The 142,374-nt window shown below is 37.0% G+C and overlaps 1 protein-coding gene and 4 pseudogenes across 1 annotated transcript; 4 read left to right on the forward strand and 1 right to left on the reverse strand.

Annotated features, from left to right (window-relative positions):
* Positions 1–15,441: 15,441 nt before the first annotated feature.
* On the forward strand, positions 15,442–16,714 carry LOC101708653 (heterogeneous nuclear ribonucleoprotein A1 pseudogene; annotated as a pseudogene).
* A 16,769-nt stretch (positions 16,715–33,483) lies between these two features.
* LOC101708308 (UDP-glucuronosyltransferase 2B10) lies at positions 33,484–85,400 on the reverse strand. Its single transcript, XM_013073922.3, is given in 4 exon segments — positions 33,484–36,859; positions 51,757–51,972; positions 52,727–52,832; positions 85,362–85,400. Coding segments are annotated over 4 exon segments (645 nt in total). The 3' UTR covers positions 33,484–36,575.
* LOC106009792 (kinesin-1 heavy chain pseudogene) lies at positions 40,534–42,703 on the forward strand (annotated as a pseudogene).
* Positions 42,723–49,342, forward strand: LOC147825188 (kinesin-1 heavy chain pseudogene; annotated as a pseudogene).
* Positions 85,401–120,703: 35,303 nt separating the features above from the next.
* On the forward strand, positions 120,704–130,042 carry LOC101700651 (UDP-glucuronosyltransferase 2B17-like; annotated as a pseudogene).
* Positions 130,043–142,374: the final 12,332 nt, after the last annotated feature.

Genomic DNA, 142,374 nt, shown 5'->3' on the forward strand with positions numbered 1-142,374 from the left:
AACTTAATAGCAATTTTTGGTTTAAAATAAGAGGGGGTTCCCCAATTGTAACTATCTTTATATGCAAGATTTTTTTCTGGGATGTCTTTAAACATGGTATAAGGCTGTATCAGACTTAAGAGAGTACACACTGGGACAAGACAACTTTCTAATATATAATGGAAATTTATATCTATATTTAAACAGAACTCAGACAGATAAAGTGATTGTGCCAGCTGAATCCAAACATTACCAACAAAGTCTAATTGTCTTTAGGGTAATATTGTCAATGTTTCAGAAAATAATGACTTAAAAATAATAATCATAACAAACATTGAATTACGGGTCAATATAGTGAACATCATCTGTCACTTTTTAGTCTCAGCTTTTTGTCGCCTGGTTGACTGACAATCCTCCATTTGTCCTCCAGGGTGTCTTCAGGGGCTGCTTTCAGGTTGAGGAGCTGGCCTGGCCTCCTGAACTCGATTTTGCAGCTCCTGTTTGATTACCTGGAGGGCCTTTAAAGAATTTAACAAAGTATGATTTTCACATTTTGATGCATTTTCCAAATTTACCCTGGGCAATAAGGGAGGTTGTCTCTCGAACACTGTAAGACTGAACAACAGTTACTCCATTTTTGTAATAGGGCCCCAACTTTCTGCTTCTGTTATGGATCACCAGGTAGACATCAAGTTCCAGAGATGTGCTTGTTGTTGTGCCAGGAAGGTCTGTTGTGGGCATAGTGTTCTGTCTGCTTGCCCACTTCCCCTGCAGTCTGTTTTACCTCTCTCCTCCACTTTTGTATTTCTGCTTGCCAACTTCCCCCACAACCCCCTATAAAAAGAGCTTTGGACTCTGAGCCAGTTGCCTCTCTAAGCTACTTGGCTTTGGGAGTGCAGTCTGGCCAGAGTAATAAAGGTCTGTTTTACTTTCCATCTTGTCTGGTGTGTTCCTTCCCAGGTGTCCTTCACTGCAGTCATCTCCTCGGACCATTTGGTAAGGCCCTCGGTCTTACATTCTGGAGGCCCCAGTAAGATCCCTGGGTAGGAACCCCCGGTTCAGCCGAGACTCCCTTGTGGGATCCAGCAGGAGACTCTCAGGAACAGACCTCAGAAAACCTCTGGAGGTAAGCTTTTGGCCAGTTGCAACCGTTTGGTAAGTCAGGAGTGAGGTGGCTGACGAGCTGGGAAGCCTCCCCTGACCCCAAGGTTCCTGACGAGGAGCAAGGGAAGGTTTAGTTTCAGTTTGTCATGGCGCCCATTTGTCTTGTCTTTTGTATGTTAATGTTGTGTCTGTTGTGTGTTTGATTTTACATTTTTTTCTTTCTAATCTTCATCAGGAGCAGAGTAATGGGAGGAACCTGTTCTACTGGGTCCACTCTGCTTGACTGCTTTCTCACTAATTTTAAATTGACTTTTTCTCCAGAACAAGAAGATGAATATGGGGTGAAATTTTCTCGCAGAAAACTCTACTCCCTGTGCCAACTGGAATGGCCAGGCTTCTGGGTGGGATGGCCAGCCTAAGGGACTTTTGATCCCAGTGTTTGCCAGGCAGTTTGGGGCAAGGTCACTGGTCACCCTGGCCACCCAGACCAATTTCCCTACATAGACATCTGGGTTCAGGCTTGTGAGAAACCTCTGGCTTGGCTGCAGCACTGTTCCCTCCAAACAGATACTCACATTTTAGTCGCTGCCCCAAAAGGGCCCTGGGTACTTAAGCCCCAGGCTCCTAAGCCAGTTCTCTCTCAGGAACCTGACCCCCTGGATCCCTTAGGAGGGCCTCCACCCTATGTGGACTCCTCCACACCCTCAGATGGCTCCCACTCTAGACACCGCAATCCTTCCCTTCCTCCATCTGTTCAACCTTCAGCTCCTATTCCTCTCTATCCTCCTCTCCCAGAGGGGCCTCAGTCCCTGGACTCCATGACTTCTCCCACACACACATGAGCTGGGGCTGCGTATGGGCCTTGTGAGGTCCCCATTGGGGAAATTAGTTCGGCCTCTTCCTTGCCCCTTTGGGAGACAGAACAAGGTCACTATGTTTATATCCCTTTCATTACTAGTGACATATAATCGGAAACATCAAAATCCTCCCTTCTCAGAGAAGCCCCAAGCCCTAATATCTCTTCTAGAGTCTATCTTCCATACCCATGATCCTACTTGGGATGATTGCCAGCAACTCCTCCAGGCCCTTTTTACCTCAGAGGAGAGGGAAGGGATCCAGGGCCAAGCTGTAAGGTCAGTACTAGGTGGAGCAGAGGGCCCCCTAGATGAACAACAGTGGGCCTGTCTGGAAGCACAGCTCCCATCCACCCAACCCTGCTGGCAAACTAATACCTCTGGTGGGAGAGAAGCTCTCCAGAACTATCGTCAGCATCTCCTGGCTGGCCTGAGAGCCACTTGGAAGCCTACCAATTTGAGCAAGGTAAGCGAGGTCCTTCAAGGACTGGAGGAATCCCCTTCTGCCTTTTTGGAGTGTCTGTTGGAAGCATACAGTATGTATACTCCGATTGATCCAGACACCCCTGCAAATCGGCAGGCAATAAATTTGGCATTTGTTACCCAGTTGGCCCCAGACATTAGAAAGAAGCTGCAAAGACTAGAAGGATTTGAGGAAGAGAATAGAGAAAAGTTGATGAGTGTAGCCATGAAGGCATTTAACAATAGAGATCCCCCAGAAGAGAGGATGGCCAAGAGGCTGGGAAAAGCAACCATAGCCTCCTTGGCTGATGGAGGATTTGCCCAGAAAGAAAGACTCAAAAATAAGGGAAGGATTCGACCCCTATTAGAGAAAGATCAATGTGCCTATTGTAAGGAAAAGGGCCATTTTAAGAAGGACTGTGAAAGGCTAAAAAGAAAAAGCAAAAAGGAGGCCCAAAAGGAAAAAGGTGGAATCCTCTTAGTAGATGAAGAAGATTGACAGGGCCAAGGCTCATGGCCGCTCAACCCTAGTGAGCCTAAGGTGACTTTGGAGATAGGGGTAACAGATGTTCAGTTCCTTGTGGACACTGGTGCAGCCCACTCTGTCTTGAAGACCCCCCTTGGACCCCTCACTTCCTCAAAAACCTCCATTACTGGAGCCACTGGGAAAGTGGCCTCCTACCCTTGGACCACTAGACAGACTGTGAATCTAGGAAAAGGCACCATCTCTCATTCCTTCTTAGTTATCCCTGAGTGCCCATACCCATTGCTGGGAAGAGACTTGCTATGAAAGTTGGGGGCTATTATTTCCTTTGAGCCTGAAAGAGGGACCTTTGAGCTTAAACCACCCTCTGCCATTATGGTGATGGTTCCCCTAGAAGATGAATTTAGATTGCTAAAGGAGGGTGCAGAGCTCCCTGAACAAAAATGGGACTGCCTTCAGAAAAAGTTTCCCAGGGTATGGGCTGAAACCAATCCACCTCGGGTAGCCAACCACCATGCCCTGGTGGTGGTCCAGTTGCTGGCCTCTGTTGCCCCCATCCATGTGTGATAATACCCCCTCTGGCTGGAAGCCAAGGTGGGAATCTCTAAGCACATCCACTGACTCCAAGAGGCCAGCATCTTGGTCCTTTGCCAGTCAGCCTGCAATACTCCTCTGCTTCCTGTGAGGAAGCCTGGTACCTCAGACTTCAGACCAGTACAGGATTTGCGGGAGGTGAACAGCCGGGTGGAGACCGTCCCCCCAACAGTACCAAACCCCTATACTCTGCTGAGTCTCATCCCTCCTGCCCATGTGTGGTATTCAGTACTAGACCTTAAAGATGCATTTTTTAGCATACCTCTGGAACCAGTGAGCCAACCCCTCTTTGCCTTCGAGTGGACTGACCCAGACACTGGGACTACCGAACAGCTGACATGGACCCGGCTGCCACAGGGATTCAAGAACTCTCCCACTCTGTTTGGGGAAGCTCTCAGCAAAGATTTATGAGAGGTAAGGAGAGTTTTTCCCCAAGCAACTATTCTTCAATATGTAGATGACCTCCTAGTGGCAACTTCAACCAATGAAGAATGTCTTATGGCCACTGAGGGCCTCCTGGAAGTTCTCCAAGACTTGGGATATCGAGTGTCCTGGAAAAAAGCTCAGCTCTGCCAGACCAAGGTAATCTACTTGGGCTATATTCTTGAGGAAGGAAAGAGGAGGCTGACAGAATCACGGGTATCAGCAATTCTCCAGATTCCAGAACCAAGCTCAAAGAAACAGGTGTGTGAATTCCTAGGGGCAATCAAGTATTGCAGAATTTGGATCCCAGGTTTTGCTGAAATTGCCAAACCCCTGCACGAAGCCACTGCAGGGGGAGAGACACCCCTCGAATGGACTGAGGCTTGCCAGCAGGCATTCCAACTGCTTAAAACTATGCTTGCTTTGACACCAACAGTGGTATTGCCAGACATAACTAAGCCCTTCACTCTGTATATAGCAGAGAAGAACAGGGTAGCTAAGGGAGTGATAACTCAGCCTTTGGGACCATGGAAGCGGCCGGTGGCATACCTCTCAAAAAGGCTAGACCCAGTGGCTCGAGGGTGGCCCACCTGTCTGAGGATTGTAGCAGCAGCAGCTGCTCTAACCTGAGAGGCTGACAAACTGACATTCAGACAGGATTTGACTTTAGTCACTCCCCATGCCATTGAGCCCTTATTAAGCAGCTCCCCTAGCAAGTGGCTATCTAATGCAAGATTGTTGCAATACCAAGGACTCCTATTGGAGCAGCCATGCATCAAGTTTGCCACCACCACTAGCCTCAACCCGGCTACCTTACTCCCAGAATCCTACGAACAGATGCCCATCCATGATTGCCTTGAGACTCTTGAATATTTATGGGGAGGGCTTCCGGATTTAATGGACCAGGCCCTCCCCCAGGTGGAGGTCACATTCTATACTGATGGGTACAGCTTCATGCATAATGGAGTACGATATGCCAGGGTGGCAGTGGTCAACCAGGACCAACAGGTGGAATGGGAGCAAGGGCTGCCCCAAGGGACAGCAGCACAAAAGGCTGAGTTGATTGCTCTGACCAAGGCTCTAGAACTAGGTAAAGGTAAAAGACTAAATATTTTCATGGACAGCCATTATGCCTTTGCCACTGCCCATGTGCACAGGGAAATTTATCAAAACCAAGGGCCACTGACCTGGAAAGACAATTAAAAATAAAACTGAGATATTGACATTGTTACAAGCTATTTGGCTACCACGAGAGGTTGCTATCATCCATGTCCATGGGCATCAAAAGGGGACAAGCCCTGAGGTGATTGGTAATAATGCAGCTGATCTGGCAGCAAAACAGGCTGCCCCAAAATCAGTGGGGAAACAGATGGTTCTGCTCCCCACACCGGTGCTGCCAGAGAAACCAGAGTATGCAGATGAAGAAACGGTGGAAATGACCACAAAGCAGTGGACCCAAGGTAAACATGGATGGTGGATGACCGAGGATGGAAAGGTGGTGCTCCCAGCTGCTGTAGCAGGCACACTGCTACAAGAACTGCATGGGTCTGCCCACCTTGGTGAGAAAAGAATGAAGGCAGCTCTGCAACCCCATTTCATCAGCAAGGGAATGGCACAAAAGGCCAAAGACCTAGTGAGACGATACCCCACCTGTATCAAGGTAAACACAAACTGGATGACCGGACCCCTGGGGGTCCGATATAGAGGATTAACTACAGGAGAACATTGGGAATTGGATTTTACTGAAATGAAACCCAGCATGTATGGGTACAAGTACTTATTAGTCTTTGTAGATACTTTTTCAGGATGGATAGAAGCCTTTCCTACTAAAACAGAGATAGCTGAGGTAACCGTCAAAAGGCTCTTGATAGAAATAATTCCTCATTTTGGCGTGCCTTTAGCTCTGGGGTCCGACAATGGCCCAGCCTTTATGGATAAATTATCTCGATTCATTAATAAAGCTTTAGGGATAAAATGGAATTTGCATTGTGCTTATAGGCCTCAGAGTTCAGGACAAGTAGAAAGAGCAAATCAAACCTTAAAAGAGGTTCTAACTAAATTATGCCTGGAGACTGAACAAGGTTGGGTAGAACTTCTCCCCTTTGCCCTCCTTTGTACCCGGTGTACCCCTAAGCCACCCCTAAATCTGTCACCCTTCCAGATCATTTATGGGTGATCTCCCCCAGTTGTCCCTTTGGTTGATTTGGAGTTAAAGGAAATACTTTCCCACCTCCAGCTCCTTAAGTCCCTAAAAGCAGTCCATCAGCTTCAATCAGAGCTACATGATAAGCTGAAAAAAACTATGCCTGGTCCCAGTGAAAAACCTTTGTAACCCTTACCCTATAAGCTGGGGGATTTGGTTTTCATTCACAGTTTTGATTCCAAAATCCTTGAACCCTGCTGGAAGGGACCATTTCCTGTCATCCTGATGACTCCCTCAGCAGTGAAGGTAGCTGGACACTTTGCCTGGATCCACCACAGCCATTTAAAGGCAGCACGCCCAGAGGAAGCGATGTCAACATGGCCGATCAATTGGAACACAAAGGACCCCCTCAAGATAAGATTGATCAAAGACTAGTTTGGATAATATGGGGGTTCTTGGGGCTACTGTTCTTACCAGCCCCAATGAAAGGGGGAGCTGGACGCCAGCTGGTGTTGTCCAGCCACATTCCCCAGAACTGGACTTGGTCCTTGAAAAATGCCTTAACGGGAGCTCACATTGCCACCATTACCACTGACAGACAGCCCCATTTTATTATAGACCTGTGTTCTCTGGGGCTTCCAATCATTAGTGGAGGGGCTGGATCAAAGGGTAAAGTTTCATCCAGAAAGATGGGCAAAGGGGGCCATGGAGGGAGGTGTGAAATAGATGATAAGTTGGAAAAAATCCTCCAAGATATAGATATTTATGGCTGCCCCATAGGGAGAAATAAAAGGTGCAATGGGGGACTGGGAAACCACTGTCATCATTGGGGTTGTGAATCTATTGGCCCATGGAAAAATGATGATGCATATTTGGCCTTGGAATGACAAACACCAAGTGGTTCATGTTTCAAAGAAAATGTAATCCCATCAAGCTAACCTTAAAACAATGGCAAAATCCATATAAAGATTGGGAAAAAGGAAAATCCTGGACAGTGGCACTCTATGTGAGTGGAAAGGACCCAATGACTGACCTCCTCATCCAGCATAGCCCAGTAATAGTACTGCCTAAACTGGTAGGCAACATTTATAGGGTCTCTGGCCCCCAAGAAAAAGAAAAGGCAAAAGGAACCTATAATGTGTCATTAGTTGCTCCTGAATCTCCAATCCAACCATACCTAAAAACCCTGGATGCCATGTACACCCTGTTAAATGAGTCTAGCTCCAATCTTACTCAAGGGTGTTGGCTGTGTTTGAGTCCACGTCCCCCGTATTATGTAGGGTTGGCAGTAAATGGCACTTTCTCAGAAGCTGACCAGAATGAGTGTGATTGGAAACAACCGAGATTGTCAATTGGGGATATAAAAGGAAAAGGGTTATGTGTTAAAAATCCAAGTGTTACACCATCTTATCTGGACAGTATATGTTCTTATCAGACACCCACCATCAGTAATGAAAAATATTTAAAAGCTGGAAACAATGCATGGTGGGCATGTACAAATGGTATAACTCCCTGTTTATCCATGACAGTCCTCAATCATGAACTTGAGGTATGTGTAATGGTCCACATTTTACCCCAAGTCACTATATATGGAGAAGACCAGGGTTGGGAATACCTAGCTAAGAGAGCACACACCTGAGAGAAGCACCACCCAGCATTGATTCCTGTGTTAACTGCACCAGGCATTGCAGGATCAGTGGCTCTGGGTGTGACAGCAATAGGACTGCAAGACTGTAATTTCAAGACCCTTGCCCAACAGGTAACAATAGACTTAGTCCTACTTACTGAGTCAGTGTCTCATTTGGAAAAACAAGCTGATTCTCTGGCTGAGATGGTCCTTCAAAACCGCCGAGGACTTGACCTCGGATTTATGAAAGAGGGAGGGCTATGTGCAGCCCTTGGAGAGCAATGTTGCTATTATGCTAACAAATCTGGAATAATAAGAGAAACTCTGGCCACTGTAAATAAACATCTACAAGAAAATTATAATAGATTGATAAAACAGGAGGGATGGTTCCAGTCAATGTTTAACTGGTCTCCCTGGATGACTACCCTTGTTTCTGCCCTTGCTGGACCCCTGTTAATATTGTTACTAGCTTTGACTTTTGGCCCATGCATTATTAATAAGCTTATGGCCTATGTAAGGGCCCAGATAGGATCTGTTTGCCTAATGATTTTAAATCAACAGGCCAAATATCATCCTTTAAGTGAGCTAGATGAAAAAGAACAAAGATGGAGGCAAGAATACCAAGGTAATGCTGTATAAGATTACACAGCTACAGGAAAAATCAGTGGGGAATGTAAGACTGAACAACAGTTACTCCATCTTTGTAATAGGGCCCCAACTTTCTGCTTCTGTTATGGATCACCAGGTAGACATCAAGTTCCAGAGATGTGTTTGTTGTTGTGCCAGGAAGGTCTGTTGTGGACATAGTGTTCTGTCTGCTTGCCTACTTCCCCTGTGGTCTGTTTTATCTCTCTCCTCCACTTTTGTATTTCTGCTTGCCAACTTCCCCCACAACCCCCTATAAAAAGAGCTTTGGACTCTGAGCCAGTTGCCTCTCTAAGCTACTTGGCTTTGGGAGTGCAGTCTGGCCAGAATAATAAAGGTCTGTTTTACTTTCCATCTTGTCCGGTGTGTTCCTTCCCAGGTGTCCTTCACTGCAGTCATCTCCTCAGACCATTTGGTAAGGCCCTCTGTCTTACAACATGATTTCATAAGGAGTTAATTTTTCTATATAAGGAGTGCACCTAGCCCACAATAGGGCCAGTGGGAGGAGGTCTGGCCAGCTTCTTTCAGTTTCTTAAACAAACTTAGTTAATGTTTCTTTTAAGGTTTGATTTTTCTTTTTATTTGCCCTGAACTTTGTGGCTGATAGGCACAATGAAGTTTCCAATCAATGTTAAGGGCCTTGGCCACCAATTGAGATAACTTAGCTGTGAAGACCGGGCCATTGTTGGACCCCAGAGTATGGGGGAGGCCAAATTGGGGGATGAGCTCCTGTAACAACTTTTACTGACTATTGTAGCTCTGTCTCCTTTAGTAGGGAAGGCTTTTACCCATCCAGAGTAAGTATTTACTCAAACCAACAGGTACTTATATCCGCAGCTAGGCTTGATTTCAGTAAAATCTAATTTTTAAAATTTCCTGTGATGCTCACTTCAGTGTCAGGTTCCCTCACCTCCGAGCATTGCCTTGGCATTTACCTGGGTGCATGTCTGGCACCAAGCACAAACATCCTGGACCATGGCAGCCAGCTTGGGAGTTGAGAACCTGGAACTTATCAATTGTCTGAGTTTCTTTTCTCCTAGGTGAGTAAACTGTTGTATCTGTTAAATTAGCTGTCAGCCAAGAGCTTGAGGCAAGCAGACTTGGCTGTCGGGATGGCTCCACCATCCATTTTTATCTTATGTAGCTCCCACCCGGGCATTTTGTTTTTTTTCTCTGATGAATTATGTGGCTTTGCTGGCAGCTCAGGAAAAGCTTTAAGAGGCAGGGTGGGGGCCATCCCCACTGGTTTTCTGGCAGCCAGTTTAGCAGCTAGATCTGCCTTTTGATTTTTTATGGCCTCCGGTATGTCAGGCCTCTGATGACCCTTGCAGTGTATTATAGCCACTGATTTAGGCTCCATATGGCTTCTAGTAAAGCTAGGATCTCATGTTTGTTTTTGATGTCTTTCTCTCCTGATGTGAGCAGGCCCTGTTGTTTATATATCTCTCCATGAAGATGTACAGTTGCAAAGGCATACCAGCTGTCCATGTAGATGTTGACAACCTTCTCTTTACCCAGGTTTAAGGCCTGAGTGAAAGCCATCAGCTCTGCTCATTGGGCTGAAGTTCCATATCCCAGAGAAGCAGCTCACCTTATCACTCTCTGGCCATCCACCACCGCTGGCCTTGAATACCTGACTCCTTGCTAGACAAAGCTGTTTCCATCTGTGAAGAATGTCTCCTCAGGGTCTTTTAGTGGCACATCCCGGGAATCAGGTCTGGTTGAGGTTATGTCCTGGAGGGTCTCCTGGCAGTCATGCAGTGGGGTTGTCAGGTCTGAGGCAGGCAGCAGGGTTGCAGGGTTTAAGGTAGTGGCTTCTGCCCCTCTTTTTTCTTTTTTGAGGGGGCACTCATTTCTCCAATGTCCAGTCTGTTCGCAATAGGCACATTGGTCCCTTCCAAGCTTAGGCCATGGGGGTCTCTCTGGATTAGGTCTCCTGGTCTGTTTACTTGTCTCATAGTTTTTGAGAGCAGCAATAGTAACTTTTTTAGCTGCTTGGCGATTGTCTCTTCCAGGGAGTCCCGGTTGTCAAAAACCTTTTGTGCTATTCTCAGGAGCTTGGACCTGTTTTTTTCTCAAACCCTTCCAATCTCTGAAGTTTTTTTCTAATATCTGGGGCTGACTGTGACACAAAAGCCAGATTTATTGTGGCTGCATTTTCTGGAGCATCAGGATTAATGGGTGTATAGACCCAATATGCCTCTAGGAGGCACTCCAAGAAAGCCGTGGGGGACTCCAACTTATCCTATTTTACCTCACTCACCTTAGATTAGTTGGCTTCCTAGCTGCTTGGTGGAGTCCCTGTAAAAGGTGCTGGCAGTAACTGGCCAGATCTCTCCTACCTGTATCGGTGTTGGGGTCCCAGTCCAGTTGGCAGGTCAGCACCTTGGCCTTTGCTCTCTGCAGATAAGCCAGAGTGCTGGGACCCAGGTCTGGCTTTAGTCCCAGGGCTGCCTTAACAGCCTCTTGGAAAATCCAGTCCCACTCTTGCGTAGTGAAGAGGATGTGAAGCAGCTGTTGGCAGTCATCCCAGGTGGGCTGAGTATGGAAAACAGACTCTAGAAGATGAATTAAAGCCTGGGGTTTTTCTGAAAAAGGAGCAACTTGATTTTTTTCAATTATAAAGGTCCCTAGTAGTAAAGGGAACATACAGGAATCCACCACCTGGCTCAACGTGTTTTAAAGGAAGGACTGTGGATGTTACCTGACTAGTTGTCCCTTGTGACTCATAAATTTGTCCCAATTGGGTATGAGGGGGAAACAGGGGGTCGGAAGTCATCCTCGTCCCATGGAGCCCAGAAAACCTTACGTTTTGAAAAGGGCTTAGTGTCAAAAACATCTGTTGAGTCTCGGGAAGTCTGCCATTGGAGGAAATGACAATGGAACTTATCTTTATTAAACCTAGATGACTTAAATCCTGGACAGGCTAGGAAAGGGGGATCTTTTGCCAGGTCCATTTACATATCAATATAAGGGAACTGATCAGGGTGACAGGGCCCTCCCTTTCCTGTAAACTGATTCCAAACCTGTCAGGTGGTCTGAATGTTACAATTTCCCACACTTGGCCATCCCAACCCAAACGATGGCCACTCTGATTGGCACAGGGTCCAGAGTTAATTTTGAGAACTTGATGCCGAATTTGTCTGCTTTCTGTGAAGTATAAATTTGAGAGAAATGTTGTAAAACACAATTGGGGGGTTGACAGGGTAGACAATCCTGATCCCATGGCTCACTGTAGAACAAAACTGAAAGCAAAAGGCACACAGAGCAGGCTGACAGACAACAGACAACAGGTACACAAATATTTAGACAAAAAACCAGACCCCAGGGTAAACTGACCAGAAGGCTTCCCATCATCACAATGAAACCCTGGGTGGGGGAATTACTGTTGCATCTGACTTCCCTTTCACCCTCTTTTGGACCCACTGAATGATGACTAAGAATCATAAGATTCTTACCTGACCTCCGGAGGTTTTCCAGATAAACTCCTCTCAGTATGGCTGGAACAACCCAAATCCTCCACTGGAGACCCAAGCCCCTAGGGCCCTGATCAAATGGTCAGGGTGGCCTCCCCTGGGCTGCAGCAGCCTGAGACAAGGGCCGTCTGCTGTACAGAAGTCACCAAGTGATGGTGATCTCACTGGGGCCTCCAAGAATGTTGTACCAAGTGAGCTGGTAAATCACCAAACACTGGGTCAAACAACAAAGTTAAAACTGAAAGGAGTTTATTCACATGTGTGGACTGCACCCCCTAAATGAACTGAAGCCCCAAAGCAGGGGACAGTACAGTTTTATAGGTAACTCAAACAAAGAAGTTCAGGGAGAAGCCAATATGTCCTTCAGCCAGCTGCAAAATATCTTTCACAACCCAGTTCTTTTTCATCCCACCTATCTTGTCAAGATAGGACATTCTGTGGCTACAGTGTTCCATGGTTACAGGGAGGCACCAGGTACCATCTGTTCCTGGGGTGTGATAAAGCATGTTTACGGAAGCAGAGCAAGTGGCTATCTTGTGGGGAATTCCCACACTATATAAGGGGAGGGGTATGAGGGGAGTTCATTCACAGGCCAAGATGGCATTTCTTAGGTTCACTTTGATCTCACAGTAAATATTGTATCTTTTTAGAAATGTCAGTTAAAGGCACTTACTTTAGTTACCTTTGATGTAATTAATTTACAGCCAACATTTGGCCACATGGTAAACACTTTGTTGAATTTACTCATAATATCTGTAACCATTCATTAAGGGCCTACAATGAGATCAGGGAAGAGGATGCCTCTTTGGTATTTCCACTGGTATAAGTGATAGCTACCAACTGTTTAGGGGAAAAAAAATCAAAAGAAGCCTTGCTAAAACTTCTAATTATTTTCATCCTTCAAACACTTGAATATTTGTGATGATACTTAAGGAAAATGTGTTGAATTTCAGGTCTTGCCATTGCCATTAAAAATAAATTACACAAGAGACTTGGTTCACCTGGTACAAATTTACTTGAATATTCAGTACCTGAGGCACTTAATAACATCACTGTGCCAAAACAAGGAGCAGCTGCCATGTATTGGTTATTGAAAATAATCATGTTTACAAAGTTCAATTTCATGTTCATATTGGATGATTTTTTTAAAAAAACCTTTTTACATATTTAGTGGTTGTGATCCAATATGTCATAAGTATGTAAAACTGTAAGGCTAGTTTAAATCAAATATGCAATGTTTACTTGAATTTTATTTTTTAGAGAGCAAATTTGACTATGCTTACGTGGATGTTTAAATTAAGATAATTGGACCTGTAAGGTACCCATTCAGTTACCTTCAAAACAAATGCATAGTAAGGGCTTGGGGTTAGGACCTGTGTATTTTGGCCATATGAATAGACAGTAATATATAGATATATTTCACTTATATTTTGTTCCATGCCTACCACTGTTATTAATGGAGAGTATTTTTAACTGTTATTAAGTTATTAAGATATATTTTTGCATTTCAGCCAAAATAAAGATCATGTCTAATAATGTCTTGGATATATTTAATGTGTAAATCTGAAATCCTTGTGTTTCATATGCTTTAAACTGTATTTTTAAATTTAAATTAAAAATGCAAATATATGGACCTCAGAAAGGTCCATATTTTTCTAATGACTTCACTGTTTATTATTTAGTGGGTTGCATAAAGAAGCAAGGAATTATATTTGTATTAAAAAGATTAAGAAAGCTGTTAAATTTATTATATTTGTACATAATTGCAGATGTGTCTATACCCATTTAAAAGAAAAGATGGACACTATTTTAAAAGTGATGGGGGGGAGCAGAGGATGGTCATACTGTGTAGTTCAAGCTGGCCTTGAACTCACTATGTAGCCTAGGCTGGCTTCAAACTCATGTCAGTCCTCTTGCCTCAGCCTTCTGAAGGCTGTAATTACAGGTGTGTGCCATTTAAAGTAATCTTTAATATGCTTTTATTTTTTTCTTGTTTATTATTTTTTAAAATTTATATATTAATTGGTACATTTTAGGTATGCAATACATTTACATTTATCATTGGGTGTTTGTACCTGTACAGGATGTATCTTGGTTCTTATTTTTTTCCCCATTACTTGTGCACCCTTCACCTCCACCACCCTTCCCTATTTACATAGAGACAACCTACAATACGGGAAGAAATTTTTAACAGCTGTACCTCAGAAAAAGGCCTACTATCTAGAATATATAAAGAATTGAAAAAAATCAGACCCCCCTCAAATTCAAAGACTGAATTCAAAAATGGCCATCTGAAATGAACAGACATTTCTCACACAAAGAAGTAAAAACAGTAAATAAATATATGAAAAAATGTTCAACATCACTGGCCATTTGAGAGATGCAGATGAAAACAACACTGAGATTCCACCTCACCCCACAAAGAATGGCTGCTATCAAGAAATCAACCAATAACAAATTCTGGTGGGGTTGTGGAGAGAAAGGAACCCTTTTCCATTGTTGGTGGGAGTGCAAAATGGTGCAGCCACTGTGGAAATCAGTATGGAGATACCTCAAAGAACTAGGGCTAGAGGTCCCATTTGACCCAGCTATTCCCCTACTGGGTATCTTCCCCAAAGAATTAAAAGAATCATGCCACAGTGATATATGTGCACCCATGTTTATAGTGGCACAGTTTGTAATAGCTAAGGTTTGGAAACAGCCCAAGTGCCCATCAACTGGAAACTGGATAAAGAAGATGTGTGTGTGTATATATATATATATATATATATATATATATATATATATAAAATGGAGTACTACACATCCATAGAGAATGAGAAACTAGAGTCATTTATAGCTCAATGGATGCATATTGAGGCAATGCTCTTAAGTGAAATGAATAGGACACGTGTAAATAACGAATAGTATCTTTAGTGTGAGAAACTGAAAGTTTAATATGCTTTATATAAACAAGTTTGAAATACAATTTATCTTGGTTGTTTTTACTTATCAAGTAACATAAGTCTTGTATTTATTTCTCATTTGAGTAATCCTGGATCATGACTTAATGTTGACCTTGCTTTGTCTTTTGGGTGGGTTAACATATATTAACATGTATGTAAAACATTTTAAAGCTTTTTTTCAAAAATCATAATTACTTTATTAATAAAGTCTTGTTTTGAACAAAAAAAAGATCTTGTATTTTGTACTATTTTCCTCTTTTTTCTTTTCAAAGTACACAAGGGAGATCTTAAAAAGATATACATTTTAAAAGATTATGGGTAATTCAATGTCTACTACCAAAACATTATCTCCAAATTGTATTTTACAAAGTTGGAACCATTTAAAAGAAAACATGAAAAAAAAGGTTGACTTTTCCTTGTATTTCTCTACATTCAAATTAAAGAGTAAAAAATCTCAAACTTGTTTTTTTTAACAAGGAAGGAATACAGATAAAGATTACATCTAATAATCTGCAACTTTTTATCGTTGCCTCTTTTGACTCTTAACTGGTTTAACTGTTGTTAAAGTATGCTGTTCTTTTTATTATTATTTATTATTATTTATTATTTTTATTATTATTTATTATTATTTATTATTATTTTATTATTATTTTGCTCATGGACACTGCTGAGGAAACATCATTAGTCTCTCTTCTGACTTCCCTCATGTCTAAGTCAGGGTCTCCTAAGGCGCCCCAACAGCTGTGGAAGCTCTTCATTGGAGGGTTGAGCTGTGAAACAACAGATGAGAGTCTGAGAAGGCATTTTGAGCAATGGGGAATGCTCACAGACTGTGTGGTGGTGAAAGACCCAAATACCAAGTGCTCTGGGGGCTTTGGGTTTGTAACTTATGCCACTGTACAAGAGGTGGATGCAGCCATGAATGCAAGGCCACACAAGGTAGATGGAAGAATTGTGTAACCAAAGAGAGCTATCTCAAGAGAAGATTCTCAAAGACCGAGTGCCCACTTAACTGTGAAAAAGATCTTCTTTGGTGGCATTAAAGAAAATACTGAAGAGCATCACCTACAAGATTATATTGAACAATATGGGAAAATTGAAGTGATTGGAAATCATGACTGACCAAGGGAGTGGGAAGAAGAGGGGCTTTGCTTTTGTAACCATTGATGACCATGATTCTGTAGATAAGATTGTTATTCAGAAATACCATACTGTTGATGACCACAACTGTGAAGTCAGGAAAGCCCTATTGAAACAGGAGATGGCTAGTGCAGCATCTAGCCAAAGAGGTCGAAGTGGTTCTGGAAAATTTGGTGGTGGACATGGAGTTGATTTTGGTGGCAATGACAATTTAGTCATGGAGGAAACTTCAGTGGTTGAGGTGGCTTTAGTGGCAGCCATGGTGCAGGTGGATATGGTGGCAGTGGGGATGGCTACAATGCATTTGGTAATGATGGAAACAGTTTTGGAGATGGTGGAGGCTATAATGATTTTGGCAATTACAACAATCAATTTTCAAACTTTGGACCCATGAAGGGAGGAAACTTTGGAGACAGAAGCTCTGGGACCTATGGTGGTGAAGGCCAATACTTTGCCAAGCCATGAAATCAAGGTGGCTATGGTGGTTCCAGCAGCAGCAGAAGCTATGGCAGTGGCAGAGGGTTTTAATACTGCCAGGAAACAAAGCTTAGCAGGAGAGGAGAGCCAGAGAAGTGACAGAGAAGCTACAGGTTACAAGAGATTTGTGAACTCAGCCAAGCAAAGTGGTGGCAGGGCCTACCTGTTACAAAGAAGACATGTTTTAGACATTACTAATGAGTATGGGCAAAAAAACTGTAGGAGTGTATTTATGACTTATTGTATTACAGTTGTTTTTAGATTCTGTTCTGTGGAAAGTGTAAAGCATTATATGCTGCATACAAGAAACACAATTCAAAAAGAAATTCATAGACTAAAAGTTAAAGGGTGGAAAACAATACTCCATGTGACAGGAACACGATAAAAAGCAGGAATAGCTATCCTCTTTGCAGATCAAGTGGATTTCAAACCAACACTGATTAAGAGAGACAAAGAAGGACACTACATCCTTGTAAAGGGAACAATCCAAGAGGAAGAGATAACAATGATAAATACATATGCACCAAACACTAGTGCACCGAACTATATAAAACAAATGCTAACAGACATGAAAAGTCGTATATGCACTAATACAATGGTAGTGGGGGACCTCAATACTCCACTGTCTCAAATAGATAGATCAACTAGACAAAAAATAAGTAATGAAATACTAGAACTCAATAGAAATCTTGAACAAATGAACTTCACAGATGTTTACATAGTGTTCCACCCCACAATATCAGAATACTCATTCTTTTCAGCTGCACATGGGCTGTTCTCCAAAATAGACCACGTACTCATAAAACATGTTTAAGTAAGTGCAAAGGAATTGAAGATATCCCGTGTATATTATCAGACCATAGTGCAATGAAATTGGAGATCAACAGCAAAAGAAACTGCAAAAATTTCATAAACATATGGAAATTGAACAACACACTTTTGAATAACCAATGGGTCATAGAGGAAATTAAAGAAGAAACCAGGCAGTTCCTTCAATTAAATGACAATAACAATACAACATATCAGATTCTATGGGACACAATGAAAGCAGTCATAAAAGGGAAATTCATAGCAGTGAATACACATATTAGGGAAACAGAATGAGCCCAATTAAACAACCTGATGCTGAACCTCAAGCTTCTAGAAAAAGAAGAGCAGGACAACCCAAAATATCATACAAGGAAGGGAATTATAAAACAATTCAATGGAGACTAAGAGAATGATAGAAAAAATTAATGAAGCCAAGAGTTTGTTCTTCATAAGAATAAACAAAATTGACAAACCCTTAGCCAAACTTATCAGCAAATGGAAAGAAAAGGTCCAAATCAATGCAATTAGGAATGAAAAGGGTGAAATTACAACAGACCCAGCAGAAATCCAGAGGATCATCAATACCTACTTCCTGAACCTATATGCCAATAAGATGGAAAACACAGAAGAAATGGACAGATTCCTAGATATATATGAATTACCAAAGTTGAATGAAGAAGACCTAAAACTTCTAAACAACTCAATATCAATCAATGAAATTAAAAACGTAATTAAAAACTTACCAACTGAGAAAAGTCCAGGCCCTGATGGCTTTACTGCGGAATTGTACAAGACATTTAGAGAGGAATTACTGCCACTACTGTTTAAACTCTTCAATGAAATTGAAAGAGAAGCAATACTCCCAAATTCATTCCTGGAAGGAAGCATCACCTAGATCCCCAAAGCAGAGAAAGACCCAACCGAAAAAGAGAAGTATAGGGCAATCTCACTAATGAGCATAGAGGCAAAAATCCTTAATAAGATACTGGCAAATAGAATGCAGAATATCATCAAGAAGATCATACACACTGACCAAGTGGGATTCATCCCAGGGATGCAGGGATGGTTCAACATATGCAAATCAATCAATGTAATGCACTCTATTAATAGAGCCAAGGACAAAAACCATATGATTGTATCCATAGATGCAAAAAAAGGATTTGATGAAAAATTCAACATACATTTATGAAAAAAAACCTACAAAAAATTGGAAAAGATGGTCTCTACCTTAATCTGATAAAAGCCATCTATGAAAAGCCAACAGCCAATATCATACTAAATGGTCAAAAACTGAAATCCTTCACACTAAAATCAGGAACAAGACAAGGATGTCCACTATCACCACTGTTGTTCAATAGAGATTTGGAAACATTAGCCACAGCAATTAGACAAGAGAAAGAAATAAAATGAATAACGATAGAAAATGAAGAAATCAAAGTGCCATTATTTGCAGATGACATGATACTCTATATAGAAGACCCCAAGATCTCTACCAAAAGTCTTCTAGACTTAACAAACAAACTCAATAGAATGTCAACACACAAAAATCAATAGCTTTCCTCTATACAAACAACAGGCTTACTGAGAGAGAAATAGGGCAAATAATTCCTTTCACACTAGCATCCAAAAAACTGAAATACCTAGGAATCAACTTATCGAAAGAAATCAAAAACCTCTTCTCTGAAAACTATAGCACTCTGAAAAGAGAGATTGAAGATGATATCAGAAAATGGAAGACATTCCCTGCTCCTGGGTAGAAAGGATCAGCATAGTGAAAATGGCCATACTTCCATAACTGCTATATAGATTTAATGCAATCCCAATTTAAATCAAAGCAGCATATTTCACAGACCTTGAGAAAAAAAATCCCAAAATTCATTTGCAACAAGAAGAGACCCAGAATAGTAAAAGTAATTCTAGGTAACAGAGACATGGCAGGGGGTATCACAACTCCCAACTAGAAACTATACTACAAAGCTAGTGTGATGAAAAGAGCATGGTACTGGCAAAAAACAGATCTGAGAACCAGTGGAACAGATTAGAAGGTGCAGAAACAGCTCCAGACAAACTCAACCATCTCGTCTTTGATAAAGGAGCCAAACACCCTCATTGGAGGAAAGACAGCCTCTTTAATAAATGGTGCTGGAAAAATTGGGTTTCTAATATGCAAAGATAAAAACTAGACCTATATCTTTCACCATGCACTAAACTAAAATCAAAATAGATTGAAGATCTAAATATTAAAATAGAAATGCTGGCCCAGCACCCAGAAGGAAGCTCCTCCACCACCATCCCAAGCTCCTAGGGCAGAGAAGCTGAGCCAGTCCCAGCACCCAGAAGGAAGCTCCCCCACTGCCATCCCAAGCTGCTAGGGCAGAGAAGGTGAGCTGGTCCCAGCACTAAGATGGAAGCACCCCCACCACTATTCCAAGCTCCTAGGTAAGAGAAGGTGAGCTGGTCCTAGAACCTGGGAGGAAGTCTCCCCCCACACCATCCTAAGCTCCTAGGGCACAGAAGTTGAGCCAGTCCCAGCATCCGGAAAGAAGCTCCACTGCCACCATCCCAAGCTCCTAGCTTGGAGAAGGTGAGCTGCTCCCAGCACCCAGAAGGAAGCTCCCCTGCTACCATCCCATGATCCTAGGGCAGAGAATTTGAGCCACAAGGGCGCCAGAAGCACCTCCCACTGTGGAAATGAGAAGGCAAAAAAACAAGCCTCAAAAACAGACTTCTGGATCACCTACAGAAACCCCAAAGGGAAACGAGATGGAACAATCTGGTACCCAACTACCTGGACTCTTTGAACAGGCAACAAAAGAGGATCTGGGAAAAATGAAATCAGAAATAATTACTCAGATAACAGCAAAGATTGTGCTCATGGTGCAAGATATGATTAATAAATCTAGAGAGGACACAGATAAAAAAATTGGAAGATCTGAGGAACATGATGGAATCCAAACATAGGAAACGTGGACTCCACTAAAGAGATGCAAACAGATCTCCAAGAGATTAAAAACTCCATTGAAAGTCTGAACAGCAGAATGAAGCAATGCGAGGACAGAATTTCAGATATAGAAGAAGAGATTGCAATTAGTGAGGAGGAAAAGAAAAATTGCTCTAAAATTATAAAGGAACATGAGAAATCAATCCAGCAGCTGCTAGATGATGCAAAGAAGAATAACATAAGACTGATTGGAGTCAATGAAGAAAGAGGAGAGAGTGCAGATGACATAAAAAACTGTTCACAGAAGTGATGGCAGAAAACGTCCCTAGGAGAGGAAAATAACTTGACTTACAGATAAGTGAGGAATATAGGACTCCAGCTAGCCTTGATTAAAAAAAAAAGTCTACACACAGTCATATAATAGTTAGGATTCCAGAAATCTAACAGAAGAACAAAATCCTACAAGCAGTGAGAGAAAAGAAACAAATCACATACAAAGGAAAGCCCATCAGAATCACAGCAGACTTCTCAATGCAAAACCTCAAGGCAAGAAGAGCCTGGAGTGATGTATTTCAAGCCCTAAAGGAAAACAGCCTCCAACCCAGATTGATGTACCCTGCAAAACTATCTTTCAAAATTGATGGAGAAATAAGATACTTTCATGATAAAGAATACCTCAGGAACTTCATTAATATCAAACCGGCAGTCCAAAAAAAATTTAGGCAATACCCTAGGAAAAGACAATGAGGATCACAAACCCAGGAACCCCAGCAGAATGAATACATAGGGTGTAACAAATTAAACGCAAAGGGGGAGAATCCAAGAGAAAGAAAAAGTCATGACAAGGCTTTTAAAAATTTTAACTTCATCTCCGTAGTGAGTGTATAATTCAATCTTGTCATTGTACTGGTTAGTATTTTTCTGATTCTACAGCTGGTATTTTCCTTATGCTATATGGGCTATTTATCACCTTATTATATCTACTTTTTTTGTTAAATTCTTCTATTGGTGTATTTTAGGTATACAACCCAATTACATTTCTCATTGGGGATTGTACCTTTACAAAATGCATCTTGGTTCTTATTTTTTCCCTATTCCTAGCCCTCCCTTCACTGCCTCCACCCTTCCCTATTTACAAAGACTCTATTTCCATGTTTTCCATTTATCATCATTTTTCCTTTCCCTTCTTTCCTTTCCCCTGCCCCTCCCACTACACCTACCCCTTTGAAACTTTCCTTACTATTTTCCATTATCGATTACTGATTTTAATCATTGGTACATTTTAGGTATACAATATAATGACATTCATCATTGGAAATTTGCACTTTTTCATAATCTCTCTTGGTTCTTAATTTTGACCCTTGCCCAGCCCTCCCTTCAACCCCTCCATACCTCCCTATTTACAAAGATTTTGTTCCTATTTTTCCATTTTCTCATATTAATACCATTCCTTTCTTTCCTTTCCCCTACCCCTCCCACTTCCTTCCCCTTTGCCCCTTTTCTATTTCACATTACCCATTATACATTTTAGTCCTTATTTACACTTTCAGTTTTTCACACCAGAGAAACTATTCGACATTTATGCATGTGTCTTATTTATTTCATTTAAGAGTATCGCCTCAATGTGTATCCACTTAGCTATAAATGTCTCTAATTTCTCATTTTTTATGGCTGAGTAGTACTCCATTTTATAAAAAAAACAACCCATATTTTCTTTATCCAGTCTCCAGTTGATGGGCATTTGAGCTGTTTCCAAGTTCTACCTATCACAAACTGCTGCTATGAACATGGGCACACATATATCACTGTGGTATGATACTTTTAATTCTTTGAAGATCCCCAGCAGTGGAATAGCAGGGTTAAATGGAACTTGCAGTCCTAGTTCTTTGAGGTATCTCCATACTGATTTCCACAGTGCTTGCACCAGTCTACACTCCCACCAGCAGTGGAGAAGGGTTCCTCTTTCCCCACAGCCCCACAAACATTTGTTATTGGTTGATTTCTTGATAGCAGCCATTCTTTCTGGAATGAGGTGGAATCTCAGTGTGGTTTTCATTTGCATCTCTCGAATGACCAGTGATGTTGAACATTTTTTCATGTATTTATTTGCTATTTCTACTTCTTTTTCTGAGAAATGTTTGTGCATTTCAGATGCCCATTTTCGGATTGGGTCTTTAAATTTGAGAGGTCTGATCTTTCTAAGTTCTTTATAGATTCGAGATAGTAGACCTTTGTGTGAGGAGAAGCAGGTGAAGATTTTTTCCCACATTGTGGGTTGTCTCTTCACACTGCTGATCGTTTCTCTTGCTGTGCAGAAGCTTTTGAATAAGAAGAGATCCCACTTATTATTGTGCTAGTTCATGGGCAACTGAGGTTTTGTTCATAAAATCTATTCATACACCAGTGTCTTCAAGAGTTCTACCTAACCACTGTTCCAAGTGGTTCAGAGTTTCTATTTTAATATTTAGATCTTTAATCCATTTTGATTTTAGTTTAGTGCATGGTGAGAGATATTGGTCTAGTTTTTATCTATGGCAAGTTGAAACCCAATTTTTCCAGCAACATTTATTAAAGAAGCTATCTTTCCTCCAGTGAGGGTGTTTGGCTCCTTTATTGAAGATGAGATGGCTGAGTGTGTCTGGCATTGTTTCTGCATCTTCTAATCTGTTCCACTTGTCCTCAGGTCTGTTTCTTTGCCAGTACCATGCTGTTTTTGTCACAGCAGCTTTGAAGTATAGTTGCAGGTTGGGGCTTGTGATACCCCCTGCCATGTCTCTGTTACCTAGAATTGCTTTTGCTATTCTGGGCCTCTTCTTGTTCCAAATGAATTTTTGGATTGTTTTCTTAAGGTCCATGAAGTATGCTGCTGGGATCTCAATTGGAATTGCATTGAATCTTTATAGCAGTTTTGGAAATATGGCCATTTTCACTACATTAATCCTTCCTACCCAGGCGCAGGAGATGTCTGTCCATTTTCTCATATCATCTTCAATCTCTCCTTTCAGAGGTACAGTTGTCAGAGAAGAGGTCTTTGATTTTTTTGTTATGTTGATTCCCAGGTATTTTAGATTTTTGGATGCTATTGTGAAAGGAATTATTTGCCCTATTTCTCTCTTAGTAAGTGTGTTTTTCATGTAGAAGAAAGCTATTGATTTTTGGTGTTGACCTTGTAACCAGTTACTTGACTGAATTTGGTTATTAAGTCTAGAAGACTTTTGGTGGAATTCTTGGTGTCTTCTATATAGAGTATCATGTCATCTGCAAATAATGACAATTTGTCTTCTACATTTCCTATCTTTATTCCTTTTATTTCTTTCTCTTGTCTAACTGCAGTGGCTAATGTTTCCAGAACTATATTGAACAAGAGTTGTGATAGTAGATATCCTTGTCTTTTTCCCGATTTTAGTGTGAACGATTTCAGATTTTGACCATTTAGTATGATAGTGGCTGTTGGTTTTTCATAGATGGCTTTTATCAGTTTGAGGTAGAGATCATCTATTCCAATTTTTTATAGGGTTTTTATCATAAATGTATGTTGGATTTTGTCAAATGGTTTTTCTGCCTCTAGGGAGATAATCATATGGATTTTTTCCTTGGCTCTATTGATATAGTGTATTACATTGATTGATTTGCATATGTTGAACCATCCCTGCATCCCTGGGATGAATCCCAATTGTTCAGGCTGTATGATCTTAATGATCTTCTGCATTCTATTTGACAGTATCTTCTTAAGGATTTTTGCATCTATGTTCATTAGTGAGATTGGCCTATAGTTCTCTTTTTCAGTTGGGTCTTTCTCTGCTTTGGGGATCAAGGTGATGCTTCCTTCCAGGAATGAATTTGGGAGTATTGCTTTCCTTTCAATTTCACTGAAGAGTTTAAACAGTAGTGGTAGTAGTTCCTCTGTAAATGTCTTGTAGAATTCAGCAGTGAAGCCATCAGGGCCTGGGCTTTTCTTAGTTGATAAGTTTTTAATTAAGTTCTCAATTTAATTGGTTGATATTGTGTTGTTTAGAAGTTTTAGGTCTTCTTCCTTCAACTTTGGTAATTCATATATATCTAAGAATCTGTCAATTTCTTCTGTGTTTTCCATCTTATTGGCATATAGGTTCTGGAAGTAGGTATTGATGATCCTCTGGATTTCTGCTGGGTCTGTTGTAATTTCACCCTTTTCATTCCTAATTGCATGGATTTGGGCCTTTTCTTTCCTTTTTCTGATAAGGTTGGCTATTTGTCAATTTTGTTTATTCTTTTGAAGAACCAACTCTTGACTTCATTGTTTTTTTATCATTCTCTTAGTCTCCATTGCATTGATTTCTCCTCTGATCTTTATAATTTCCTCCTTTGTATAAGTTTTCAGGTTGTCTTGTTCTTCTTTTTCTAGAAGCTTGAGGTTTGCATCAGATTGTTTAATTGGGCTTGTTCTATTTTCCTAATATGTTTTTTTCACTACTTGAATTTCCCTCATAAGACTGCTTTCATTTTGTCCCATAGGTTCTGCTATGTTGTATTGTCATTGTCATTTAATTGAAGGAACTGTCTAATTTCTTCTTGAATTTCCTCTGTTACCCATTAGTTATTCAGAAGTGTGTTGTTCAATTTCCCCTTGTTGATGAAATTTTTCCAGTTTATTTTGCTATGGATCTCCAATTTCCTCACACTATGGTCTGATAATATACAGGGGATAACTTCAATTCCTTTGCATTTACTCATACATGTTCTATGTGTGAGCATGTGGTCTATTTTGGAGAATGACCCATGTGCAGCTGAGAAGAATATGTCTTCTCATTTTGTTGGGTGGAAGACTCTGTAAACATCTGTTAAGTTCATTTGTTCAAGAGTCTGATTGAGTTCTAGTATTTCATTAGTTTTTTTGTGTGTGTAGTTGATCTATTTGTGACAGTGGGATATTGAGGTCCCCCACTATAATTGTATCAGTGCATATATGCCTTTTCATAGTATTTGTATTATATAGTTGGGGAAACTAGTGTTTAGTGCATAGATGTTTATGATTGTCATCTCTTCCTGTTGGATTGTTCTCTTTCCAAGGATGTAGTGTCTTTCTTAATCATTGTTGGTTTGAAATCTACTTGATCTGCAAAGAGAATAGCTACTCCTGCTTTTTTTTGTGTTCCTGTCACATTGAGTATTGTTTTCCACCCTTTAACTTTCAGCCTATGAGTTTCATTTTGAATTGTGTTTCTTGTATGCAGCATATTGTTGGATTTTGCTTCTTGACCCATCCTACCAGCCTATTTCTTTTGATTGGTGAATTGAGACCATTAACGTTGATGGTTATAACTGAAATGTATTGATTTCTCATTGCCATGACTTTTTCTTTTTGTTGGGTTCTCCCCCTTTATATTTAATTTCTTGTCATGCCAGATGGGTTCATTCCACTTTGCTTCCTGTGGTTGTGATCTTCAATGTCTTTTCCTAGGATATTGTCTAAAATTTTTTGCGGTGCTGGTGTGATATTCACAAATTTGCTAAGGTACTCTTTATTGTGAAAGTATCTTATTTATCCATCAATTTTGAAAGATAGTTTTGCAGGGTACATCAATCTGGGTTGGAGGCTGTTTTCCTTTTTGACCTGAAATACATCACTCCAAGCTCTTCTTGCCTTTATGGTCTGTGTTGAGAAGTCTGCTGTGATTCTGATGGGCTTTACTTTGTATGTGATTTGTTTCTTTTCTCTAACTGCTTGTAGAACATTGTTCTTCTGTTGAGTTTCTGGAATCCTAATAATTATATGCCTATATGTAGTTTTTTCTGATCAAGGCTATTTGGATTCCTATATGCTTCACTTATCTGTATGTCAAGTTCTTTTGACCTGCTTGGGAAGCTTTCTGCCATTACTTCTGTGAAGTTTTTTTTAATGTCATCTGTACTCTCTCCTGTTTCTTCATTGACTCCAATCAGTCTTATGTTATTCTTCTTTTCATCATCTAGCACCTGCTGGATTGATTTCTCCTGTTCTCTTATAATTTTGAAGCAATTTTTCTTTTCCTGGTCATTAATTGCAATCTTATCTTCTATATCTGAAATTCTGTCCTCACACTGGCTCATTCTGCTGTGTAGACTTTCAATAGAGTTTTTCATCCCCTGTAAATCTATTTGCATCTGTTTTGTGGATTCCATTTGTTTCCTATGTTGGTATTCCATCACCTTCCTCAACTTCTCTCTAGATTTATTAATCATGTCTTGAACTAGGAGCACAATTTCTCCTGTTATGTGAGAAATTATTTCTGATTTCAGTTTTTGTAGATCCCCTTTTTTGCTAGTTCAGTGGATCCAGGTTGTTGAGTATCAGAGTGTTCCATCTCATTTCCCTTTGGGGTTGCTGTAGGTGATCTGGAAATCTGGTTTTGACACTAATTTACATGTTTTCTCATTTCAACTGGGGGCGGGGGTGGTACTGTTGTCATCCACATGGATCACCTCCTCTGAGCTGGGAGAGGTGGGACAGGGGCTGGGAGCAGTGGTACGGATGGTGGCCTGGAAGCCCCTTCCTATGGAACAGCAGCAATGGGACTGTGGCTCAGAAGCTCCTACCTCTGGGCCAGGAATATTTATGTCTTCTTTTTAATTGGGTTGTCTATTAATGAGTTCTAAGTATTCTTTATATATTCTGGTCTTAGGTTATAGGCATTGTAAATATGGTCTGTTTTAGGACTACTTTTCATTTTAATGATGTCATTTATATTTCTTAATTTTGATGGAATCTCATTATCAGTTTTTTCTTTTATACATCATATCTTTTGTATCCTAGTTAGTTCTTGCCTACCCTGAATTCATAAACATTTTCCCTTATAATTTCTTCTTAAAGTTTCATACATTTAGGCTTTCTTATTTAGGTTCATAGATCCTGTCAAATTATTTTCATGTATGGAAATAAAGGGTTGAGGTTAATTTGTTTTATACGGATACCAGGCGTTCTAGTGCTGTTTGCTGAAAACACTATCTCTCCCTTGGCTCTTGAATTGAGTTTATATTCTATAAAATGCTAATGTTAAATAATCTTTCAAAACTAAGTCGACCATATTTGTGTGGTTGTATTTCTAGATTCTCTGTTTTATTTATTCAAATGATCTATACATCTTTCCTTACACTAACACTGCCTTGATTACTGTAGCTTTAGAAGAAGTCTTAAAATTAGGTACTAAACATCTTTCAATACTGTTTTTGTTTTTTGTTTTTTTTAACTTTTCTACATCCTTTGTACTCCTACATAACTTTTATATTTCAATATCAAATTCTTCATTTATAACTAGTTTTGTTATAGGGATGGCAGTGTTGGTTCAGCATTGGAAGATTCACCCCCAAAAGTCATCATTCTAACAGAGGAAAGGAAAAAGCCATATGATCCTGTCACTAGTTGGAGAAAAAGTATTGGACTAAATTCTACAGCTGTTCATGGTAAAAGCTATCAGGAGACTAGAAGTAGAACAGAAACTTCTCAGCAGATTAAAGACATGTACTCCATACTTCCAGCGAGAATGCCTTATATGAATGGAGAAGATACAATGCTTTCTCCTTAAGGTGGGGAACAAGGGCAGATATGCTTACTCTTTATCTGTCCATTAAACTTTGAAACCTAGACCCTACCAAAATAGTCTGGCAATAAAATGACACAACTAGGATAGGATTGGCATGGCAGAAGCAAAATCTTTATATGTAGATGAAATGATCATCTACAGAGAAAATACTAAGAAATCTCTAGGAGCCCCTAGAAATTATACTTGAATTTAGAGAGATTAGAAAACACAAGGTATATATAAAAATTCAGGTCTCTGTATACTTGCTATTAAATGAAGAATTGGATACTGAAATTTAAAAGTTATGTATGAGTACAAAGGACCTAGAAAAGTTAAAATAAAATAAAAAACAAAAACTGTGTTGGAAGACGTTTAGTTCTTAATTTTAAGACTTCTTCTAAAGCTACAGTAATCTAGGCAGTGTTGTGTAAGGAAAGACATATAGATCATTTGAATAAAACAGAGAATCGAGAAATATAACCACACATATATGGTCCACTGAGTTTTGAAAGATTATTTAACATTAGCATTTTATAGAATATAAACTCAATTCATGAGCTGAGGAAGAGACCGTGTTTTCAGCAAACAGCACTAGAACACCTGGTATCCATATATAAAGATTTAAGCTCAACCCTTTATTTCCACATAGGAAAATAACTTGAAGGGATCTATGAACCTAAATAAGAAAGCCTAAAAGTATGAAATTTTAAGAAGAAATTATAAGGGAAAATATTTTTGAATTCAGGGTAGGCAAGAACTACCTAGGATACAAAAGACATGATGTATAAAAGAAAAAAAATTGATAAATGAGATTCCATGAAAATTTAGAACTTTAAATGACATCATTAAAATGAAAAGTAGTCCTTAAACAGACCATATTTACAATGCATATAACCTATGACTAGAATATATAAAGAACTCTTACAGCTCATTAGTAGACAACCCAATTAAAATGTAGACATAAAAAGATGATAAATAGCCAGTATAGCACAAGGAATGGTGTGCAACTCTAGAATCAGAAAAATACTAATCAGTACAATAACAAGATTGAATTATACACTCATTAGGGAGATGAAGTTCAAAGTTTTAAAAGCCTTGTCATGAATTTTTCTTTTTGTTGGATTCTCCCCCTTTTCATTTGATTTATCATGCCCAATGGATTAATTTTGCTGTGTTTCTTGGGGTTGTGATCCTCACTGTCATTTCCTAGGGTATTGTCTAAAATTTTTTGGAGTGCTGGTTTGATATTCATGAAGTTCCTGAGGTGCTCTTTATCATGAAAGTATCTTATTTCTCCATCAATTTTGAAAGATAGCTTTGCAGGGTACATCAATCTGGGTTGGAGTCTGTTTTCCTTTAGGGCTTGAAATACATCACTCCAAGCTCTTCTTGCCTTGAGGGTTTGCATTGAGAAGTCTGCTGTGATTCTGATGGGCTTTCCTTTGTATGTGATTTGTTTCTTTTCTCTCACTGCTTGTAGAATTTTGTTCTTCTGTTGAATTTCTGGAATCCTAACTATTATATGCCTATGTGTAGATTTTTTTTTGATTAAGGCTAGCTAGAGTCCTATACACCTCACTTATCTGTATGTCAAGTTCTTTTCCCCTCCTTGGAAAGTTTTCTGCCATCACTTCTGAAAACAATTTTTTTTATGTCATCTGCACTCTCTCCTCTTTCTTTATTGACTTCAATCAGTCTTATGTTACTCTTCTTTGCATTGTCTAGCAGCTGCTGAATTGATTTCTTGTGTTCCCTTACAATTTTAAAACAACTTTTCTTTTCCTCCTCACTAATTGCAATTTTATCTTCTATATGTGAAATTCCATCCTCACATTGGTTAATTCTGCTGCACAGACCTTCCATGGGGTTTTTAATCTCTTGGAAATCTGTTTGTATCTGTTTTATGGATTCCATTTGTTTCCTATGTTGGGATTCCATCATGTTCCTCAGGTCCTCTATTTTATTATCTGTGTCCTCCCTAGATTTATTAATCATGTCTTGCACCATGAGTAAAATCTTTACTGTTATCTGAGTAATTATTTCTGATTTCATTTTTCCCAGATCCTCTTTTGTTGCCTGTTCAAAGAGTCCATGTGGTTCAGTAGCAGATTGTTCCATCTCCTTTCACTTTGTGGTTCCTGTAGGTGATCTGGATGTCTGTTTTTGATTCTTGTCTAAGTGTCTTCTCATTTCCACGGGAGGTGGAGTTGCTTCTGGTGCCTGCAGGACTCACCTTCTCTGCCCTAGGAGCATGGAATGCAGCAAGGGATCCTCCTCCCACATGCTGAGACTGGCTCACCTTCTCTGCCCTAGGAGCATGGAATGGCAGTGAGGGAACCTCCTTCCGGGTGCTGGGGTGTGTCTCAGAGAATGATGTTTTCTCAGCATGCAAACATTTGGAACCTTCTTTATAGTGTATTCAGCTCTTTGTGTATGTCACAGGGCCCTAGTTATAAAGAACTTTGGGGTGACTTTTTGAGTGAAGCTATTGTGAAAGATTCAAAGGCATATTTGCATGTTTTTCAGGGTGGCTCAATGCCTGAAAGTAGCTGTATGCCAGGGGCAAGGATCCTTGTCCTCTGATTATGACAGCAGTAGGACCAACCAGTGCTGTTTGTCCCATATTACATTTCTGCATGACAGACAGGTATAACTAAACTAGTCATGACAGAAAGGTGGGCCATGGTGCCCTCATGGCCTGACCATAGGAACATGGGGAACCTAAAAGGATTCTGTCTTTTCTCTTATTTCTGTTTAGAAGTACAGACAGTATGTCTTAAAGGTGTGCAGTGCATCTTACTAGATTATGGGTAACTCAATATCTATCTCTAATATGTTACCTGTAGCTTGCATCTTAGAAAACTGGGAATAACTTAAAACAGATTTTTAAGAAGTTAATTTTTCTCTAAATGTAAGTTAAAAAGTAAAAAGTTAAGGTTTCAAGCTTGCTTTTATAATAAGAAAAAAATCAGAACAAGGACCCTATATAACAAACTGCAGCTCTCTCTTTCTGCCCCTTCTGACTCACTGATTGCAAGTTCATGGTTTTATGTATCAAGACAAAGTATTCAGAGTAGCTTGGAGTATTAAAGAAAATATTGTTATTATTCACAGAAAAAGGAAACACTAATTAATACTCCCTAGGGAAAATTTTGCCTATTCTATTTATAGTTATAAACCTAAAACTAAGAAAAAAGATTATTATAATTAAGCATGACCAATGTATCTAAAAGTGCACTCTGATTTAGTGTAATTATTTTGTGTTCAATATGTTTTCATGTCTGTCTCTCTGATAATCTTCAAAAAAATAACTGCCTAAATTCCCTTGAAGCTGCTCCAGTAAAATTTTTTTGAGTGAATATCAATTTTTAAGCCATTTATTTATTTTATTTTGCTCTTACAGACTTCTGACTGTTAGGATCCCTGACTGTTAGGACTCTTGTCTCTTCTCTCTCTCTCTCTCTCTCTCTCTCTCTCTCTCACACACACACACACACACACACACACACACACACACATACACAGACCCAGATGCAAACTGGTTATAGAGATGTTCAAATGTTACTGAATTCACTTAAAACATAGAAAATGAAACCTGCTAGGCTCAAGATTTATATAAAACTTCCAAATACGAATCTGAAAGTATGGTAATTTGAAGATTAGATATTATTTAGGTTAATACGTATGTTTCTGTGTTAACTTTGGTTTACATATATCTATCTATATGTCATTAAAATTTTTACTTGTTCAACATTGGTTTATAAATAAGTGGACATTCATGTAATTAGTCCAAAGCTTTTTGTTCACATGGTTTAACAATGAGCTAATTTAAATTGATTGTAAGGTAAAAGATATCTTTAAACTTAGTGATGTATAAGATAATATTTATCTTAATTAATTGGTTTTATAAGTGCAATGTCCTTTGTTTCCTGTGTAGAGTAATTCTACATAGTTCAAAAGGTTAACTGTGCTATGCTTTGGTACCAATTAGGAATCTAAAGCAATTGTTAAAATAAGTAAATAAATATAAATGGGATAAATATTTACATATGTTCATTTGAACATGTGAGTCATCAGATACTAGGTATAAAGTCAAATATTTTCAACTAATGTTTATAAAAAGATAACATTTTGGTCTGTGAAATGTTTTCATAAATTATAAATATATATGCATATATATTAAAGTTTAAGATTGCTTTCCTAAGTAAATTAAAATTCTAATATAATTTTATATTAAAGTGATATTTAAAAATTTCCCCTAAGTGGGGCCTCTTGAGCCTGAGGAACTATAAGACAAAATTCCTGTGGCTGAAAAGCAGCTGCTTGAACCAATTTGCTTCAGTTTTCTATACTGAGTGGTCCCTCTGATTTTCCTCAGAATCTAATTGTGTTCTACCCCATGTTATTAAGAAATTATTATTATACATAATTAATTATGTTGGCTGTAATTAAAAAGGTGGAGGATTTTCTATGTCTAAGGCATTAAGATTTTTGTAATTTATTAAAAGTTTTATCGATGATACTTATAGGCAGATGACTAAAAAAATGTTTTGTTTTTCATCAAGGTAATTTCTTCAGTTTTCCACTGTTAGCGTTTTGGTTAAAGAACTGAGTTAGAATGTGGGTATGGTGGCAGATAGCTTTGTCATGGGCTCTGCCTTTTTTATACCAAATTTTTGTGTGTTTTCTTGAATACATGTCTTCCTTTGATACACGTCCTTATGACAATTCCTAGAAACTTTCAATTATTGATTTTTAAAAACAATGGTATTAGCTGCTCCTCTTTTTCTTGGGAGCTGGTATATACAACCTATTCTGTTATTTATCCGAGAAATAGTTGTTTGAAATTTTCTTATAAAAATGTGTGCCTATATCTTAGGAAAAAATCAAGTAATTAAAAATAAGTATATCTCAATGAGAAAATTGCAATTTAAGGGCAAATAGGACACGAAAAAATAGGGGAAAATCCCAACTATAGTTAAACACCTGTATAGATTTACTTTTTCTTTTAGATAATCTGATGTGTAGAATAACACATACTACAAGAGATCTAGGTCTGAATAATTGAGAAATGGATAATGTCTCTTTAAGGCATATGAAATTATCTTTTTTGGGTTACAAAAATTCCTTCCATTCAGAAAGCGGTGAAAGTTGCAGAATTTTTAAAATGTATTCACACCGATGAATTTTACAGGGTACAATGATGACTTTCATATTATGTGATTTTATCTCAATTATTTATATAAAAAAGTGGCTAGATTTTGTTCAGAAAACCTTACTTATCAGTCACTGGTTTATACCACAATTATAACATATTTGAAGCAGTAAATGCTAATTTTTTCATTTACATTTGAATCATGTTACATTTAAAGCATGTTAGGTAATTTATGTGAAGAATAACATCACTGTGAAAATATTTTTATGCAATTTTTACTGGTACTAGTGAATCAAAGTTGAATTTCGTCATATATTGCAATTACTTTTAGCTCTTTTCCATGTTAATGCATTTATTCTTTCAACTTCATGATGTAGGTAATATTATTCTTTCAACTCTATTTCATTGGAGAGGAAGCCAAGTCTTACTCTAAGTAATTTACCCAGCCCCACACTGTTCTGTGTAGGTTCATAGGGATGTACATCCAGACTACATATCCAGAGTACAAACTCTTACCCACAATACTATGCTGGTGGTTATTTTCTTTTTATTAAGGTCATTTTCAAAATTACCCATTTCATATTTATGTAGCTATTTTTAGTTACAAAACTAAAATGATTAGTTAAAAATATGTATCTTATTTCACTTACCTATCACTGTATGACAAACTGCTCCCAAATGCAGAATTTTAGAACAGCAGCAATGAGTTTATTATATCTCTTACATTGACTGGATCAGTAGGCAGTTTTTAACAGAATTTCTCAAGTCGTTATTATTATACAGTAGCTCAGGTTATTATTATATAAAGATCATTCACTTTCATACTGTGGTTAGCTACAAAAGACAAATGCTGGAGGCTTTGAATAATAGAGACTTCTTAGACACTGCTTCTTATGTCTCTACCAGATGTCCTTTCACAGGGACTTTGGGTATGGCTGAGATTCCAAATGGAGCACTGTGAGGAATAGAGGGTGTGAAACAAAGACAGAGAATGTGTATTTCCTTTGCTGAGTTTTGCTGACTAAGCCATGTAATTTCTATTGCAATCTTTTTGCTGAGACAAAGCAATGTTTGCCAAAGTTGAAGGGAAGGGAACATGATTTATTGGGAAGATTATCAAATATTTGTTTTCATGTTCAAAATTAACACCAATATAAGCTTTGAAAAAAGGCATCTATGGTCATTAATCTATTGCAAAATTCATTAAATGTTGACATTAAAACAATAAAATAGGAAAAATTGTGACAATTTACAGTTTATATCTATTTAAATTAAATATATTGTAGGACTCTTATTTATAGATAGTTTAAATATTCAATAGATATTCTAAACACAGTCACAAATGAATCAGACAGATACGTCAGATCCAGATCCATTCATGTAAATAGCACTAATAAAATAATGTATTATCACATTTTAATAATTGTTTTGGGAAATCAATATGTTTGTTTCACTAATTTTCAAACCATTTAATTTATGAAAATATTATTTTGACCAGGTACACTCATGCCATATATCTGGATGTTCCCCAAAGCCTCATGCATTTATAGGGGGAGATTCTGATAGTGACTAGATCATGGGGGTGGGACACTGGATCCTAGGTGTGTGACACTGGATGAGTCCACTGATATTGATTGGTTTAACATATTCAGGTGAATCTGAATGATTGACTTACTGAAGAGAAAAGGCCCACTGTGGGTGTGAGTGGTACTAACCAAAAGGTTTGTACCCTGGACAGAATAAACAGGGGAAACAGAAGGAAGGGTGCTACTTCCTGTCTGCGACACCTCAAACTGTTTCTCCTCTGTGATGCCTGTCTGTCATACCACCCTGCCTTGGAGTCAGATGACTATGGACTGAAACCTCTACAAACTGTGGGCTAAAATAAGTCTTTCCTTCAGTAACTTGTGGGTGTTGTGTATTTTTTCTCAGCAATGCGAAAGTAACTAAGACATTCAGTGATGTATGTATTTAATCCTACTTACTTGAGAGGCTGAGGTAAGATGATCATGAGTTTGAGGCCAGCTTGAGCAATACAGTGAGTTCCTATCATAAAAAAAATACAGCAGAGGAGCAAAGAACTAAATATTAAGATTATTTTGCTAGGAATTCTGTATGCTTTTCCAGACTCTTTCCTCTGTATTTGTATGAATTTACATATGTCCTATTTTGTTCCAGAGAATTTAAAAAATTTTTCTGAAACTTTCTTCTTTATTTCATAGTATGACAAGAACATTGAGGGCTTAGGATATACCTTAGTGGCACAGGGCCTGCCTGGAGAGCACAAAGTTCTGAGTTCAATCCCTAGTACAAAAAAAAAAAAAAAAAGAATGTGGGATGATATTGCATATACTCTACTCATTCTCTGTAATTGTTGTATACCATATAACTTTTTTTTTTTTTGACAAGTTTTCACTATGTTGCCCAGGTTGGTCTTGAATTCTTGGACTCAAGCTGTCCTCCCACTTTATCTACCCAAGAGGCTGGAGTGATCACACCATCATGCCTAGCTAACTATATAACTTCAGTTGAAGATATATCCATTGACTGGTAACCATTTAAATTCTACAGGGAACATCTTGTGCCTAAATAGGTGTTTGTCCAGGTATTTCTGTGTCACAGCTTCCTAAATGTAGAATAGCAGGGTCAAAAATTGTTTCAGTTCTATGTGGCAGAATTATTCTACATTATTCTCCCACAGAAATAGTTTCTTCAAATTTTCATAGGTTACAAATTTTCTCTGGGAATGTAATGTATTAACTTAATTTCTGTTTTTTAAAGCATTGGTGACTTATGTAAACTCTCATGGTTATAGGCCAGTTTCAGTTCTGTGAATCACCTGTTCAGTTCTTGTATTCAGATGTATGCATATTAACTGTAATTTTGGTTGATGATTTGTTGTATATCTTACTATGTAATAGATACTGATCCTTTGTTCTTACAGGAGTTGGATAATCTATTTGGTAAAGATTAATTCAAGCTTCTGTGCATGCTTTTAAACTGTCAACTATAATATATTTTATTGGTTCTATTTTCCTTGTAAATGTGATGAGTTGCATAAAAATTCTGCTGAGAACTCTTAAAAATCACTCCAATTTACTAACATAATTTTGAATTTATTTTTACAATAAATCAATGTATTGGGCTGCAGAATATTTGTTGTGAGACTTAGTTGATGGTTTTTTAACCAATAAAATTAATTTTCCAGTTTAACCAATTTTATCATAAATTTTATTTGTGATATGTATCTTAAAGAAAGGTCATTGGAAACTTTGTGGTTTAATTCCTATATAATTCATTTAAATTTTAAATTTTTGCATTGGTTCTGATTATGGTCTGTAATATTATTTCTAGGCTTAAAGGAATGATGATGACGAAATTTTTTACTCCAGGCATTCTGCACCTAAATAAAGCTACAGCAGGCTAAAAAGGTGCAAAACCATATTGATACTCTGCATAGACTTTTAATGTTATGTGTCCATGAACACCTTGTGAATCACAGCTAAGCTAAGTATTTGGTACAATTTGTAAATTTCAGTAATATTTTTCAATACACACCTACAGAGATTTATTATTTTTACATTCCACTATCTTTGACCTGAAATATTTCTAACTCATAAACAAATGTTAAACCTCTGGGAAATGAAATTTAACTTGAAAAAGTAATTTGTGAAAATTTGTCACAGGAGGAAGGAATCTGGCATCCTAATCTCTTCTTGTTGGAATAAACTGGAGGAGGCCCATTTATTGGGGCTGCAAACTTCAGGCACAGATACAACTACCCCCTTTTTTTCTTCTTTCCAGTTTTTGTAAATTTTTGGCAATAATATAGACAACATTTAGTGAGAATGAACATCACAGTGGCCACACAGGCCAGCAGGAGCCCAGTCACATCCAAAGAGTGGTACTGGAACAAGGACAGGTCATGGGCTGCAACCTGAAGGTGCTTGGCACCTTTGTGGTGCATGACAAACTAGATCCAGAAGACTGCCCAATCCAGAGGCTTCACTGGGTGGTCATGGTGAATTCTTGATAACCTCATGGTGTTCTCTTTGTAGCTACAGGGGAAACAGGAAGACCAACATTACTTTACTTAATTTGCATAAGTCTATGAAAGGTTCGTAGAAACTTTTGTAAAAGTGAGTCAAAATAAGTGCCATGAAATAGAAGTAAAAGTACAATGCTTTGAAGTAGGTCATCTAGAAAGTTTGGCTTTTATGTTGGAATTTTCTTATAGACTATATTTTATTTTCATGTGATTAGTGAGATAGTTAAAAAGCTCTTTGAAATGATCATCTTGAAGTTTTTGATGAGGAATTGTGTCATAGTAGGTGAAATTTCTGCTAATTAGTCTTTTTCCATTCTTCTACCCTCTGCTAATTTCCACCTAGTAGAGTTGTTTTTTTTTCAAATTCACATCAGATTAGGATAGTACACTGCTCAAAATTTCTGCCTTCTGATCATATTTAGAATAACATGTAGACCCCTTCTTTGGATCACCTGGCCACAAAGAGTCACAAACAGAGATTTTCTTCCATGTAGATTCTCTTCCTCTACCTTTACTTACCACTTAGTAGAATTTTAAAACACATTATATTCTAATAGAACTTTAAATATGAATTTTTTAATAAAATGCAACAATCATTAATGAATAGCTGGTTACTATATAATTGGGATGATAATTCTTTTGAAGTAAATATATCAATATGCCTACAATCAAATCACGATTTTGGATGTCACACTTTCCTAGAAGCACTACACCTTTATGTACTGGATTAACATCAGTCCCTTTCCCAAAATGATTGTTCTGAAGACTAACACCGTGTGTTTTTTTCTTGTGTATATATGTAAATAATATAGCATTTAATCCTTTGTGTCTGTCTATGTATGATGGTTACTTAATTCCATTGTGTGTAATTGCCACAAATTACCTCTTCATTTTACAATTTTTGAAATTTTGGATTGTCTATAGTTGTTCACTATTTATATAATGCCATTTTACACATTCTTATGTGTATATTGGTTTATTGATTTACATATTTCTGTGTTTTATATGCTTAGGAATAAAATTTCTGTGATAAAAATGCATGTGGAGTTATAATTTCCCCATTCAATTTTAAGGATTTAGAAATGTATTGATAAATTCTCAAAAGTTTGAGATTTTTAAAAAGTATTTTTATAATATTTTTGTACCCTAATTTCAGTACATCTGAACAATATACTTTTTATGATTTGCACCTTTTCAAATGTATTTATTAATTTTATGGCAGAGATATTTGTTTTACTTAGTTTCCCTTTGTTCATTAGGTTTTTCAAATTTGATATATTCTTATGTGTTTTTTATCATATTTTTATGTTTATTGATAAAAGTACTTAAGAGTTCCCTACTCTGAACATAGTTGCATATTTATATTTTTCTTTTTGTTAATTTGGAGTTGTTTTGAGGCTTAATTAGCAGGCACATAAAAGTAAGAAATTATATTATATTGAATGACTTAATTATTATTAAGATATATTCATTTTTATATTTGCTTATTATTTTGGCCTGTTCCATCTGATGTTGATAAAGCTACAGTAGCTTACATTATAAAGACTTAAAATAACTATGCTAGGTCTTTTACTTATACCTACTTGTATAATTAAACTAAACATATTTTATAAACAGAATATATAGTAAATTTTTTAAAAATCTAGGCTATCAGTCTTTGTCTTTTAATGATATAGTCTATGATTAATGTAAGTATTGAAATATATTTAAACATCTCATCTTATTCTACATTTCCTCTTCTGTTTTTCCAACCAGAATTATCTTCATACTTTATTCTCCATTGACTACTTTTAAAATACTTTTAACATTCAATTTTGTTACTATTTTCTTTTTAATAATGAGTTGTTACAATTCCTGTAATAATATCCTCTTTGCATAATAACATTATTGATAATTGTACAGAATGCTGACTTAGTATTACAAATGCTGAGTACTGCAAATTTTACAATATTACTTCTGTTGCAATGTTGGGAATTTTGATTATTAAAGATACAATTCATTAGCATTAAAAACTTTTATGCTGTAAAATGCACTATTAAAAATAAGATGAATCCCTGCATTTAGAATGGAAGAAAATATCTGCATAGCATATATTTCAAGATGGGCTTAGATCCATATTACACAGAGAATTCTTACAAGGCAATAATAAGTAGACAACCTAATTAAGAAAAATGGTAGGGATTGAAATAGTCATCTCACCAAAGAATAAATATGAATAACCAGTAGCCATATGGAAACTATTTATTACTTCTATATATAAGTGAAATGAAAATTGAGATCAAAAGAAAAATGCACGTTTTGCCTCCTTGAATCCAAAAACTGAGATGATAATAAATTTTAGTAATGTGGAAAAAATGGAACCCTCCTAGATAGCTCCTTCAGAAATTTGTTTGGAAAACAGATAGACTACTCATTAACATGAAATTCTCATGTGAGGCAGTGATTCTACTTCTTAAAACTATACAAAAGAAGTAAAACATGTATTCAAATAAAAACACACACTGCTGTTTTCATCATAATCAAAGTTGGAAACAAAAAACATTCTGTCAAGGCTGAGCCTTCCCAGGGATGGCACCTGTAGAGGGGTTCACAAATTGATCCATCCTAAGTGAATGAATTAATTTCCCAATAAAGGACAGGATGCTGAGGCATTTATCAGAGTAAGGGAAGCATCAGAGCAGTGTAGAGCCAGGGCTCTAAAGCTCAAGAGCTGCTTGTCTTTATTCCCTCAGCAAAACAGCTACTAAAAAGCTACAGTGTTCTTTAGTTTACAGCAGTTATATAGTCTGTTATCAGCTTACTGGGACATGATGAGAAAAATCACCCACCTGACCTTGCAGGGCCATTTGGTGCATACCTGGTTGAATATGTTAGGTCATTCTCATATGACTGTAGCTCCTTATGTGCATGCCCCTGATAATGGAGTCCTGTCCTTAAATGTCCACAAGTGTCCCTACATTTCTAGGCTTTGAGTCTAATCAGAACTTGTATTCCACAAGTTTATGATGTAATATGTGGATAAATAAAATGAGATATATCATGCTAAATTATATTATTCAGCAATAGACAGAAATGAAGTGTTGATACATGTTAAAATGTAGATAAAACTGAAAAGTCTCATGAGAAGCACAATAGCACACTTCCAGCACATTGAATATTGTGTAATCTTACTACATGATATGTCCAGAATATTCATGTACTTTTCAGCTTTCTTTTCACCAGCAAATTAAGGGAGGACAGGTTTAATTTGGCACAAAGTATATACAATTTAAGAAAGAGATGATTAGTTCCAGAAAATTCTGGTATTGAAATGAAAAATTTATCATATTTCTTCAACTTTATTATCCTTTTCACCCACGGATTCTGCCATATAAATAAAAATATATTCATTACATTTAAGTACATTGTAAATATTTTTCAATATGTTTTTAAATTATTTTACCAGTCACTGATCAAGAGGTAGATCTATGATGTCAATTTTAAGTTTAAAATCAATGATTGGTCAGAGGCAGATAAACCAGGAGCACAGCCCAGTGGGTATGTGGCCTGACCTGTAGTTTAACAAAGGAAGCAGGAGCAGCTGCCAGGGCCTAGAATCTCCCAGTCCCTTCACTGCCCAGGCTGGCTATGGAGAAGCAGAGGGTCTGATCCTCAGCCCAGCCCTGCCATGAAGGAGTGGAAGTGAGGCATGGGAAAGGAGCACTGTCATCATAATGGAGAATGCTGCAGCCATGAAGGAGAGGAAATGAGGAGAGAATCCTTCCCACAACCCTTCCAGGTGGACTGGGCCTGCATTCATGACTGGTGGAGCCTTGGCCCCAGCCATGGTTCCCCTGAACTAAGCAGTGGGGAGCATGGCACTCCTCAGGAAGAGGGCACACCAAGCCAAGCCAAACACCAAGTGCTGTGTTACTTCTGACCCCTCAAGGAGTGGGAGGGAACCACAGAGACAGACAGGTGTGTGCCAAGTTCTAGGGAGATGACAGGGTCGTGATTTGGTATTTCAGTGTAGCATATCTCAAGAACAAGTACACGATGACTGTACAAAAAAGATTTTGAAACATGTACTTGAAGGATACAATGGAACAATATTTGCATATGAACAAACATCCTCTGGGAAGACACATGATGGAGGGTCAACTTTGTGATCCAGAAGGCATGAGAATTATCCCAAGAATTGCTCAAGGTATTTTTAATTATATTTACAACATGGATGAAAATTTGGAATTTCATATTAAGGCTTCGTATTTTCAAATCTAGTTGGTTAAGGGACCTATTAGAGGTTTCAAAGACCAACCTTTTAGTTCATGAAGACAAAAACTGAGTTCCCTATATACAGGGGTGCATGGAATGTTTTGTGTGTAGTCCAGATAAAATTATGGATACCATAGATGAAGGAAAATGTAACAGACATGTAGAAGTTACAAATATGAATGAATATAGCTTGAGGAGTCACAGTATTTTGTATATTAATGTAAAACAAGGAAACATGCAAACAGAACAAAAGGTGAGTGGAAAACTATATCTGGTTGATTTAGTTGGTAGGGACAAGCTTAGTAAAATTGGAGCTAAACTGCTGTTCTGCATGCAGCTAATAACATCACTAAATCATTTCCTGCTCTTGGAAATGTCATTTCTGCTTTGGCTGGTGGTAGTATGTAGGTTCCATATTGAGATAGTAAAATGACAAGAATTCTTCAAGACTCACTATTGTAATTTGGTGCATTCCATCATCATATAATGAATTTGGAACAAAATCTACCCTTCTAGTGTGTCAAAGAGCCAAAACAATAAGAATACAGTCTATGTCAGTGTAGAGTTAACTGCAGAACAGAGAAAAAGAAAAATGAGAAAGAGAGAAAAAAATAAGACCCTGTGGAACACCATTCAGTGGCTTGAAAATGAACTCAATGGGTGGTGTAATGGGGAGACAGTGCCTGTTGATGAACATTTTGGCAAAGAGAAAGCCAATTTTGGAAGCTTTCATAGTGGATAAGGATATTAATATTACCAATGATAAACCAGCAGCCACTATTGGAGTTACTGGGAGTTTTATAGGTGTTGAAATAAAGTTTGAAGAAGAAATTGCTAAATTGTACAAACAACTTGAAATGAAGATAAAGAAATTAATCAGCAGAGCCACTTATTAGAGAAACTGAAGACTCAGTGTTGGATCAGGAAGAGCTCCTGGTATCTACTGAAGAGATTAAGACAATATGCAAGTTGAGCTGAACTACCTTCAAGAAGAAAATAATGCTTCCAAAAAAGAAGTAAAAGAACTTTTACATGCCTGAGAGGAACTTGCTCTCAATTATGGTCAGAAGTCATAGAAAGTTGAAGATAAAACTAAGCCATATAAATTACTCATTGATGAATTGAGTTAGAAATCAGGAACTTTTATGAGTATAGATGCCAAGATTTACAACTTTAAGGAAATGGCCAACCACCAGAAAAAAAAGAGTAGCTGAGATGATGGCATCTTTACTAAAAGACCCTACAGAAATAGGAATTTCTGTAGGAAACAATGATGTTCCTGAGGGAACTGGTATGATAGATGAAGAATTCATTGTACCAAGGCTGTATGTTAGCCAGATGAAGTCAGAAACCAAAACAATGTGAAGTGCTCTAAACAGAAAGCATGCAAACTAAGAGCAGCAAGAAGACAAAAGAAATGCAAAGGAGTTAGTAGCATGCCAGCTTCATATTTCTCAGCAATAAGCCAAAATCAAGTTGTTGACTATCTTCAAAATGTGGAACAAAAGAAAAGTCAGCTGGAGGAATCTGTTGATTCTCTCAGTGAAGAGCTGGTCCAGATTTGAGCATAAGAAAATGTCCATGAAATGGAAAAAGAGCACTGAAATAAGTTCCAGGCTGCCAATGAAGTTAAGCATACTATTGAAGAGCAGATTCCACGTTGCAGGCAAACTCATCAAAAACAAATCAATAGTTTGAGAGATGAAGTTGAGCCAAGAGAAGAACTTATAACTGATCCTCAAGACCGAGCAAGAACATCTAAAAGTAAAACATGAGAAGTTGAAAGCTACAGATAAGGAAGGGAGCAAGAAACTATATGAACTTACAGTTATGCAAGATAGACAGGAAAAAAGAATGACAAGACTTCAAGGGTTTGGAAGAGACAGTGGCAAAAGAACTTCAAACTTAGCAAGTTCTGTGCAAACTTTTTGTTCAGGACTTGGCTACCAGAGATAAAAAGCATTCTGAGAGCCCACGCCCCAGCAGCAATCCAGTGGACACCCCCTCACTCCTCTGTGCAGCCACCTGGTTCCACACTACAAAGATGCAGAGGACGTCAGACCACCAGACCATGGTACTGGGTCCTGCCACTCACGGCCCAGAGGTAGGGGCTTCTGAGCCACTGTCCCACTGTTCCTGGTCCAGAGGAAGGGGCTTCCTGGCCACCATCCCTCCCGCTGCTACCAGCCCAGAGGAAAGGGCTTTTGGGCCACCATACCTACCGCTGCTCCCTGGCCCCTGTCCCACCTCTCCCAGCTCAGAGGAGGTAATCTGCATGGGTGCCAACAGCATCCCCCTGCCCCCCCAGTCAAAATGAGAAAACACGTAAATAATTCGCAAAACTAGACTTCCAGATCACCTACAGCAACCCCAAAGGGAAATGAGGTGGAACACTCTGATACTCAACAACCTGGACCCACCGAAGTGGCAACAAAAGGGGATCTGGAAAAAATGAAATCAGAAATAATTTCGCAGATAACAGGAGAAATTGTGCTCCTGTGCAAGACATGATTAATAAATCTACAGAGGAGCTGAGTAACATGATGGAATCCCAACATAGGAAACAAATGGAATCCATAAAACAGATGCAAATAGATTTAAAAGACATGAAAAACTCCATTGAAAGTCTTGGCAGCAGAATGAGCCAATGTGAGGACAGAATTTCAGATATAGAAGATAAGACTGCAATTAATGACCAGGAAAAGAAAAATTGCTTCAAAATTACAAGGGAACATGAGAAATCAATCCAGCAGGTGCTAGATGATGCAAAGAAGAATAACATAAAACTGATTAGAGTCAATGAAGAAACAGGAGAGAGTGCAGATGACATAAAAAAAAACTCTTCACAGAAATAATGGCAGAAAATGTCCCAAGGAGGGGAAAAGAACTTAACATAAAGATAAGTGAGACATATAGGACTCCAAATCACCTTGAACAAAAAATCTACACATAGGCATATAATTGTTAAGATTCCAGAAACTCAACAGAAGAACAAAATTCTACAAGGAATTAGAGAAAAGAAACAAATCACATACAAAAGAAAGCCCATCAGAATCACAGAAGACTTCTCAACACAAACCATCAAGGCAAGAAGAGCTTGGAGTGACATATTCCAAGCCCTAAAAGAAAACAGCCTCCAACTCAGGTTGATGTACCCTGCAAAACTACCTTTCAAAATAGATGGAGAAATAAGATACTTTCATGACAAAGAGCACCTTAGGAACTTTGGAATACCAAACCAGCACTCCAAAGAATTTTACACAATATCTTGGGAACAGACATTGAGGCCCACATCCCCAGGAAGCAAAGCAGAATGAACCCATCTGGCATGACAAGAAATTAAATGTAAAGGGAGAGAACCCAACAAAAAGAAAAGTCATGACAATGACAGGTCAATACGTTTCAGTTATAACCACCAATGTTAATGGTCTCAATTCAACAATCAGAAGAAATAGACTGGCAGAATGGGTCAAGAAACAAAATCCAACTATATGCTGCATACAAGAAACACACTTAATTCAAAAGGAAACTCATAGACTGAAAGTTAAAGGGTGGAAAACAATACTCCATGTGACGGGGAACAAGAAAAAAAAAAACAGGAGTAGCTATTCTCTTTGCAGAAAAAGTAGATTTCAAACCAACACTGATTAAGAGAGACAAAGAAGGACACTGCATCCTTGTAAAGGGAACAATCCAAGAGGAAGAGATGACAATCATAAATATCTATGCATCAAACACTAGTGCACCCCACTATATAAAACAAATACTAACAGACATGAAAAGTCATATATGCACTAATACAATTGTAGTGGGGGACCTCAACACCCCACTGTTACAAATAGATAGATCAACTAGACAAAATTAAGTAATGAAATGCTAGAACTCAATCAAACTCTTGAACAAATGAACTTAACAGATGTTTATAGAGTCTTCCACCCCACAAAATCAGAATACACATTCTTCTCAGCTGCACATGGTTCATTCTCCAAAATAGAGCACATACTCACACATAGAACATGTTTAAGTAAGTGCAAAGGAATTGAAGTTATCCCCTCTATATTATCAGACTATACTGCAATGAAATTGAAGATCCATAGCAAAAGAAACTCGAAAAATTTCATAAACATGTGGAAAATGAACAACACACTTCTTAATAACCAATGGGTCACAGAGGAAATTAAAGAAGAAATCACACAGTTCCTTCAATTAAATGACAATCACAATACAACATATCAGAATCTATGGGACACAATGAAAGTAGTCTTACGAGGGAAATTCATAGCAGTGAATACACATATTAGGAAAACAGAATGGGCAAAATTAAACAACCTGATGCTGAACCTCAAGCTTCTAGAAAAACAAGAGCAGGATAACCACAGAGCTCATAAAAGGGAGGAAATTTTAAAGATCAGAGGAGAAATCAATGCAATGGAGACTAAAAGAAGTATACAAAAAATTCAGTGAAGCCAAGAGTGGGTTCTTCGAAAGAATCAACAAAATTGACAAAAGTTTAGCCAACCTTATTTGAAAAAGGAAATAAAAGGCTCAAATCCATGCAATTAGGAATGAAAAGGGTGAAATTGCAACACACCCAGCAGAAATCCAGAGGATCATCAATACCTACTTCCACAACCTATATGCGAATAAGATGAACAGCACAGAAGAAATGGACAGATTCCTAGATACATATAAATTATCAAAGTTGAATGAAGAAGACCTAAAAATTCTGAACAACCCAATATCAACCAATTAAATTGAAAATGTAATTAAAAACTTATCAACTAAGAAAAGCCCAGGCCCTGATGGCTTCAGTGCTGAATTCTACAAGACATTTACAGAGGAACTACTGCCACTATTGTTCAAAATCTTCAATGAAATTGAAAGGGAAGCAATCCTCCCAAATTCATTCCTGGAAGCAAGCATCACCTTGATCCCCAAAGCAGAGAAAGACCTAACCGAAAAAGAGAACTATAGGCCAATCTCACTAATGAACATGGATGCAAAATTCCTTAATAAGATACTGACAAACAGAATGCAGAAGACAATTAAGAAGATCATACACCCTGATGAAGTGGGATTCATCCAGGGATGCAGGGATGGTTCAACATACACAAATCAAACAATGTAATACACTATATCAATAGAGCCAAGGACAAAAACCATATGATATTCTCCATAGATGCAGAAAAAGCATTTGACAAAATCCAACATGCATTTATGATAAAACCCTACAAAAATTTGAATAGATGATCTTTACCTCAAACTGATAAAAGCCATCTATGAAAAACCAACAGCCAATATCATACTAAATGGTCAAAAACTGAAATCCTTCACACTAAAATCAGCAACAAGACAAGGATGTCCACTATCACCACTCTTGTTCAATATAGTTCTGGAAACATTGGCCACGGCAATTAGACAAGAGAAAGAAATAAAAAGTAGAAAGATAGGAAATGAAGAAGTCAAATTGTCATTATTTGCAAATGACATGATACTGTATATAGAAGACCCCAAGAACTCCACCAAAAGTCTTCTAGACTTAATAAAGGAATTCAGTCAAGTAGCTGGTTACAAGGTCAACACACAAAAATCAATAGCTTTCCTCTACAGTAATGGCAGACTCACTGAGAGAGAAATAGGGCAAATAATTCCTTTCACAATAGCATCCAGAAAACTGAAATACCTAGGAATCAACCTAATGAAAAAAATCAAAGACCTCTTCTCTGAAAACTATGGCACTCTGAAAGGAGAGATTGAAGATGATATCAGAAAATGGACAGACATCCTCTGCTCCTGTATAGGAAGGATCAATATAGTGAAAATGGCCATACTTCCAAAACTTCTTTATAGATTTAATGCAATTCCAATTGAGATCGCAGCAGCAGACTTCATGGACCTTGAGAAAACAATCCAAAAATTCATTTGGAACAAGAAGAGACCCAGAATAGCAAAAGCATTTCTAGGTAGCAGGGACATGGCAGGGGGTATCACAATCCCCAACCTGCAACTCTACTACAAAGCTGCTGTGAGAATAACAGCACGATACTGCCAAAGAAACAGACCTGATGACAAGTGGAACACATTAGAAGATGCAGAAACAATGCCAGAAACACTCAGCCATCTCATCTTCAATAAAGGAGCCAAACAACCTCACTGGAGGAAAGATAGTTTCTCTAATAAATGGTGCTGGAAAAATTGGGTTTCAACTTGCCAAAGATTAAAACTAGACCTATATCTCTCACCATGCACTAAACTAAAATCAAAATGGATTAAAGATCTAAATATTAAAATAGAAACTCTGAACCAGTTGGAACAGAGGTTAGGTAGAACCCTTGAAGACATCAGTGTAGGAAAAGATTTTATGAACAAAACCTCAGTTGCTCATGAACTAGCACAAACAATCAACAAGTGGGATCTCTTCTTATTCAAAAGCTTTTGCACAGGAAGAGAAACCACCAGCAGTGTGAAGAGACAACCCACAATGTGGGAAAATATCTTCACCTGCTTTTCCTCAGACAAAGTCTACTCTCTCAAATCTATAAAGAACTTAAAAAGATCAGACCTCCCAAATTTAAAGATCTAATCCAAAAATGGGCATCTGAAATGAATGGACATTTCTCACACAAAGAAGTAGAAACAGCAGATAAATATATGAAAAAGTGTTCAACATCACTGGTCATTCAAGAGATGCTAATGAAAACAACGCTGCAGTTCCACCTCACTGCAGAAAGAATGGCTGCTTTCATGAAATCAACCAATAACAAATGCTGGTGGGGCTGTGGGGAAAGAAGAACCCTACTCCACTGCTGGTGGGAGTGTAGACTGGTGCAAGCACTGTGGAAATCAGTATGGAGATACCTCAAAGAACTAGGACTAGAAGTCCCATTTGACCCCGCTATTCCACTGCTGGGGATCTTCCCCAAAGAATTAAAAGAATCATACCACAGTGATGTATGTGCGCCCATGTTCATGGCAGCACAGTTTGTGATAGGTAAAACTTGGAAACAGCCCAAATGCCCATCAAGTGGAGGCTGGATAAAGAAAATGTGTTTTTTTTTTTTTTTAAATAAAATGGAGTACTATTCAGCCACAAAAACTGAGAAATTAGAGACATTTATAGCTAAGTGGATGCACATTGAGGCGATACTCTTAAGTGAAATAAACAGGACACACAGGTATAAATACCGAATAGTTTCTCTGGTGTGAGAAACTGAAAGTGCAAATAAGGACTAAAGTGTATAATAGATAATATGAAATAGGAAGAAAAGGGGCAAAGAGGAAGGAAGTGGGAAGGATAAGGGAAAGGATAGAGGGGAATGGGATTAATATGAGAAAATGGAAAAATAGGAACAAAATCTTTGTAAATAGGGAGGAATGGAGAGGTTGAAGGGAGGGCTGGGAAAGGGTGAAAAATAAGAACCTAGAGAGATTATATAAAGTTGCAAATTTCCAATGATGAATATCATTATATTGTATACCTAAAATGTACCAATTTATAATGTACCAATGTACCAAATGAATAATCAATAATGCAAAATAGGATGAAAAGGTCCAAAGGGGTAAGGGTAGTGGGAGGGGCAGGGGAAAGGAATGAAGGGAAAGAAAAAATGATGAGAAATGGAAACAATGGAAATAATGTCTTTGTAAATAGGGAAGGGTGGAGGGGGTGAAGGGAGGGCTAGGAATGGGGAAAAAAATAAGAACCAAGATGTATTATGTAAAGGTGTAATTCCCAATGAGAAATGTAATTGTGTTGTATACCTAAAATGTACCAATAAAAGAATTTAACAACAAAATAAAAAGCATTCTGTGATTTATTCTGATGATACTGGAGGCAGTGCTGCTCAAAAGCAGATCTTTCTTGAAAATAATCTCGAACAACTCACTATGGTGCACAGTTGGTATGTGATAATGCAGATCTTCACTGTGAACTTCCTAAGTTAGAGAAGCTCCTTTGAGCTACAGCCCAGAGTGAAAGCTTTGAAGTCAACACTGAAAGAAGCCAGAGAAAATGCATCTTGTGATCACAAATGCTATCAGCAAGAAGTAAACCACATAAAGGAAGCAGTCAGGTCAAAGAACATGGCCAAAAGTGGGCATTCTGCACAGATTGTAAATCTATTCATCCTGGGAAACATCCAGAAGCATCTCCAACTCACCCAAGTGCAATTTGCCAAGGAGGGGCATTTGTCCAGTATAGCCAGCCAGTCACACTTCAAGGTGGCGGAGGCAAACAAATGTAAACGTGTATGCATATTCACAGGTATGGAAAATAATTGAAGTATGAAGAGGACATAGTATCAAACAGTCATTCAGTGACTATAACCTCTACTCTCTTGATACTATAGAATTATAACTTTTTAAAAAATGTATGACTTACACCTGGCCTGTACAGCTGTTTCCTACCCACTCTTTTTGTAAACTCTGCTGCTTCCTAACACAACTAGAGTGCAATTTTGGTGTCTTAGGAGGGAAGATGACAGTTTACAACTGTGGCCTTATTTATTACACAGTTTGTCTTTGGTGTCTTAAATTTAGTCTTCACTGTGCCAAGCTAACTGTACCTTATAGGACTGTACATTTTGTATTTGCTTTTTGCTTATGTATTTGTTTTTAATTTCAGTTTGAATAACCTAGATGCTACTGCTTCTTGTATTTCTTTTCCTACTGAAATGTCTGCCTTTTTTTATTTAGGGAAAATGAAACATCTTAAATTTTACCACTTACAACACTACATGCTGACAAAATACATCAGGTCGGTACTGTATTTTAAAATCCCTTGCAGTGAAATCAAGGTTAAAATTATTTGTATCACTTCTGGCATTTGATTCTGAAAACTATTGTCTTGAGCACAGAAACCTTTCCGCTGCCTAACTAGGCATTTGAGACTGAGCAAGTGATCATTATCTCATGCAGTGCCTGTTGCTCAATTATTCTGAATGGGAAGATTTCACATATCAAAAGCAAATCTCAGTTAAAGAGAACTTGGAAAAGGAATTGCATCTCTCTTCCTCCTAATTCTGTACTTGACATAGCTGATGGACTGAAAATGGCCTGCTTCATTCTGATGAGCCTACTAGCTAATAGAATTGGGCAAGGAGTAATTAGTCATTTTCTTTTTTGGTACCAGGGATAGAACTCGGGACCTTGCACTTGCAAGGCAGGTGGCAGAACCACTGCGCTAACTCCCCAGCTCTGTCATTTTTAATATAGTAAAATTAAGATATTGTGGAATTAATTTTATATTGTTAGATACTCTACTGGCTGATATAAATTTGTAGGCTATGAAAATTGAGGAAAATTTGAAGAAACAGGACAGATACACAGTAAAGTTATAAATACTTAGATAAATTTTGGTCTGAAATCTTTGAGCTGTTTTTAACCTCCAACAGTATATCATACAGTATAATTTTTCTTATTAAGTATAGAAATTTACTTATTTAACAGTCAAAAAATTTGCTGTTGTAGTCTGCAGTCTTTAAAATGATTGTATTGCTTTTAGACTTGATCTCAGCCAAAAGCCCAAGAAGTGATTGATTGGAGTTGAGAGGAAAGCATGGTGCAGCAAGATCAAAGAAACACAGTTAACAAACACGTGCTTCAGCCTCTTTATGGTGATAGCTTCTTACATGCAGAGATATTCATTTACATCCATAGAGACATTTGTATTCTTTCAAATGAAAACTTGTTTCTTTGTCAATATTTATAAAGGAAGAGATTTTTGTTTCTCTTATTGTAGTTGTAAGATGTATCATAGATATTGGTGCTGTGTAAAAAACAATGAATTGTAACTAGTATGTGGTTCAGAATACATGACATTAAGTTTTTAAAATATCTTATTTTTTTTCTATTTAAATTTCAATTTTTCAGAAAGTACACCAAGAATTTCATGAATTTGTTTTCAGTGAAATACTCTTTGTTATGGTAGGTAATTAAACACAGTATTTATTCTTATAACTGGAAATTTCTGATCATCTAGAATATTGACACATTTCAATTTGTGGCATCTTTTATTTTGGCTGGATATATTAACATTCCTCTGAAAGGTATTGATAAATAGTTCAGAAGAGAAATTCATTGACATAAAAGTAATTTATACATGGTGATCAATTAACTAAATTATTTGACTAATTTAAGAAAACTAAGTACTATGCATAACTCTCAATTTTTTTGTAACTCAATTTGACATGAAGTAATAGTAGACAATTTGAGTCTACCTGTGGAATACCTTGGTGTATTTTCAGTACTTGAAAATACACTCAAAGGTAATTGGTTTGGAAAGATGCAATATAATTTTAAATTAACTTCACTGGGCATTTAGCTTAGTGGCACCATGCCTGCCTCACAACGGCAAGGTCCTAAGTTCAATCCCGAGTAACAGAAAAGAAAAAAAAAGTGAGTCATAGAAACCCTCTTCCCAAAGCAGGTCATAGAAAATTTTAAGTTAACCTGCATGCTGTAAATGTGTTTTATGTCTAAATAAAAAGGAAACATTTTTGAAATGTTAAAAAACAAATCATTGCTTGTAAAAGCCTACTTCACAGTATTTAAATCATTTCAATTTCCAAAACTAGATTAAAAATAGGATTCAATATATTTTAATTGTCAAGATAACTGATCTATGAAAATTGCCTACTACATAAAATTTTTTCTGATAGATCATCAATCACGGTCTTCAATGCATTGAGCAAATCTGTACTTGTCATTGTGATGAAATCCAATTTAAGAGCTGCTTCCTTGGTCTTCATGTGAACGATGTTATCTGGTTGATCATAAAACAGAGGAATGCCCACCATAGGGACCCAATGGTAGATCGCCTCATAGATGCCATTTGTTCCACCATAAGTTATAAAAGCTTTGGTTTTTGGATGACCTAGGATTGGATGAATTTAAAGAAAATTATTGATAATAGGTCTTAAAAGTAAAATAAGAAATTATAATATAAGGCACTGAAAGATGAAATGTTTCCTAGGTAACTGATTAGTATAACCATGAAACTGTGTTGAAAGTGCTTAGTACACTGACTTGATAAAGTAAAACAAGGCTGCCATCTAGGCAAAAGAAAGAACACATCCTGAGAAGAAGGAAATAGCATGTGAAAACATAGGAAGTGACATGGGAAAATGTGTTCTCCTAAAGACTCAGGGAAATTCCTGAGATTGATATGTAGGTACTTAGGGCAGCAGGGAGTATTTATGGTTCTAGAGTCACTGGAAGGGAAGATTAGTCTTCATCACGAAATGTTTAATCAGTTTATGATTTGGAACATTGCTAAGGAAAATGAAGGGTCAGATGCAATGAAAGAGAGAGTTTTAGTTTTTAGTCAAATTTGAAATAGCCCTGCAGTAGGCAGAAGAATAAGAATGAAGAACTAGAGATAAGAGATAAAGACAAGGTGAGAAGTGATTAGAAAGTTCTTCTGACCATAAAGACTGTTACTGTGTGTAATAAAATGCCAGTAGTTGTTCTTTATTCATTTTTTCCCTAAGAAGGGAACATAAATGTAAAATTGATGGGAAGTTTTTGCCTTGTTCATAGCAGATTTTCCATATGTTTATTTCCTACCAATCTGTTATCTTGGCTGTGGTCTGTTTCTTATGTTTCAGGGTTTGTTCTGAGAGACTCACTGAGAAGGTCATTCTGAGAGATCCATTTGTACAGCTGAGCATTGGGTCCTAGGGTATCTGGTTTCTTGCCATCAAATCTGCATATCACCTTTAAGGGTAAGAAAACCTCCAATTATTTTAGTCATATTTTAAATTATAGCATGACCAAAGGCTAAAGAGTTTAAGAAATCACACAATTAAATGCCTATCATATGAGACATAATGAGAACTACAGATGATAATGATAAGTACTAAAATGATGATGTAAATAAAATTCATAATTATCCTGTATTTATTTTATATTTAATTGTGTGGCATGGAGCCTCATTAATTCATAAATTGAATCTTTGAGAAGAGTTCATCAGTATCATATATACATATTTCAGAAATAGTCAATATTCTTCTATTGCAACAATCTATGTAAATACCTGACTACACACTAAAGAATGTATATTTTATATTAATTCTGAAGTGCTAAATATAATGGTGCCTTTTAAAGTGCTATTTGAGGTCATTTATTTGTAACCATTTATTTCATGTTATTTTATTAATGTTTGGCAATGGGCACTGCAATTTTATTTCATACAGTTGACCCTTTCTCTTATATATTTCTCATTGAGATATTGCAGGGTCAAATCTACCATAGTAGGTTGAGATTTTACTTTCCCTGAGTCTAGCTGATTTGTTTGGTACTTGCACACAAAGTTGGTATATTTGAAAGCTTTCTCCTAAGTGGGAAAAAGTCAAAGAACCTGACACCCACAGCTGAAGGGAGAAGTTTATTTGGCTCACAGTTTCTGTAGATTCAGTTCATGGTTGGCAGGTTCCAAGTGAGAAACTTCAAGGGAGAAGGACATAGGAGAACAAATTATATGAAGTATGCACATACAGAAATATTCTTAAGTCTTGTAAACATAGGCAATTGAGACACATGCTACATTTAATAAACTTTTTTTTCTGAGATTGAAAAGGAACATTTATTCTGGGCCTGGTAGTGCCAACATTCATAGCAGGCAGCCATGGTTTGGTCTTGGAAAACATGCTGGGCACTGTCCACTGTCTTCTCTGTGCCAGAGTCTGTGAGTGTTACTGTGTTTGGAGATAATGGGATTTCCTTCTGGAGGTAGTTTCTAAATTCTTTTTATCCTGAGAAAAGATGATGTTAAATTAAGTAAAATTAGCCCCTCAAAATATAAGATAAATATTATTTGAATCCAACTGTATGATGTGTTTAAATGAGTCAAATTCATAGAAATAGAAATTAAAAGTAGGCTAGCCAAGGATTCAAGAAAAAAGTGACAAGGATTTCTTGAATTTGAGAATTTTTCAGTATTGCAAGATTCTAGAGAATCGTTGGAAAGGAAGTATGTGTTACATTACAGAACTAAAAACCTGTTTAGATATAAAACACATGATATATATATTTTTAAATACATAATTGTAGATTCAGACCATGATTGGCTAGGTCCAAGAGAAAAACCTTATGGGGTAAGGGCACAACAGAGCAAATCTGATTAGTTTATTGTGGCTTAGAAGCAGGACAGGGGAACAGTGCCAGAAAGGAAGGACCAAGAGACCATAACTGAAGGTCATGTCCCCATTACCTACCCAGACACACCTGAAAGTATCATTTACCAAACCCTTGGGCTGCTCCCAAGCCAACCAAATTGACAGTTATGCTTAATCCTCACTCTTGTTGAGTCTTTTTCTGAATAGCACCAAGAACAGCATTATGGATAGGCTCTTTCCAGTATTTGTGGAAGTAAAGGAAGCAGAATCACATAAGAGATGTTGCTGAGTAATGCACATCTATGAACTACTTGCATATCTTTATTATGCCTGCTTTGACTCATTAAAATTTAATTAGATTCTCTTATGTTCTATAGTATACACACTATCTAAAATAATCCTGGACTCTTGTGCCAAGCTAGTTATAAGGCTTTCTTTTACTTCCCATAGGAACATCTCAGTAGAATGAGAACTCATTTTCAAACTCTTTGTTTTACACTTTTCCAACCTTCCATGCTTTCTTTCTTGTTGCTGTCATTTTTGTATGAGCAATATGGATCTTCAAGGCCACTTAGGGAAACTTAAGGAAGGTCCAAACCTGCTCCTAGAATACTCCTCCCTTCCCATCACTTCTGTTTCTTCTTCCTTTACCACACTTATTTTTCCCCTCTGCCCTCTTCATCCTATCAGATGTGATCCTTCAAAGTCTCACCTTTCCCCCTTACAACACCCACACATTTTACTTCCCATTTCACCTTGAGGTTCCTACATTGCTGGAGTGTCAGTCTAGGGCTTTCCAAGAACTCATGGGTCCCCAAACCCAACTGGAACCCTACTGAGTATATTATCCACCCAGATAGGCTCAGAAGTCATCCAGAGGGCTAAAGGGTACCTGTGTCCTCAGACTAAAATGTAGCCCAAGCTTCCATCAGACAACCCAGCCATATGAGGAGAAAAGAAAACCTTAAATGTTTCTGCATAATGCCTCAAAAACTTTTACCCTTATTGAGTATGTATGTTAACTTGTCTCAATTTTTTTCAGAAACACATTTTGGGTGAAATATAATGTTAAGATGATATAGCAGTGACATTTTTATTAATTTATTGGCTGATTCATGACTTAAATTTTAAGGATGAAGGCTATAAAATCTCTAATTATATTTGATTGTTTATTTAGGTATTTTTATATACATGATAATTTTGTAGTTCCAAGTGGTATTACTAATTAAATCAATATAATTTAGATTTCTTTTCAATATCCTGGGAGTTAGATGAGCACTTATATAGGTTAAATAAACCCCAAAGTCCCAGAAATTAAGAAAAACTTCAGGGCCGGGAATTTAGCTCAGTGGTTCCTCTGCCTGGCTTACAATCACAAGGTCCTGATTTCAATCCCCAGTACCAAAAAAAAACAAAAAAAACCCAAAAACAACAACAAAAAAGAAATACTCCAGTATCCTTTGTATATTCTCATGAGTTGAATAAATCTTTGCTAAATAAAATTAGTTTGATATTATTGTTCTTATTAAAATAATTATTCTTTGCAAATTTTTAAGTACATTTTGAGCTTACATTTTTAGTCTCCCTGGATTTACCAGTTACATTAGTTTAAAGTTAAAATAACCTGACATTATGGGTAGCTTTGTTACATATGTTTTCCTTAAACTATTTTCCAAAATCGTTTTAGTAACTTGATGCCTTAGATATATGATGTTATTTAATTCATATATACTAATTAAATAAGTAGACTACTAATGGTGAACCTTTTAAGCTTGCAATGATACAAAGTGTTTTTTCTGGCATGTGTGCCATATTTTCAACACCACTGAACTAGGCCATTTCTCATGAGGATTAGTATGAAAGGACTAGTTTACCTAAGTATTTAAACACTTTTAAAAAATCTTAATAATAATTTATTGGTTTAAAAAACAAATAATAAAATACCCAGGAAATGTAGACTTTGTGGCCTGCCAGAGTTCTCGCATTGGAGGGTTATCTCTCACATTCTCAGCTGGTAATTTTTCTCCCATGTCTTCTGGAATGTGTCAAGAGTGAACACTGGTACTGGTTTCCAATGGCTTTTTACTTGGATGTTTCTTATCTTCTCTCCCATCAGGTGGACTCCAAGATGTTAATCTTTCTTCATTGTTTTCCATGGGTTTTTTTGTTTTTGTTTTTTTTTTTTGTTTTTTGGTACTGAGAATCAAACTCAGAACTTTGGACTTGTGAGGCAGGTATCAAAATCACTGAGCTAAATCCCTGGCTCCTGTTTTCCATGGGTTTTTGGAAACCACACTGCAAAGAACACTGAGCTACTAATGTTGATGAACTAGATGGCTCAAAATTTCCATATGATCTTCAATACTCTTCATACTTTCAAATGTGCCACTGGCGCAGCACCTCAGCCCTGGAAATTTGGGTCTGTTCCTTAAGCTTTTTGATACTCTGAGTATTTACACACTTTTGAGATGGTGCTTGAACCTTACTGTTTGTTTGTTAATGAACATAAGAAATTGTAGTATGATGAAATAACTCTAAAATTATATATGTCACAGAAACATTTTCTTGTAAAATGAACTCTGAGCAGAACTTTAAAATCTATTGTTGCCTGAAATTGCTAGCCCTAGATAAACCAGAAGAATGAATTACATGAGAATGAAGGACATGGTGAAGGATTATGATATTTGTGATCTACTTGTTTGAAATATCACCTCTTTTTCTTTAATTTTGATGTTTTAAAATTTTGTTATGGCAGAGGGCCCCACCCCAACCCCAACCTCTTGGGCACACAGGCCAAAGCCAAAGGCCCACCAGAAAAAGAGCTGCACAAATGCACATCCAACATCCAGAACCCATCCTGGTAAGTGTGCACAGATCCGAGTGAGCAACAGTGTGACCAGAGTGATGTGGCTTCAGGGAGGTCCAGCCAGGGCCCCAACTCAACCCTGGCTGCTTGGGCACACAGACCCAAGCCAAGGGCCTGCCTAGAAAAGAGCCAGACAGGTGCACAAGCAACAGCCAGAGGCTTGCCCCAATACCATCAGTAAGTGCATGAAGACCCTAGCCAGAAGCCTGCTCAGATTCCAGTGTCTGCAGTGCACAGCCCACAGCCAAAGGCCCTACCAGACAACAGCTACATAGGGGGGCAGGCCCTAGCCAGAGGCACACCTAGAAACCATCCCAAGTATACATAAGCTACAGCCAGAAGCCTCCCCAGACAACAGGTCAGCTCAGGGATTCAGAAGGTAACCATTCTGAACTCAGGAATTGGTGCACTGGTGAGTAGCAGAGAAAAGGCTACTCAGTAGTTTGGTGAGAATTGAAGACCATTGGGTGAGTAAAAAATTGCCTCAACAAAGGCACAGCAGACTGCATCTGTTGAAATGAGAAGACACATAAACAAGTCTCAAAACAAGACTTCCAGATCACTTAAGGCAACTCAAAAGGGGAACAGTTTGATACTCAACCACCTGGACTCCCTGAACTGACAACAAAAGAGGATCTGGAAAAAATGAAATCAGAAATAATTTCTCAGAAAACAACAAAGATCGTGCTCATAGAGAAAGACATGATTAACAAATCTAGAGAGGACACAAATAAAAAAAATAGAGGAGCTGAGGAACATGATGTAATCCCAACATAGGAAACAAATGGAATCCAGAAAACAGATGCAAATAGATTTCCAAGAGATTAAAAACTTCATTGAAAGTTTACACAGCAGAATGAGTGTATTTGAGGACACAATTTCAGACATAGAAGATAGGATTGCAATTAGTGACCAGGAAAAGAAAAAATTCTTAAAAATAGTAAGGGACTATGAGAAATCAATCCAGCAGCTGCTAGACGATGCAAAGAAGATTAACATAAGAGTGATCAGAGTCTGTGAAGAAACAGGAGAGAGTGCAGATGACAAAACAAAATATTCACAGAAGTAATGGCAGAAAGCTTTCAAGTATGAGAAAAGAACTTGAGATGCAGATAAGTGAGGCATATAGGACTCCAACTGGCCATGATAAAAAACAATCTACACCTAGGGACATAATAGTTAGGATTCCAGAAACCCAACAAAAGAATAAAATTCTACAAGCAGTTAGAGAAAAGAAACAAATCACATCAAAAGAAATCCCACCAGAATCACAGACTTCTCAATGCAAACCCTCAAGGCAAGAAAAGTCTGGAGTGATATTTTTCAAGTCCTGAAGGAAAACAACCTCCAACCCAGATTGATGAATCCTGCAAAACTATCTTTCAAAATTGATGGAGAAATGAGATAGCTTCACAACAAAGAGCACCTGAAGAACTTCATGAATACCAAACCAGCACTGCAAACAATTTTAAACAATATCCTAGGAAAAGACAATGAGGCTCACAACCCCAGGAAACCCTGAAGAATGAATTCATCAGGCACAACAAGAAATTAAATGCCAAGGGGGAGAATCCAGCAAAAAGACAATCTTAATGGTTTCAATTTACCAATCAAAAGAAATATACTGGCAGAATGGATCAAGAAGCAAGATCCAACAATATGCTGCATATAAGAAACACACAATTCAAAAAGAAACTCATAGATGAAATTTAAAGGGTGGGAAACAATACTCCATGCAACAGGAACCCCCCAAAAAGCAGGAGTAGCTATCCTCTTTGCAGATCAAATGCAAGTCAAATTAACACTAATTAAGAGAGACAAAGAAAGACACTATGTCCTTGTAAGGGGAACAATTCAAGAGGAAGAGAGAATAATCATAAATACATATGCACCAAATACTAGTGCACCCAACTATATAAAACAAATAGTAACAGACATGAAAAATCAAATAAGCAATCATACAAAAGTAGTGGGGGACTTCAATACCCCACTGTCACAAATATATAGATCAACTAGACAATACTAGAACTCAAGGAAACTGGAACAAATGAACTTGACAGATGATTACAGAGTGTTCCACCCCACAAAATCAGAACACACATTCTTTTCAGCTGCACATGGGTCGTTCTTCAAAAGACACCACATATTCAGTCATAGAAAATGTTTAAGTAAGTGCAAGAGAATTGAAGTTTCCCCTGTATGTTATCATATATACCATATATACCATAGAATGATGAAACTGGAGATCAATAGCAAAAGAAACTGTAAGAATTTCATAAACACATCGAAATTGAACAACACACTTCTGAATAACCAGTGGGTCACAGAGGAAATTAAAACAGAAATAAAACAGTTTCTACAATTAAATGATAATGTCAATACAACATTTTGGAAGCTATGGGACACAATGAAAGGAGTCTTACCAGGGATATTCATAGTAGTAAATACTCATATTAGGAAAACAGAGTGAGGTCAAATAAACAAATCATGCTGAACCTTAAGCTTCTAGAAAGAGAAGAGCAAAACAATCCCAAAGCTCATACAAGGGAGGAAATCATAGAGATTAGAGCAGAAATCAATGCAGTAAAGACTAAGAGAACAATACAAAAAAAATATGAATGAACAAAAAAGTTGGTTCTTTGAAAAAATAAATAAAATTGAAAAACCCTTAGCCAACCTTATCAGAAAAAGGAAAGAAAAGGTCAAAATCCATACAATTAGGAATGAAATGGGTAAAATTACAATGGACCCAGCAGAAATTCAGAGGATCATCAATACATACTTTGAGAACCTGTAAGCCAATAAGATGGAAAACACAGAAGAAGTGGACAGATTCCTAGATACACATGAATTACCAAATTTGAACAAAGAAGACGTAAAAATCCTAACCAACCCATCATTAATGAATGAAATTGAAAATGTAATTAACATAATTACATTAAGAAAAGCCAGGGCTCTGGTGGCTCCACTGCTGAATTCTACAAGACATTTAGAGTAGAACTATTGCCATTACTGGTTAAACTCTTCAATGAAATTGAAAGGGAAGCAATACTCCCAAATTCATTCCTGGAAGCAAGCAACCCTTTGATCCCCAAAGCAGAGAAAGACCCAACCAAAAAAGAGAACCATAGGCCAATCTCACTAATGAACATAGGTGCAAAAATCCTTAATAAAATACTGGCAAGTAGAATGCAGAAGATCATCAAGCAGATCATACACCCTGACCAAGTGGGATTTATCCAAGGGATGCAGGGATGGTTCAACATACACAAATCAATCAATGTAATACACTATATCAATAAAGCCAAGGAGAAAAAACATATGATCATCTCAATAGTTGCAGAAAAAGCGTTCAACAAAATTCAACACACATTTATGATAACAACACTACAAAAAATTAGAATAGATGGCCTCTACATCAATCTGATAAAAGCCATCTATAAAAAAACAACAGCCAATATAATACTAAATGGTCAAAAACTGAAAGCCTTCACACTAAAATCAAGAACAAGACAAGGATGTCCACAATCACTAATCCTGTTCAGTATATTTATGGAAACATTATCCACAGCAATTAGACAAGAGAAAGAAGTAAAAGGAATAAAGATAGGAAATGAAGAAGTCAAATTATCATTTTTTGTAGAGGACATGATACTGTATATAGAACACCCCAAGAACTCCACCAAATGTCTTCTAGATTTAATAATCAAATTCAGTAAAGTTGTTGGATACAAGGTAAACACACAAAAATCAATAGCTTTCCTGTGCCCAAACAACAGGCTCACTGAGAGAGAAATGGGGCAAACAATTCCTTTCACAGTAGCATCCAAAAAATTGATATATCTAGGAATCAACCTAGTGAAAGAAATGAAAGACATCTACTATGAAAACTGTAATACTGTGGAAAAGGCGATCGAAGATGATATAAAAAATGGAAAGACATCACTTGATCCTGGGTAGGAAGAACCAGAGAAAAGGGAATGGAATTAATATGGGAAAAAGAAAAAATAGAAATAAAGCCTTTGTAGATAGGGAGGGGTAGATGGGTTGAAGGGAGGGCAGGGGAATGGGGAAAAAATAAGAACCAAAATTGATTGTATAAAGGTGCAAATTTCCAATGATGAATGTCATTATATTGTATACCTTAAATGTACCAATATAATTAATAAAAAAGAAAATGACCATACTCCCCAAACTGCTACATAGATTCAATGCAATCCCAGTTGAAATTCCAGCAGCATACTTCACAGATGTTGAGAAAACAATTCAAAAATTCATTTAGAACAAGAAGAGACCTAGAATAGCAAAAGCAATTCTTGGCAATACAGAGAAACTAGGAGGTATCACAATTCCCAGCTTGAATCTATACTATAAAGCTGCTGTGATAAAAACAGTATGATATTGGTAAAGAAATAGACCTGAGGACCAGTGGAACATAATAGAGGATACAGAAACATGTCCAGAAATTCTTAGCCACCTCATCTTTGACAAAGGAGCCAAACACTCTCACTGGAGGAAAGATAGCCTCTTTAATAAATGGTGCTGGAAAAATTGGGTTTCTAATATGCAAAGATAAAAACTAGACCTATATCTCTCACCATGCACTAAACTAAAATCAAAATGGATTAGAGATCTAAATATTAAAACAGAAATGCTGAACTGGCTGGAACAGAGGTTAGGTAAAACTCTTGAAGACAATGGTGTAGGAAAAGATTTCATGAACAAAACTTCAGTTGGATGTGAACTAGCACAAAGAATCAACAAATAGAACCTCTTCTTATTAAAAAGCTTCTGCACAGCAAGAGAAACCATCAACAGTGTGAAGAGACAACCCACAATGTGGGAAAAATTTTTCATTTGCTGTTCCTCAGACAAAGGTCTACTATCTAAAATATATAAAGAACTTAAAAAAATCAGACCTCCCAAATTCAAAGACCCAACCCAAAAATGGGCATCTAAAATGAACAGACATTTATCAGACGAAGTATAAATAGCAAATAAACATATGAAAAAATGTTCAACATCACTGGTTACTGGAGAGATGCAAATGAAAACAATGCTGAGATTCCACCTCACACCAGAAAGAATGGCTGCTATCATGAAATCAACCAATAACAAATGGTGGGACTGTGGGGTAAGAGGAACCCTTTTCCACTGCTGGTGGGAGTGTAGTGTGCTGCAAGCACTGTGGAAATCAGTATGGAGATACCTCAAAGAACTAGGACTAGAAGTCCCATTTGACCCAGCTGTTCTCCTGCTGGGTATCTTCCCCAAAGATCGTTGTGACCAGAGGCCAAAATGGAATTATGTCTCAGAATTCCATAGCTGGGTTGTACACAGAACTAAGCTAACCAAATGATTTTTCCCTAAAATTATGTAGCATTGCTCCCGACATATTAGGTTCCTTTAAATGGCATATTTTTATGTATTTCCTGTCCTACTCTCCCTCATCCTCATCCTTGGTCTCCTGGACCCCTTCCCATTTGCAAAAGACCCATCATCCTCATGTCTCACTCTAGTCATCACTTATTGATCTATTTGTTTGCACTTTGTCTTACTCTAATGAGAGATGCAATACAGAATTTAAGAGTGGATATCTGGTTAATTTTTCTCAAGATTATATTTTTCAGTGAATCCATTTTCCTACCAGTGTGTTAAATGTATTTTTTAATAAGGGAGTAGTATCCCATTATATATAGATACTACATTTTCTTTCCCCATTTGTCTGTGTGTGGGTATTCCATCTGCTTCTAGGATTTAGCTGTTAATCTCCATACTGATGTCCATAATATTTGTACTACTTTCACTTCCCACAACAATGTAGGAGGGTTCCTCTTTCACCATCAATTCACAAGCATTTGTTATTTTTTGATTCCTTAATGATTGTGATTCTTTCTGGAGCAAGATGGAAATTCAGCATTGTTTTATTTTCCATTTCTCCAATTATTAGAGATGCTGAACATTTTTTTTCCATAGATTTGATGGTCATTAGTACTTCTTCCTCTATAAATTGTGTGTTCATTTCACGTGTCCATTTCTTAACTATGTCTTTTATTTCAGGAGGTGTGATTTATTTGCAAGAGACAATGTTCATTCATTAAAAAATACCAAAAACCCAACTAGACAGAAACGAAACAAATGAAGAAAAAAAAACAATAAAATTCCTCCGGTGTCCACAGCTCTGTGCTGGTCCCCAAGGCAGGCAGTGTCCCAAAACTGTGCTGTATAGCCCTGCCAAGTGTGCAGTAGGATTAGTGCTGGGTCTGGGGGTGATCTTGGCCTCCGTTGTTGTGGGAGCTGGACGGGTCAGCTGGCCAGCAGTTTCTGGATGTCACTGAGGCAGCAGCCCAGTCTCCTTACAGCGACTGTTTCTCCTGTCAGGCTTTGGTCCTGTGCACAACGCATACAGCCCAAAGCTGCTGTCCCCATTCAGTCTCCTCTCTAGTGGGTTGAATGCCAGTCTCCCCAGGCTGTTCAAATCCCCAGCCTGTATCTTTCTCACTTCCTGCACCTCCTCCTCTGCGCCAGGTCCCTAACTCCGTTGTCGCTGGGGTTTCCAGTCAGCCGCTAGAGAGAGCACTTTCCTGGTGTGTGGCTATGTGTGCGCCAGCGAAATTTGCTGCCAGGCTGCAGCATCCTCTGTGTGGAGGGAGGAAAGGGAGGCAAGGGCCTTTATGTTCAAAATCTATCCTGTGTGGCTTAGTTAGCCACTGTGTTGCAATGCATCTGTTTCTCCAGACTTCCCAATGTGGCGATTCTTGCTTCGCGAGATGCACTGCTGCAGTCCTGTGGGCTGGGATGCTGTTTTATGAAGTCCTGTGCCTCCGTTTTGTTTAATCTACAAGTCTCTCATTTCAGATTGATTTTGGCATCAGGATGTATGTCCCTCGCTTTCTTCCAATTACTTGTGTTCTTCGGTAATTTTCTCAAGTAGCTCCAACGAGGATCCTTCTCTATTCAGCCAAGTTGGATCCTGGCATTGATAGAATTCTTTGCAATACTAATTCTGCACTATTTTGACAAACAGTCCCATCAAAATGAAACACAGACTCCAAATTTTTCTTTTTATTTCTTTATTGGTATATTTTAGGTATGCAATACGTTTACATTTATTATTGGGTGCTTGTACCTGTACATGATGTATCTTGGTTCTTATTTTTTCCTCATTACCTGTGTGCCCTTCACCCCCTCCACACTTCCCTAATTACAGAGACTTCATTTCCATTTTTTCTCATAATTTTTCCTTTCTCTTCTTTCCTCTCCCCTTCCCCTCACACCAACCCCTACCACTTTTCGTCCTATTTCAAATAACCAGTTATTTTAAAAATCATTTTAAACCTTATTTAGACTTTCAGTTTCTCACACTAGATAAACTATTAAGTATTTACACGTGTGTCCTATTTATTTCACTTGAGTATGGCATCCATATGAATCAATTTAGCTATAAATGACTCTAGTTTCTCATTGTTTATGGCTGAGTAGTACTCGATTTTATGAAAAATCACATCTTCTTTATCCAGTTCCCAGTTGATGGGCACTTGGGCTGTTTCCAAGCTTTAGCTATTACAAACTGTGCTGTAATGATCATGATTGCACATACATCACTGTGGTATGATTCTTTTAATTCTTTTGGGAAGATGTCCAGCAGGGGAATAGCTGGGTCAAATGGGACCTCTAGTCCTAGTTCTTTGAGGTATCTCCATACTCATTTCCACAGTGGTTACACCAGGCTACACTCCCACCAGCAGTGGAGAAGGGTTCCTTTCTCCCTACACGACCGCCAGCATTTGTTATTGGCTGATTTCTTGATAGCAGCCATTCTTTCTGGCTTGAGGTGAAATCTCAGTGTCGTTTTCATCTGCATCTCTAAAATGACCAGTGATTTTCAACATCTTTTCATATGTTTACTTGCTGCTTTTCTTTCTTTGTCTGAGAAATGTCTGTTCATTTCAGATGGCCACTTTTGAATTGGGCCTTTAAATTTGGGGGGCCTGCTTATTTTCATTTCTTTATATATTCTAGATAGTAGTCCTTTGTCTGAGATACAGCTGCTAACATGTTTTTCCCACCTGTAGGTTGCCTCTTAGCTCTGTTGTTGGTTTCTCTTGCAGTGCAGAAGCATTTTAATAAGATGATATCCCAGTTGTTGATTCTATGTTCTATTTCCAAGCTACTGAAGTTTTGTTCATAAAGTCTTTTCATAAGGCCAAGGTCTTCAAGAGTTCTAGCTAACTTGTCTTCCAGCAAGTTTAGTGTTTCTGTTTTAATATTTAGATCTTTAATCCCCTTTGATCTTAGTTTAGTGCATAGTGATAGATATGGGTCTGGTTTTAATCACTGGCAGGTTGAAATCCAGTTTGCCCAACACCATTTATTATATAAGCCATCCTTCCTCCAATGAGGGTTGCTGGCTCCTTTGTCAAAGATGATGTGGCTGGGTATGTCTTCAGTTGTGTCTGCACTTTCCAATCTATTCAACTGATCCCTGGGTCTGTTTTGTTGTCAGTACCATGCTGATTTTATCACAGTAGCTTTGTAGTATAGTTTCAGGTTGGGGATTGTGATACCCGTTGCCATGTCTGTGTTGTCTAGAATTGGCTTTGTTGTTCCAGGTCTCCTCTGGTTCAAAATGAATTTTTGGATTGTTTTCTCTAGTTTTGTGAAGTATATTGTTGGAATTTCAGTAGGCATTGCATTAAATCCATATAGTAATTTTGGAAGTATGGCCATTTTCACTATGTTTGTTCTTCCTACTGAGGAGCAAGGGTTGTCCTTCCATTTTCTTATATAATCTTTGATCTCTTTTTTCAGAGTGCTATAGTTTTCAGTGCAGAGGTCTTTTGTTTCTGCTGTTAGATTGATTCCTAGATATTTCATTTTTTTGGATGCTATTGTATGGGGTATTCTTTCTCTAATTTCTCTCTCAGTGAGTCTGTTATTTGTGTGTAAGTAGGCTATGCTATTTGAGTGTTGAGTTTGTGTCCAGCTATTCTACTGAATCTGTCAATTAAGTCTAGAAGTCTTTTGGCAAAGTTTTTTAGGTCTTCTATGTAAAGTATCATATCTTCAGCAAATAATGACAGTTTAACTTCTTCCTTCCTATTTTTATTCCCTTTATTTCTTCCTCTTTTCTAATTGGTGTGTCTAATATTTCCAAAACTATATTGGAGTGGTGATAGTGGGCATCCTTGTTTTGTTTCTGATTTTAGCATGAAAGTTTTCTGTTTTTGACCATTTGGTATGCTGTTGGGTGTTGGTTTTTCACAGATAGCCTTAATCAGGTTGAGATAAAAACCTTCTATTCCAATTTTCTGTAGCAGAAAATGGAAAGACATCCTTTGTTCCTGGGTAAGAAGAACAAATATAGTGAAAATGCCCATACTTCCAAAACTGCTACATAGGTTCAATGCATCCCAATTGAAATTCCAACAGCATACTTCACACAACTAGACAAAACAATCTAAAAATTCACTTGGAAGAAGTAGAGACATAGAATAGCTAAAGCAATTCCAGGCAACAAAGGCAAGGTAGGTTAAATCACACTCTCCAACTTGAAACTATACTACAAAGGTACTGTGATGAAAACAGCATGGTTCTGGCAAAGAAACATACCTGAGGATCAGTGGAACTGATTACAAGTTGCAGAAACAACTCTAGACACTCTCAGCCACCTCATCTTTGACCAAGGACCCAAACAGCCTCACTGGAGGAAAGATAGCCTCTTTAATAAATGGTGCTGGAAAAATTGGGTTTCAATTTGCCAAAAATTAAAACCAGATGTATATCTCTCACCATGTACTACACTAAAATCAAAATGGATTAAATATCTAAATATTAAAACAGAAACACTATACCAGCTGAAAGAGAGATAAGGTAGAACTCTTGAAGACATTGGTGTAGGAAAACATTTCATGAAGAAAACTTCACTTGCATGTGAAGTAGCAGAAAGAATCAACAAATGGGGTCTCTTCTTATTAAAAACCTTCTGTACAGCCAGAGAAACCACAACAGTGTGAACAGACAACCCACAATGTGGGAAAAAATTTTTATCAGCCCATCCTCAAAGGTCTACTATCTAGAATATATAAGGAACTTAAAAAATATCAGACCTACCAAGTTTAAAGACCCAATCCAAAAATGGGCATCTGAAATGAACAGACATTTCAGACAAAGAAGTAGAAATAGGAAACTAACATATGAAAAAAAATTCAACATCACTGGTCAAGAGATGCAAATGAAAACAATGCTGAGATTTCACCTCACCCCAGAACAAATGACTGCTATGAAGAAGTCAACCAATAATAAATGCTGGTGGGATTGTGAGGAAAAAGGTACCCTGTTATACTGTTGATGGGAGTGTAGACTGGTGCAACCACTGTGGAAATCGATACGGATATACATCAAAGAACTAGGATTGGAAGTCCCATTTGACCCAGCTATTCCTCTACTGGGTATCTTTCCAGAAGAATTAAAAGAATCACACCACAATGATATATATGGACCCATGTTCATAGCGGCATAGTTTGTGATAGCTAAAACTTGGAAAAAGGCCAGTTGCCCATCAACTGGAGATTGTATAAAGAAAATGTGTGTTTTAATTTTAGTAAAATGGAGTACTACTCAGTCATAAAGAGTGAAGAAATAGAGACACTTATAGCTAAATGGATGCACATTGAGTTGATACTGTTAAGTGAAATAAGTGGGACACACACATGTAAATACCAAATAGTTTCTCTGGTGTGAGAAACTGAAAATTTAAATAAGGATCAAATGGCATAATATATTGTGAAGTAGGGAGAAAAGGTGCAAAAGAGAAGGGAAAGTGGGAGAGATTGGGGAAAGGAAAGAAGGGAATGGAATTAATTATGAGAAAATGAAAAAATAGAAACAAAGTCTTCATAAATAAGGAGGGTTTGAGGGTTTGAAGGGAGAGCAGGAGAATGGGGAATAAATAAGAACCAAGATCAATTATGTAAAGTAGAAATTCCCAATGATGAATGTCAACATATTGTATACTTAAAATGTACCAATAAAGTTAATTTAAAAAAGAACTTAAGATTTATTACATAATTATCCATACAGGTAAGTACCAGAGGGCTTGTGCACCATTGTTGGTTGTCTCTCTAGAAGGAGACCTGAGACCACGGAAAGCACTGATTTTTAAAGAAAGAAAGGGAGACAGCCTGAGTTACAAACAGGAGTTTAATTCCTCTGGCACTATTTGACAGTCACAAAGGAAAGAAGCAAGGCTTTTATACATGTAGGAAAACAGCTTAGTTATTCTGGCTATCGTCTTTCTGATTTTAACCTCTGATGATAACCAGTGACTTTAAGTGACTCATAAAAGCTACAGGTGAATTCACAAGTCCCCTGTTTCCATTCACCAATCCTGTACATCAAAGAGCATATCACAGGCCTCTTCTTATCAGATAGTATCAAGAGAGCAGGACGACTTTAGCCAAAATCAAGCCCACCGGCCCACCAAAGACATCACAGATGTGCATACTGAGTCATATCTCTCGTACCACCAGTAGAGTCATTGGGTCCTGGTCCTCTGATCCTGGGCAATGGTAAATAAGAAAACTAGGAAACCCTGTTTTTCTCCCGTGAGACTTTTATAACGTCTCTTAAAGTTTTCTGGCATTCTCTTAACAAACAGACTTGTGAAGTTTCCCAGAAATGACTTAATTTTCTCAGTTAACAAACTTCTTGTAATCAGTTCTTACAACTAGATAACTAAATTCTACAATTTCCCACAATTCCCCCTTTTTTATTTTATTTAGGCTAAATTCTTTACTCTAACGTCTAGAAGATCAAGAGATGGGATCTTGACAGGCCAGGAAGGGAGACATCTTATGCCTGCTCAATTCGATGCTTGGTCCTTCTATAATTTTATAAGACAGCAAGAAATATAGTAAAAGAAGAAATAATATTGAAAAAAAATCATCTTTAAATTTATCAATCATTGTATAAAGGGAACAGAGATGGTTTCTGGTTTTGTTTTAGCATATAAGTAATTCCTTTTTGGGGGCACAATCCCACACAGTAAGGTAGGCATTGTATGCTGCAACACAATAACAACAAACATATGATAACAATTATGACTACAAGAAAAAGCTGTTTTAACCATTGCATATTAGGCAACCATTGAGTTAACCATTGAAACAAATCCCATCCTAATTTTTCATTATGTATTTTCTCTGTCAATTCTTCTAATTGTTTTATTTTTTCCTGAATCCCTGGGCTATTGTCAGTCATATTAAAACAGCACATATTTTTTATTTTTTCACATCCTTGATGATGGAACAAGAGCAAGCAATATATTGCTGCCCTGTTGTCTAGTATAGCCTGTTGGTGTTCTTGTAACTCCTGATTAATTAATGCCAAAGCAGATGAAGTAGCATTTAAACCTTTGACTGCCTTGCATGTCAATTTTCATACTGCCTTTTCTGCATGAATTCCTATGGTAGGTTGAGCAAGCACAGATGCTATCATAGGTATCACTTGAGCATCTGTCAAGAGACCTACATCATCATCACAGCTGGTTCAGTATAGGGTGACCAATGTTTAATTCTTTTGGGCGCTATCAAATCAGTTCGATCTGGCAATATTATGGCTAAGCGACTTAGGCAGCACGAGTCTCAGACAAGTAGGCAGGGATATAATTAAACATTACTCCTTCACATGTATAAAACCATCCTGATGGTAAAGGTACCTGACCATCATTATATATGATTTCTTGTTCCTCATTTTTTCTAACTTTTGTAATCTTAGACATTTTGTAGTACAATTTTTATATATAGCAAATTGTGTATTGTTTAGCATAATCATCTGAGGTGTATATAACTTAATAGCATTTTTTGGTTTAAAATAAGAAGGAGTCCCCCAATTGTAACTATCTTCATACATAAGATTTTTTTCTGGGATATCTTTAAACAGGGTATAAGGTTGTATCAGACTCAAAGGAGTGCACACCAGGATGAGGCAACTCCCTAATACATAATGTAAATTTACATCTACATTTAAACAGAACTCAGACAAATTAAGTGATTGTGCCAGCTGAATCCAAACATTACCAGCAAGGTCTAATTGTTTTGGGGGTAATATTGCCAATGTTCCGGAAAATAATGACAAAAATAATGATCATAATAAATGTTGAATTATGGGTCAATATAGCAAACATTATTATTCCCAACAAAAGAAATCTGTCAGTTTCCCTTTTTACCTCTTGGACTTTATACAAGTTTTTGTTTGAATCTAAGAACATTTTATTAGAATAGAGAGGAAGAGTCCAAAAGGAATCATGAATATAGATTATAGGTTTTACATTTATACAATCTTTAATTATAATAGTACTATTACCACTTTGAGGGGCTAAATAATCACAATCCAACATACTTACACCTACCTGAGCAGTGGATGAATTTAATACTGATATCATAGGAAGAAAGAAAAGTACTGAGCATCTAGGCTCAGGGGGTGCTGGGCCCATAGATGACATGTAGTCTCAAGCCTTTGTTACCAGGTTAACATATCCCAATCAGGGAGTTTGGAATGGTATTTAGCATGAGACTTTTTCTTCCTTTTTCTCTTTGGTTTAGGAGAGAGCTTTCTAATTTTTTGAACAATTTCTTCTTCCGATCTTTCTGGAATAGTGCTTAAAGGTCGTTTAAGCACTATTTATTCTTGGAGACCCATTGTCCAAGTTGATGTCTTGACTGCAGAATTTAATTTTTTGTTCAGGAAGCCAGATTTGGATTGTTCTGCCATCTGTGGAAATACAAGCATATCCTTTCCCCTTTGCAAGCATTTGTCCTGGTGTCCAATTATCATGATCTAATTTTATCTAGACTGGTTGAGGTTATTCTGAATCAATTTCTTTAAAATGTTTTTCAGCCCAAGATTCAATGTCTCCTTGTGGCAAATTAAAAAAAAATTAATGTAAATAAAGTAATATGTAAAAGTTGATGTGGTGTTTGTATTAATTGTTTCATAAATTTCTTATAGGTTACGTTTTGTCCTTCACCTAAGGAATCAACTTCCCTTTCCCCGTATTCCCCCTTTTTTATTTTATTTCATTGTAATTTTAACATGTGATGAGCTCATTCTACAAGTGCCTGTCCCTGAGGATTATAAGGAATGCCAGTAACATGTTTAATATGATATTCTTGTAAAATGTTCTTAAATTTTAAGCTAGTATACTCAGGTCCATTATCTGTTTTTATAGATCCAGGAACTCCCATTATAGCAAAACATTTTAATAAATGAACAATAACATGTTTAGTTGATTCTCCTATATGAGCAGAGGCCCATATAAATTTGGAATAAGTATCAGTGCATACATGTAAATAACAGAATTTGCCAAACGGAGGATAATGAGTAACATCCATCTGCCAAATTTGATCTGGTTTTAAACCTCTTGGATTAATTCTCATTGGCCCTTGTTTTAAGTGTAGTGGATAACAAATTGGACATGATCTAATAATTTTATGGGCTTGGGAATATGGAATTTTATATGTTTGATGTAGCCTTCCTGCATTAGTATGTAATGTATCATGTTCTTGTTGAGCATTGTTGAAATAAATTAAACTTTTGTTAGGACATGTCACTCTATCTGCTTGATCATTGCCAAAAGTTAAAGGTCCAGGCAAATTGGAATGCACCCTTATATAGTCTGTTGTCTTTTTCTGATCAAGGCTTGAATTTCTTTAGTTAGAAATTGTATTATGGATGAAGAGGTGCATATAACAGCAGTTTCTAATTGATTAATCAAATTAACCACATACATTGAATCTGCAACAATATTAATAGCTACATCAGGCTTCCATTGTAACAGAGCTAAGACAGCAAACAATTCATTTTGCTGTGCCATATGATATGGGGTTAATATAATCTTTTGTTCTTTGGGTGACCATATAGCAGCCTGTTTTTCCTTGGTCCCATCTATAAAATAAGTTTCTGTTTTTGTAAGGGGCTCAGTAACAATGATTTTATTAATAACCCATTCTGTCATGATAAGAAAATTCCACATTTTTCCTTTAGGGTAATGAAACATTATATTTCCAAAATAGTCTGCTAATGCTAATTGTAAAGTATCTGTTTTCATTGTTCCCTTAAATTGTTCTTTGGTAAATGGTAAAATAACATTATTTGGTTCTTTATCTAACACTTGTTTGTTTCTGGTTCTTTCTCCTAAAATTAATTTACCAATTATACTAACATATGAATTAATAGAAGAAGAATATTTATGTTTAGAATATATCCATTCTAAAATTTCTTGATCTTGAATCAAAACTGCAGTAGGATATAATTTAGTGGCAAGGATCATGAGCCCTATAGCTAATTCTGGAATAAATCTTGTTAAAATTTTATTTTTAAAAGCTTGTTCTACCAATTGTAACTCTTTTTTACCTATTGGAGTAAGAATTCTGGGGCTGTTTAAATCTAGATCCCCTTTAAGAGTATTAAACACACTTGTTAGATTGCCAGTAACAATGTCTAAAGCAGGATGGACCCAATTAATATTACCTAACAATTTTTGAAAATCATTTAATGTTTTTAATTTACTTTTATCAATGGAAATTGATTTGGGAATTATTTATTTTATTTATTTTATTATTATTTTTTTGAAAATACCTTGGTGGTCATACATGCTGAGGTATGAGATGTCCACTGCCATGGCCCACACAACCAAGCTTGCCACATCTGGCAGGCTGCGCTCATCCTTGGTCAGCCTCAGCCCCACATGTACTGGCAGCTTCCACAGTGCAGGGCCATCTGAGCAGCCCCAGTGCAGCCGGGCCAGGCCAGGCCAGCTGAGTCTGGATGGGCCTCAACTGGGTGCTGCCAGGATGTCCTGGGCACTGGGGGCTCGCGCCTCATGAAGCCAAGTAGTGCTAGGACCATGGCAGTAGTGGCATGGCAGTAGCTCCTCCAGGCCAATGTACAGGCACTGAAGTGTGTGTGCAAGCAGGCAGACAGCACACAGTGCAGGCAGCTCATGTGGGCCTGTCATGTTCGGTCCACACTGGGCATCCCCTACCCCCTGCTGCCAAGGTGGGCCACCTTTACTCTGCATCTGCCTGCGTAGGCAGTTTGGTTGCATATGCCTCACTTTACCCTCACTGCCATCTTCCCCTGAGCTACTTTTTGAGGAGGAAGAAGAATCAGTATTAAATTCCTGTCTTTTATGATTTCAGAGGGCATATGATTTTATCATGGGCTGTTTTTCAGATTTGGCTTCTAAAGATTTATTATTGTTTTTAACTAATGGCATAGGCTGATCTATGGGTCCTAAAAGATCTTGTTGAATGGGCATAGTTTTATTAGACATTTTTGCTCCTTGTGCTGAGGAACAAAGGTTTGTAATTTTTTCTTTGGCTGGAGTTAGCATAGAAGTAGCCGAGGGTGTAATTTGAGGGGGAGGTAAAGGAGCCAAAGGACAAGGAAACCCTTCTTCATCAGATTTATCATCCTTATCCTGAGATAATTTGAATTAAATCATTTGTCACATTTTTCTCATCTTCCTCAATTAAACTTTCTTCTTTAAGAGCTAATTTAGCCGATCTGATAACTCTGTTCATGCAGTTAAACCATTAGCACAATGAAGGACAAGCTGGATTGCAATTGCAGTTCCCCAAAACCTGTCATCAATCATTACTCCTTTTCTATGAGCCTTTCAAACACAAGCAATTACCTCACTCCATTTATCCTTGGACCAGCCCTCCTTGAACTCAGCTAAATTATAAAATCTGTTTGTTGTATGCAAATATCATTTTAGATCCTCCTTATGGATCTTAAATCCAAACCTCTTTAATAAAAGTTTCAGGTTTGAAATGGCTTCACTAAACTGTGAAGACCCCTGTCTCATTGTTACCAAGAAATTTCCTGAGTCTTCACTGACTCACAGAATGTTGATTGCTCCCTTATTCTCACCTTACCTCCACTAAGAGGATTCAAGGCTTTCTGACTTTAACCTCTGATGATAACCAGTGACTTTAAGTGACTCATAAAAGCTACAGGCGAATTCACAAGTCCCCTGTTTCTATTCACCAATCCTGTACATCAAAGAGCACATCACAGGCCTCTTCTTATCAGATAGTATCAAGAGAGCAGGACGACTTTAGCCAAAATCAAGCCCACCGGCCCACCAAAGACATCACAGATGTGCATACTGAGTCATATCTCTCGTACCACCAGTAGAGTCATTGGGTCCTGGTCCTCTGATTCTGGGCAATGGTAAATAAGAAAACTAGGAAACCCTGTTTTTCTCCCATGAGACTTTTATAACGTCTCTTAAAGTTTTCTGGCATTCTCTTAACAAACAGACTTGTGAAGTTTCCCAGAAATGACTTAATTTTCTCAGTTAACAAACTTCTTGTGATCAATTCTTGCAACTAGATACCTAAATTCTACAATTTCCCACACACCAGATAACTTTTTATCTAACCTTTTGTGGAATCTTCACAAGGGCTGATGAAATCATATTGTATTTACTATTGTAATGTTTTTGATTAATGACCACAGAGGAAATACCAAAATGCCATCTTCTCCGGAGCTCTAGACAAAGTCTTTCATCTCACATGAAGAAAAATTTTACTTTCTTAAAAAGCAATACCACAGAAAACACTATCAAAATGATTGGTACAAAAACTGAGGGAAATTTTTAGTATTATTAGATATTAATTCACTAATGGTTATTTTTATTTGGCCCACTCCTTTTATTTATAAGCAGTTGTGTAATATAACATAGATGCCTTCTCTTATGTGTATTTGTGTAAATATGTACACATTTGTGTGTGTCAGGAATAAATAAAATATGAACATTACATGATAATTTGGGGAGGAGATGTAACAGATGTACATATCCTAAATCATGGTTTATAATTTAATTACTAATGCAGGATTTTTCAATTAGGTAATATAGTCAGTCTTGACTTTTATTTTAATTGTTCCTATTACACTGTCTCATTTTTTTCAAGCAAATTATTTGGAGAATTACTTGAGTTTGTTGTCTGTAATATTTCACACCACACATTGTAAGCACTGAGAAAAAGCTACCCATGGATGGGTTGATTTATATGTAAATTTTCTAAACTCTGTAATACTTTACTCATCATTTTAGAATTTGTGAGAGTTTCCCCAAATTTCTTATGATATCACCTAAAAGCAGAACATAAAAACCTCAGATATTCACAAGGTGAGTATTGTGGCTTGGATATTCTATGATGTAGTCCTAATAATTCTATTTATGTCCAAATCAATACAAGGTTATCTCATAACTACACATGGTTCCATTGAGAATTGGAAGTGTGTGCATTTGCTTGACCTTATTTTTGGCTTGTTTACATATGATACTTTATTGTCCATAAAATTCATAGGTAGTAGAACATGCTGGTATAACTGGCTATGGGGGACACTCATGATTTCACTGTGCTCCACAAAGAGCTCTTTCTTGCAGCACAGTGGGAGAATCTCTCAGGTCTTTCTCCATGGCAGAGCTGCTCAAAATGTTGAGTGCCTCATTCACATTCTAAACTGTCCTTCGAAAAAAAAATGTCCTGGGGAAAACTTGTATGTCAGGAAAGCTTGACAACTCTTCTGATTTGTGGTTCATGCTCTGCACCAATTTTTAAAATTCATGTCTCTATGGAAAAGAATATTTCCATATTGCTTAATATTATCACACCAAATAGAGAAGGGTACAGGAGACAAAAGTTTCCTGAGTGACTTGTAAAAATCATAAACTTGGCCAGAGAAGCAGCACCATGCCCACATGGGAAAAAGCAGACCCATTAGGAAAGAGTGACTTCCCACTCCCATGCAAGCAAGTAGTCTTTGTATGCTGAATGCATGCTGTCTCCTGACACAAGTGAGCAAACACCCACCAACTCCAAGCTGGCTCTGAATTGTACTACCCTGAGGCATGGGTAGCAGAGCTAAGGAATAACCACATGACCCAATCCAGGATGAGGACAATGCTTATGAAAACAAGGAAGCAACCAGACCTCAGAGCTATGGACATTAATTCCAATATCCAACTCACACTGCCAGTCTGCAGCCTAATTCCAGGAGAGACAATAGGGCTGATCAAGTTCCCCATTTACTAACAGGAATAAGGAGCCACCTTGGCTTGGATGGTAAACACAGTGTAGAGGGAATTGCCAGTGCAGCCTTGGATGCAGAGAGGTCACGTTGAAAACACACTAGCCTTAAAGCATAGAAAATTTTGATTGGCTGGATCCAAAGACTTCACATCCTGGAAAGAAACCACTCATTCAATGTCTCTGCAATTGCTTCCTTTGACTCAACCTGGTTTCTTATCTTTTATTTCTATTTTGTATCATTTTTAACTTTCCTTAGGTTTTTTGGAGGAGTTATTTTCCCTTTGTTTCTATTTTAATTTCTTTTCTCATTTTCACTTCAACATTTTCTCCTTCTTATCTTGGTTTTATATTCTATTTTTCCTGTGTTCACATTTTTTCTCCTTTTTCTTGTTTGATCTTCCCTGTGACTGCTCTCTATGACTAATAACTCATCAATAGGTCCCACTATTTACCTTTCTCTCCTTTTAAAAGGCTGTTGATTAAATTTTCATATTTTGTTTTTTTTCTAGTTCCCCACATTCTCTACTTTACTAGTAAAATTACTAAGCTTATCGATAACTAGTTAAACTTTATACTGCTGTCATTGAACAAAGTTCTAGTGTAACTAGAGAAAACAGTTATTCCATTTGGTAGATATTTACTGTAGATCATAAACAGGTTAATATTTGTTTTATCTTAGTGTTCATACTGTAATAACAGATCTCTTTTCTGTGGCTAAATGTGATACATTTTGATGCCTGTGATGGTAAATATCTAGTATATATTTGATGCTATAATTGATTCAGATTTATTTATTTATTTAGGTACTGGGGGATCAAACTCACAACCTTGCATTTGTGGGGCAGGTGCGGCACCACAGAGCTAAATCCCCAGCCAGATGCAGATTTTATTACTATAGCTAAGGAGATATAGCTGTTGCTTTTAAATGGTTCTCATGGGATGCCAATATCAGGGTTGACTTGAGGTAACTAATAATACTCTGGCACATCCCTAGAAAATGCTTTAAACTCCAATCTGAGGTAAATGAAGAAGGTTAAAATGCATGACAGAGTGAAAGGCCAATATGTAGCCATGTTGACAAGACACCAATGAAAATTAGTAAACTAAAGACGTCACCATAATGAAAAAAAAATTTCTGCTACAATCACCCTGCAAGGCTCAACACAAAATAAACCAAAAAATAGGAAACAGGAGAAAACAAACCAGCAAAATGCCTCTACAAACTCCCAACTCCTCACAGTTGATCATGTGAATTGAAGGGGATGAAACTAAAAACCACAGAGCTGAATTATTTTAAATTATATGAGGGAAGACAACAAAACAGATTAATATGACATTTGCTAAGGTCATATGAAATATAAGTTAATTACACTGGGCCAAATAAACAAAATGATTAGTGAGTCTACAGAAGACAATAATAAAATGCTAAAAGAGCCAAATAAAATGATGTGAAACATAAATGACTAGGACATAAAAGAATTAGAGGTTATGAAAGGGCTTGAAGTATTAATTTTGATATTAAAATTGTATCAAAAGTATGAGCAGCAGAATTGACCAATGTGAGGACAGAGCCAGAACAAAAATGGGGCTGCTGTTTATGACCAGTTAATGAAAGATACCTTAAAATCAACAAGAAGACATGAAAAATGGACTGTGTATTTCCTAGATGATAACAGAAGACTAATTAACATTAAATGGAATTAGTGAAAAATCATAAGACAATGAAAATGGCATAAAAGCCTGTAAAAATACTGAAACAATAGTTAAAAAATGTTCAAAATATTAAAAATGATTTAACATGCATATAACTGAGGCATATAGAACTCTTAAATAGCCATGATCAGAAAAGATCTTCTCCATGGCACATCACAATCAGAATTCCACCAGTCCAACATAACAACAGAATCTTACAAGTGATTTGAAAAAATCAATGAAACATTTATAAAGCAAACCTATTAGGATTACAACAGACTTCTCACCATAAACTTTGAAGGCCAAGAGAGCTTGGAGTGAAGAGATTTAAACCTCAAAAGAAAATAATTTCCAACTCAGGCTGATATATCTTGCAAAACTGATGGAAATATAAGATATTTCATGATAAGACCATCTACAAAAATTCATGAATGCCAAACCGGCACTGCAAAAGTTTCTCAAAGATTGCCATAGAAAGAGGCGATTAATCTAACAGTGACAGGAGGCATCATAGAATGATTATGCCAGGTCAAGTAAACAGTGATGTAGAACAGAAAGTTAGGGAATCAACAAAAGTATAAAAAGGTAATAACAAGATGGGAATGGTCTTAATCCCCCACTGGGCTCATACTCACAGAATGGATCAAGAAACAAAATCCACTGATACACTCTTTACAGGAAACATATTTAACTCCCAAAGAAAAACATCAATGAAAAAAATCAAAATTTGGAAGAAAATATTCTGTGCAATGGGAACCTGAAAAAAGCAAGTGTAACTATTTTATATTCAGACGACTTCAAGCTAAAATTGAAGAGAAGAGAAAAAGAAAGTCACTACATGTTGATTAGGGGAACAATCCAAGGGGAACAGATACCAATTATTAACATATGTGCACTGAAAAATGGCATAACTAAATTGATGAAGCAATGAGTACTGTACATGAAAGACTTGATGTACAAATGCAAAATTGTAGTGGAGGATATCAATACTGTACTAACACAAACAAGTTATTTAGACACAAATCAACAAAGAAATAAAGCAGCTGAACAAAACCTTTAAAAATGGTCTTTATAAATATCTGTAAAGCATCACATCCAGCAACAAAGTACACATTCTTTTCAGCAGCACAAGAAACTTTCTCCAACATAGATGGCATACTAGCCAAGAAAGCAAGCTTAAGTAAATTGAAAGGATTGAAATTATTCCACTCATATTATCATATTACAGCACAATAAAGTTTGAAATCATGAAAAATGAAAACACAGACATTATGCAAATGCAGTGGAACTAAACCCTACGCTGTTAAACAGTGTGTAACAGAAGTACTAAGGAAGAAATAAGACAGTTGCTAAAAATAAATCATAATGCTAGTACAAAATACCAAAATTTTGGGACACAATGAAAACAGTTCTAGAAAGGATGCTTATAGCTGTGAATGCCAAAATCACAAAAACAGTGAACCCTGACCCCAGTAACCTAACAATGCACGTGAAGGTCCAAGAAAACAAGAAGATTCCAAATGCAAAGCTACTGCAAGGGAGGAAATTATAAATATAAGAGCAGGAATCCACAAAACAGAGGCTCCTCCAAAATAGAATGAATCAGTCAGATTTAGCACCTGAAAATAATTTTAAAATCCCAGAAAAACCCTTAGGCAATCCAACTACAAAAGTACACATAATTTTCGTAGAGAATTCTTGGTTCAAAATTTGCATGCTTTCATCTGGGTCTTTATTTCATTCATAAAATAAAATGACAAGTAATCCTCTCTCAAAAAGTCATGTTACATTTACCATCTTGGCAACTACTTTCTAACTAAATTACAGCTTCAAGTAGTTAAGCATTCTTTAATAATAATCACTCAATAGGGTATATGCATATAATAAGTTTTAAATCATTTCTTAACGTAAGATACATACCTATGTTTCTATGACTGTCAAAAACATTCACTACATTGGTCTGATTATATTTTCTGCATATCTTAATTTGGGTGCAACATAAAGGTAATGGTCATACATGCATATAAATGTACTGATGCATTTTGCCTTTTTACTTTGAATAATTATTTCTTTTATGTTTAAATAATATATAAATTTTTAGAGAATACACCAATTAATGAGAAAAGAAGCAATTAAGAGGAAAAATTACTTTATATAATGCATAAGCAAAAGAGCTGGGTCCGATGATGGATGCTTGTAAACCCAGTGCTCTGAGAGGCTGAGGCAGAGGATTATGTGTTTGGGCAGTTTAGTAACCTAGGTGGGCCACTGTCTCATTAAAAAGAAGTGAACAAATGGCCTTGGGTTTAGTCTCCAGTATTCCAAAAAAATCCAAAGCAAAATAAAATAAAAAACCATAAAGGGCCGGGGATGTAGCTCAACAGCAGTGTGCCTGCCTGGCAAGTGCAAGGTCCTGAGTTCCATCCTCAGAACAACAACAAAATAATAAATGAATAATACACAAAGGCTTCCTAAAAGTGACTTTCCTTGAAATCTGTTTTATGCAGCTAAATAACACCTATGATTACTATTTATCATAATCAGACTGCTGCTAACTCTTGTCCTCTTCCTGATTCTCCTTTTCCTTTCTTTTCTGTCCTCATGACATTGACATTTTTCTTTACTGTGGATGGAAGAATCTCTCAAGAGGAGATGATTTCTGAGACTTTAAGTTTTCTTTCGCCTTATAAAATTTACCCTATCTGGAGAAACAGTTTGCATTCAAACTGGACATTATGTTTCAAGGCTTATCTGTTTGTATCTGTTTTATGGCATCCAGTTCTTTCTTATATTGGGCACTCATGGTTTCCCTATGCTCCCCTATTTTTTTTTATCTGTATTGACTTTAGATTCACTTGTCATTTTCTTCATTACAGTCATTAAATGTTTAATGGCCTGTGCAATTTATCTTCATACAGAAATTTATTATCTGCTTTGTTTCTTCTGCTGCTACCATTTCAAAAAATTTAGGTGGGGAGCTTGTGAGTTCTTCCACCTCAATGCCTTCTGGCTTTTGTCAGGTTTATCTGTTGTCTTAGATTGCATGTTAATTCTGTGTTTTTTCTTTTCCTACTTTTATTTTTGTTGATTAGTTTTCAACACTGAGGCTTGTAAATAGCTTAATGTGGGTAGTTTTATCCCTAGTATCAAGACTTCTTTAAAAGTAATTTCTACATTTCAGAGCTACATTGTAGGAGTAGCTGGGTTTTGGCCTTCAAGTCTGCTCTGGGATCCTACCTTTTATGTTTACTAGGGATGAGAGTTTGCAGCCAGTTTGGCTTGTCACCCAGGTCTTTGGTACTGCACTGTAATAATGTTTATTGGTCCCAGACAATCTAGGAGTTGGCACATGAGGAACATCAATTGATCACAACAGCTATGTCACCTTGGCTAACTTAGTACAATCAGTAATAACTATAGCATCAAACACAAATGGAAAATGACAACTGTAATAACTAATACTTTGTCACTTTTCACCCTAGCTACAAGATTTATAGGTATAAAACAAAATGTAAGATGAGGCAGAAAATTATATACAGTCATTATCCCCTCCATAGAGTAATTCATCCCCCCCCTTTTTTTAACATAAAGCAGTGTTCAGCTCTAGTAAGATATATTTAACTATCTGTAGATTCATAAGATTAAGGGTATGAATGTGAAAATTTGAAGCAAAAGGAGCAAAGGAAATTGATTATGAATAAAAAAAAGCAGTGGTAGATGTTCAGAATGTGGTAAGCTTGACATAGGAGGTCCTGTTAAGGAGCAAAGGGAAGCTAGTGGTATTAGATAGCAGTATGAGAGAGGGACACCTAGGAGAAAGATGAATATCAGGGAGTAGAGATGAAATTAGAGGAAAAGAAAGTAAGAAAAATATGGACTGAACTATTTGAAAGGGAGAAAGTGAGAAAAGAAGGGGGAGAGATAGAGTAAAAGGAATGACTATTAAAACATCAGTCAAAATAAGGTTAAAATGAAGGAAAAGAAAATGCGTGGTTAAACTATAACCTCTGCAAAAAAAGAAAAAAAGAAAAATAAAAAACATACCACTAATGCAGAGAGAAAGAGCAAAGCTCCTACACATTTCCAGATATGTATTTTAATCTTATGAGTCACGCTTCAGTTTGCCCCTCTTTGTAAACTGTGAGCTTGTATGCAAGTCATTCAGTTCAAGGTAGCCTCTCTCCATAGTCCCCTGTTTCTAGCAGTTCTTTGGGCTGGATGACTGGACCAGGGAAGATGTGAGACCTTGTTTCTGAGGCTCAGGTTGTGGATTTCTCTTTGTTGGGGTTCGATGCTGGTTATTAGATGTGTGTTCCAGGGTCTGTGGGACAGCCTCCTGGAACATGGAGGCTCCTGTGGAATTTCAGACTTGACTGTCAGTCCTGTGGATGCTCAAAAGAGAAATGAATCAGCCCAGGACTACCATAGGCAGATATATACAAGCCCAGTGAGGGAGCAGAGCACTGGGTGGTATTTTATGGCTGTCCAGATATCAGGTAGAATACGCAGCCATTAATCCTTGCTGCTTAACCAGGTAGAGGACTGGATCATTGTGCCAGGCAGGGTGTGTTCAGGGCTCTACCTGAATTCAGGGTGGAGGCTCTGTGTGCCCATGGTGCATGGAACACTCATGTAAACCAGGTTGCTCAGGGACTGGTCCTAGAGGTCAGACACATTCTGGTGGGTCTGGGATTGGAGAAGTCAGTGAGAGCTCAACTTAGGCACAAGGGATCCCAGGGTGCTGAGTGTGGATTCAAACCAGACTGATGTTAGCGCTCCATCCTGAATGAATGTTTCAGTTTTATTGGGAAAAACTGCAGGCTCCCAGCAGTGACTCAGGTGTGATTGGGGCCCAATAAAGAAGACTCTCAACACAAGCAGCAGTTGCTTGTTTATGCACTCAGAGTCTGAGAACATATGGGCAGGTCAGTGGAGGGAGAAGCTCCCTGGTCACTCACCTCTGTTATATGCCAGCAAACATTCTGCTAGGCTGCAATATCCTCTGTTTTTAAAGGGTTTAATGTGGGAAGGGATGTGTACCCCAAGCCTATCCTGTGTAGTTTGTCTCTGCTACTTGCATCCTGCCAGCTATTTGAGAATTTCCCCAAATGGTACTTCCTTTGTTGCTTGCAGGGTGAGGCCCCTCAGGACTGTCAGACTGCCTCTTGCCTCTTTGAAACTCCTATACATATGTTTTGTTTGACCTTCCAGTCTCCTCTTTCAAATTGATGTTTTTGTATTAGGATGTAAGTCCCTCCCCTTCTTCTCATTACCTATGTTTTTAGCTGATCTTCTCCAAGTCTCTTTGCATTGACTCCTGCTCTATTCAGTCATCTTGGTCTCTACTGTGACCATCACTTATTGAAAAGTATATTATTTAATGACCATGCAGTTTCATGATTTCTATGGTTTCTTTTGTTATTGATTTCCAATTTTATTGAACTATGATTGATATTATGTATGGGATAATTTTGACTTTTTTACATTTCTTTAAGTCTGTTGGTTAGTATGTGGTGTAGTTAGGAGACAGTTTTATATGCTATGGAGTAAAATATGTATTCTGCTGTTGTTAAGTAGAACACTGTATGTATATATTAGGTTCATTTATTCAAAGATTTGGTTCAATTCTAAAGTTTCTTTGTTGATTTTTTGTGTAGTTGGTCTGTCTCTTTGTGACAGTGCTGTGTTGTGTACCCCATTTCACTTTTGTTGATATTTATCTTAAAATTTGTGTCCAGTAGTGTTTGTTTTATGGAATTAAGTACATGGGAACTGAGTGCATATCTTTGTAATAGATACTTTTAGTATAAAGATCTCTGTAGTTATTTTCTACTCTTTAGAGATACACTGAACTGGCTAAATATGATACTTTCCTGTTGAAAGCCATTCAATAAAATTTGGGGAAAATTATATTATGATTATGGATATCTGAGGCCCAATGTCGCCTTCCTTGAGAGCTGGCTATGGTATGTTGAAATATAACTCCATGTACCTCCATTCACAAGCTGAGGCCTCAAATATCTCATGATGCTATGACACTCAAGGGCAAGATTACCAGATGAATACATCTTGGTTCTTTGAGAACTGAGTAGTATTAAAACAGAGAGAAATGTTTCATGTGGGGAAAGGACAAATTCCTTATTAGCCTGCCATCTCATCCCACCTCCTGTCGTAAGAATTCTTTGCCCTTCTCACCATCCTCATCAACTTAAGATCCCCATCAACCTGAGACCCTCATAGACATAGGATTACTGCTGCCCTCTGAGTCAACAATTATTCTCTCCCCACCTTTCATTTGTATGCATAAACAGTAGCTAGCTCAGAGTGTCATTGCCTTGGCCTACTCTGGCACTGACCTCACAGTCCCCTGTGTACTTTGAAATTAGGTCTCTATTGTCTTTTTCCTTTAGCCCTCACTGCCCCATTTTTAGGCAGATAGGAGGATTGATCATCCTCTAGTACTTTCACTCTGTCTGAAAATCCAAGCCCTCTGTATATTTGGGAGGAAAGGCTGCCATTTATTTCACCCAGCACCCAGTTCTCTGGGATTGGGTAACAGTATTGTTAATAATGCAAATGTATTCTAGATATTTTCATGCAAAGAAACCAATTATTAGTACCAACTCTGCCATTTTGTCAATAGCGATGAAATCAGCAACAACGTTAACATCAAAGACAATCTGGATATTGACCTATCCTAAGAACTAGTAATGCTTCACTCTTAACTACAGAAAGATACCTATAATTATAATACAAATACCAAGACAACCAAATATTGCCATACAGTAAATACTAAATGCAAAAACTATGCCATCACTAACAAATCAATATTCAACAGTAATAGCATAGAATTTACAATGTGACAAATCATAAAATTTAGTGATTCTACCGATAAAGATAGAGAAGTTGGAAAACAAGAAAATGAGAAAGGTATAATTTGTAAAATTAATCAGTGGAAAATAGAATGAGAGAAAAGTAAATTAGAGGATCCATTTGAAGAGTAATAAAAAATTAATTGTTTTAGATAAAAGTAAGAGAAAAAAAAAGAAGGAAAAAGAAAAAAAATTAAGGGTAAAAAAGTGAGAAAGATGGAAACCAAGTTAAAAGGAGAAAAAAAATAGAAAAAGTCCCAACAATCTCAAATAAAACAAAGGAAAATAAAAGAAAAAATTTGATCTGTATATTTTAATGAGCGGTTTGTTTCTAGGTTCTAAAATCTTGCAAGCCAGCAAGTCACAGTTTTCTTCACCTGGCTTTATGTCCTGTTCTTCTCTGAGGTGCCCTTTTCTCCAGCTATATACTATCAATTCATCCCAGGCCATGGAAACCTCCAAGACAAGGTGTTTCCTTGCTCATGTAGGTTGGCAGAGAAAGCAAACAGAATACTGGTCTCTACTAGATGATACCATAGGGCAGGTGTTAAACAGATTGCTGACTATATGCCAGCAATTTCAGGTCCAGCTGATTTGAAACCTACACTCACCAGTCTTGGTTGCTCATTAAGAGTGTGGTCCATGTCCATCTCAGCCTAAACTCAAACTTCTCAGAGAGTATAAATCCAGGCTGCATTTATTTCATGGCTCTCTCCCCTGGCTGATTTCCCCAGTCAGTGTGGGCAGGTAATACTAGAAACCCTAAATTGTAGTTATCCTATACTTCTGTGGCTCAGCCTTAAACAACTAACCCCTTCCTAAATGGCACCTGATTAAACATTCTCAGTCAATATAGCGGGCGTTATGCTGTAAGGTTTCCTTCTCAAACAGTCTTTTAAATAAGTTTATATATTTGCACCTTTGAATCTTTGATAGTTAGGATCTTGCAGACTAGTGAAATGTTCTCAATTTGTTTTTGCTTTTCTTCCCCTGTGAGAAGTTTGGATTCTTTTTAATAGAGTTAATCTCTGTACCTTCACTGGTAACAAAAAATATGCTTCTTTTCTCCAAAAATGCAAATTTCCTAAATCTTTTTGTCTGAATTGTTTTCCAGGTTTTCATCATAAATCTGGCTAAAAGCCATCAGCAATATCCATGCTAAAGCCTGAGTGCTCTGCTCCTTGAAATTTCATTTCCAATTTTCCTTTCAAGTGGCCTCTAGTACAGATCCCATAAGAATCCTTATTTTCTTCTAAACCAGAGTATAATCTTTACTGTCCACATTCTTTTTCAGTACTCTGGTATTCTGAGATCAAATTTGAATCAATCAATAAGCTTTTCTTATAATATTCTTGACCTTTGTCTACCTACTTCACAAATTTTCCCAAAACCCTCCAAAATGCCAGTTCCAAAATCTTTTGAATCATATTATCATGTATATTCACAACAAGGACACCATTCAATGTAACAGTTTTCTGTATTAGTCACTTTTGCATTACTGTAACAAATTACTTAAGGAAGTGAATGACTAGTGAAACACTTCTATTTTGGCTCAGAGTGCTATAGGTTTCAGTGCATAGTGATCATATTCCATTGCCTGCAGTCCTGTGGGAGTGCAGCAGAGTATGGCAGGGAATACCTGGCAGAAAAAGCAGCGCATTTCATGTTTTCCCCTGAACAAAAAGCAAAAGAGAAAGTTCTTTGGTTCCCATTATTCCCTTCAAGTCAATGATCCTAGTCACATTAATTCTTCTACATAGGCCTCACAAGTTAAAAGTTTCACTAACTGCCAAAAATAACAAGGGCAGTGTGAGTCTGTAGGCAACAACCAGAAGGCCATAGATTGGTATATTTTTCCTACCACACAAGTGGATACAATACAGGAAATAAATGTTGTTGGTTTTTTGGGGGGTTTTTGGTACCAGGGATCAAACTTGGGACCTTGCGCTTGTGAGGCAGGCACTGGAACCACTGAGCTAAATCCCTGGCCCAACAGGAAATAAATGTGTAGTAATAAGAACATTAGGCTGAATGATACTGTATTCTATGCATATGCTATCTTTAAAATTACTCATGTAATAATAGGTGTTTAGTTGTTTTCACATATTAGATATCACACATAATATTGCAAGAAACAGGAACACAAATATTTTTGAGACCTTGATTTCAAGTCTTTTAGATAAACACTCAGAGGTGAGATTAGTAGATGATATGATTATCCCACCTTTAATTTTTGTTTTCCATAAACAAAACTCATTTTAATCGAGTCTGAAATTATTTTGTCCCCAACACTGTAAAAGTATTCTAACATTACAACAAAATATCTTTTATTCTGTCTCTTTGTCTCTCTGTCTCTGTCACAATGTCTCTCTCTCCTCCCTGTCTGCATCTATGTCTCCTTTTATAATAGCCATCCAAAGAGATATGAGATGATATCTCCTTGAAGTTTGATCAACATGCTTCTGAATAGAGATGCTGAACTTACTGTCATGTAGCTTTGGGGCACATGTATATCTTCTTAGATGAAATATATTTTCAAATAATCTGCCAAATTTTAATTAATTCATTTCATTTTGTTATTGTTTTCTGTTGAAGCGAGGGAATCATCTATATAGGTTGGATTTTAACCCCTTAGGTGATATATATTTTACACATATTTTCTCACATTTTCTTTTCACAGTGTTATTGATTTGATACATAGCTAATTTATTACTTGATGAATTTGTACTTATCTGTTTTTATTCTGATGCCTGAGATTTTGGTATCATGTCCAATAAATTATTTATGAGACCAATACAGTGAAGCTTTCCCCTGTGTTCTTATTTAGGTATTTTATAGTTTCAGGTCTTCTGTTTAAGCCTCAAATCTATTTTGAGTTATTTTTTCCATATGGGTGTGTGCGTGTGTTGAAACAGGAGTTCCCATTTTAATTCTTTGCATGGAGATATCTGGTTTTCAAAATAACATTTGTTACAGTATCTTACCCCCATTTTATCGAAGAGAGTTCTCTAGAGAAATAGCATTAACAGATAATATAAGTATAATTATGAAAGAAGATGTATTCAGTCAGCTTACAAGATCCAATGCAGGAGTGTCTGGAGTGGTCATCTGCATGCTGGAAAGCCAGAGGATCCAACATCTGCTTAGCTCCAGAAGATGGAAGCCACTGAAAAAGGAAGGATCAAGGAACCAATAATGCCAATTCAAGATCACTGGGGAGTCAACATTTGAAGACTGAAGAACTGGAGACCAGTGTCCTAAGGTAATGTCAGAGAAATGATTCCTTGCTTAGGCAGAGTGAAGCTTTTTAAAAATAGGTGTACTTTTTTTCATCTTTCCCCTTTTAAATATCAATCAGGGTACAAGCCTATTGATTGCTGAGCAGGCAGGAACTTTCCCCATTAGTTCGTTGTCATATATACCAGTCGCTTTTGGAATCACCCAAGAAGAACAGTCAGAACCATGCTTTACTAACCTACTAGTCCTTTTTTCTCCAGTTGAATTCATGAACCACAATTAATGGTCACACCTGTGGTTGAAGATCTGTTGATAAGTTACACATGTGGTTAAGTTACACAAGTGGTTGGGGGTTTTTTTAGCTATTTTGATACATTAAGATCTATTTGGGGCTGGGGATTTGGCTCAGTGGTTTCGCACTGTGCACACCCTACCAAGGTCCCCGAGTCATGCAGAAGACACCGAATTACCCCGCTGCAGACAGGCAGCCACCTGGTTCTGCACTACAAAGATGGAGAGGACACCAGACCATCAGACCATGGTACTGAGTCCCGCTGCTCTTGGCCAAGAGGTAGGGGCTTCTGAGCCAACTTTCCACTGGGCCTGGTCCAGAGGAAGGGCCATGCCGGTCACTATGCCTCCTGCTGCTCTCAGCCAAGAGGAAAGGGCTTTTGGGCCACCTTCTGTCCTGCTGCTCCTGGCCCAGAGGAAGGGGCTCCCAGGTCACCATCCCTCCTACCACTCCCGGCCCAGAGGTAGGGGCTCCTGAGCCGACATCCCACTGCTCCTGGTCCGGAGGAAGGGGCATCCTGGCCACCATCCCTCCTGCTGATCACAGTCCACAGGAAAGGGCTTTTGGGCCACCATCTCTACCGCCGCAACTGGCCCCTGTCCCACCTCTCCCAGCTAAGAGGAGGTAATCCCTGCAGGTGCCAACAGCCCCCTGCCCCAGTCGAAATGATAAAACATGTAAATAAGTCTCAAAACCAGACTTCCAGATCACCTACAGCAACCCCAAAGGGAAATGACATGGAACATTCTGATACTCAACCACCTGGACCCACTGAACTGGCAACAAAAGGGGATCTGGAAAAATTGAAGTCAGAAATAATTTTGCAGATAACAGGAGAAATTGTGCCCCTAGTGCAAGACATGATTAATAAATCTACAGAGGAGCTCAGGAACATGATGGAATCCCAACATAAGAAACAAATGGAATCCATAAAACAGATGCAAATAGATTTCCAGGACATGAAAAACTCCATTGAAAGTCTACACAGCAGAATGAGCCAATGTGAGAACAGAATTTCAGATATAGAAGATAAGATTGCAATTAGTGACCAGGAAAAGAAAAATTGCTTCAAAATTATAAGGGAACATGAGAAATCAATCCAGCAGCTGCTAGATGATGCAAAGAAGAATAACATAAGACTGATTGGGCTCAATGAAGAAACAGGAGAGAGTGCAGATGACATAAAAAAAATCTATTCAGAGAAATAATGGCAGAAAACTTCCCAAGCAGGGGAAAAGAGCTTGACATACAGATAAGTGAGGCATATAGGACTCCAAATAGCCTTGATCAAAAAAATCTACACATAGGAATATAATTGTTAAGATCCCAGAAACTCAACAGAAGAACAAAGTTCTACCAGCAGTTAGAGAAAAGAAATAAATCTCATACAAAGGAAAGCCCATCAGAATCACAGCAGACTTCTCAACACAAACCATCAAAGCAAGAAGAGCTTGGAGTGATATATTCCAAGCCCTAAAAGAAAACAGCCTCCAACCCAGATTGATGTACCCTGCAAAACTATCTTTCAAAATGGATGGAGAAATAAGATACTTTCATGACAAAGAGCACCTTAGGAACTTCGTGAATACCAAACCAGCACTCCAAAGAATTTTACACAATATCCTAGGAACAGACATTGAGGATCACAACCCCAGGAAGCAAAGAAGAATGAACCTATCTGGGATGACAAGAAATTAAATGTAAAGGGGGAGAACCCAACAAAAAGAAAAAGTCATGGCAATGACAAGTCAATACGTTTCAGTTATAACCATCAACATTAATGGTCTCAATTCACCAATCAAAATAAATAGACTGGCAGAATGGGTCAAGAAGCAAAATCCAACAATATGCTGCATACAAGAAACACACTTAATTCAAAAGGAAACTCATAGACTGAAAGTTAAAGGGTGGAAAACAATACTCCATGTGACGGGAACCCCCCAAAAAAGCAGGAGTAGCTATCCTCTTGGCAGATCAAGTAGATTTCAAACCAACACTGATTAAGAGAGATGAAAAAGGACACTACATCCTTGTGAAGTGAAGAATCCAAGCGGAAGAGATGACAATCATAAATATCTATGCACCAAACACTAGTGAGCCCAACTATATACAACAAATAATAACAGACATGAAAAGTCATATATGCACTAATACAATTGTAGTGGGGAACCTCAACACCAAACTGTCACAAATAGATAGATCAACTAGACAAAAAATAAGTACTGAAATACTAGATCTCAATCGAACTCTTGAACAAATGAACTTAACAGATGTTTACAGAGTCTTCCACCTCACAAAATCAGAATACACATTCTTCTCAGTTGCACATGGGTCATTCTCCAAAATAAACTATATACTCACACATAGAACATGTTTAAGTAAGTGCAAAGGAATTGAAGTTATCCCCTCTATATTATCAGACCATAGTGTGATGAAATTGGAGATCCAAAGCAAAAGAAACTGGAAAAATTTCATAAACACGTGGAAATTGAACAACACACTTCTGAATATCCAATGGGTCACAAAAGAGATTAAAGAAGAAATAAGACAGTTCCTTCAATTAAATGACAATGACAATACAACATATTGGAATCTATGGGACACAATGAAAGCAGTCTTGCGAGGGAAATTCATTGCAGTGAATATGCATATTAGGAAAACAGAACGATCCCAATTAAACAACCTGATGTGAACCTCAAGCTTCTAGAAAAAGAAGAACAGGACAACCCCAGAGCTCATACAAGGGAGGAAATTATAAAGATCAGAGGAGAAATCAATGCAATGGAGACTAAGACAATGATACAAAAAATCAATGAAGCCAAGAGTTGCTTCTGTGAAAGAATCAACAAAATTGACACACCTTTAGCCAACCTTGTCAGAAAAAGGAAAGAAAAGGCCCAAATCTATGCAATTAGGAATGAAAAGGATGAAATTATATCAGACCCAGCAGAAATCCAGAGGATCATCAATACCTACTTCCAGAACCTATACACCAATAAGATGGAAAACACAGAAGAAATGGACAGATTCCTAGATACATATGGATTACTAAGACCTAAAAACTCTGAACAACCCAATATCAACCAATTAAATTGAAAATGTAATTAAAAACTTATCAACTAAGAAAAGCCCAGGCCCTGATGGCTTCACTGCTGAATTCTACAAGACATTTACAGAGGAACTACTGCCACTACTGTTTAAAATCTTCAATGAAATTGAAAAGGAAGCAATATTCCCAAATTCATTCCTGGAAGCAAGCATCACCTTGATCCTCAAAGCAGAGAAAGACCCAATGGAAAAGAGAATGATAGGCCAATCTCACTAATGAACATACATGCAAAAATCCTTAATAAGATACTGGCAAACAGAATGCAGAAGATCATCAAGAAGATCATACACCCTGATCAAGTGGGATTCATCCCAGGGATGCAGGGATGGTTCAATATACAAAAATCAATCAATGTAATACACTGTATCAATAGCGCCAAGGACAAAAACCATATGATTATCTCCATAGATGCAGAAAAAGCATTTGACAAAATCCAACATGCATTTATGATAAAAATCCTATAAAAATGAGAATAGATGGCCTCTACCTCAAACTGATAAAAGCCATCTATGAAAAACCAACAGCCAATATCATACTAAATGGTCAAAAACTGAAATCTTTCACACTAAAATCAGGAACAAGACAAGGATGTCCACTATCTCCAATCTTGTTAAATATAGTTCTGGAAACATTATCCATGGCAATTAGACAAGAGAAAGAAATAAAAGGACTAAAGATAGGTAATGAAGATGTCAAACTGTCATTATTTGCAGATGAGAAGATACTCTATATAGAAGACTCCAAGAACTCCAGCAAAAGTCTTCTATTCTTAATAACCAAATTCAGGCAAGTAGCTAGTTACAAGGTCAACACACAAAAATTAATAGCTTTCCTCTAAACCAATGACAGACTCACTGAGAGAGAAATAGGGCAAATAATTCCTTTCACAATAGCATCAAAAACAAATATCTAGGAATCAGCCTAATAAAAGAAATCAAAGACTTCTTCTCTGAAAACTATGGCACTCTGAAAAGAGAGATTGAAGATGATGTCAGAAAATGGACAGACATCCCCTGCTCCTGGGTAGGAAGGATTAATATAGTGAAAATGACCATCCTTCCAAAACTGCTATATAGATTTAATGCAATTCCAATTGAGATCCCAGCAGCATACTTCATGGACTTTGAGAAAACAATCCAAAAATTCACTTGGAACAAGAAGAGACCCAGAATAGCAAAAGCAATTCTAGGTAACAGAGACATGACAAGGGGTATCACAAGCCCCAACCTGCAACTCTACTTCAAAGCTACTGTGATAAAACAGCATGGTACTGGCAAAGAGACAGACCTGAGGACCAGTGGAAAAGATTAGAAGATGCAGAAACAATGCCAGACACACTCAGCCACCTTATCTTCAACAAAGGAGCCAAACACCCTCACTGGAGGAAAGATAGCCTCTTTAATAAATGGTATAGGAAAAATTGGGCTTCAACTTGCCAAAGATTAAAACTAGACCTATATCTCTCACCATGCACTAAACTAAAATCAAAATGGATTAAAGATCTAAATATTAAAATAGAAACTCTGAACCAGTTGGAACAGAGGTTAGGTAGAAACCGTGAAGACATCGGTGTAGGAAATGATTTTATGAACAAAACCTCAGTTGCCTGTGAACTAGCACAAATAATCAACAAGAGGGATCTCTTCTTATTAAAAGGCTTCTGCAGAGCAAGAGAAGCCACCAGCAGTTTGAAGAGACAACCCACAATGTGGGAAAAAATCTTCACCTGTTCTTCCTCAGACAAAGGTCTATCTCAAATCTATAAAGAACTTAAAATCTTCAGACCTTCCAAACTTAAAGACCCAATGTGAAAATGAGCATCTAAATTGAACAGACATTTCTCAGACAAAGAAGTAGATATAGCAAATAAATACATGAAAAAATGTTCAACATCACTGGCCATACGAGAGATGCAAATGAAAACAATGCTGAGATTCCACTTCATTCCAGAAAGAATGGCTGCTATCATGAAATCAACCAATAACAAATGATGACAGGGCTGTGTGGAAAGAGAAACCCTGCTCCACTGCTGGTGGGAGTGTAGACTGGTGCAACCACTGTGGAAATCGGTATGGATATAACTCAAAGAACTAGGACTGGATGTACCATTTGACCCAACTATTCCACTGCTGGGGATCTTCCCCAAAGAATTAAAAGAATCATACCACAGTGATATATGTGCACCCTTGTTCATAGCAGCACAGTTTGTAATAGCTAAAACTTAGAAACAGCCCAAATACCCATCAATTGGAGACTGGATAAAGAAAATGTGGTTTTTTTATAAAATGGAGTACTACTCAGCCATAAAAAATGAGAAATTAGAGACATTTATAGCTAAGTGAATGCACATTGAGGTGATACTCTTAAGTGAAATAAATAGGACACACATGTATAAATACCAAATAGTTTCTCTGGTATGAGAAACTGAAAGTGCAAATATGAACTAAATATATAATAGGTAATGTGAAATAGGAAGAAAAGGGGCAAAGGGCAAGGAAGTGGGAGGGCTAGAGGAAAGGATAGAAGGGAAAGGGATTAATATGAGAAAATGGAAAAATAGGAACAAAATCTTTGTAAATAGGGAGGAATTGAGGGGCCAAAGGGAGGGCTGGGCAAGGGTGAAAAATGAGAACCAAGAGAGACTATGTGAAGGTGCAAATTTCCAATGATGAATGTCATTATATTGTATACCTAAATTGTACCAATGATTAGAATGAATAATCGATAATGTAAAATAGGAAGAAAAGGTCAAAAGAGGTAGGGGTAGTGGGAGGGGCAGGGGAAAGGAAAGGAAAGAAGGGAAAGGAAAAATGATGAGAAATGGGAACAATGGAAATAAAGTCTTTGTAAATAGGGAAGGGTGGAGGGTATAAAGGGAGGGCTAGGATTGGGGAAAAAATAAGAACCAAGATGCATTATGTAAAGGTACAATTCCTAATGAGAAATGTAATTGGGTTGTATACCTACAGTGTACCAATAAAAGAATTTAATTAAAAAATGTATGTTATGATTTGGATAAAAAAGCTATATTCAGAGGTAACTGGCTCATGAGAAGACTAACCAATGAATCTAATGATAAGTTCATTATTAAATGGATTCGTGAGGAGATAGTGCCTAGTTGTGTAAAGTACATCACTGGGAATGTATCTTTGAAGGTTATATGCTATCCTTGGCCCCTTCTTTTCTGGCTGATTCCCTCTGAAACCATGAGTGGAAATAAACCTTTTCTTCTCTCTCTAAAATAAATCTATCATCTGTCTTTCTATATACCTCTTTAAAAAAATTAAATTCTTTTTATAAAAGAAACAATCTACAAGAAAATGTAGTACTTATAAATATTATGCCCTGAATATCATTAAAAACATTCCATGATAGAGAATAGATAATCTTCAGTGTAATAACATTGGGTGGTGTTAATTCCTATTACCTGCTCTTACGGAGAGGTCATCCAGGCCAGGAGAAGAAAGAGGAGGAGGAAGAGGAGGAGGAGGAGGAGAAGGAGGAGGGAAACAGCAATGTTAAACTGCTCTTTTAATCATCTTCCTTCTCACTTTCCTTCTCCCTCAATACCTGACACCTACACCTTTAAAAAGAATTCATTTTGCTCACATTTCTGTCCAAAATTGGTTGTCTCCCAAGCAGCACGGCATGGCAGAAGGTCATGGTGCATGAGAGTTGCTCACAGCATGGCAGATAAATGGAGAGAAAGGAGGAGCTTGGCAGGGAGATAAACACTTCCAGTCCAAACTCCCAGTGACCCCTCTCCTCAGAGAAGTCTCCTGCTCTCAACAGCAGGCTAGCTATTCTGCCTCATAATCCAATCACCTTACAGGTATATTCTATTTTTGGGTTATTTTAGGTCTAATTCATAAAAATCACACTATAGATCAAATTGTGTGTAAGACATATAATTTTGGATCCCACAAGAGCTCAATGCAATGTCTAGCAGGTCATGAAAATTTCTCCAAAATATTGCATATTTTATGACATAAAATGTGTCATAAATATTTTAAAAAATAATAATCATTTTTCATCCTATTCTATCATAATGAAATACAACTAGAAATCAAGAGTAATTAAAAATACAGAAACTTTATAAATATATCACACTTGAAAGTTTTTATTAGATTATTTGGGAACCTTAATTGACACATTATCCTGGGAAATTGTACATATACATATCATGTAGAACCTTTGCACTTTCCTTTCCAATCTCATCACTCCCTTTCCCGCTAGTCTCCTTAGCCTCTCCCCGTCTTCACAAAGAATTGAGAAATAACAGTGCTAAAATTAATATGAAAGCACAGAATGCCCAGGATACCTAAGGGAATTCTAGCAAGCAGAGCAATTCTGAAAGCATAATAATATGTGGAAGTATAATAAAATACATTAAGACCCTTAGTAGTAAAAGCATATAATTTCACTAAAAGCAAAAAATATAATTTTACAGATAGAATAGAGGACACAAAAATATCCCTTGGAGCTACAGCCACTTATTTTTGACAATAGCTTTTAAAACATAGGTTCAAGAAAGGGCAACCTCTTTAACAAATTTTGATGGGAAAGTTTACGTTCATATATAGAAAGGTCAAATTAGAGCCCTACCTCTCATGCTCTTTCAAAAGAAACTGAAAAGAAATCAAAGACCTAAGTTTAAGACCTAAACTTTGAAATTTCTAAATGAAAACATAGGGGAAATACTTCAAGACATAGACATAGGTAATAATATTCTGAACAGAACTCCAATAGCTCAAGGGATAATAGTAAAAATTGACAGATAGGATTGCATTAAATTGAAGTCATATTTCATCCTTTTCTCTCAATGTGATACAGAAAACACAGAGAAAACTGTTCTATTCTTCCTTCCCACCCTAGGGTGCCTGCCAGAAAGGAGTAGAATCTGATAGGGATTCTGAACTTTGTGAACCCAGTAGCTTCAGTGTGATTTTATTTTTCTCCTTCTCTTTGATCAGCATCAGTAAACAAATGGGATCCAGAGGATATGTTATAAAGTCTAATCTATGCAGTGCTTATGTAGTGCACATACAGCACCCACCCACTCTTGAGTTAGTGGCTTGGCTGACCATAATTTGGGGAGGTTGCTCTCAGCTACAGGACATTTTGCAGATATTTTATAAGATTTATGGATTGTGGTTAATCACCAAACTATAATTTTGGCTTCCCAACTCCATTTTGCAGCCACCATCCCTACCACTTAATACACTCCTGATTTCTGTCTTAGTATTTTGTCAAATTCCCTCTCTAAAGAGATGACTCTAACTTCCCTAAGAGAGAAGGAACAAATGAATGTTCTAACTGCTTCAAGCTATGTAGGGGTGGCAGAAGGATATGACAGTCAGGGGCATCCACGGGAAGGCATGTCTAATGTCCTGTCATAGAAATCAGGGGGAATCTCCAGAGTGGGTTTCATCTGCATGGCTATTTATATTTCAATAGACTCCAGATGAGAGGAAACAAAGTGAACAAGAAGATTGAATAAATAGAGGTCCAAAAATAGAGAGGAGTGTTCAGGCTGTCAGTCCTGGTATGCAAGGTTCCATAAGGGTCCAGGCCTACATCACAAGGATTTATACAGGGAAGGTAGGGCTTTAGTCTCTTCAGAGTCAGCCTGACCCTTAAGATGGCACCTGAGTTGACTCCAGTCACTTCACAGGTGGCTGCACAAAGACAAGTGCTGTTTCACAGCAATTGTGCCCACTGCAGATTTTTTGCTCCATGAGGAAAACAATCAAAAAGGACCGATTTCAGCATACAGCTAGAGGATCAAAGTCAGGGAAGCTACGATGTCCTGTCAGGAAGAGGGAAATCACAGGAAAAGATAAATTACAGATTTTAGCTGACTGACAAATGTACTTGCAGTTTCCAATTTAAATTGATGTTTAATTGTTGTGTTTAAAACATTTTTCTTTATTGAAAATTCTTGAATTGTAGTTATTGGGTTAACTTGCTCTCTGTACTTTCTGCTTACAGACTTCAGATAACTCTTTAGCTCAGGGTTATATCACTGTTCTATTACCAGCTCATTATAGAAGATTTATACTAAGTGAGATGGAGAAAAAATATTAAGAAGGTCATAAGTAGAAGAGATAAACTTTTGTTTCAGAAAGTTTTTGAATGATTAAAGTTTAGTTTTCTTCAAAACATAAAAAAAGATATACAATGACAACCCTGGATATCATATATATGTTGAGAAAGTATGTGGAAGTGATTTATCAAAGGAAATACGTATGCTGGCTTGTTGGTTTCACCTTTGCTATAAACGGTTCATAGTAAGGGAGATAAAAGAAAAGGCTATTCATGAAGAGCTCACATTAAATATTGTCTTTGTATTTACCAGTATAACAGGTTTTATTCCTTCTAATTCTAATTACAAGAGTTCTCTGTTAATTGACCTCTACAAAGTTTTGACTGAGCTTATTTACAATTATGAACCAAAAATTTATAGACATATTATAATTCAATTTGGTCAAACATATTTGAAAGCACTCTAGTTTTATGAATAATTTGTCTCATATGTTTTTTGTGTTTGTGCATATGTCTTTCCAATCATACAGCTATTTTGCTTGAGCTCAAAATTTTTCTTTTTTGCCTTTAAAGGTTTTTAAAAAAATATTTGCCTATAATTTAAATTGGCTTATAGATAAATGTTATTAAAATTAGAATCATGGCTTTACCCCCAGTTTGCTTCCTCATCAAAATGATGTCAAGATTCATTTTAAAATTCCAATGCATAGTATCATCTGCATGTAATAATTCAAAAAATTTTATTGGTTAAATATGATGCATTATTTGTTACAATCTGTTTTCTGTAGATTATTAAAAATTTGTCAAGTTAATGAAATGGAGGATCTTAGGTTTAGAGAGACTAATAAATGAGAATCCTCTTTGTGAATAAAGGATCAGCTGCCTGGAGATATTTTCCAGTCTTTGGTCACTAGGAGGACCCCAAGATTAAATTTTCTGTTTGGGAAAAAATAAGGTTTTGTTAAAAAGATGTTATGGGAACCAGCCAGGGGACAGTGAGGTCCTTGGCCACATGAAGCCCCTGCACCCCATCCACAGTGACCAGCTTAGCCAAGTTGGCCCCTGAAGGGATCCCCTGCCTCTGGCCTCCTGGCTGTGCCCCTACCTGGTTCCATACTACAGAGACACAGGGAGTCATAAAGGCCATTGTCCTGAGCTCCAGAAGATAGAGCAGAAGTAAACAACAGAAAGAGGGCCTCTCTCAGGCTACCTGATGAAAACTGAAGCCCACTGGAAAAGTGAAGAGAATCTCTGAAATAAAGGCACACCAGACCACCGTACTTTGTAAGTTGGAGGGATCATCTTCTCCCATCAGAACCCAGACAATCTTCAGGGGAGGGCAACTGGAACCTGCAGTAGAACCTTGCAGAGTTCAACCCTGCAGGAGGACAGGGAACTCAACTTGGGACTTGCAGCCAGAAATCTGTCTGAATCTCATGAGTCTGCTACTGGCTTGCTGAGACTCATTGACTTATATCTGCACACTGCTGCCAACGTTGTCCATTGTGACAGCACAGACATACCCTGAAGGAGGTTCTTCATTGTTATTTTTTATTTGTTATTTGCAGTTTTTTCACTTAGTTTTAATTTACAATTTTATATTTTTTTTGACACTTTTCAAATGTTTATTTTGCTTTTCCTTTGTCTCTTTCTTTTCTCTTTTCTTTCCCTCTCACTCATTATCTTGCTGTCCCACATTGTTTTTATCTTCCTTCTTGTTCCTGTTCTGGCCCTAATATGGATTTCTTCTTTATTTTTCTTTTCTTCTCTTTTTCCTTCTCTCTATTGTAATTAGTTTTAAAGGTAAGTAAATACAGTTTCTAGCCTCTCTGTTGCTGTTAGGTTGTTGTGTTATCATCTTTATTATTTCATTCTGCCTTTTCCTCTTATTATCAACAGTTTGTTAGAGTTTGTGTGATCTTCCTGTGTCCTACGTCCTCACTGCTAACCTTTCCCTATCCTTCTATCTGTCTATCCCTCCCTCACAAACTCCTTCTAACTTTCCATGCTGAAGGGTAAAGTTGCTATATTGAAGAGTTTATTCACTATAAAGATATGTTGAGCTGCTCATTGATTTTCATTTAATTCACACAGTTAAAGGTGATAGATTAATAACTACCACAAATTGTCATTTTCTAAGCTGTGCTTGTTGCTATGATATTGATGATTGCATCATTTGGGCTAAGGAGTTGTGATTGCCTTCCTCGTGTAATGAAAATGAGATAGCCTCAGAGTCATTAGAGACTCAAAACCTAAAGACAAGCTATATCTGGAAGACACCTCTGAAAAGGAATCATTCCACAAGAGTTCTAAATATAAACAACAAAGATACTTACAATAAGCAATTTCAAAGTATCAACCCAAGGACAATACCAAAAACAAAAATGAGAAGACATTTAAGAAAGGCACAAACACAGAATCCACCCCACCAAAGGCAAATTCTGGGAATGTGAGGTTGAAAAATATGATATTCAACTCCCTTGACACCCTGAAGTGATAGCACATTAAGTAACAAAACAGATGAATGAGGCTCCAGAAAAATTAAAAACAGAAATAATTTCCCAGATAACTACAGAGATGGTGAGCAGAGTGGAAGAGATGATTAGAGGCACTAGACAGAAACAGATAAAAAATAGATGAGTTCAGAACCATACTAGAAGCCACGACTGCCCAGAATAAGAAAGAAATAGAAACCATGATTGCCCAACATAAGAAAGAAATGGAATCCATGAAACAGATTCAAAAATATATCCATAAGATTAAAAACTCCATTGAACGTATTCACAGCAGATTAAGGGAATGTGAAGATAGAATATTACATATAGAAGACAGAACTGCACTTAGTGACCATGAAAACAGAGATTTCTTAAAAATAGTAAGGCACAATGAGAAATCAATCCAGCAGCTGCTAGATGATTCAAAGAAGAATAACATAAGACTGATAGGAGTCCACAAAAAAACAGGAGAAATTACAATAGACATTAAAAAACTGTTCACAGAAGCAATAGAAGAAAACTTCCCAGACAGAAGTAGAGAACTGGACATACAGATAAGTGAGGCATATGGAACTAACCACAATAAAAAAATCTACACCTAGACATATAATAGTGAAGAACAAAGAAATGCAACAAAAGAAAAAACTCCTACAAATAGTTAGGGAAAAGAAACAAATCACATACAAAGGAAATCCCATCAGTATCACAGCAGACTTCTCAACACAGACCCTCAAGTCAAGGACACACTCGAGTGAAGTATTTCAAGCCCTGAAAGAAAATATCTTTCAACCTAGACTGTTGAATCCTGCAAAATTATGCTTCAGAATCTATGGGGAAATTAGATACTTCCACAACAAAGAACACCTGAGAAATTTCATGAAAACCAACCAACACTCCAAACAATTCTAAACAATATCCTAGAAATAGGCAATGAATTCCACAACTCCATGAGTGACAAAAGAGGGAAGCCACCAGGCAAAGAAGGAAACTAAAGGGAAAGGGGGATAAATAAAAAATAAAAGAGCCAACAACAGTAAAACATCATGACAAGGATGAGTCAATATCTATCAATTATAACTATCAATGGTAATGGCTTCAATTCACCTATCAAAAGAAATAGACTGGGAGAATGGATTAAGAAGCAGAATCCAACCACATGCTGTATACAAGAAACACACCTAGCTCAAAAAGAAATTCATAGACTGAAATTAAAAGGGTAGAAAACAGTTCTCCGTGTGACAGGAACTTGGAAAAAAGCAGGGTTAGCATCTTATTTGCAGACAAAGTAAGTTTCAAATAAAAACTAATTAAGAGAGACAAAGATAGTGACAACATCCTTATAAAGTGAACAATCCAAGAGGAAGTAATGACAATCATAAATGCATATACACCAAATATGAAAGCCCCCAACTATACTAAACTAATATTAATGGACATGAAACACCAAATAAGCACTAAAAGAATTGAAGTAGGGGACCTAAATACCACACTATCACAAATAGACCATCTGGACAAAAAGTGAGAAACAGATTTCTAGAACTGAACCAACTATAGAACACAGGGACTTACTAAATGTTTACAGAGTGTTCCACACCACAAAATCAAAATATATATTCTTTTCAGCTGGTCATGGGTCATTCTCCAAAATAGAGCACATGATGGCTTGTAGGACATGTTTAAGTAAATGTAAAAAAATTGAAGTCACACCCCATATATTATCAGACCATAGTGCAAATAAATTTGAGATCAATAGCATAAGAAACCAGAAAATCCCGAAAAACACTTGGAAATTGAATAACACTCTGCTGAACAAGCAATGGCTCACAGAGGAAATTAAAGAAGAAATTACACAGTTTCTACAAGTAAATGATAATGCCAGCACAACATGCAGGAATCTATGGGACACAATGAAAGAAGTTATATGAGGGACATATATAGTAATAATATGAAATGCTCATATTAGGAAAATAGAAAGAGTTCAAATAAACAACCTAATGCTGAACTTCATGATCCTAGACAAAGAAGAGCATGACAAACCCAGAGCTCATACAAGAGAGGTAAATTAGAATGATCAGAGCAGAAATCAATGCAATGGAGACTAAGAGAATGTACAAAAATCAATGAATCAAAGAGTTGATTTTTCAAAAGAAAAAATTAATTCAATAAATCTCTAGCCAACTTTATCAAAAAAGGAAAGAAAAATCTGAATTCCATGCAATTAAGAATGAAAAAGATGAAGTCAAAACAGATCCAGCAAAAATCAAGAGGATCATCAATACCTACTTTGAGGGCCTTTACTCTAATAAAATGGAAAACACAGAAGAAATAGACAGATTCCTAGATACATGTGAATTGCCAAAGTTAAATGGAGATATAGAAATTCTAAACAGCACAAATACAATGAGTGAAATTAAAAATTTAATTAAAACTTTACCAATAAAGTAAAGCCCAGGTCCTGGGCTTCACTGCTGAATTCTACAAGACATTTAAAGAAGAACTATAATCATTACTCTTTAACTCAACAATGAAATTGAAAGGGAAGCAATACTTCCAAATTCATTCCTTGAAGCAAGTGTTACATTGATTTCCAAACCAGAGAAAAACCCAACCCAAAAAGAGAACTACAGGACAATCTCCCTAATGAACATAGATGCAAAAATCCTCAACAAGATACTGGCAAACAGAATATAGAGGGTCTTCAAGAAGATCATTCACCCTGACCAAGTTGGTTTTATCCCAGGGATGCAAGGATGGTTCAACATTCATGAATAAATAACATAATATACTATATTAACAGAGTCAAGGACAAAACCACATGCTCATCTCAATAGGTGCAGAGAAAGCATTTAATAAAATCCAACACCCATTTATAATAAAAAACCTACAGAAAATTGGAATAGAAGGCCTTTATCTCAAACAAATTAGGGCTATCTATGAGGAAACAACACTCAACATCATAATAAAAGGTCAAAATCTGAAAACTTTCACACTAAAATCATGAAAAGTCAAGGATGTCTGCTATCACCAGTACTGTTCAATATAGGTATGGAAACATTAGACAGAGCTATTAGAAAAGACAAAGAAATAAAAGGAAAATGAAAAGAAAGGAAGAATTTTAACTGTCATTATTTGCTGACAATAATTCCTTACATAGAAGACACAAAAAACTCCACCAAAAGATGTTTAGGCTTAATTGACAGATTCAGTAGAGGAGCTAGATACAAGGTCAACACTAAAAAAAAAATAGCCTTCTTGTAACCAAATAACAGAGTCACTGAGAGAGAAATCAGGGAAACAATTCAATTTACAATAGCATCCAAAAAATGAAAAACCTAGGAATTAATCTAACAAGGGAAGCAAAAGACCTCTACACAGAAAAGTACAGTACTCTGAAAAAATAGAATGAAGAGGCTATAAAAAACAGGAAAGACATCCCCGGTTCCTGGGTTGGAAGAACCAATATAGTGAAAATGGCCATACTTCCAAAACTACTATATAGATTTAATGCAATGCTGATTGAAATTCCAACAACATCACAGAACTAGAGAAAACAATTCAAAAATTCATTTGGAACCAGAAGAGATCTAGAATAGTAAAAGCAAATCTAGGCAACAGAGATATGGCAGGGGGTATCAAAATCCCCAGCTTGAAACTGCACTATGAAGGTACTGTGATAAAAACAGCATGCTACTGGCAAAGAAGCAGACCAAGGATCAGTGGAATAGATAAGAAGATGCAGAAACAACTCCAGAGACACTCAGTCACCTCATATTTGACACAGGAACCAACCACCCTCATTGGAGAAAAGATAGCCTGTTTAATAAATGGTGTTGGACAAACTAGATATCAACCTGCCATAGATTAAAACTAGACCCATACCTATCACCATGCACTAAACTAAGACCAAAATAGATTTAAGATCTAAATATTAAGACAGGAACACTAAATTTGCTGAAAGATAAGTTAGGTATAACTCTTGAAGACATTAGTATATGTAAAGACTTCATGAACAAAACATCAGTGGCACCCGAATTTGCACAAAGAATCAAAAACTGGAATCTTATCTTATTAAAGAGCTTCTGTACTGCAAAAGAAACCACCAAGAGAGCTAAGAGACAACCTGAAATGTGGGAAAAAATTTCAGCACTTGTACCTAAAACAAAGGACTATTATCTAGAATATATTAAGAACTGAAAAAAATCAGACCCCCAAATTCAAAGACCCAATTCTAAAATGGGCATCTGAAATGAACAGACATTTCCCAGACAAAGAAGTAAAAGCAGCACATAAATATATGAAAAAATGTTCAACATCACTAGTCATTCGAGAAATGTAGATGAAAACAACACTGGGATTCCACCTCACCACAGAAAGAATGGCTGCTATCAAGAAATCATCCAGTAACAATGCTGGCAGGGGTGTGGGCAGAAAGGAACCTTTCTCCATTGTTGGAGGGAGGGCAGACTGATCCAACCACTGTGGAAATCAGTATGGAGATACCTCAAAGAACTAGGGCTGTGGTATGATTCTTTTAATTCTTTGGGGAAGATACCTAGTAGGGGAAATCTGGGTCAAATGGGACCTTTAGACCTAGATCTTGGAGGTATCTCTATACTCATTTCCACAGAGGTTACACCAGCCTACAATTCCACCAACAATGAAGAAGGATTCCTTTCTCCTACACCCCTGCCAGAATTTACTACTGGTTGATTTCTTGATAGGAGCCATTCTTTCTGGGGTGAGGTGGAATCTCAGTGTGGTTTTCATCTGCATCTCTCAAATGACCAGTGATGCTCAACATTTTTTCATATATTTACTTGCTGCTTTTAAATCTTTGTCTGAGAAATGTCTGTTCATTTCAGATGCCCATTTTTGAATTGGGTCTTGGAATTTGGGGGGTCTGGTTTTTTTCAATTCCTTATATATTCTTGATAGTAAACACTTGTCTGAGGTACAGCTGCTAAAATTTTTTTCCCACATTGTGTGTTGTCTCTTAGCTCTTTTGGTGGTTGCTCTGGCTGTGCAGAAGCTTTTTAATAAGATGAGATCCCTGTTGTTGATTCTTTGTACTTGCTCCCATGCTACTGAGGTTTTGTTCCTAAAGTCTTTTCCTATGCCAATGTCTTCAAGAGTTATACCTAACTTATCTTTCAGCAAATTTAGTGTTCCTGTCTTAATATTTAGATCTTAAATCTATTTTGGCCTTAGTTTAGTGCGTGGTGATAGGTATGGGTCTAGTTTTATTCTATGGCAGGTTGAAATCCAGTTTGTCCAACACCATTTATTAAAGAGGAAATCTTTCCTCCAGGGAGGGTGTTTGGCTCCTTTATCAAAGATGAGGTGGCTGAGTATGTCTGAAGTTGTTTCTCTATCTTCCAATCTATTTCACTGATCCTCGGTCTGTTTTTTTTGCCAATACCATGCTGTTTTTATCACAGCAACTTTGTAGTATAGTTTCCAGTTGGGAATTGTGGTTGCCTAGAATTTCTTTTGTTATTGTAGGTCTCTTCTGGTTCCAAATGAATTTCTGTCTTGTTTTCTCTAGTTCCGTGAAACATATTTTTGGGATTTCAATTGGCATTTCATTAAATCTATATAGTAGTTTTGGAAGTATGGCCATTTTCATTTTATAGGTTCTTCATACTCAGGCAGAAGGGAAGTCTTCCATTTTCATATATCCTCCTTGATCTCCTTTTCAGAGTGCTGTAGTTTTCAGTGAAGAGGTATCTTGCTTCCTTTGTTAGGTTGATTCCTAGATATTTCTCTTTTTTTGGATATTATTGTATAAGGAATTGTTTCCCGAATTTCTCTCTCAATGAGTCTGATATTTGTGTCTAAGAAGGATATTGTTTTTTGAGAGTTGACTTTATATCCAGCTACTCTGCTGAATCTATCAATTAGGTCTAGAAGACTTTTGACCAAGTTTTTTTTGGTCTTCTATGTAAAGTATCATATTGTCAGCAAATAATGACTCTTTAAATTCTTCCTTTCCTATCTTTATTCCTTTTATTTCTTTCTCATTTCTAATTGCTGTGGCTAAAATTTCCAGAACTATATTGAACAGGTATAGTGATAGTGGGCATCTTTTTCTTGTTCCTGATTTTAGCATGAAAGTTTTCAGTTTTTGACCATTTAGTATAATGTTGGCTCTTGGTTTTTCATAGATAGCCTTCATCAGGTTGAGATAAAGACTTTCTATTCCAATTTTCTGTTGCAATTTTATCATTAGTCAGTGTTAGATCTTGTCAAATGCCCTTTCTGCATATATTGAGACGATCATATGATTTTTGTTCTTGAGTATGTTAGTATAGTGTAATACATTTATTGATTTATGAATGTTGAACCATACTTGCATCCCTGGGATAAATCTGACTTGTCAAGTTGTATGATCTTGATGTCCTTCTGTATTCTGTTTGCCAGTATCTTCTTGAGGGTTTCTGCATCTATGTTCTTTAGGGAGATTGTTCTGCAGTTCTCTTTTCGTGTTGGATCTTTCCCTGGCTTTGGAATCAAAGTAACACTTGGTTCCAGGAATGAATTTGGAAGCCTTGCTTCCCTTTCAATTTCCATGATGAACTTAAAGAGTAATGGTGATAGTTCTTCTTTAAATATCTAGTAGAATTCAGCAGTAAAACCACCAGGACCTGAGCTTTTCTTTTTTTTTTTTTTTGGATTAAATTATTTTATTGGTACTTTCTAGATATACAAAATAATTACATTTCTCATTGGGAATTGTACCTTTACATAATGCATCTTGGTTCTTATTTTTTCTGCATTCCTAGCCCTCCCTTCACACCCTCCACCCTTCCTTATTTACAAAGACTTTATTTCCATTGTTTCCATTTCTCATCATTTTTCCTTTCCCTTCTTTCCTTTCCCCTGCTCCTCCCACTACTCCTACCCCTTTGGACCTTTTCTTCCTATTTTACATTATCAATTATTCATTCTAATCATTGGTACATTTTAGGTATACAATATAATGACATTCATCATTGGAAATTTGCACTTTGACATAATCTCTCTTGGTTCTTATTTTTCACCCTTGCCCAGCCCTTCCTTCAACCCCTCCATTCCTCCCTATTTACAAAGATTTTGTTCCTATTTTTCCATTTTCTCATATTAATCCCATTCCCTTCTATCCTTTCCCCTAGCCCTCCCACTCCCTTCCCCTTTGCCCCTTTTCTTCCTATTTCACATTACCTATTATACATTTAGTCCTTATTTACACTTTCAGTTTCTCACACCAGAGAAACTATTCAGTTTTTATACATGTGTGTCCTATTCATTTCACTTAAGAGTATTGCCTCAATGTGCATCCACTTAGCTATAAATGTCTCTAATTTCTCATTTTTTATGGCTGAGTAGTACTCCATTTTATAAAAAAAAAAACATTTTCTTTATCCAGTCTCCAGTTGATGGGCATTTGGGCTGTTTCCAAGTTTTAGCTATTACAAATTGCGCTGCTATGAACAAGGGTGCACATATATCACTGTGGTATGATTCTTTTAATTCTTTGGGGAAGATCCCCAGCAGTGGAATAGTGTGGTCAAATGAGACTTCCAGTCCTAGTTCTTTGAAGTATCTCCATACTGATTTCCACAGTGCTTGCACCAGTCTACACTCCCACCAGCAGCGGAGCAGGGTTCCTGTTTCCCTACAGACCTGCCAGCATTTGTTATTGGTTGATTTCATGATAGCAGCCATTCTTTCTGGAGTGAGGTGGAATCTCAGCATTGTTTTCATTTGCATCTCTCGTATGACCAGTGATGTTGAACATTTTTTCATGTATTTATTTGCTATTTCTACTTCTTTGTCTGAGAAATGTCTGTTCATTTCAGATGCCCATTTTTCGATTGGGTCTTTAAATTTGGGAGGTCTGATCTTTTTAAGTTCTTTCTAGATTCGAGATAGTAGACCTTTGTCTGAGGAAGAGCAGGTGAAGATTTTTTCCCACATTGTGGGTTGTCTCTTCACACTGTTGATGGTTTCTCTTGCCATGCAGAAGCCTTTTAATAAGAAGAGATCCCATTTGTTGATTGTGCTAGCTCACCGGCAACTGAGGTTTTGTTCATAAAATCTTTTCCTACACTGATGTCTTCAAGGGTCCTACCTAACCTCTGTTCCAACTGGTTCAGAGTTTCTATTTTAATATTTAGATCTTTAATCCATTTTGATTTTAGTTTAGTGCATGGTGAGAGATATAGGTCTAGTTTTAATCTTTGGCAAGTTGAAGCCCAATTTTTCCAGCACCATTTATTAAAGAGGCTATCTTTCCTCCAGTGAGGGTGTTTGGCTCCTTTGTCGAAGATGAGATGGCTGAGTGTGTCTGGTGTTGTTTCTGCATCTACTAATCTGTTGTACTTGTCCTCAGGTCTGTTTCTTTGCCAGCACCATGTTGTTTTTATCATAGTAGCTTTGTGGTAGAGTTGCAGGTTGGGGATTGTGATACCCCTTGTCATGTCTCTGTTACCTAGAATTGCTTTTGCTATTCTGGGTCTCTTCTTGTTCCAAATGAATTTTTGGATTGTTTTCTCGAGGTCTATGAAGTATGCTGCTGGGATCTCAATTGGAATTGCATTAAATCTGTATAGCAGTTTTGGAAGTATGGCCATTTTCACTCTATTACTTCTTCCTACCCAGGAGCAGGGGATGTCTGTCCATTTTCTGATATCATCTTCAATCTCTCTTTTCAGAGTGCCATAGTTTTCAGAGAAGAGGTCTTTGATTTCTTTCTTTAGGATGATTCCTAGGTATTTCAGTTTTTGATGCTATTGTGAAAGGAATTATTTGCCCTATTTCTCTCTCAGTGAGTCTGTCATTTGTGTAGAGGAAAGCTATTGATTTTTGTGTGTTGATCTTGTGACCAGCTACTTGACTCAATTTGGTTATTAAGTCTAGAAGACTTTTGGTGGAGTTCTTGGGGTCTTCTATATAGAGTATCATGTCATCTGCAAATAATGACAATTTGATTTCTTCATTACCTATCTTTATTCCTTTTATTTCTTTCTCTTGTATAATTGCCATGGCTAATGTTTCCAGAACTATATGGAATAAGAGTGGTGATAGTGGACATCCTTGTCTTGTTCCTGATTTGAGTGTGAAGGATTTCAGTTTTTGAGCATTTAGTATGATATTGGCTGTTGGTTTTTCATAGATGGCTTCTATCAGTTTGAGGTAGAGGCCATCTATTCCAATTTTTTGTAGGGCTTTAATCATAAATGCATGTTGGATTTTTCATGTTGCTTTTTCTGCATCTATGGAGATAATCATATGGTTTTTGTCCTTGTCTCTATTGATATAGTGTATTACATTGATTGATTTTTGTATATTGAACCATCCCTGCATCCCTGAGATGAATCCCACTTGATCAGGGTGTATGATCTTCTTGATGATCTTCTGGATTCTGTTTGCCATTATCTTATTAAGGATTTTTGCATCTATGTTCATTAGTGAGATTGGTTTATAGTTCTCTTTTCCATTGGTTCTTTCTCTGCTTTGGGGATCAAGGTGATGCTTGCTTCCAGGGATGAATTTGGGAGCATTGCTTCCATTTCAATTTCATTGAAGTGTTTAAACAGTAGTGGCAGCAGTTCCTCTCTAAATGTCTTGGAGAATTCAGCAGTGAAGAAATCAGGGCCCAGGCTTTTCTTAGTTGATAAGTTTTTAATTACATTTTCAATTTAATTGGTTGATATTGAGTTGTTCAGAATTTTTAGGTCTTCTTCGTTCAACTTTGGTAATTCGTATGTATCTAGGAATCTGTCCATTTCTTGTGTTGTCCATCTTATTGGCGTATAGGTTCTGAAAGCAGGTATTGACGATCCTCTGGATTTCTGCTGGGTCTGTTGTAATTTCACACTTTTCATTCCTAATTGCATATATTTGGGCCTTTTCTTTCCTTTTTCTGACAAGGTTGGCTAAAGGTGTGTCAATTTTGTTGATTCTTTCACAGAAGCAACTCTTGGCTTCATTGATTTTTTGTATCATTCTCTTAGTCTCCATTGCATTGATTTCTCCTCTGATCTTTATAATTTCCTCCCTTGTATGAGCTTTGGGGTTGTCTTGTTCTTCTTTTTCTAGAAGCTTGAGGTTTGCATCAGATTGTTTAATTGGCCTTGTTCTATTTTCCTAATATGTTTTTTTCACTACTTGAATTTCCCTCATAAGACCGCTTTCATTGTGTCCCATAGATTCTGATATGTCGTATTATGATTGTCATTTAATTGAAGGGACTGTCTTATTTCTTCTTTAATTTCCTCTGTGACCCATTGGTTATTCAGAAGTGTGTTCTTCAATTTCCACATCTTCATGAAATTTTTTGAGTTTCTTTTGCTATGGATCTCCAATTTCATCACACTATGGTCTGATAATATACAGGGAATAAGTTCAATTCCTTTGCACTTATTTAAACATGTTCTATGTGTGAGTATGTTGTCTGTTTTTGAGAATGACCCATGTGCAGCTGAGAAGAATGTGTATTCTGATTTTGTGGGGTGGAAGACTCTGTAAACATCTGTTAAGTTCATTTGTTCAGGAGTTGTATTGAGTTCTAGTATTTAATTACTTATTTTCAGTCTAGATGATCTATCTATTTGTGACAGTGTGGTGTTGAGGTCCCTCACTATAATTGTATTAGTGCATATATGACTTTTCATGTCCATTAGTATTTGTTTTATATAGTTGGGTGCACTAGTGTTTGGTGCATAGATATTTATGATTGTCATCTCTTCCTCTTGGATTCTTCCCTTCACAAGGATGTAGTGTCCTTCTCCATCTCTCTTAATCAGTGTTGGTTTGAAATCTACTTGATCTGCCAAGAGGATAGCTACTCCTGCTTTTTGGGGGGGTTCCCGTCACATGGAGTATTGTTTTCCACCCTTTAACTTTCAGCCTATGGGTTTCCTTTTGAATTAAGTGTGTTTTTTGTATGCAGCATATTGTTGGATTTTGCTTCTTGACCCATTCTGCCAGTCTATTTATTTTGATTGGTGAATTGAGACCATTAATGTTGATGGTTATAACTGAAATGTATTGGCTTGTCATTGCCATGACCTTTTCTTTTTGTTGGGTTCTCCCTCTTTACATTTAATTTCTTGTCATGCCAGATGGGTTCATTCTGCTTTGCTTCCTGGGGTTGTGATCCTCAATATCTGTTCCCAAGATATTGTGTAAAATTCTTTGGAGTGCTGGTTTGGTATTCACGAAGTTCCTAAGGTGCTCTTTGTCATGAAAGTATCTTATTTCTCCATCCATTTTGAAAGATAGTTTTGCAGGGTACATCAATCTGGGTTGGAGGCTGTTTTCTTTTAGGGCTTAGAATATGTCACTCCAAGCTCTTGCTTTGATGGTTTGTGTTGAGAAGTCTGCTGTGATTCTGATGGGCTTTCCTTTGTTTGTGATTTGTTTCTTTTCTCTAACTTATTGGAGAAGTTTGTTCTTCTGTTGAGTTTCTGGAATCTTAACAGTTATATTCCTATGTGTAGATTTTTTTTGATCAAAGCTATTTGGAGTCCTATATGCCTCACTTACCTGTATGTCAAGCTCTTTTCCCCTGCTTGGGAAGTTTTCTGCCATTATTTCTGTGAAGAGATTTTTTATGTCATCTGCACTCTCTCCTGTTTCTTCATTGACTTGAATCAGTCTTATGTTATTCTTCTTTGCATCATCTAGCAGCTGCTGGATTGATTTCTCATGTTGCCTTATAATTTTGAAGCAATTTTTCTTTTCCTGGTGACTAATTGCAATCTTATCTTCTATATCTGAAATTCTGTCCTCACATTCCTCATTCTTCTGTGTAGACTTTCCATGGAGTTTTTCATGTCCTGGAAATCTATTTGCATCTGTTTTATTGATTCTATTTGTTTCTTATGTTGGGATTCCATCAAGTTCCTGAGCTTCTCTCTAGATTTATTAATCATGTCTTGCACTAGGGGCACAATTTCTCCTGTTATCTGAGAAATTATTTCTGATTTCATTTTTTCCAGATCCCCTTTTGTTTCCAGTTCAGTGGGTCCAGGTGGTTGAGTATCAGAATGTTCCATGTCATTTCCCTTTGGGGTTGCTGTAGGTGATCTGGAAGTCGGGTTTTGAGACTTATTTAAGTGTTTTCTCATTTCTACTGGGTTTGGCGCGGGGCTGTTAGCATCTGCATGGATTACCTCCTCTGAGCTGGGTGAGGTGGGACACGGGCTGGGAGCAGCGGTAGGGATGGTGACCCAAAAGCCCTTTTCTGTGGGCTGGGAGCAGCGGGAGGGATGGTGGCTGGCAAGCCCCTTCCTCTGGCTCAGGAGCAGTGGGATGGTGGCTCAGAAGACCCTCCTTCTGGGCTGGGAGTGGTGGGAAGGATGGTGGCCTGGAAACCCCTTCCTCCTGCCCAGGAGCAGTGGGACAAGGTGGCCCAAAAGCCCTTTCCTCTGCACTGGGAGCAGCAGGAGGGATGGTGACAGGGAAGCCCCTTTCTCTGGACCAGGAGCAGTGGGAAGATGGCTCAGAATCCCCTACCTCTGTGCTGGGAACAGCAGGACTCAGTTCCTTGGTCTGGTGGTCTGGTGTCCTCTGCGTCTTTGTAGTGTGGAACCAGGTGAGTTCCTGTCTGCAGCAGGGCAAATCAGTGTCTTCTGCGTGACTCAGGACCTTGGTAGGGAATGCACAGAACTTCCTGTGTGCAGCAGTGTGATTTTGCGTATTCCTCATGACTGGGGACCTCGGTAGGGCATGGGCAGACCTGCCTGTCTACAGTGGGCTGATTTGGAATCTTCCACATGACTTGGGACCTTGGTAGGGTTTGCACAGACCTGCCTTTCTGCAGTGGGCTGATTCGGGGTGTTCTGTGCAACTCAGGACCTCAGTAGGTCTTGGGCAGACCTGCCTGTCTGCAGTGGGGTGATTCGGCATCTTACATGTGACTCAGGACCTTGGTTGGGCTTTTCTTTACTGGTAAATATTTTATTACATTTTCAATTTCACTCATTGTAATTGGGGTGTTAAAATTTCTGTATCTTCTTCATTTAACTTAGGTAATTCATATGTATCTAGGAATCTGCCCATTTCTTCTGTGGTTTCCATTTTAATAGAGGACAGGTTGTCAAAGTAGGTATCGATGATCCTCTGGATTTGTGCTGGGTCTTTCGTGATTTCACCTTTTTCATTCTTAATTGCATACATTTGAGCCTTTTCTTTCCTTTTTTTGATAAGTTTGGCTAAAGTTTTATCGATTTTATTTATGCTTTCAAAAAAGCAACTCTTCGATTCATTAATTTTTTGTATCACTCTCTTAGTCTCCTGTGCATTGATTTCTGCTCAGATCTTTATAATTTCCTTTCTTGTACAAGCTTTACATATGTTATGTTCTTCTTTTTCTGGGAGCTTGAGGTTCTGCCTTAGGTTATTTAACTGAGTTCCCTCTGTTTTCCTAATTTGGGCATTCACTGCTACTAATTTCCCTCATAGAACTGCTTTCCTTGTGTCCTGTAGATTCCTGTATGTTGTACTGGCCTTATCATTTACTTATAGAAACTGTCTAATTTCTTCTTTAATTACCTCTGTGACCCATTTGTTGTTCAGGAGGGTGTTATTCAATTTCCATGTGTTCATGGGAATGTTTTGGTTTCTCATGTTATTGACCTCCAATTTTATTTCACTATGGTCTGATAATATACAGGGGATAACTTTAATTCTTTTATATTTACTTAGACATGTCCAATGAGGTAGCATGTGTTTTATTTTGGAGAATGACCCATGTGCAGCTGAAAAGTGTTTTATTTTTTCTGATTTTGTGGAGGTAGAACACTCTGTAAATATCTATTAAGTCCATTTTTTCAATAGCTTGGTTCAGTTCCAGAATTTCATTGTTAATTTTTTGTCTAGATGATCTGTCTGTTTTTGATAGTGGGCTATTGAGTTCCCCGACAATTATTGTACTAGTGCTTATTTGGTTTTTTATGTCCATTAATATTTGTTTTGTAAAGTTGTTGCCAATTGTATTTCATGCATATATACTTAGGATTGTCATTTCTTCCTCTTGGATTGTTCCCTTCACAAGGATGTAGTGACCATCTTTGTCTCTCTGAATTAGTTTTGGTTTGAAATCTGCTTTGTTTGCAAATAAAATTGCTACATCTGCTTTTTTCTGGGTTCTTGTCTCTTGGAGAACTGTTTTCCATCCTTTTACTTTCAGTCTATGAATTTCCTTTTGAGTTAGGTGTGTTTCTTGTATACAGCATATTCCTGGATTTTGCTTCTTAATCCATTCTGTCTGTTTCTTTTGATTGGTGAATTGAGGCCATTAACATTGATAGTTATAATTGATAGATATTTACTCATCCTTGTCATGATGTTTTACTGTTGTTGGCTCTTTTATTTCTTATTTTCCCCCTTTCCCTTTAGTGTCTTACCTTGCCTGGTGGCTTCCCTCTGTTGGGCCTTATGGAGTTGTGACAGTCATTGTCTTTTTCTAGGATATTGTTTCGAACTGTTTGGAGTTCGGGTTTAGTTTTCATGAAATTTCTCTGGTGTTCTTTGTTGTGGAAGTATCTAATTTCCCCATAGATTCTGAAGGATAATTTTGCAGAATACAACAGTCTAGCTTGAAAGATATTTTCTTTCAGTACTTGAAATACTTCACTCCAGGCTTTCTTTGATTTGAGGGTTTGTGTTGAGAGGCCTGCTGTGATTCTGATGGCCTTTCCTCTATAGGTGATTTCTTTCTTTTCTCTTACTCCCTCTAGGATTTTGCTCTTCTGTTGGGTTTTGGGGATCTTGACTATTATATGTCTATGTGTAGATTTTTTTGCTCATGGCTAGTTGGAGTTCTATATGCCTCACTTATCTGTATGTCCAATTCTCTGCCTCTGGTAAGTTTTCTATTATTATTTCTGTGAACAGCTTTTTCATGTCAATTGTACTTTCTTCTGTTTTTTCGTGGACCCCTATCAGTGTTATGTTATTCTTCTTTCCATCATCTAGCAGCTACTGGATTGATTTCTCATGGTCCCTTACTGTTTTTAAGAAAACTCTGTTTTCATGGTCCTTCACTGCAATCCTGTCTTCTATATATGATATTCTGTCTTCAGATTCACTTAATCTGTTCTGTATGCTTTCAATGGAGTTTTTAATTTCTTGAATATCTTTTTGAATCTGTTTCATGGATTCTATTTCTTTCTTATGTTGGGCAATCATGGTTTCCATTTCTTTCCTATGCTGGGCATTCATGGCTTCCAGCATATTTCTGAGGTCTTCTAATTTTTTTTATCTGTTTCTTTTTTAGAGCCTCTAATTATGTCTTTCACTCTGCTCACCATCTCTGTAGTTATCTGGTAGATTTTTTCTGTTTTGAATTTTTCTAGAGCCTCCTTCATTTGTTTTATTACTTCCTGTACTATCAGTTCAGGGTGTCCAGGTGGTTGATTATTGGACTTTTCCACCTTCTTTCCCCAAGAATTTGCCTTTTGTGGGATGGAAGTCAACTTAAATGTCTTCTCATTTTTGTTTTTGTTACTGTCCTTGGTTTACTTCCTGGGTTAATACTTTGAAGTTGCTTATTTTATGTAACTTTGTTGATATATTTAGAACTCTTATGGAATGATTGCTTCTCAGAGATGTCTTCCAGATATAACTAACCTTTCGGTTTTGAGTCTCCAATGTTGCTTAGCCTGTCTCATTTTCATTGTACCAGGAAGGACATCTGATTAAATCAGTCAAAATACCTTAGCCCAAGTGATACAATTAGCACCACAATAGCATTGAGTACCTCTTAGAAAATGTCAATTTGTGGTAGTAATTAATCTATCACCTTTAACTGTGTGAATTAAATCAAAATCAAGGATCACCCAATATATGTTTATAGTCAATAAACTTCAACATAGCAACTTTACCCTTGGGGATGGGGAGTTCGAAGGAGTTGGGGAGGGAGGGATAAGTAGGTAGAAGGATAGGGGAAGGTTAGCAGTGAGTCCAGAGGACACAGGTGAGAGAAAAAAAGAGAAGAATAAAAGAATAAAGAAGAAATATGAATTAGGGCCAGAATAGGAAAAAGGGAGATGAAGAACATTGTGAGACAGCAAGGGAGCAAGGGAGAGAGTGAGAGAGACAGAGAGAGAGGAAAATGAAAAAGGGGAAAAATAATAAATTGTAAAACAGTAAAGAAGGAAAAAAACTAAAAACAAGAGCAAAAATAGTGGTAATTTTGAAAATAACAAATAAAAGATAAAAAAGAAGGAATTCCTTCAAGGTATGTCTCTTCTGTCATAATAGACAATGTGGGCAGATGTGCATAGTTATGTCAATGAGTCTCAGTAAGCCAGTCACAGACTCAGGCACATTTCTCTCTCAACTCCCAAGATGATCTCCCTGTCCTCCTGTAGGGTTGAACTGTGGAAGTTTCTATTGCAGGTTCCAACTGCCTTTCCCCTGTAGATAGTATAGGTTCTGATGGGAGGTGATGATCCTTCTAACTTACCAAGTACAGTGGTCTGGTGTGCCTTTACTGCCGAGATTCTCTTCACTTTTCCAGTGGGCTTCAGTTATCATCAATGAGCCTAAGAGAGGCCCTCTCTCTCTTGTTCACTTCTGCAGTTCAGGATAATGGTCTTTATGTCCCCCTGTGACTCTGTAGCATGGAATGAGGTACCTGCACAGCCAATAGCCAAGAGGTGTGTGGGGGGATGCTGGCACTGTTGTTCTAGGCACCCGTGTGACTCCACAGGCATCTGGGGGGCATGCCTGGGGGCCTATACAAGCCCTCGGTCACAAAGTGGGTGTAGCCAGCTGGGAAGAGGTGGGCTACGTCCTGGGAGCTCTGCTCCCTGCGTGCCTCTACCCACGAGGCTACAAGGGTGGCTGTTGGGTGTGTCTGGGGTGTCCTTACAAGCTCTTGGTTGCCAAGTGGATATACCCAGCCAGACCAAGCAGGGCTCAGTCCTGGGTGCTCTACTCCCTGCATGCCTCTACCTGCATGGCTCCATGGGTGGCTGGGGATCTTGCCTGGGGGGTCTTACAAGCTATTGGTCACCAAGTGGGCATAGCCAGCCAGGCAGAGCTGGGCTCAATCCTGGGTGCTCTGCTCCCTGAATGCCTCTACCTGCCCTTCTTTGTCTCTCTTAATCAGTGTTGGTTTGAAATCCTCTTTATATGCAAAAAGGATAGTTACACATGCTTTTTTTTGGGTTCTTGTCTCATGAAGTATTGATTTCCACCCTTTAAGTTTATGAGTTTCTTTTTGAATTAAGTGTGTTTCTTCTATGCATCATATCGTTGGACCTCTCTTCTTGACCCTTTCTGCCAGGCTATTTCTTTTCTTTTGATTCATGAGTTGAGACAATTAACATTGATGCTTATAACTGATATATATATATATATATATATGTTGACTTGTCATTGTCATGACTTTTTCTTTTTGTTGGATTATCCCCTTTTGCATTTAATTTCCTGTCACACTTGATGGATTCATTTTGCTGCACTTCCTGGGGTTTTGGTCCTTGTTGTCTTTTCCTAGGATATTGTCTAAAATTTTTGGAGTGCTGGTTTGGTATTCATGAATTTCCTAAGGTGCTCTTTGTCAAGAAAGTGTCTTATTTCTCCATCAATTTTGAAAGATTGTTTTGCAGTGTACATCAATATGGGTTGGAGGCTGTTTTCCTTTAGGGATAGGAATAGATCACTCCAATGTCTTCTTGCATTGAGGGTTGGCGTTGAGGTCTGCTGTGATACTGATGGGCTTTCCTTTGTATGTGATTTGTTCCTTTTCTCTCACTGCTTGTAGAATTTAGTTCTTCTGTTGGGTCTCTGGAATTTTACCTATTATATGCCTATGTGTAGTTTTTTTTGTTGTTTTTTTTTTGATCAAGTCTAGCTGGAGTCCTGTATGCCTCACTTATCTCTAAGTAAAGTTATTTTCCCCTCCTGGGGAAGTTTTCTGCCATCACTTCTGTGAACAGAGTTTTTATGTCATCTGCACTCTCTCTTGTTTCTTCACTGAGTTTGATTAATCTTGTGTTATTCTTCTTTGGGATGTCTAGCAGCTGGTGGATTTTAAAGCAATTTTTCTTTTCTTGGTCACTAATTGAAATCCTCCCTCCTATATCTGAAATTCTATTCTCATATTGGGTTATTCTGTTGCATAGACTTTCAATGGAGTTTTTAATCTCCTGGAAATCTGTTTGCCTCTGGTTTTATGGATTCCATTTGTTTCCTATGTTTGGATTCCATCATGTTTCTCATTTCCTATCTAGATTTATTTATCATGTCTTTTTCTATTGGCAAAATCTCTGCTGTTATATGATAAATTATTTCTGATTTCATTTTTTCTAGATACTCTTTTTTTGCCAGTTAAGGGAGTACAGGTGGTTGATTATCAGAGTATTCCATCTTGTTTCCCATTTGAGTTTGCTTTAGGTGATCTGAAAGTCTGGTTTTGAGTCTTGTTTATTTGTTTTCTCACTTCTATGTGGGTGGTTGCTGCTGGGGCCCATGAGGCTCACCTCCTCTGGGCTGGGAGTGGTGGTATGTTGGCAAGGAAGCCTCCTCCTCTGAGCTTGGAGGGGTGTCAAGTCCACCCCAAGACCTCCTCTGTAATGCTTGCATTCTCACGTCAACCCAGAAGCTTCCTCCTCTGTGCTCAGTATAATTTATTTTTGATTTAGGTCTATTTAAACATTAGATTTGAGAAAACTGTCACCAAACAGGGTTCAAGGAAGTCCATGAAATGGAGATGGGGAGCCTTGACTCACATCATCCACAGGACAGTTTGCACATTCAGTAATTTCCATTACACAAAATAGAATTTTCCATAAGGCACAAAAAGGGATATAATTCACAAAATTTAAAAGTACACAGTCAAAGAAATGGAGGGTATGTCCTCAAAAGTAAGAGTTGCTATTAAGGCCTAGAGCTAGATGTACATATATGGGGACTTTGTGGGGGATATGTATCTACCACCAAAGGATTCTGTGAGTAAATTCCTCAGAGTAGAGTGCCCGGCTCTTTTGTAGAGGCAAGGGTAGGTGAATGGAAAACACTGACATGAAATAAGGACAGCAGGGACATGTACAGAGTATTCATTATTTTCCTGGGGTGGATTCCACAGGCTGAGCAGCTTAGGGTGGAGTTTCCACCTATTTTCTAAGGCTGTGGGAGTGTGAGCAGCAACACTTGATTAGTTTTCAGAGATGGGTGAGCTGAGATCCTGGGAAAGCTGGCCAGTTACTTAAAAATCACTCAGGTGAGTAGAGTCACCTGTATAGTAGGAGTTTTGGTAGTAAAGTGTGCAACATTAGAAAGATTATTTTCCTGGAGCAACACCACATATGGCAACCTGGCACATTGTCAAACTAGCCTCAGGGTCACAAGATTTTTCAGCAGCAAATACCTCAGGTGTCTGTGGTCTGAATGGAACTGCCAGGGACTTCCTGCTAATATTCTTCCTAATAAGACAAGTGCCTCTTGGTTCCCGGTTTTTCTCAAAAGGCAGGACAATAGCTGGTCTGTGCTTAGTTCTCTTTCTTTAGACCATTGTGAATATTTGTTGTTCAAGAGCTTGCCACATCCTCAATTTACCTTAGCACTCTGCCTCAAATATTTTGGGAAATCACTGTTTATTTACTTTGTTTTGGTCCTTTGTTTTAGGAGGAAGTCTAAGCAGTCTATGGTGGAGAGAAATTCTACATAATTTGGGGGGAAAATCATTTCACAATTAAATCATCATTAGGGCCTAGTTTTCCTGCCTACAGGCCAGCTACAGCATGTCAAGACATAACTCCATCTTCACCTCCAGTCACACCTAAATGTCAATGGTCCAGTGATGCTCTGATGCTCCAGGACAAGATTACACCATCTGAAGACATCATGGGAGGACCAAAATCTTCATCTGGAGAGTTCCTCATTGTTCTAGGATTTTTCACTGCTGCTGCCACCACCACTTCTGCCCCGAGTGACCATTTACATTTGATACTCTCCTGATGTACTGAACGCTTTCTGCCCTGAGTCATCTGTTGCATTTGTTTCTCCTGATGTACTGAATAAAGGTGTGGCAAGCTCAGGGCTGTCATCTTTGCTGCCCAGAATAGCACTGATCAGACCCAAAGCTCAGGTTCTCTAAGTTTCATTTTTTCAATCTTTTCTGTTTAATAAACTAATTCACCTTGTGATTTCATGGAAGACTTACTGCAGTCATTCTAGTAATGTCCCCTTTCCCTGTTCCCTATGATATACTCAGACATCTAACTGATATCTTGAGAAAGGGCACAGGATATACTACTGAGAATTGAGAATTAGAATGTTACATATTTGTGTAAAAATATTATGACACACTGAATAACACAGTTTAAACTAGTGAAATGTACTTATGTAAATAGTACCTGATCCAATTTCTTACAAAACTTTTCTTGAATCATGATATCAAAGAATTCCCTATGACCAGTGTAATTACTGTATTTTTAGATCCATGTCACAAGATTACAGGGACAGTCACCTTGTATCTACCACTGCTCTTGCAGAATATCATTTACATAATAGAGGTGACTGATGCTTGTTGGTTATTGACCCCAAACTAGCCAAGATCACTAAACCATAACAGTGAACTTAAATGCTCTCATAAAAACCTGTCATCATTTATATTTGCCTTTTCTTTATGCTACTAGTACTCATGCTTTATCCATTAGATATATATACTTTGATCAGTACAAGTTATCTTTTAACTTTTGGTTAAGTTCTCCCTAAATATAAACATGAGTAATGATAGAAAATAGCACAATTTGAGTGCAATACTGCATTTTTATCAAGATGTCCATGAAATGGATCTCAGCTCTGCTGCCACTACAAATGAGTTGTTATTTCAACTCTGCATGTTGTGCAAAGGTGCTGGTATGGCTCATGGACTACAGCCACTGGATGAATATAAAGAATATAGTAGAGGAACTTATCCAAAGGAGACATGAGGTCACAGTCCTGCAACATTCAAGTTTCATTTTTGTTGATGTTGATTCATCACCTCGAATTAAATTTGAAACATTCACTACATCTATCAATAGAGTTCAATGGGAAAATATTTCACTCAGTGGACCACTAGGTGGATGTATATTGGGTCAATAAATTCATGTTTTGCATGTTTTCCCAAGGTAGAAAAAATTTCAAAGAATTTTCTGATACTTGGAAAAATTCATGTAAAGAAACAGTCTCAAACAAGATACTTATGAAAAAACTCCAGGAATCAAGATTTGATGTCTTTCTTGCAGATGCCATTGGTCCCTGTGGTGAGCTGGTGGCTGAGCTATTAAAAATACCTTTTATGTACACTCTCCGGGTTTCTCCTGGCTTCCAACTGGAAAAAAATGGAGGAGGCCTCATAGTTCCTCCTTTTTATGTACCTGTTGTAATGTCAGGACTAGGTGGTCAAAAGACTTTCATGGAAAGGGTAAAAACATGATATGTATTCTTTATCCTGGCTTTTAGTTCGAAACATTTAATGAGAAAAAGTGGAATCAGCTTTACAGTGAAGTTTTAGGTAATTCATGCTGTTAATTAGTAGAGTGAAGTCTTTCCTATCTTGTGCCTTTTCAAGTGAGCTTGGATGAAGGTAAAATAAGAGGACTTTGTCTTTTATATGTACATGATGAAGTAAAAAGTAAAATTATTTGTCAATTGACAGATATAAAAGAAATATTTACATTATGTGGTCATATTGCAGCCATTTGGTTGTAACTCATATTGATCATTCCACGAGATCACACAATTCCACAGTGAAGCGTTCAGCCTTTAATTTTGCAATTTCTTATCAATTTTACCTTCTTTTTATTTTACAATAAAAGTCATGAGGCACCTCCCTAATGTCTTTATGAACAAAGACAAGTAGATTGAAGAGTTGCCCATGTTTCAAGCAAAACTAGTAGCATTGAGGGAACTGTTTTCTCATGAGTAGATCAGTTTCCTTACCTCAAATAACTATTTTTTTCTTTTCTATCTAAAATATACCTTTACTCTTGTGAAATATACAGTATTTTATCCCAGACTCAAAAATTGTAACTTGCATATTCTAATGATTCAATATGGTCTGATAAGTCCTTACCAATCATCCATTTAAAAGTTTTAAAATTTGTGGAAATATTGACATCCATGTAGTGTTTTTCATTACATTTTTCCATCTGACAAAAGAATGAGCCCAATTTCTGTTTCTGTAATTTCTACAGATTTTCCAAGAGATGATTCCAAATGCTTGAAAAGAATAAATACATATTATTAAGCTGCTAATATAAACCAAATGTAAAGTTAGTACAAAAAATTGAGCCATATTCTTATAGATCTCACACTCCACTTGGATCAGGTACCAGCTTGGTAAATGGTATAAATGAAGGAATTTTTGAAAAACTAGTTCCAAAGTTTTACTAGGATTACTTGACTCTGAAGCTGGAACATTTGTTTACATTTGCATCTGTTATGTTGATAGCTTTAGAGAAACAGGAATATATTTTTAATTATAGAATAATTTTTGATGTCTGCTTATTAATGTGTGTATAGTGAAGTAATATCAGAGACGTAGTCTCATCTCATTCTTTCTCAAAGACACAATTGAGACACAGATAAAACACAAATATTTTATTGTTCATATGTCAATATATTTTGGTCAGTGAACAGTCAATTTATACATTATTCCTACATCTTTTAAAATATATGGTATATTCAATCAACAGTTATGTAATTGCCAGCTTTTTCTTTTTCTCTCTTCCTCCATTCAGGAAAACCCACTACATTATATGAGACAATGGTAAAGGCAGAAATGTGGCTCATTCGAAGCTACTGGGATTTGGAATTCCCTCACCCCACCTTACCAAATTTTGATTTTGTTGGAGGACTCCAATGCAAACCTGCCAAACCTCTACCTAAGGTAAATATAGTCCTGTATTTAGCTTTACTTTTACATTTCTGTGGGAATGCTCTGCACTATTCATTGAGAATCTTGACTCACAGTGAGAAATACGTGGGAAACAGGCAAGTATCATGCCAATTGGAAATTAGTATTTCTTTTGGGAATGGTAGCACATGCCTACAATCCCAGAATTCCAGAGGCTGAGGCAGGAGAACCACCTGTTCAACCAACCTGGGCAACACAGCAAATTCAAAGACAGCCTTGACTGTAGAGAAAGAACCTGTTTTAAAAAAAAGAAAACTTCTTATATTTCTATTCCAGCAGAAGTATCTGCATTTCACTACCATTACAGAAAAATATGGGATGCTTAGAAGGTGCTCAGAATAGAGTCCATTAATCCTCATTATCATTCATTTGTTCATTCAAAGTCTATTAAGTGACTAGTGTATGTGACCAATACGTGTAAAATAACCTTAGAAACAGCACAGACACTGTGTCTTCTCCTCCCACACTTCTTGTATACTATTTTAAAGACAGAGTATAATTAAGCAATAAAAATTGTGTGAAACTTACCTTTAAAGGAAAGAATTTTATTACTAAGAAAACTTTCAAATGAGATTATAGAAACCGTGCCAGAAAAAGTAATAGCAATGATGATAAGAAATGAACAAGGTGCAGGAATAGGTAAGGGATGAAGGGTAGAGAAAAACACAAAACAGACAGCAGTTAGGAGATTAGGAACAATTCCCAAGAACTGAAAGCTTATTTTATGAAGATGCTAATTTTGCTAGATAGCTAATTTAGTACCAGGTGACAGAGTTGAAAATATCTAACCAAAGCATTTTGACACCGAAAAAAATTGAGCTAAGGAAACTGATGATCCAATTTCCCCTTTTTAAACAAAAAAAGCATTGAAGATTCTATTAGTGAATTAGATTGCAGAGATGCAGAATAGTAGAAATGGGAAGCTTTTAGAAGGTAGTTCTAAGATTTCAGGAAACGTGATGAAATGTAGACTAAGGTATGCACACATGTCGAAAATCTACTCAGATAATCACAGTAGAAGTTCAAATTGACTGTTATGAGGATAAAATATAAAATAGTTAAAAGGAAGCATTTGTGGCAATAAGTGTTTCAGAATTAATGTTGGTCTATTGATATCATGGCTAACTTATTATTTAATATTTGATAAAATAATCACATTAAATTTGAACTGAAACCTGAACTGTTTAAGATGATAATATCATGTAAAGTCATAGTAAAAAGATGCTATTGATTTCTTTGAAAGTAAAAGCATAATCTCAGGCAATAAGATGAACAAGATCAAATGAGTAAATTATATCAGAAGAACTGAAGTCCTTTGTTAGTATTGTAGCTTACAAAAAAAAGAATATTGTTCAATAGTATACCTGTGAGGCCCCAGCAATATTTGTTACCAACCCTGACATCTTCTTGCCTTGCTCATAGCATTGAAACCATTCCTCACTTCAGATCCTGGAGTTTTGCATCTCAGTGTACAAAGGAATGGATTACTTTCTCAAAACAGGTATTTATTGCCATACGCCAAGCCTGTAGGATACCTCAGTAAAGTTCCCTCCAGTGACATGCTCTTGGCAACAACATGACCTGGCAAAACAAGTGCAGAGTAAAGGTGCACTGCTTAGGTATTAAACACTTCATAGTTCCTGTGATTTGTCTGAAAATTGATTTGACATGAATCACAAAATTATTCTGACAGCATATAGAGTAATATCCCTTAAGAACAAACACAATAATCATATATTTTAAATTGATGTCATACTTCTAAGAAATATATAGAAATGAGGCATTTTGTATTGCTTCAGTAAATGTAATCTTTTAAGAAGATTTTTGTTTACCTTCTTATTAGCAACAATATAAAACTGAAATATGAATATGTGGCTAAAATGCAATATACTTTTTTAAATTTTTGGTACTGGGGATTGAACTCTGGACCTTCTGCTTGTGAGGCAGGTGCGGGACCACTGAGCTAAATCCCTGTCCCTCCAATATCCTTTTTTAGATGCAATTGTTTTGACTGCACAATAACTCCAGAAGTCAAATATTTGAGGCATTATTAGAGCATTACTAAGCAATATATGTATACACTTGAATTTCTTGATTAAAAAGCAACAGCGTTAGAAGGACCAGGAAATAGCAGAAAAGGATAAGGAAAGAATTCTAAAAATGGCAAAAATTACTGATTATAGCTGTTATTAAGTTGCACAAAATAGAATTTTAGAAAATTGTATCATCTTAACTAAATTTATACCCTTTTTTATAAGTTGCTCATTTGAATATATGTGAAGAAAATCAATCAAGATGCATAAATCTATCTATCTAGTAACTATTTATTAAAAAAACTAGGAAGTAACTTAAACCTCCACTTTTAGGGAATGATTAAATAATGAAATATGTGTCTAATACAATATCTCAATTGTTTCACTTAAAATGATAACACTAAATTAGGCATACTAGGAAGTAAGATTTATATATATATTATATTATATATATCACCACTACAATTGTCTCACCAAAGACATTTAATAACAATAAATCAGCCATAATAAGAGTGTGAGATGAGAAGAATAAGGAAAAGTAAATGAATAAATTCACTCTCTTTTTCTAGGGTAAACTGGAGACATGAGAACCACAGTTTTCTAAAGATTATTATATAATATAAATTAAATATAAAACTTTGGTTTTATAAGAAATAATTGTTTGGAATATTGACTACACAAAAAATATTAACATTACTACTTTTATAGCTTGACCTGAAATTCTGAAGATATCACTTTTTCTTATGTGTATTTCATCAGATCATTGTAATAATTGCTATTAATTGATTTTAACATTTTCATTTTTGTAATTACAGTATTTTCAATGTGTTTACTGAGCCATTGTTTTATTTTTCTGATGGAGTAAATGCTTTGCAGGAAATGGAAGACTTTGTGGAGAGCTCTGGAGAACATGGTGCCGTGGTGTTTTCTCTGGGGTCCATGGTCAGTAACATGACAAAAAAAGGGCCAATGTGATTGTCTCATCCCTTGCACAGATTCCACAAAAGGTGGGCAAAGTGTCTCAATGGCAAACATCCACTAAAGAAGTCATTAAGCCCTGCAAATATCTGCTTTCAAAAAATTGCTCTCTTTTCTTATAGGGTCTGTGAAGTCACTGTATTCATTAGCAATGTTTAAGAAAGACATAAATTTTATTTAAAAATGCCGTATCACAATAACATTAAGCGAGTATTGAAAGGGGTTTGGAATAAATCATGCAGGTTAGAATTTCCAGGTTAGCTCCACTTTATAATTTATCCAAATTTTAGCATAGACTAGTGTGTATTTAGGGGGATATTCAGAGCAAGAAAAGGAGCTGTAGCCAATTCAAGATCCATGTATCCACTCAGCCTTCTTAATTAAAAAATGAGAAAGACTAGCTGGAATGGGCACAATCCATATCTGAACCAGAAAGATGTAAAACATGGACTAGAGTTGTCTCCTTTCCTCGCAGTGGAACCTGTGCATTGTAAAGTATGCTTCACAAGGACTCCGATTTTGTCCCATCAGTTTAAAGTCCTCCCAATCACAAAAGCAAAAGGAAAATGAAAGTCAAAGAGAAAGAAGCCCATATTGGAAGATGTTCAGATGCCTACTCAATAACACTAAATAGGGATTAATTTTCAAACATATCTAATTCATCTTCAATCTTTGAAGAGTTGTGTACTACAGTGGATTTTATTTACTGTCAATACAGCAGTTTTGTAATCTCCTGTGCCAACTTTTAGCTGGGGACCTGCAGTTATTTTCAACACTCCCACAGTAAATAGAGCTGAAATATTTGTAAGTGATAGTCCAATTTAAGAGCAGAGCTTGGGATTTCTAAACCCAGTACTTCATTTTCAAACAGGGTAATGAAATGGATAGGCTATGGCAGATCATGTTAATCTCTGCTGTGAATATTTTGTACTGCATCTTGGAAGAGAAAATAACTAGATGAAGGTAATTTAACCACTTTAAAATATGAATTATTTTTGAAAAGCTAAATACCTTATGAACTCCAAACTAACTCTATCTTGTAAATTTAATTTATCATCCTAGCAATGGTGACAATACTATAGATTGTTGTTCAGAATTCCAGTTGAAACTTTTCCTATAATTAAGGATTAGTAATTGTAATTCAAAACAAATTACATGTACTTCCTAAAATCAATTAAATGATTTCTGACAAAAACTGATTGTGCAGATTCCATAATTTACATATTAAAATGATATTTTATGCATCTAATTCTAATATGTTAACTTGTGGAAAAAGTGATTATAAGTAAACTATAATGATATCTTTTAAAAATAGGTCAGTATTAATATTGGAACAACGGAGCTACTACTGTAAGCATGTATATTAATGAAGAAGAAAACCATTAGAAATTATTTATTCTTTGCAAGTTTCTATATTTTAAAAATATTTAATATTTTTAATTATTTAAATATTTTAATAGCAATTTGTAAAATATTTTAATTTAGTATGTAGTATCTTATTTGTCTATGTCACTCTGTGTGAAACATGATGACATTAAATCTGATTAAATCTAAAACTAAGTATAGAACATGTTGGTGTTCTATTTGTCTGTGTATATTCATAGTTCTTAATATTTAATCTCCTGTCCTCAGTTTTAAAATCTACATAGCAAAAGGCACTTACCTTGTTTGTGTCTAAATTCTACAATTCAACATATGATACAATGCAGTCTTTACCTAACAGGTTCTTTGGAGATTTGATGGCAAGAAACCAGATACCTTAGGACCCAACACTTGTTTGTATGAGTGGCTCCCTCAGAATGACCTACTTGGTAAGATACTGGAGAACAAATACTGCAAACCTAAATCAGTAAGAATGATGATAGCTCAAGATAGAACAAACCAGGGAATATTTGTTGTTAGAAAATCAAATCAGAAACCAAACTTCATGGTATATATTTGCAGTCTTAGGGGAAGCAGAATGAATTGGAGTAGTTGATTTTTGTTGTCCATGGAAACAATATTAAGATTTCATTTTAAATCCCTTGCTTCTCAAAGAGGACATAATAATTTCCAGGTTGTCTTGCACCTGTATTTCCACAGAAAATGGGGATTTACAAATATTAATCAAAATAACACTCTTGATTTATTATCAGTGATGCTGTGTTTCCAATGGGAAAATATTCACACTTTTATGCTGACTTAATAATTCACTTGCTTTGTTCCCAAGGTCACATCTTGCTGACTTACACAACTCTCATATAAGAATTTGTGAATGAACTACCCTTTTAAGAGAACAAGTTCTAGTAAATACATGATCCTATTACTATGTCATTTGGTTTATTTTATCATATTATATGTATTTATTCCTGGCAATCATGCATTCATTGTTAAAGTTGTAAAGCATATCTGCTGATGGCATTCACTTTCCTTTGCTTTCTTGATCAAAAGGAATAGTATAGCACCAGGTGTGTTGCTGCATACCTGTAATCTCAGCACTCAAGAGGCTGAGGCAGGAGGACTACTGTAACTTCAAGGCCAGTCTGGACTACATAGTGAGACCTTGTTTCAAAAAACAACAAAAAAACCAAATTGAAAAAAAACCCAAAAATCCAAAAGTAATGTCACTGTAGTTACATAAATGCAAATTCTTTATCCATAAAATACCACCATTTTCAGTGACTCATATTGTACATTTCTCATTGTATTTCTAAAATTTATTACTAATTATTATGCTGATATTCACATAATCTTAGGTCATCCAAAGACGAGAGCTTTTGTCACTCATGGTGGAGCCAATGGTGTTTATGAGGCAATCTCCCACAGAATCCCTATGGTGGTCATTTCTTTGCTTGGGGAACCACAAGATAACATTGCTCACATGATGGCTAAAGGAGCAGCTGCTAAAGTGGAATTCACAACATTATCAAGTAGAGAAGTGTAAAATGCACTGGAAACCATCCTTAACAACCCTACATGAATACAAAAAATTTTTTTTTACAATCTACAATCTACATAGAGATAAATTCTCATATGAAGACCAAGGAAGTAGCAGTGAGTCTGAAATGAAAATAATGAAATACAAATTTGTTGAATGCTGAAGCCATCATTAGACACAAGGCTCAGGGTCATGATAAATAATTTCAGTGTTCTTATTTGAAATATTTGTGCAAGGTTTAGGCAGAGTGTAAAATGTTAAAATAGTCTGTAAATTGAATGAGGGGAATCATTGAGGATTTCCACAGAGGAAATTCAAGGAATATAAAGGAAACAATAAAACAGGAACCATGAATGTTGTAAGGATGTGATCCTTTCCATGTATTTATTAACTCAAAAGGAGATATTTATAGAAAGACAACAAATAAGAGTCAGTACCATATTCAAAAAAACAATCTGTTGTATAGTTTTAATGATTGAACTATTGAAAATTTCAATACTGCTTTCTGGTCAGTACTGCAATCCATAAGAAATTTACTCACACATGTAGTATGAATCTTGACAAGGATTTTCCTTTTGCTCTATATTGCAGTACAGATTTGAACCTTGTATAACAGGTCTACTAACAGTTTTTTACTGTCTAATACTAGTTTAAGTCTCATAAATATGCCATATGTTTTTGTTAGTGTTTGTATGTTTTATCTTTGGGAAGGAACTGATTTCAATCTCTAGATTAGCAATAACAGTGCTCCCTCAACCTTTCTGTTCACATCTTTAAATCCTATACATTAAAGAGTTCTGAATTATTAAGATTTCTAAAATGACTACTGAAAAAATAATAGATTTTAACATTTTTTTTGCATTCACATTTACCACTTCCAAAAATTTGCATTCTAGCATTTTGAAATAATTCTAACCTTATTTAATTTTCCTTCAGCTATAAGGAGAATGCTATGTGGTTGTCCACCATTCACCATGATCAACCCATGAAGCCCCTGGAATGAGCAGTCTTCTGGATTGAGTTTGTCATGCACCACAAAGGGGCCAAACACTTGTGACCACTTGCTCAAAACCTCACCTGGTACCAGTACCATTCACTGGATGTGATTGGATTCCTACTGGCTTCTGCAGGAACCATTACTTTCCTTGTCATAAAATGTTGCTTGTTTTGTTCTAAAAAATTTGTGAAGAAGGGAAAGAAGCAAAAGAGAGAGTAGATCTCCTTCAGATTTAATGCATTAGTAATGAGACCATTTCATTTACATTAACTACCATGAATCAAAACATTACAAAAATATTCTTTCATGCTTTACAAAAATGTTGTCTTCTTGATTTATGTATATAGTGTAATCTTGTTTAAGGAATATGTAATTCTAACTTCAGATTTCCTATAATAATTCTATTTTACTGTTGACTTGTACTTTACCATAAATATTTTTAAAAATGAGACTCACTTAAACCTCATGTGGGAAAGCTCCCCAGGAGTGAATGATGAAACTGAGGGACAAAATGGCATAGTCTCTGTTGGAAGTGAATAGTTAAAATATGAGGCAAAAGTACCCCCAATAACTACATGGATAGGCAAAAGATGCACAGCTTGGGTGAGGTGACATAATTAAACTGTGTGGTAAACAAGACACAGGCTCTGTGAGGAATGAATTGTTAAATTGGGTAAAATCACACAGGCTGTGTGAGAATCAAATGGGTAAACAACAAGAAGTTTATATTTATTAAGTATATTATACCTGGACATGTCCTTCCCATTTCCCCAAGAAAAAGTGCTTAGCCTTGAGACAGCTCCTGAGCCAAACTCCTTTTCTCCTGTTTTCTCTCTAATATTGATATTCTAAATAAAATCCAGAGAGTTCTTGGGTTGGTGGATTTGGGTGCTTGCAGTGCAGAAACAGCTCCTCTGACCCTCTCAGTAGATGGAACTAAGTCCCATCTTCGGGTAAAATTTTCATCCTCCATGCCACCCAAGGTCACATACTGCCACATCCTGTTTGTTGACTTGAGAAAAGCATTATTTTATTATATTTTCAGAAATATTTTTTCTATTCAAATAACATGTAGTCCTCTTGACTTTTTGTGTATGTCAAAAAACAGCAGAGGCAGAAATTAGATAACAGTAGCAAGACATTTTCTCAGAAAACTAAAGTAGAGGAGAGAAACATCAATATAAATGGAGCTCAATTCCTACTAACACAAATATGACAATTGTTATCTTGAGCATAAGAAGAGACTCTGAGGAATTGAAGAATGGAAACAAAAGGGAAATACAGGTATATAGTGAAATGGAAAAATTATGGTGGAAGAAAATACAAAAATTCTGAAAATAGCCTGCAAATGTGGTTTGACAAAGTACATTTTGGAGTTTGGGAGAATCATATTTTCATTAGCAAAGTAGTAATAGGAAGAGCAGAATTACCTGTAGGAATGTAATCCACAATTTAAGGGAGATGAAAGCATGGTGAATATAGTGAATTTCATAGCAAATTGATAAGGCAAATATTTTATAATATAGGAGAGTTAATAGTGTGAATCCCTTAAGAAAAAGGAAATATTTCCTATGAAGTTTGAATTTGATTCACAAATTTTTGTTTGTTCTAATTAGTTTCCTTTCCTGAAACTTTGTAACCTGGTCTTAGATTAGAAGGATGAAAAAAATTTTCAACATGAAACCCTGAATATTCTCTAGCTTATGTTTTTGTCTTAATGAATGATCTTCTATAACTAATTAGTAAGACCCCCCCCCAAAAAAAACAGGGAATATGTCACTTTAGGTATATTAGTTTAGTATATTAGATTTTGCTCATCCTCCAATTGTATTTCTTTTTTCTCAGTCAGATGCTTCTATCACTTCAAGACATAGCATGATGACGGCATAAAAAAGGAAAAATTCATGCCACATTTGTGTTTTTCTCTTCAAACACATGAAAAAAAAAACCTCAAGGTGGAACAATGGGCCAAATATTGAGTGTGGCAATTTTAAAATTCTATCTTCTAGAAAGTAACATGAATTGCAAAAATTTTTCCACACCTTGTCTTTAAATATCTACACTCATCATGTGTGGATTCACAAGGCACTATACAAAACATTGCACAGAAAAGAAAGAAACTAATTGAAGAACTCTTCAAGTTCTTTGGCTGAAAATGAGATATGTTTCAATAGTTTGTTGGAAGATAGAGGCAATTTTCCTTTGGACATATGCAAATGACTTTTAAAATACTCGTTTTATAAATCAAATTTAATTTTGATGAAATATAGTATGTTAAATTGTTAAGAAGAGGAAGTGACAGTCATATTCTTTTATTAAACTTTTGGTATCTTACAAATATAAACAAGAAAAAATAAGCATAAATATTATTCTGAGCATTAATGATACTGTACATATACTACCTGATAGAAATTTTAACCTATTTTTTATTTCCTCATGAAATACTCTCTGAAAATTAAATGATTTTTTTTGTTGTTGAACTACATCTTCTTTGCAAATAACTGTTAATAGGGCAAGATGGATAATATTGATTCTTCATATATGGTAAAAAATATTTGATTGGCTTTAAAATTTTTAAAGTATATTATATTGGTATATTTTAGATATACATAGTGATAACATTTACCATAAGGCATTCACACGATTACATGATTTATCCTCCTTCTTCTTTTATTCCCATTCCCCTCATCTCCATTCAACCCCTCTTTTCTTCCTTATTTACAATAGCTTTGTTTCCATTTTTTCTTCTATTATCTTCTTTTTCTTGTCCCTTCCTTCCTTTCCCTCTGTCACTCCCTTGTTGCAATTCCCATTTGAACACTTTCTTACCATTTTCCAATATCCATTGTATATTCTGGTCTGTATTTACCATTTTGGTTTTTTGCTCCAGAGGAACAATGCAGAGTTTAAATATGTGTGTTCAATTTATCTCAATTAAGAGTATCATCTCGAGGTGCATCCATTTAGGTAGATATGTCTCAAGCTTATCCTTCTTTGTGTCAGGGTAGTACACCATTGTATAAAAACACCCCACATCAGGCCCACCATTCCATCAGTGAGTGCAGATCCCAGGGAGCAGCTGTGTGGCCCAGACTGGTGTGGCTACAAGTGGATTCCAGCTGGCCTCCCCAACACCAGAGGTTCTGGCACACACCCCCAGGTCAGGAGACTGCCCAGAGAGTAACTGCATGGCACACAGACTTCAGCCAGAGTCTTACCATACCATTGACCACAGCCAGGGAGCAGCCTGGAGAAGAGCTATACAAGCACACAATCAATACCAGAGGCTTGCCCCAATACAATTGTTAAGTCTTAGAAGACCCTAGTCAAAGCCTGTGCAGACAACAGAAACTGGGATGCGCAGCCCCCAAACAAAGCCCTTCCCAGACAATAGCTACATAGTGGCCCCAGTGAGAGGCACACCTAGATATGATCCCAAGTGTTCTCAGGTCCCAGACAGAAGCCTACCCAGACAACAGGTCAATTCAGGGATCTAGAAAGCCACCACTCTGAACCCAGGAATTGTTGTACTGGTGAGCAGCAAAGTAAAGGCTGCTCGGTGTCTGGCTGAGAATTCCAGAACACTGGGTGAACAAAATGTCCTTCAAACAAAGACACAGCAGGCTGCAACTGTTAAAATGAGAAGACACATAAATAAGTCCCCAAACCTGACTTCTAAATCACATAAAGGAAACCCAAATGGCTACCAGAATGAACAATCTGATATTCACCAACCTGGACTCCCTGAACTGACAACAAAAGTGGACCTGGACAAAATGGAATGAAAAAAATTTTCTCAGATGACAGCAGAGTTTGTGCCCATAGTGCAAGACATGATTAATAAATCTAGAGTGGACACAGATAAAAAAATAGGGGAACTGAAGAATATGGTGGAATCCCCACATAGGAAACAAATATAATCCATAAAACAGATGAAAACAGAATTCCAGGAGATTAAAAATTCCATTGAAAGTTTACAGAGCAGAATGAGGCAATGCTAGGATAGAATTCAGATATAGAAGATAAGATTGCAATTAGTGAGCAGGAAAAGAAAAATTTCTTAAAAATAGTAAAGGACAATGAGAAATCAATCCATCAAATGCTGTACAATGCAAAGAAGAATAACATCAGAGTGACTGGAGCCAAGGAAGAAACAGGAGAGAGTGCAGATAACATAAAAAATTGTTCACAGAAGTAATGGCAGAAAACTTTACAAATAGGGGAAAAGAACTTGACATAGAGATAAGTGAGGCATACAGGACTCCAACTAGCCTTGATCAAAAACACCTCTACATATAGGCATGTAATTGTTAAGATTCCAGAAACGCAACAGAAGATCAAATTTCTACAAGCACAAGAAAAGAAACAAATCACATACAATGGAAAGCCAATCAGAATCACAGCAGACTTCTCAACACAAACCTACAAAGCAAGAAGAGTGCGGAGCAACATATTTCAAGCCCAAAGGGAAACAACCTCCATCCAAGATTGATGTACCCAGCAAAAGTATCTTTCAAAATTGATGAAGAAATAAGATTCTTTCCTGACAAAGAGCAACTTAGGAACTTCACAATTATGAAACCAGCATTCCAAAAAATTTTAAACAGTATACTAGGAAAAGACAATGAGGATTACAGCACCAGGAATCCCTGCAGAATGAATCCATCAGGCATGGCAAGAAATTAAATGCAAAGGGGGAGAATCCAACAACAAAAAAAAGTCATGATAGGATAAGTCAATCCATATCAATTATGACCATCAATGTTAATGGTCTCAATTCACCAATCAAAAGAAGTAGACTGTCAGAATGGGTCAAGAAGCAAGAAACAACAATATGCTACATATCAGAAACACACTTAATTCAAAAAAGAAGTATTAACTTCTATTAAGACTGAAATTTAAAGGGTAGAAAACAATACTCCACGTGACAGGAAACCTCCAAAAGTCAGGAGTAACTATCCTCATTGCAGATGAAGTAGATTTCAAACCAAAACTGATGAAGAAAGACAAAGAAGGATGTTACATTCTTGTAAAGGGAACAATCCAAGAGGAAGAGATTACAATCATTAATATGCACCAAACACTAGTGTGCCTGACTATATAAAACAAATACTAATGTACATGAAAAATCTTATAAGCTCTAATGCAATAGTAGTGGGGGACCTTAATACCTCACTCTCACAAATAGATAAATCAACTAGATGAAAAATAAATGCTGAAATACTATAACTCAAACTCTTGAACAAATGAACTTAACATGTTTACAGAGTTTTCCACCACACAAAGTCATAATATACATTCTTCTCAGTTGCACATGGCTTATTCTTTAAAATAGACCACATACTCGGTCATAGAGCATGTTTAAGTAAGTGCAAAGAATTGAAGTTATCCCCTGGATATTGTCAGACCACAGTGTGATGAAATTGGAGATCAATAGCAAAAGAAAGTGCAAGAATTTCATAAACACATGGAAATTGCACCACACACTTCTGAATAACCAATGTTTCAGAGGAAATTAAAGAAGAAATCAGACAGTTCCTACAACTAAATGACAATACCAATACAACATATCAGAATCTATGACACACAATGTAAGTAATTTTAAGAGGGAAATTCATAGCAGTGAATACTCACATTAGGAAAACAGAGCAAGCTCAATTATACAACCTGATGCTGATCTTTATGTTTGTAGAAAAAGAAGAGAAGCTCAAACCCAAGGCCCATAGAAGGGAGGAAATTATAAACATCAAGGCCGAAATTAATGCAGTGGAGATGAAGAGAGCAATACAAAACACTAATGAAACCGAGTTGGTTCTTAGAAAGCATAAACAAAATTGACACACTCTTAGCCTTCCTTTATAAAAAAGGAAGGAAAAGGCCCAAATCCTTGCAATTAGGAATGAAAAGGATGATGTTGAACAGACCCAGCAGAAATACAAAGGATCATCAATACCTAGTTGGAGAATCTATACACCAGGGAGATAGAAAACACAGAAGAAATGAACAAATTTCTAGATTCATGTGAATTTCCAAAATTGAATGAAGAAGACCTATAAATTGTAAATGACCCAATTCCAATCAATGAAATTGAAAACATAATTAAAAACTTACCAACAGATGATTTCATTACTGAATTCTACTAGAAATTTAGAGAGGAACTACTGTTACTACACTTTAAACTCTTCAATGAAATTGAAAGGGAAGCAATCCTTCTGAATGCATTCCTGGAAGCAAGCATCACCTTGATCCCCAAAGTAGAGAAAGACCCAATCGAAAAAGAGAACTATAGGCCAATCTCACTAATGAACATAGAAAGAGAAATCCTCAATAAGATACTGGCAAGCAGAATAACGAAGATGATCAAGAAGACCATACACTCAGACCAAGTGGGATTTATCCCAGGGATGCAGGGATGTTTCAAGATACACAAATTAATAAATGTAATAAACTATATTAATAGAACCAAGGGGACAAACCATGTGATCATTTCAATAGATGCAGAAAAAGTGTTTGACAAAACCAACATGCATTTGACAACAGCCTACAAAAAATTGGAACAGACAGACTCTACCTCAATCTGATAAAAGCCATCTATGAAAAACCAAAAGCCAATATCATACTAAATGGTCAAAAAGTGAAATCCTTCATGTTAAAATCAGGAAGAAGACAAGGATGTTCAGCATCACCACTCCTGTTCAGCACAATTATTGAAATGTTAGCCACAACAATTAGACTAGAGAAAGAAATAAAAGAAATAAAGATAGGAAACAAACAAGTCAAATTGTCATTATTTGTAGATGATATGATACTCTATATAAGGGACCCTAAAAACTCCACCTAGATTTTTCTAGACTTAATAAACAATTTCAGTAAAGTAGCTTAATACAGGATCAACACACAAAAGTCAATACTTTTTGGAACATGAATGACAGACTCACTGAGAGAGAAATAGTCCAAAAATTCCTTCCACAATAGCATCCAAAAAATTGAAATATCTAGGAATCAACCTAACCAAACAAATCAAAGAACTCTCCTCTGCAAACTGTAGCACTCTGAAAAGAGAGATTGAAGAGGATATCAAAAAATGGAAAGGCATCCCTTGCTCCTGGGTGGGAAGAATCAATAGAGTAAAAATGTCCATATTTCCAAAACTGCAATATAGATTCAATGTAATCCCCATTGAAATCCCACCAGCATACTTCACATACCTTGAGAAAACAATAAAAAAATTCATTTGGAAAAGAACCGACCTAGAATAGCAAAAGTAAAACAAGGCAATAAAGACAAGGTAGGGGTATCACAATCATCAACTTGAAACAATGTTACAAAGCTACTGTGATTAAAAACAGCATGGGACTGGCAAAAAACAAACCTGAGAACCAGTGGAACAGATTAGAAGATGAAGAAACAACTCTAGGCACACTCAGCCACCTCATCTTTGACAAAAGAGCCAAACAATCTTACTGGAGAAAAGATAGTCTCTTTAATAAATGATGGTGGAAAAATTGGATTTCAACTTGCCAAAGATTAAAACTGGACCTATAGCTCTCAAAACGCACTGAACAAAAATAAAAAAAGGATTAAAGATCTAAACATTAAAACAGAAACATTAAACTGGCCGGAAGAGTGGAAGAACTCTTGAAGACATTGGTGTAGGAAAAACTTTTATCAATAAATCCTCAGTTGAATGCAAACTAGCACAATCAACAAGTAGGACCTCTTTTTTAACTAAAAAGGTTCTGCACATCAAGAGAAACCACCAACAGTGTGAAGAGACAACCCACAATGTGGAAAAAAAATTTCCACAGCGTTGCCTCAGACAAAGGTCTACTATCTCAAATCTATAAAGAATTAAAAAAATCAGACCTTACAAATTTAAAGACCCAATCCATAAATGGCCATCTGAAATGAACAGACATTTCTCAGACAAAGAAAGAGAAATAGCACATAAACATATGAACATAATTTCAATGTCTCTGGTCATTGGAGAGATGCAAATGAAAACACAGATTCCACCTCACCATAGCAAGAATGGCTGTCATCATGAAATCAACCAATAACAAATGCTGGCAGGGCTGTGGGGAAAAAGGAACCCCACTCCACTGCTGGTGGGAATGTAGACTGGTGCAACCACTGTGGATATCAATATGGAGATACCTCAAAGAGCTAGCACTGAAAGTCCCATTTGACCGAGCTATACCCCGCTGGGTATCTTCCCAAAAGAATTAAAAGAATCATGCCACAGTGATATATGTGTATACATTTTCACAGCAGCACAATTTGTGATGCCTAAAACTTGGAAAAAATCCAATTACTCGTCAACTGGAAACTGGATAAAGAAAATATGTTTTTTTAATAAAATGGAGCATTACTGAGCCATAAAGAATGAGAAACTTGAGACATTTATAGCTAAACGGATGCACGTTGAGGTGATGCTCTTAAGTGAAATAAATAGGACACATATGTGTAAAGAGTGACTAGTTTCTCTAGTATGAGAACCAAAAAGTGTAAGTAAGGACTAAAAGGTATAATAGATAATGTGAAATAGGAAGAAAAGGTGTGAAGGGGTAGGGGAAATGGGAGGGGTTGGGGAAAGAAAGAAGGGGATGAAATTCATATTAGAAAAATAAAAAATGGAAACAAAGTGTTTGTAGATAGGGAGGGTTAGGTGGGTTGAAGGGAGGGCAGGGGAATGTGGGAAAAATCAGAATTTAGATGGATTATGTAAAGGTGCAAATTTCCAATGATGAATGGCATTATATTGTATCTCTTAAATGTACCAATATAATTAATAAAAAGAAAGAAAGAAAAATTCCACATCTTCTTATCCATTCATCAGTTGCTGGGTATTTAGACTGTTTCCAAGATTCAGGTATAGCAAATGGGGCTGCTATAAAGATGGGTGCACATATATTGCTATTCTTTGCTGCTTTTAATTCTTTTTGTTGCCTCAATTCTTTTATTGGTACATTTTAGGTATACAGTACACTTACATTTATCATTGGGTGCTTGTACCTGTACATGATGTATCTTGGTTCTTATTTTTTCCCCATTATATGTGCAGCCTTCATCCCGTCCACCCTTTCCTATTTAGATAGATATCTATATCTAAAATTCGGTCCTCACATTGGCTCATTCTGCTGTGTAGACTATTAATGGAGTTTTTCATGTCCTGGAAATCTATTTGCATCTCTTTTATGGATTCCATTTGTTTCTTATGTTGGTATTCCATCATGTTCCTGAGCTCCTCTCTAGGTTTATTAATCATGTCTTTCACTAGGGGCACAATTTCTCCTGTTATCTGCGAAATTATTTCTGATTTCATTTTTCCCAGCTCCCCTTTTGTTGCAAAAGCCTTTTAGAAAGATGAGATCCAACTTTTTGATTCATTGTTATAGTTCCTGTGTGATTGGGGTTTTGTTCATAAATTGCCCGTACCAATGTCTTCAAGAGTTCTTCCTCATATATCTTCCAGGAGATTTATTGTTCTGATTTTATTGTTTAGATCTTTGATTCATGTTGATCTTAGTTTAGTGAATGGTACAAGATATAGGTCTAGCTTTAATCTTCAGTAAGTGAAAACCCTTTTTTTCCTGTACCATTTATTAAAGTGGCTACCTTTCTTTCAGTGCAGGTATTTGCCTCCTTTGTTAAAGATAAGATGGCCGAGTGTGTTTGTAGTTGTTTCTGCATCTGATAATCTGGTCCATTAATCCTCTGATATGTTTTTTTGACAGTACCAGGCCTTTTTTGTCACAATAGATTTGTAGTATAATTTCAGTCAGGGATTGTGATACCCCCAACCTTGACTTTGATACTGAGAATTGCTTTTCATATTCTAGGTATCTTCTTGTCAAGAATAAATTTTAGGATTGATTCCTCTTATTCTGTGAGATATATGATTGTTACTTTGATCAGGATTTCATTAAATGTGTATAACACTATTGGAAGCATGGTCATTTTCACTATATTGTATCTTCCTACCTAAGAACAGGGGATATTTTTCCATTTTTCTGAGATCCTCTTTTTTTTGGAAGCTTGGGATTCAATATTAAGATTTTCTTTTTTTTCCCTTAAATTTGTTTATTGGTACATTTTAGGTATACAACACAATTACATTTCTCATTGGGAACTTGCTCCTTTACATGATGCATCTAGTTTCTTATTTTTTCCCCATTCATAGCCCTCCCTTCATCCCCTCCACCCTTCCTATTTACAAAGGCTTTATTTCCATTTTTTCCATTTCTCATCATTTTTCCTTTCCCTTCTTTCCTTTCTCCTGCCCCTTTTGACCTCTTCTGCTTATTTTGCATTATTAATTATTCATTCTAATCATTGGTACATTTTAGGTATACAATATAATGACATTCATCATTGGAAATTTGCACCTTGACATAATCTCTCTTGGTTCTTATTTTTCACCCTTGCCCAGCCCTCCCTTCAACCCCTACAGTCCTCCCTATTTACAAAGATTTTGTTCCTATTGTTCCATTTTCTCATATTAATTCCATTCCTTTCTTTCCTTTCCCCTACCCCTCCCACTTTCTTCCCCTTTGTCCCTTTTCTTCTTATTTCACATTACCTATTATACATTTTAGTCCTCATTTACACTTTCTGTTTATCACACCAGAGAAACTATTCAGTATGTACACGTGTGTCCTATTTATTTCACTAAAGAGTATTGCCTCAATATGCATCCACTTAGCTATAAATGTCTCTAATTTCTCATTTTTTATGGCTGAGTAGCACTCCATTTTATTAAAAAAAATGGACAAAAACTATATGAATATCTCCATAGGTGCAGAAAAAGCATTAGACAAAATCCAACATTCATTTATGGTAAAAACCCTACAAAAATTGGAATAGATGGTCTCTACCTCAAACTAATAAAAGCCATCTATGAAAAACCAACAGTCAATATCATACTAAATGGTCAGAAACTGAAATCCCTCACACTAAAATCAGAACAAGACAAGGATATCCACTATCACCACTTTTGTTCAATATAGTTATGGAAACATTAGCCACAGCAATTAGACAAGAGAAAGAAATAAAAGGAATAAAGACAGGAAATGAAGAAGTCAAAATGCCATTATTTCCAGATGACATGATACTGTATATAGAAGACCCCAAGAACTCCACCAAAAGTCTTCTAGACTTAATAACCAAATTCAATCAAGTAGCTGATTACAAGATCAACATACAAAAATCAATAGCTTTCCTCTACACCAATGACAGACTCACTGAGAGAGAAATAGGGCAAATAATTCCTTTCACAATAGCATCCAAAAACCTGAAATACCTAGGAATCAACCTAAAGAAAAAAATCAAAGGCCTCTTTTCTGAAAACTTTTCCCTCTGAAAAAAAAATTGAAGATGATATCAGAAAATGGACTGACATCCCCTGCTTCTGGGTAGGAAGGATTACACAGTGAAAATGGCCATACTTCCAAAACTATTATATAGATTCAATGCAATTCCAATTGTGATCCCAGCAGGATACTTCACGGACCTTGAGAAAACAATCCAAAAATTCATTTGGAATAAGAAGAGACCCAGAATAGCAAAAGCAATTCTAGGTAACAGAGACATCATAGAGGGTATCACAATCCCCAAACTGCAACTCTTCTATAAAGCTACTGTGATAAAAACAGTATGGTACTAGCAAAGAAACAGACCTGAGGACCAGTGGAAGAGATTAGAAGATGCAGAAACAACGCCAGACACACTCAGCCATCTCATCTTTGGTACAGGAGCCAAATACCCTCACTGGAGGAAAGATAACCTCTTTAATAAATGATGCTGGAAAAATTGGGCTTCAACTTGCCAAAGATTAAAACTAGGATTTTCATTTGAGCTCACTTTGTGTTCTGATTTGGAATTTCACCACTATAAATTTCCCTTGTGGGACTGCTTTCCTTGGATCACATATTTTCCAGTATATTGTATTGGCATTATCATTTAATTATAGAGATTGTCTAATTTCTTGTTTGACTTCATCCTAACTTATTAATTTTTGAAGAGGGTTGTTCATGTGTTTATGAAGTTTTGTTGTTTTTTTGTTATTGATTTCCAATTTCATTGCACAATGATCTGATGATGTCCATGAGATAATTTCATTTTTTTTCCATTTACTTAAGCATATTCTATGAGCCACCATGTGGTCTATTTTGGAGAACATCCTGTGTGTATCTGAAATGAATGTGAATTCTGGTGTGGGGTGGAATGCTCTGTCTAGATCTACTAAGCCAAATTATTCAAAAATTGGGTTCAGTTGTGATATTTCTTTCTTGATTTTTTGTCTAGTAGATCTATTTGTGACAGTGGGTATTGAGATCCCCCATTAAAATTGTATTAGTGCTTCTTTGATTTTTCATGTTTGTTAATATTTGTTTTGTATACTTTTCTGTTCTGGTCCTTGGTCCACATATATTTATGAATTTTATCTCTTCCTCTTGAATTTTTCCATTCATGAGTATGCAGGGTCTTTCTTTGTCTCTCTTAATCAGTCTTGGCTTGAAATTCACTTTGTCTGCCCAAGTAATTGCTACTCCTGCTTGTTTCTATGTTTCTGTCACATGGAGTATTATTTTCACATCCTTCAAATTTCAGCTGATGAAA

Source organism: Heterocephalus glaber, unplaced genomic scaffold (assembly GCF_053883595.1).
Source record: "Heterocephalus glaber isolate CG9 unplaced genomic scaffold, H.glaber_assembly_v1.0 deba00001509, whole genome shotgun sequence".
Taxonomy (NCBI): Eukaryota; Metazoa; Chordata; class Mammalia; order Rodentia; family Bathyergidae; genus Heterocephalus; species Heterocephalus glaber.